Source organism: Dama dama, chromosome 18 (assembly GCF_033118175.1).
Source record: "Dama dama isolate Ldn47 chromosome 18, ASM3311817v1, whole genome shotgun sequence".
Taxonomy (NCBI): domain Eukaryota; kingdom Metazoa; phylum Chordata; class Mammalia; order Artiodactyla; family Cervidae; genus Dama; species Dama dama.
This window is the reverse complement of record NC_083698.1, coordinates 100,742,371-100,885,931: the sequence shown is the minus strand read 5'-3', so window position 1 is coordinate 100,885,931 and position 143,561 is coordinate 100,742,371. Positions and strand designations below refer to the sequence as shown.

The 143,561-nt window shown below is 46.0% G+C and overlaps 1 protein-coding gene and 7 gene segments (V, D, J or C); 1 reads left to right on the top strand and 7 right to left on the bottom strand.

The window, feature by feature from the left end:
* Positions 1 to 13,186: 13,186 nt before the first annotated feature.
* On the top strand, positions 13,187 to 14,101 carry LOC133072925 (T cell receptor beta variable 30-like). The segment is given in 2 exon segments: positions 13,187 to 13,262; positions 13,589 to 14,101. Coding segments are annotated over 2 exon segments (417 nt in total).
* Positions 14,102 to 27,962: 13,861 nt separating this feature from the next.
* LOC133073085 (T cell receptor beta constant 1-like) lies at positions 27,963 to 34,952 on the bottom strand. The segment is given in 7 exon segments: positions 27,963 to 28,193; positions 28,470 to 28,576; positions 28,731 to 28,748; positions 29,422 to 29,808; positions 32,762 to 32,872; positions 33,597 to 33,604; positions 34,867 to 34,952. Coding segments are annotated over 7 exon segments (738 nt in total).
* A 2,001-nt stretch (positions 34,953 to 36,953) lies between these two features.
* On the bottom strand, positions 36,954 to 44,199 carry LOC133073084 (T cell receptor beta constant 1-like). The segment is given in 6 exon segments: positions 36,954 to 37,211; positions 37,537 to 37,643; positions 37,806 to 37,823; positions 38,242 to 38,628; positions 43,430 to 43,672; positions 44,118 to 44,199. Coding segments are annotated over 6 exon segments (858 nt in total).
* Positions 44,200 to 47,558: 3,359 nt separating this feature from the next.
* On the bottom strand, positions 47,559 to 111,261 carry LOC133072568 (T cell receptor beta constant 1-like). The segment is given in 6 exon segments: positions 47,559 to 47,816; positions 48,143 to 48,249; positions 48,406 to 48,423; positions 49,097 to 49,483; positions 110,834 to 111,001; positions 111,132 to 111,261. Coding segments are annotated over 6 exon segments (750 nt in total).
* Positions 60,782 to 66,065, bottom strand: LOC133072570 (anionic trypsin). Its single transcript, XM_061165962.1, has 6 exons — positions 66,052 to 66,065; positions 64,844 to 64,931; positions 63,298 to 63,457; positions 61,688 to 61,941; positions 61,172 to 61,308; positions 60,782 to 60,935 (listed from the first exon to the last, which is right to left on the bottom strand). The coding sequence occupies exons 2-6, from the start codon at positions 64,899 to 64,901 to the stop codon at positions 60,783 to 60,785; spliced, it is 762 nt and encodes a 253-aa protein (XP_061021945.1). The 5' UTR covers positions 64,902 to 64,931; positions 66,052 to 66,065; the 3' UTR covers position 60,782.
* A 13,344-nt stretch (positions 111,262 to 124,605) lies between the features above and the next one.
* LOC133072571 (probable non-functional T cell receptor beta variable 23-1) lies at positions 124,606 to 126,403 on the bottom strand. The segment is given in 2 exon segments: positions 124,606 to 126,143; positions 126,256 to 126,403. Coding segments are annotated over 2 exon segments (375 nt in total).
* A 7,322-nt stretch (positions 126,404 to 133,725) lies between these two features.
* LOC133072575 (probable non-functional T cell receptor beta variable 23-1) lies at positions 133,726 to 134,948 on the bottom strand. The segment is given in 2 exon segments: positions 133,726 to 134,584; positions 134,689 to 134,948. Coding segments are annotated over 2 exon segments (375 nt in total).
* Positions 134,949 to 140,542: 5,594 nt separating this feature from the next.
* Positions 140,543 to 141,107, bottom strand: LOC133073083 (probable non-functional T cell receptor beta variable 23-1). The segment is given in 2 exon segments: positions 140,543 to 140,868; positions 140,973 to 141,107. Coding segments are annotated over 2 exon segments (375 nt in total).
* Positions 141,108 to 143,561: the final 2,454 nt, after the last annotated feature.

The window sequence follows — 143,561 nt, the reverse complement described above, 5'->3', positions numbered from 1 at the left end:
CTTCTGTTTCATGTTTGGGTCAGGAGGTATGTGGGGTCCTAGTTCCCTGACCAGGGATTGAACTGTCACCTCCTGCATGGCAAGCGAAGTCTTAACCACTGGGCCACCACAGAAGTCCCCTTTATGACACTTTCTTAAAATAACTCCTTACTTTCCTGAAACTTTTCCAAACTGAGGGAAGTCTCAACTTCCCTCAGTAAAAGATAACACAATTCTAATCTAGTATATACCCTTCCATAGAGCACAGCAAGATTTTAAAGGGAGATATGAATGAAGCTTTCCCACATCCTCACTGCTCTTAGTAACGGCAAGAATAAACATACCTGACAGGTCAAATAATTGTTGCTATTGATATGACTCATTGCAGGTCTTGCATTTGGAATCTTAGGGTGTGTGTACAAAAGTGTGTGTGTGTGAGTGAAGCCATTGGGCTCTCCCCTCTTGAACTTGACTTTCCTGCGTTGAAGCACCTTGCTTTGGGAGTGACAGCAAGTAGACACCCCAGTTCTCATTCTGATTTTCCCTTGAATGGTCTCCTTCTTGCCGCCTGCTCAAGAGTCTCCACCATCCCAGTTAACCACACCCAGAGCACAGGACACCACCCTTTCTCCTTGGCTGCTTTGACTTGCTTCTTATTAGCCAACCTCCTGGTAGCACCCAGTCTCATCCCCGTGGTGTTCACATTACGCAGTTGGTGTCTGCTCCGTTGCTCATATTGTTTTTTTCCCTCAGCTTATTTCTAGATTCATGTCCTTGTCCTATGGAGTCCTCTGCTATTGATACAGTTCCTCCAAATTTTCCCTCCCATTCAGGCCTCCCCCAGGCCAGCATCATAAGAGGTGGGGGGTGGTGGGACTGACCGTACTTTGGGCCATTTCTAGCACCGTTCCTCTGCTCCTCAATATTGGAAGTTTTTGCCTTTTATGTCTACAGTGCTCCTGAAGTCTATAGCTTAGCATCCTCGGTTGAAGCATTTTCACAACCAGAGATGACTGAGTAAACTGATCTATGTTCTTTTCTCTACTTTCCCCTCTGGCATTCATTAATGAGTTCGATCTGCCTGCTGAATCATCTCTCAAGATCTTAGATCTTACACCACTTGGGCCAAACACTGAATGCCTTCATCTTACCAGAGAGTTCTCTCTCAACATCTTTTCTATCAGCATTTCCAATATTCCATGTATTTCTCCCAGTGAAATGAACTATTTTTGGCTCTACGTTCTACCAGGAAATAAACCTTTTCCAAATGCAAATTTCTGAGCCCGGGTGAAACAAAGCCAGCTATTTGGAAGCCATTAGCTACTTCCTGCCCAGCAAGGGCTGAGGAGCTGGGGGTGGGGCGTGGGGATCAGCCACATTAGTCATCTTTTACAGTAAACAACAAATTGAGTGAGTGAAAGTCGCTCAGTCCATATCCGACTCTTGGCGACTCCACGGACTGCAGCCCACCAGGCTCCTCTGTCCATGGAATTCTCCAGGCAACAATACTGGAGTGAGTTGCCATTCCCTTCTCCAAGGGATCTTCCTGACTCAGGGATTGAACCTGTGTCTCCTGTGGCTTTTGCATTACAGGCAGATTCTTTACCGCTGAGCCATATGAATGAAGGGGAAGCCCAATGAATTAAGAAGTGAATAATAAAGACAATAGGATTGGCCCCAGATAGCTAGATGAAACAAATGATTTCAGCAAGCCCAGATGCTTGCATTTTCCCAAACGTGGGAAGTGCGTGCTAATTTGCTTCAGTTGTGTAAAACTCTATGCGACCCTATGGACTGTAGCCCATCAGGCTCTTCTGCCCATGGGAATTCTCCAGGCAGGAATGCTGGAGTGGGTTGCCATGCCCTCCTCAGAGTATCATCCCAACCCACGGATCAAACCTGGATCTTTTATGTCTCCTGCATTGGCAGGCAGGTTTTTTGTTTTTTTAACACTAGAGTCACCTGGGAAGCCCCCTTCCTGTACATAAGAAGATCGCTAAATATCTTCAAGTGAGAGAGTTGACTTTTCTTAATTAAGAGTAATCTTTTAATATTCAGATTACCTGCCCCTTGCTGCAAACTTGTATATAGCCTTACTCCTCCCCCACCTCCTCAGATCAGCCCTCTCGGGGTCACCTGAGATACAGTCTCCCGGGCTGGAGTCCTAACATTTCCACCCAATAAAACCTCTGACTCTGAGGTTGTGTGTATTTTTTTAGTCAACATCTCCCTCTCCTGGATCATTCACTCATGCTGTTCTTTCTCTGTCTTTCATATGTTTATCCCTCCCTGGGCATCCTGACTTTCTGTCGATCTGAATGACTCAGGCACCTTTTTTTTGATGTTGTACTCAATAGGTTATTACTAAGAACTGAAGTAAAAAAAAAAAAAAAGATGAAGATTGAACCTAATGACTGTAATTCACTTAAATTGAGTTGGGCTCAGCTGTTGGTACTCAATACATATCACACAAATATATCTGCCTCAAAAATACAACACTCCCAATCAAGCAAAAACTCTCTTGACACTTCCCTCTCCTGCTCTACTTCTCACAAATAATCATTATTATCAATCCAGCGTGCATTTTTCCAACCCTTTTCCCCACCATACGTTTGAATCCCTTATCACAATAAACCACATGCCAATGTCTAGAGGCACCCAATTACTACTGGTTGGATGAATCAATATGTAGATGTATGTGTATGTGTGTATATGAGTAAATTTGTTTGCATATGGGATTGTGAATGTGTTTTGATACAAATAATATTGCTTTATACATATTGTTTGGCAGCTTGCTTTTTTTTACCTAACATCATATCTTGGGAATATTTCCATGGTACCACATATTGCTCTATTTTATTCAATAGTACTGATGTATAGCATAGTATGTTATGGGTATTTATTTGTCCACTACTATACTGATGGGTATTTACATATTTCCTACATTTTGCCATTTATAACCAATGCTATCCCATAAATCCTGGCAAAATTTTCTGCCTACATATACATGTATTCTTTCAGAATTGTTTCTTTGAAGGGAATTGTTGAGTAAAATGTTCTGTGTGTTTTTAATAAATGTTGCCAAATGGCCCACCACAAAGATGTTTGAGTTTATATTCCAGCTGTGAGGGAGAGTCTGTATTTGCCCACATGCTCACCAGTGTCGGATATTATTGATTCTTTTAATTTTGCCAGTCTGATGGGTGAAATGGTGGTTTTTTAAAATTCACATTTCACTCACCTTTAGTTAGATTAAGCATCTTTCAGTGTTTTACTGGCCTTTTCCACTGCAAATCTTTCCTTTATACATTTTTTATTCTTTTTCTCCCAGTTCAAAGAAAGAAATCCCCCCTCTCTCGGGACCCAAGAATTAATTTCCTCTGGTTTCCCTTGTTTCTCAATTAACTTCTTTCTTTAGCATCTTCAATTTTTCTGTCTTCACAGATTTAATCCTCTTGGTTTTCAAACCTAATCAGATGCAATTATCTTGGGATAAAAGACAGTACCATTCCCTTTAACTCCTGTCTTGTTCTCTCCACCCCTTTGCTTGACAGATGAACCTCCACACCTGTTCCTCTAATCAATGATACCAGTGAGTTCACTCAGTCCTGATTTAGTTGATGGTTTTATGCCCTTTTAAGTACCAATGCCCGGAGAAGGCGATGGCACCCTACTCCAGTACTCTTGCCTGGAAAATCCCATGGATGGGGGAGCCTGGTGGGCTGCCGTCTATGGGGTCGCACAGAGTCGGACACTATTGAAGTGATTTGGCAGCAGCAGCAGCAGCAGCAAGTACCAATGCCGTCTCTTTTTAGTTAGCATCTTCTCCTAGCTCCCATGACACCTTCCCATTCTGTCTTACCTCTAGGATTACCTTCTTTCTTTCTCAAGCACTTTTTTCTTTTCTTGGCCAAAAAAGCATGGATTTTTAGCCATTTCTGTTTTTGTAACTTTGTGCTTTACCTTCACCTGTTACTTTGGAAATCTCAGCCATTCCCAAAGTTTTACCTGTTGTCTCCATGTAAATGACTCTCAAATCACTATTCCCAGTCCTGAAAGTGTGACTCAGTCATGTCTGACTCTTTGTGACCCCATGGACTATATGGTCCATGGAACTCTCCAGGCCAGAATACTGGAGTGGGTAGCCTATCCCCTCTCCAGGGGATCTTCCCAACCCAGGGATGTGTCATTAAAAATCCACTCTTAAAAAAAAAAAAAAAAATCCACTCTTTCATTGTGCTTTCCCCCTCGAATCAGACCTCTGTAACTTCAAGTTCAGAGCACTAAATTACATTTATTATTTTCCCCTCTCCCTCTCTTCTTGTGATTTTATGAATTACTGTAGGGAACAACAAGAAGAAAATATTATTATCCAAGTAACAGAATTCTCCCTTCATAGAGATTTATTTTGCCTACTAAACACTTTGATGACTCACATTCCCTGAAAGAGGCTAGATGAAAAGGTAACATCAGAAAAGATCAAGCTTATATTAAAAAAAAGTTGGTCATGAAATTAATTTCTAAGTGAGACTGATCCATCACACTTTTGTTTTGCTGGCTATTCTCTTCAAGAGCTCTTTGGGGAAATTCAGGATGAAACAATTCAGGGTGGGATAAGCTATGGAAAGAAAGAGGAAGGAACAGACAGCTGGTATCCAGAATGGAAATTTGGCAAAAGAACAGACATGTTTAAGAAGGATTTTATGAAGTTTTTCACTTGGTACAGAATGATAGATTGACCATATTTTTCCTTCAGCACCCTAAAGATGTAACTCTGCTGTCTTCTCACTTGTACTATTTTAAGATATAGTACAAGACATCTTTTGTCTTCCTTACTTTGTTCCACTGTATAAAACATGTCTTTATTCTCTGGCTGCCTTTAAGATCTTCTCTCTAACAATAGTTTTAAGCAATTTGATTGTGGTATTCTTTGGTGCATATGTGTGTTTCTTGTCCTTGGTTTTGTCAGACTTATTCGATTTATAGTTTCATCCAGTTTGGAAATTTTTTAGTCATGATGTCTTCTAATTTTTTTCCTTCTTCTCATCTCTTTCCTCTTTTTCTAGGACTCCAATATAAAGTATATTAGGCTACTTGAAGTTGTCCTACCACTCTGGATGGTCTATTTACTTTTCCAAAACTCTATGTCATTTTAGCTTGTTTTTAATTCTTTACCTTAAAGTTTTATATTTTCTTCTGCATTGTCTAATCGGCCATTAATCTCATATAGTGCACTTTTTTTCCATCTCAGTCATTGTAGTTTTCCTCTCTAGAAAACTTGATGCTTTAAAAAAATATCTTCTATGTCTCTACTTAGCATGTTCAGTCTTTCCTCTTGCATTTTGAACATATGGGACACAGTTATAATAGCCATTTTTACATCTTTGTCTTCTAATTCTGGTATCTGTGTCACTTCTGGGTTAGTTTTGATTAATTCATTTTTCTCATTATGAATTCTATTTTTCTGCTTTGCACGCCTGGTAATTTTTTTATTGCATGCCACACATTGAATTTTACCTTTGTGTTGGAATTTTTATATTCCTATACATATTTTTGGGCTCTGTTTTAGAACACAGTGAAGTCACTTGGAAACAATCTGATTTTTAAAAAATTGTCTGGCTTTAAATATTTGTTAGGTGGGACCAGAGCAGCATATAGTCTAGGATATTTTCCATTTCTAAGTCAAAACACTTCTGAGTTCTCTACCCCATGCCCCATGAATCTTAATTTTTTTTAGTCTGGCTGATTAGTACAGTCAGACTTCCCTGGTGGCTCAGGCAGTAAAGAATCCACTTGCAATGTGGGAGATACAGGTTCGATCCCTGGGTCGGGAAGATCCCCTGAAGAAAGGAATGGCAACCCACTCCACTATTGTTGCCTGGGAAATCCCATGGACAGAGGAGCCTGGCAGGTTACAGTCCATGGGTTTGCAAAAATTCAAACATGACTGAGCAACTAACACTTTGGTTAGTATATGCAATATTCCTAGCCCTAAGTTAAATTCAGATCCTGGTTTCCTTAATCTTTGGGAGGAGTTATTTTCCCAATTTCAGATAGTTTCCTTACATTTATGCTCTGAGAGTACTTTGCTAAATACTAAATGTGGATCTTCTGAAGAGGGTTTGATTTGATTTTTTTGGATGTCAGATATTTGAATTTTATGTTGCTAGATGCTGGTATATTTGCATTTCTTTTAGAAATTGTGAACTTTGCTTTGTGACACAATTAAATTCTATGGAAACAGTTTGATATTTCCAAGCCTAGCTTTGAAGCTTTGTAAGTTGTGTCTAGAAAAGCCTTGTTTGTCATTCAGTCTTTGATTCGTGTCTGACTCTTTGCAACCCAGCATGCCAGGCTTCCCTGTCCTTCACTATCTCACAGAGTTTGCTCAGACTCGTGTCCATTGAGTCAGTGATGCCATCCAACCATCTCATCCTCTGTTGCCCCTTTCTCCTCCTGCCCTCAATCTTTCTAGTATCTGAGTCTTTTCCAATGAGTCAGTTCTTCGTATCAGGTGGCCAAAGTATTGGAACATCAGCATCAGTACTTCTAGTGAATATTCAGGGTTGATTTCCTTGAGAATTGACTGGCTTGATCTCCTTGCAGCCCAAGGGACTCTCAAGAGTCTCCTCACCACAATTCGAAAGCATCAGTTCTTCAGTGCTCAGCCTTCTTTATGGTCCAACTCTCATATCAGTATATGACTACTGCAAAAACTATAGCTTTGGTTATATAGACCTTTGTCAGCAAAGTGATGTCGCTGCTTTTTAATACACTGTCTAGGTTTGTCATAGCTTTAGAAAAGACTTTAGTTGAAACCTAATTTGCATCCACTACTGAGCCATACTCTTCTGAGAATTCTACTCAATGTTCTCCACTCTTGCTGGTGGAAACATCCTCTATTTCAAGTTCTCTGCGAGCTCTGGGACAGTTCTGCCTGATCATTTCCAGTGGCCTTTCCCTACCTGAAAGTAGTTTCCTTAGATGCATGTACTTATCACAACAGCTGAGGAATAATTAAGAGCCCTCTGCGGATTCTGGAGCTCTTTTTCTTTCAGCTTGCCTCTCTCTGCCCTGGGATTTTAGCCACTTTAGATTCTGGCCACTCTTTAAACTCCAAACTCGAGTCTTCTTAACTCAGAGAGACAGTCAGTTTCCAGTTTTCAGCACTGATACCTGAAATATTTCTCAAGACCGTAAGCTGGGGCTGTCATAGGGTCACCTCATTTATTTCATTTCTCTTAGGGATCCTTGTCTTGTGCCACCTGTTGTCCAATTTCGCAAAACTACTTTACTGTAGCCTATCTTCTTGCATTATTTTCCACTCCCCCTAAACTAATCTTTTCCTCTTCTTCACCTATGTCCTATACTTTTAGCCTGTGTAGCCTTTGGTCCACCCTTTCCTCCTTCCCTGTTTTTTGCTCTCTTGTTTTTCTCAATCTTAAATTCTATGCCAACTGAGTCTGTCTCTTACGTGAAAGTAAGATCATCATAATTGGGAGTAATCTCTTTCTTGCTCAAAGTTTTTGGGCTTAATGACATCAGCAATTACAGAAAGCACACCTGGATAATCCAAGATAATTCCCTTGTTTTAAACTTAATTGATTAGAAGTCTTAATTCTACCTTCAACCTGAATTCCACTTCACAATGTAACTCAACATATTTACAGGTTCTGGGAAGTAGGAGGTTGGCATCTTTGGGAGGCATTATTCTGCTTTGATCTCTGGTGTGGCAAACAGGGACCGAGTCTTATTCTCCCCACCCTGGATATTAGCATAATTATCTGCCCTCTGAACTTCTGAGCTTCCAATTCTGCCCTCTTCACCTTTCCTCCATCTCTTTCCCGGAGCAAGATGTAGCCAGGGCCTCCCCGGGTGGTCCATTGGCTAAGACTCTGCACTCCCGCTGCAGGTGGACTGGGTTCGATCCCTGATCCGGGAATTAGATCCGGCATGCTGCAACTAAAGATGCCACATGCTGCAATTAAAAGATTCCACACAATGCAATGAAGATCAAAGATCCATGTGCCACAACTAAGACCCGGTGCAGACAAATAAATAAAAATCAGTATTAAAAAAGATGTAGCCAGAACATAATTGCACAGTGGTAGGAGAACAGATTCCACATGATTTCAACATCTTTAGACCAGGAAAGTTTTGCACTTTGTTTTATGTCCCTGTACATAAAACCCTGGATATGTTCCAGTATGTCATAGTCTACAGTCTATGGGAACTTGAATAGAATTTGTATCCTACTGTTGTGTGAAAATTGTATAGATCTTAATTACACTGAATTGGTTCACAGTGCTTTTCAGGTCTACTGTATCCTGCTATGGATTCCCCTGGTGGCTCAGCTGGTAAAGAATCCGCCTGTACTGCAGGAGACCCCGGTTCGATTCCTGGGTTGGAAAGATCCCCTGGAGATGGGATAGGCCGCCCACTCCAATGTTCTTGGGCTTCCCCGTTGGCTCAGTCAGTAAAGAATCTGCCTGCAATGTGGGAGACCTGGATTCTATCCCTGGGTTGGGAAGATCACTTGGAGGAGGGCATGGCTACCCATTCCAGTCTACTTGCCATGTTATAGCCACGCTTTCCAGGAAACAGACTCACTCAGAAGGACAATACAGATAGTGGAGTGCAGTTTATTACATCGGCAGGCCCAAGGCAGAGTCTCCTCTTAGCCAAGGACCCCGTCCAGCATTTGTGAAAATCTTTTATACCCCATGTGTACGTGTCCAAACCCACCACCTACCCCGTGTGTACGTGTCCAAACAGTCAATAATCAATAAGCCCGCAGTTACATTCCAAATAGTTAATAACTGATAAGCCTGTGCTTACATTCTGATAGATAGTGTCCGGAGGCAGGGGTGATTAGTGTCTGTTTTCTCTTAGGTGATGAGTAACCTGGATATGATCTTCAAGGTTCCCCTGTCCGGAGGGGGTCTTATCCTTCCATTGTTGTTCCCACAGGCACTAAGCAGAGAGTTCAGAGTCCACTGGAGAGGTGGCCGAGCATGATCAGCACAGACAGGCCTGAGATGGAGTCCAGGCCCTATGAATTCCTTCTTCAGCCTGGAGAATCCCCATGAATAGAGGAGCCTGGCAGGTTCCACGGGGTCACAAAGAGTCGGACATGACTGAGTGACTAAGTACAGCAGAGAACATCTTCCTACTTATCTGTATATTCATTCTATTAATTGTTGAGGGTTTGATATTAAATCTCCAATGAAAAAACTCCATTTATCTACTTAAAAAATTAATTGTAGTGTATAATACAACTATATGTAACCTTGCTCTGTATTGTCCACATCTCCTGTCAATGTGTTATCATACTTTCATCATTAAAAAAAATTATCCACACACAAAAACAAGATACAGCCAGGCAGGGGCAGCACGCAGAGAGGACAGAGGTTGGGAGACTTGTGAACATCTCCTTGGGTGACTCTCCTCTCTTCCCCTCAGCCCATATAAATTTTACCTCTTCTGCAGAGGAACAAACAGACCCTCAAAGTATCTTCCGCTATCTTCCAGCTCTGTTGTTTAGAAACAGATTTCAGTTTTTAAATTAAAAAGGGAAGAGTTCAATTTATTGCCATTCTCTTCATCTATAGCGCTTCATCCTGTCAGTAGCGAATCATTAAGAATTCAGTGTTGGGGAGAGAAACCCAACATGGTAACCAAAGGCTTTGAGGGAGGCTTGCCAGAGAGAAGAGCGCCCATCCAAGAAAGTGTCCGAGGAAGGGCAAGGAGAACTCTGCCAGAGCTCAACGTGACCTTCAGCCCCGCTTCTCAGGCTGACCATCTTCAGGGGCCAGAGATGTGGCTCCCCCCTCTAGGAGATCTCCTGTCAGAGGAGAGGGACCATATCCTCATCCACATTTCAATATATGAATGACTTGGATAAGTTGAATGAATAAGCAGTATTGCAGATGGGAGTGGGGAATGACGAGATATTTTTCTATGGCATCAGCCATATGGAAGGGGCTCCAAGCTACTGAGTTGTGACAACGATTAGGGAGTCAGGAGCCAGCTGGCTACTCTCATCTGACTGATAAGTCTCTTCAATCTGCCGTGCCATTGCGAGGGAGGAAGATCGCAGCGCCTGCTATGCTTGGCGGTGGCGCTGAGCCAAGGCAGCCCATGAGTTACATCAGCTCTCGTGGGCTCTGCAGGACCCACACAGCTTTTGCTGGAGTGAGAGGCTGCCAGCCGAATGAGGGCATGACGTGGTCTCATCCGAAGCAAGAACAAGTCTCCGCTCCCTGTATCTGCTGCCACCCTCTGTCTACCCTCCCTCTGTCCACCACCCCACTCAGGAATAACTCAACAAGAATCCCAGGAGCAAAGATGAAGGGCAGAAGGGGACAGAAAAGGAGAGAAGAGGCTGTGTCTGGGTGTGTGGGCACTTACCCCCTCTTGGGTTTAACCATGCCAACCTGACAAGCCCAGAGGCATACTGAGTCCCATTTAAAGGCTGATAAAAGCTGAGATTGAACAATTGTAGTTGGCTATAGCTATTTTTCATCATATGTTCCAAGTATTCATGGAATCCACACTATGCTTACCACTTGATTGATTGTCACGTACGTCAATAGCATTAAGTGAAAGAAAGTGAAAGTGGAGTCGCTCAGTTGTGACCGAGTCTTTGCGACCCCGTGGACTGTAGCCTACCAGGCTTCTCAGTTCATGGGATTTTCCAGGCAAGAGTACTGGAGTGGGTTGCCATTAAAGGACTCATTAAATCTGGAAAAGATCAAAAGCCAAAACACTTTCCCACAAATATGGTGCATTCAAATGCCAACCAAAAACATGTGCTGTGGCCGTAACTCTGTTAGAAGCAAGAACCCCAACATTGATTTTAAATTGTGTTCCTGCAGCTTCAGTGACAATAGCAAATCCCCTACACCATTGTGCTGGACTGTGATTAGCCATTCAGTCATGTCTGACTCTTTGCGACCCCATGGACTATAGCCTGCCAGGCTCCTCTGTCCATTGGGATTCTCCAGGCAAGAATACTGGAGTGGGTTGCCGTGCCCTCCTCCAGGGCATCTTCCCAACCCAGGGATTGAACCAGGTCTCCCTCTTTGCAAGCGGATTCTTTATCAGCTGAGCCACCAGGGAACCCCGTGTATCACTAGACCCTGATGAAATGGGGAAGTGTCACTCATGCCTGATTGGCTTCAGGTTTATTCTCCCTGTTAGGCCACTTCCACGGCTCCTTTTCCCAGGGACTCACCTTAAACCATTCCACCACATCCAGCCCAAACTAAGTAATCGTTTTGAAAATGAATCCTTTGGAGGACAGGCCTGGCAAAGGCAGAGAGAAGTGGAGGTTCCAAGGGACCCGTTGGCTGTACTCCAGGGATCTTGCGGTCCTGTGTCTCAGGACCTCAATAGAATGAGGTTATACCAGCTGCCGAGCAGATTCTCATCCTTAGCTGCTGCGAACTGGTGGCTTGGCAATGTTTCTCATGTCTCTGTCATTCTCCCAGACCCACCCTCCATCCCATCCCATGGTGCATCTCCCACTCTTTAGCAAAGGCACTGAGGTTCCCCAAACAGCCAACACTTGTAAGAGTGCTCCAAGCAAGACACATCTTCAACCATTTGTAGGTACAGTAAGTCCCTGACATACAAACGAGTTCTGTTCCAAGAGCATGTTTGTTAAGTCCAATCTGTTTGTAAGTCCAACAAAGTTACCCTAGGTACCCAGGTAACACAATCAGCTATATGATACTGCACTGTAATAGGTGTGCAATACTTTTCACACATATAATACATAAAAACAAACACAAAAAATAAACTGTCTTAAAATTTGAGACTTTATTCTTTAAAAAACAAATCATCCATATTCAAAAGTTGAAATCAAAAAGGTCGTTGCAGAAGAATAAGAATGAAAACAATAGTAAGAAAAAAGCAAGCCACAAGAAAGGTGATGTAGTTAAAGCAAACATTTTTAATCTTACAGTATAGCACCTTGAAAGGTGCAGTAGGGCAGTAAGACTGCTGGCATACCTGGGCTGGCACTGAGTGAACAGGCAGGAAGGAGGAAATGAACTGGTTGGAGGAGGAAGGGGAGGTGGGAGATGGTAGAGCTGAAGGGTCATCGGCAATAGGAGACAGAGGGCAAGCTGCAGTTTCACTCATGCCTAATGCTGATGGAACACACGTTCGCATGTTTGAAAGTTCACAACTTGAAGGTTTGGACGTAGGGGACTTTCTGTATTACAATCCTTCTTTTCATTTTACAGATGATAGCACTGAGGAGGAGTGTTTCCTGAGGGCCCCTAAGAACCCAGATCTATTTGATTCCAAGGCCTCTATTTTCCTCTACCCCATGTTGCACTTGCTGTTGTTCAGTCGCTAAGTCGTGTCCGCCTCTTTGCAACCCCATGGACTGCATCACCAGCTCAAAGGATGTGAGTTTGCACAGCACACCAAGCTTCCCTATCCTTCACTGTCTCTCTGAGTTTGCTCAACCTCATGTCCATCGAGTTGGTGAGGCCATTCAACCATCTTATCTTCTGTCGTTCCCTTCTCCTCCTGCCTTCAATCTTTCCCAGCATCAGAGTCTGTTCCAATGAGTCGGTTCTTAGAGGATAGTTCAATCTAGTGAGGCTGTAAGAGGCACGTGAAGCACAGAAGCCAACTTTAATCTGTTCAGTAGTTGGTTCTGCCCATCCAGGTCTCCAGTCTTGTCTGCTAGGGATGAAGAGGATGCAGATCCCTTGATTGGCTGTCAGAGCAGCTTCCTCCCCTCAGAGCTGAGCTTTGAATACCCTGAAGACCTAAATCTCTAGAGCCTCCATCTGCTTTTATCTACTTTTCAGCTATCCAGGTGAGATGTACTCTAGCTGGCTTCTGGCTTCAGACAGACTCTAAAATCCCCTTTAATCATCCTGTTGGCATCGTTTCTCTGATGGTTACAGAGACCACTGGTCTCCTGGGGGACCCAGGGAGTCATCTCTTGTTTATAGGTAAATAATGAGTCATGAAATATATTTACATACCAGGACTTCAGCAAGATTTCAATAAAGATAACTAGTGCAGGGTAAAGCTGCTTCCCAGGGAGGATGGATGATTCATCACACGTTTAAGAAAAGACAAGCCTAATTTCCTCCCCAGCTTGAGGGGATACATGCTCTGTACTCTGTGATCTCCAAGTGGGAGGGACTTGGCCACCCCTGGGCCCAGAGGAGGAGTGTCAACCACACTTGTGAACTGAAGGTTGCCTGTAGTTATGCCCTGCTGTCTGCTGGCCCTTCTTCTGGGCACTTTCTTGGGTGGGTTCTCCTCTCAAGAGCTCACTCTCTGAATCCAGAGCCTTAGCTTTTGGTTTGACTCCATTTGGTACATGCCTTCAATGGTCTGGAATGAATGTGGAACTTTAGTCTTAGTGGCTGGTGTGCTGCGTCTTGGTTTTCTCCATCTCCAGGAAGGAGTTTGCTTTCTTGGTCTCTTCTTGCCCATGGAACCTCCCAGTCTACTCCCCATGATTACTTCTGTATGCCCGAGCCATGGAAGGGCTTTGAACCATCCCTCTCTCAGGATGGGAAGGTGAGCTGGGATGGGTTTCTTCCATCTAAGTGGCCTTTTATGCTTCCTGCAGGTGTCAGAGCTCAGACCATCCATCAATGGCCACCCACCAGGGTGCAGCTGGCAGGCAGCCCGCTCTCTCTGGAGTGCACCGTGAAGGGGACGTCAAACCCCTCCCTGTACTGGTACCGGCAGGAGGCAGGGGGGAGCCTCCAGCTGCTCTTCTCCTCTTTTGGTGCTGACCAGATAGATCCTAAGGAGTTCCAGAACTTCAAAGCTTCCAGGCCCCAGGACGGCCAGTTTATCCTGAGTTCTAAGAAGCTGCAGCTCAATAACTCTGGCTTCTACCTCTGCGCCTGGAGTCTCACACTGAGCTGGGTGGGGCAGACATCTGTGCAAAAACCCCACCCTCAGCACCCCCTCCAGAAGCCCTCACTCAGGGACTAGGCAGAGGGTGTTTGTCACTGGGTTTCTGACTGTCAGCCAACGCGAGGGCGACAGACTCAAGCCAGAGTCTCCAAAAGAACTTCACTGTGTTCTTGTTTCCTGTTTAATCACCCAGTCGTGTCTGACTCTTTTGCGACCCCGTGGACTGCAGCCCGCCAGGCTCCTCTGTCCATGGGATTTCCCAGGCAAGAATACTGGAGTGGGTTGCCATTCCCTTCTCCAGGGGATCTTCCCAAGCCAGGGATTGAACCTGCGTCTCCTGCTTTGGCAGGTGGATTCTTCACCACTGAGCCACCGGAGAAGCCCCACCACGTTCGCAGGGAGAAGGGGAAAGATTTATGTGTGGAGAACCTGTGGCATGCAGGCGCACAGTTAAGTTCCTGATGTGCAGATGTTTAGTCCAGGCTATCATGCGTCAGCCCTGAAAGTGTGCTATTCCTTGCCCATCACCCTCTTCTCCCACATTCCTATGGGTCTACACTGGCGGCTGAGGTTGTGCTTACGCTGACGAAAGACGAGAGGAATAGCATGCACCGCACTGGGATGTGATGTGATGGGAGACCAGTGAGCAACTCTGAGGATGCCAATTCGGGTTACCTAATTAGTAACTTTTCATCACCTGGAAAAGTCCTTGCTGTTTCTGCGGAGAATAGACACCTTGTGGAGGCTGGGATGCGGCTTTGGGCCAGGGAAGGAGCAAGATGTTATTGTAGCAGCTGCAAGAGTGATTTTGTTAGTATCAGAAACGTGTACTATCAGGAACGTTAGTATCAGAAACGTGTTAGTATCAGGAACGTTGATTATTGTTTGGGGTTTTAGATTTTTTTTTAAATTCCTGTTCTATTGTGTCTCCTTCCTCTCCTTATAGCAATGGAGGGGGCAGAGAAGCAGATGGTGATCAAAGAGATGCAAGAGACCAGATAAAAAGAGCATGTGTGTGTAAAGGCAGAGCCCTGAAAGAGAGAAATTACTTGGATGGAAATAAAGGAGAAGAAAGACTTATGGGGATGGCTGGAAAGAGATACCATAGTTACCTTGGCAACTGAGCCTCCTTCCTCATCCCTCAGCCCCTCATCCCTCCCTCCTCCTCCTCATTCCTAAAAAGATTTTCTTTTCTAATGTCCCTTCTGTTCCACGAGGGGGCACAAAAAGTCTTAAAATACTCTGTTCCTGGCATCATTTCATTTAGGACAATTCAGACATTTGTTTGTTTTCGGTACCATTTAATCTGCAGAATAAAATCAGACAGAGACACAAAGCAATCAAGCCAGTATTGAATAATGCCCAAGGGTCCTGTTGCTCCTTAAGGTCTACCATGTTTTAAGCAGATATACGTGCTGGACACTCAGAGCCAACACAGGGATTAAAAAGAGGAATGAAATACACTCAAGATGGTGCTGGATATGGTCACAGCATGGTGTAGTTAAGACCCTCGGAATTTGAGATTAGCAGATACATACTACCACATATAAAATAGACAAATGCCAAGGTCCTACTGTACAGTACAGAGAACTATATTCAATATTCTATAATAAACCATAATGGAAAAGAATATGAAAAAGGATAAATATATATACATGTATAACTGAGTCTCCTTGCTGTAACCAGAAGTTAACACAACATTGTAAATCAACCATACTTCAAGAAAAAGAATAAAAAATAGAAGTTGCAGGAAAAAAAATCAAGGCACTTGGTTTGTTTTTTTTTCCCCCACGTATGAAAATTTAAATTTACTAAGTCAATCAGCAATGCTTACAGTCATAAAAATAAAGATGTATTTACAACTCAAGTTTGGTTCACATTTAGCAATAAACAGCATCTTAAGCCAATGTTAGTTGGATGTTAGTTGATCGTTGAATATAAGCAGAAACAGATCTCTCCCTGAAACAGGTTTAGTTAATAGATTTTAATATTTAGGGCAGTTTTAGATTAATATAAATTGAGCAGATAATAAAGTTCTCATATATGTCCATTTCCTCCCCAGCCTTCCCTGTTGTTAATATCTTATTTATATGAGTGTGGTATGCTTATTGTTGATATATGGATATATTATTACTGACTAAAGTCCATGGCTTACATTAGAACTTACTCTTTGTGTTGTACATTTCTGTGGTATTTGACAAGTGTGTTGTATCTTTTATTAACCGTTAGCACTGTCATCAGCCGTCATGCAGAATAGTTTCACTGCCTGACAAATGCCCTGGGCTTGTCTACTAATTTGTCTCTTCTTTCCCTGCAAACCCTGGTAACCACCGATCTTTCACTGTCACTATGTTTTTAAGGCCTTTGGGCTTTGAGTTTAAATTTACTAGCTCTTATGACCTTGTGTTCATTTTCTAATCTCTCTGAAATTCATCTTCCTCTCCTGTGAAAATTTCCTTATTGGATCATTAAGTGTGTTGAATTAGATGGCATTTATGTTATGAAGCTCTATTATAGGGTCTACATTTCAACAGACATTATATTTGTCTCTGAGTTTACAAGATATTTGGATTATAGCTTACGCAAAAGAGGGCTTCCCTGATAGCTCAGTTGGTAAAGAATCCACCAGCAATGCAGGAGACCTTGGTTTGATTCCTGGGTTGGGAAGATCCCCTGGAGAAGGGATAGGCTACCTACTTCAGTATTCTTGGGCTGCCCTTGTGGCTCAGCTGGTAAAGAATTTGCCTGCAATGTTGGAGGCCTCGGTTTGATCCCTGGGTTGGGAAGATCCCCTGGAGAAGGGAAAGGCTACCCACTCCAGTATTCTGGTGTGGAGAATTCCATGGACTGTACAGACCATGGTGTTGCAAAGAGTCAGACATGACTGAGCGACTTTCACTTTACCCAAAAGAAAGACTTGCTTATTTTTTTTTTTAATTCTCTGAGTTTTAAGGTCTTTGACTGAGTTTGTTATAATGTTGCTTCTATTTTATGTTTTGGTTTTTGGTCATGAGGCATGTTGGATCTTAGCTCCACAACCAGGGATGAAACCCACACCCCCTGTGTGAGAAGGCAGTCTTAACCACTGGACCACCAGGGAAATCCGGAAAGGCTTGTTTATTTAAAAAAGCTCTTTTAAATTTAAACTCTGTAGTAATTACTAGTATTTTTAAGTGCTAAATATACTTTGATAGTAAAAATATGAAACTTGTACCCTACGCTGTGCTTGTTCAGATATTTATCTTTTCTATTGGGCCTTTACGTAGACCCAGAATGCTTCTTAACAGTGAGGTGTTCCAGGGACTCACTGCTATTCAAGGGGAGTTGTACTATTCAAGGAGAGTTGGTAGAAGGTTTAAAACAGATTATTTCTGTAAGAAATTCAGAAAAGTTCTAGAAAGCTTCAAAAGGAGAGAACTTTATCTCCAGGTTGAGTTTGGGGAGAGGCTAGTATTTAGATAAGCAAAATGACATTCCCAGCAGGAGAGTCAGTTTGAATAGAAATGCGGAGATCTCCATCAATATTGAAAGTGGGGAAGCAGTCCCGGTCACTGCACAGGGCAATAGAGAGATAGGACTGCATTCATTGGTAAAGGGAGGCTAGTTAAGGAGAGGCCTGCAAGCCATCCAAATTCATCAGAACAAGTTACTATCCGCCATGATATCTGCCCCATTCATAAAGAAGAGTCCTATTCCCATAACTTCTTCCACAGTCTCTGGGCATCAGAAATCTACAACCATTGTAATGTCAGGAGACAAATGAAACCAGTGCAGGACAGAGGCTACTACTCAGAAATGCACTCTCCTGCCTAGAATTCATCAATCTCACTCACCTCTTTGGAGAGATGGGACTGTCTCTTTTGAGCAGACCTTCCACACCCCTGACTCTGACTTTGTAGGTGTGCCCGGACAACTCTTCCCATACATGTCATTCCCCGGCCTCTGGCACGTGGAAGACCCAGGGCCACAGGCTGGTGGCCAGAACTCCCTTCACATCTGGATCTTAGCCACTCTTTGGATTCATAGGGAGAGACCCTGGGGGCTCTAAGTGGCTTGGGGAATCTGGGGAAGCCCTGGTTTGGGAAGCTAGTGAGATAAAATTGGGTGACTTCCTGGTTGCGCCCAGGATTACACGCCTTGAGCTGAGGATGCTGTGGCCCTTTGAGTTGCTGCAAAGCACATCTGCCCTGTTACTTTTCCGGTTGTTTCCCGTTCTCTCCTTGGAGGTGCTGTTTCTGGTTGTGTGTTTTTCTGTTCTCTCTGGGCTGTGTTCTCCCTCCTCCTCTTGCCCAGATGGGATGGACCTTGCCCATCACACAGACGCACAAGGCCTCGGCGGTAGGGACGATGCTGAGGGAAACCCAGTCGCTAGGGCACGCAGACACCAGCGCAGAGAGTCAGGGACTGTCCCTTTCTTAGTCTGTTGATGACCTAGGGCTCCCTTTCCTCTGAGTCATTAGCACCCACTCCTGAGATGAGTGGAAGGAAGTGGGAGGCTCTGTGTGGGGGGTGGGGGGAGGGAGTTGCCGGAGGGATGTGGGGCCAGAAGCCACCCCAGTGGGGTCCCAGCAGTTATGGCAGCTGCTCTGCCTCCTTCAGTGTCTTCAAGACGCTCCCTGCAGCCTCTGATGTAGGGCGTAACCTCCAGCAGGTGTGGGAGTTGTGCGGGGGGAGGGGGTGTGGGGGTCTGCACGTGCAGCTGCGGTGCCTGGATCTCCCTCCAGAGGCCCTCCCCTCTCCCCCTGTAGTTCTATTTCCACTGCCTGGGTGCTCACCAGAGGCCCAGGCAGAAAGGGCCACATGGAAGGAGGGTGAGGCAGGATGTGGTGAGCGTGGTGTTGGAGAAGCTCAGAAGGTGGCGGTGGGGGGCTGGGGGAGGGACTTTCACAGGCGCCCCAGATGCAGGACCTGGTAAATGTCAGACCACATCCTGTTGTGAGTCCCCGAGACGGTGCAGGGGCAGGTGTGTGGCTGTTGCTGCTTATACTGATGTTACTCAGAGATAAACAGCTTGACAGCCGGCGCTGGGCTCAGACACCCCATCTCTTCCCTCGCTGTCTTCTAAAAGACCCCAGCCTGCTGCTTTTACTTCCTGGCCTTTGATTCAAGCCCATTCTCCTTTAAACACTGGTTTTTTTCCCTCCTCATTCAAGGAGCTGGACCTCTTTTCAGGTGCCAGGGCTCCAGGTGCTTTTAGTTAACATTGGGATTCTCGGGTCAGCACCAACTCCCTGACACCATAGACAGCCTCTGAGACTGTCTTGCATGTGAATGGTTTGTGTCTGGGAAGAGCTTAGATTGCCCGAATTACCTTTATCATGGTGATCTGGGGCCTATAGACTTTGAACCACTGGATCTGAAGAGCTGAGCTCCAGATTCCTTAGAGATCACTTTATCCAGTCTCCTCACTTCACAGAGGGGGCGACTGCAGCCCAGAGAAGAAAACTGAGTTGTCCATGCTATGCAGCTATGGAGGGCCAGAAGCAAAAGCCAAGCCCCGTGTTTTAGCAGCTCCTGGACCTCAGGCAAAGCTTAGGGGGATGTGAACTGAATGTTAAACAGTGATCTTGTTATGAATTTTATGAACCACTTGTGTAAGAATAAACAAGTTACAATGATCAGATCTGAGGTGGCCTGAGGATGGGGAGGTAACGATGAGGACCTGCAGAGTTAGAATCCTGCAGAAACTAGAGAGTTGCAGAGATGAGCTGAAGAAACATGATAAAGTTAAGCACTCCCTGATACCTTGCCTGCACACCCCCCCCCCACCCCCGACCCCTACAAAAAAGAGAGGAATCCGAATACCTAAACACAGGAAAGGGACTATGTGTTCACAAGCAGTGCATGTGGTGAAGAATCAGGGTTTGAGTCAAAAGTGAGCTCTTTGAGACAATGGGGTGAGTGGGTCTAGGCATTGACAAGTCGCCCTATTGGCACCAAAGTAGAAGGTATGGCGAACAGAAGGTGCAGCTCCCTGTTCCCCTCTGGAGCTCAGAACAGCACACTTAGGAAAGTAGGAAGATAGAAACAAATGGAAACATTTCAGAAGAGAGTGGTTGGGCTGTGGAGAGAGTAGGAGTACTCAAAACTGTGCCATATGAGGCAAAAAATTGAGAGGGCTGGAAATGTTTAGCTTGAAAAACAAAGTTTTAGGCTAATAATTATCATGACAGCAGCTAATATTCATTGACACTGTGGATAACAGCTATTCCTGTTGTGTGAATTAAATAAGATGAAACCACCTTACGAAGTTGGGGTTGTGATTGCGCCCATTTTATAGGCAGGAAAGCTGAGTCTCAGAGGTGGTCATTTGCCCAAGATCACATGGTTTATAAAGGCAGATCTAAGGCTTGGAACTATGTCTCTTTGGCTTTAATGTCCCTGTTCTTTGTTGTCACAATGTTCTCATCTATCTCAGTTCAGTCACTCAGTCATGTCCAACTCTTTGCGACCCCATGAATCTCAGCACGCCAGGCCTCCCTGTCCATCACCAACTCCTGGAGATTACTCAGACTCATGTCCATCGAGTCAGTGATGCCATCCAGCCTCTGTCGTCCCCTTCTCCTCCTGCCCCTAATCCCTCCCAGCATCAGGGTCTTTTCCAATGAGTCAACTCTTCACATGAGGTGGCCAAAGTATTGGAGTTTCAGCTTCAGCATCTACTGCATGCTTTTTCCATCCTGCAAAGTCAAACTTTTAAAGGTTCTGCTTGTTCTGTCTGTCACAGATTTGCTGACTCTACTAGAGATGAGCATGCTAGTTGTCTTAAGAACTTTCTTGAGAGTATAATTATGACCAATACTTGGCATGACAATGAGATTTATGGAAACCTAAAGGGGACAAAATTCTTCATAGTGCTGTCCAGTGATCAAGTGACCTACCCAGACAGGTCGAGAGTTCTCTGTCCCGGGACAGATCAAGCATAACTAGGGGGAATTCAAGACTCTGCAATTTATGCTTCTTTACCACCAGAGTATCTATGATTCCAAGATCCAGTCAAGGTCAAGACCCATGATGGGAGTGAGGGTGCAGCAGGCTGAGCAGCAGCTACTGGAGTGGCCTACAGCTTGGGCAGGAGTGTCACAGCCAGGATCACTATCAAGTCACCATTTAAAAATCCACTTCCTATTGTCAGCAAGTCTGGTCATGTTGTGGTGGGGGGTGGGTCGATGGGAAGTCCTGTAGTGCAGTCTTCCTGTCAAGATCACCCCTCACACTAATGGGGGTCAGCTGAGGAAACTTTTGTGGAAATAGTCACAGTTGTTGACTCTTCTTCAGTTCTATTTACTGATATATAGACCCATCCTGGGTGTTCATTGGAAGGACTGATGTTGAAGCTGAAACTCCAATACTTTGGCCACCTGATGTGAAGAGCTGACCCATTTGAAAAGACCCCAATGCTGGGAAAGATTGAGGGCAGGAGGAGAAGGGGATGACAGGGGATGAGATGGTTGGATGGCACCACCAACTCAATGGATATGGGTTTGGGCAGACTCCGGGAGTTGATGATGGACAGGGAGGCCTGGCATGCTGCGGTTCATGGGGTCGCAAAGAGTCAGACACGACGGATGGACTGAACTGAACTGAGACCCATCCATATCTCTGGGACCCCATATCCCCAAGAAGCCCTCCTAGGAGTCCAGGTACAACAATGGGTGGAGAGGGAGGAGAAAGACACACAGCTGGGACCCTGAGGGAGGAGTATGGTGAGCAAAGAACATGTCATCTGTTGCAGGGTGGCAGTTCAGGACTCAACCAAGCACTGTCATGATCGGTCCCCAGGAGAGGCAGAGAGCGCGGTGGCTAAGCACCCAGGGACTTCAGATCCACAAAGAGAAGAAAGTCCTCAGGAAGGGAGGGGGGGAGGATATCCAATGCTAGACTGAGGCAGGAAATGCTTTATCTGGGGGGCCAGGATGGGAAGGGTGATATGTCACGTTATGGAGTCTCAAGGCTGAGAGATCACCTTTCTGGAAACTACGGGAATCTGCCACGAGTAACAAGAATGAATTGCAGTTACTGTTGTTACCAGGCTCGGTGGCCTTCTGCACTGTGAGTCTTCCTATATGGCTACAGGGCAATTTCCATGGACAAGAAAAAAGGGAACTTGGTGATGAAAGTCTGAGAAGCAGTCAGTGGGATTTATAGTACCAGATCTCATCGTCTTATTTGATAAGGATTTATAAAGAGAAAACAGACTTTTTTTTCAAATTTTTTCACCAAATATTTATTGAGCACTTACTATGTACTATGCATTGTTCAAAGATTCTTATCCTTATGGAGCTTATATAAAGATGTCTTTCCAGGAAGCAAGAAAGTTTCAAGGAAGTAAGAGAGAAGAACTACAGAATGACAAAAGACAAACTGAAGATGGTAATCATCAGAGTAAATTTTATCCAGGATCTAGGTAATCTAATATCACTGGCTTATATATGGGTGGCTTATGCCTGAGATAGCAAGATACCAAGCGAACTTGGGGATTATAGCAAACAAAAACTTGTACTAATTACAGTCTGTATATGGATATAGGTAGCCTTTGAATATCTGTAATTATCTTTTTCCCTGTATCCTTATAGTAGTAATATGAAGTGGTTTGGGCTCACCTTTATTGTAAATTCATTAAGATAGGAATAAAGATACATTTACTACCTTTGCTAGCGACAAAGTGAAAGTCACTCAGTTGTGTCCACCTCTCTGCAACCTCATGGAGACTATAGAGTCCATGGAATTCTCCAGGCCAGAATACCAGAGTGGGTATCCTTTCCCTTCTCCAGGGGATCTGCCCAACCCAGGGATCGAACCCAGGTCTCCTGCATTGCAGGCAGATTCTTTGTCAGCTGAGCACTAAAGTATGCCTTTGGGTAAAGATGTTCTGAATTAAGTATGAATCTACTACTTGTTAGCTTGAGTGACCTTAGACAGCTTATTTAACCTCTTTGTATGTCTCATGTTCCTCATCTCTAAAATAAAGATAATAAGAGTTCCTACCTGGTGGTTGCTCAGTCATGTCTGACTCTTTGTGACCCCATGGACTATACAGTCCATGAAATTCTCCAGGTCAGAATACTGGAGTGGGTAGCCTTTCCCTTCAGGGGATCTTCCCAACCCAGAGACCAAACCCAGGTCTCCCTCATTGCAGGCAGATTCCTTACTGGCTGTGGCACAAGGGAAGCCCAAGAATATTAGAGTGGGTAACCTATCCCTTCTCCAGAGGATCTTCCCAACCCAGGTATTGAACAGGGGTCTCCTGCATTGCAGGTGGATTCTTTACTAACTGAGCTATCAAAGGCAGAGGAACCAGAGATCAAATTGCCAACATCTGTTGGATCAACGAAAAAGTAAGAGAGTTCCAGGAAAACATCTACTTCTGCTTTACTGACTACACCAAAGCCTTTGACTGTATGGGTCACAACAAACTGGAAAATTCTGAAAGAGATGGGAATACCAGACCACCTGACCTGCCTCCTGAGAAATCAATATGAGGGTCAAGAAACAATAGTTAGAACTGGACATGGAACAAGAGACTGGTTCCAAATTGGGAAAAGCGTACATCAAGGCTGTGTACTGTCATTCTGCTTATTTAACTTATATGCAGAGTACATCATGTGAAATGCCAGGCTGGATGAAGCACAAGCTGGAATCAAGATTGCCAGGAAAAATAGCAATAACCTCAGATATGCAGATGACACCACCCTTATGGCAGAAAGCAAAGAACTAAAGAGCCTCTTGATGAAAGTGAAAGAGGAGAGTGAAGTTGGCTTAAAGCTCAAGTTTCAGAAAACTAAGATCATGGCATCTGGTCCCATCAATTCCTGGCAAATAGATGGGGAAACAATGGAAACATCACCCACCAAGACAGATTTTATTTTTGGGGGCTCCAAAATCACTGCAGATGGACTGCAGTCATGAAATTAAGAGATGCTTGCTCCTTGGAAGAAAAACTATGACCACCCTAGACAGCATATTAAAAAGCAGAGACATTACTTTGCCAACAAAGGTCCATCTAGTCAAGGCTATGGTTTTTCCAGTAGTCATGTATGGATGTGAGAGTTGGACTATAAAGAAACCTGAACACCGAAGAATTGATTCTTTTGAGGTGTGATGTTGGAGAAGACTGTTGAAAGTCCCTTGGACTGCAAAGAGATCCAACCAGTCCATCCTAAAGGAAATCAGTCCTGAATAAAAGGAAATCAGTCCTGAATATTCATTGGAAGGACTGATGCTGAAGCTGAAACTCCAATACTTTGGCCACCTGATGGGAAAACTAACTCCTTGGAAAAGACCCTGATGCTGGGAAAGATTGAAGGCAGGAGGAGAAGGGGACAACAGAGGATGAGATGGTTGGATGGCATCACTGACTCAATGGACATGAGTTTGAGTAAACTCCGGGAGGTGGCGATGGACAGGGAGGCCTGGCGTGCTGTGGTCCATGGGGTCGCAAAGAGTTGGACACAACTGAGCGACTGAGCTGACTGAACTGAACTGTGCTAGTAGGAACATTCTTCTTCTGGGCAAGTGACAGTGACTCAAGCAGCCCTTCCCACAGGAGTCGTGTCCCCCACCAGGACGTCACCCACTAGGACCAGCTGGATACTTTCCTTCCTCTCCTAACTTCTGAGTAAATCTCTAAAGGTCACAGGGTTGAGGTTCCTTTCCTTGAGAGCTACCCATGGGAAGTCCAGCTGTGTCCTTCGAATGGCAAAAACCTGGGGAATCACAGGCATTCTTCTAGAGATGGTTGGCTTGTAAGTCTCTTCAATTAGTAAGCATGCTTTGCCCCGGGCTGTGTGTGACTTATGGAGTTTGCCCCGGTCTACACTCTCCCCACAAATTTCCTTAATGGAATGAGGCTTGGATTAGCTTTGAGATTGGAAAAGTTGACAGGCAGGTCAATGAGGAATTGCTTTAGTGCTTTCCATTCCAGAAATGACTCTGGTCTCAGAAACTTCCCCTGAGCCCCTTTGATTGGAGTGGCTGTGGGTCCTGGTTTGCCAGGACCATCCTTCCTTACCCCTCCTGTCTCAGTATCTCATCTTTCACCCTCAGTAGCACCCCCATTTGCACAATAACAGTGTGATTGCCCTGTATCTAAGCCATCTTTGCTCAGTTTCACCTGAGAAAGAAAAGGAGGGGTTGACTAGAATTGGTCCAGAAGGATCTATTTAGATTCTAGGGAAAGAGGCAGAGGTGGAAGAGATTAACTTCCTAGTGCCTGTGCATTGAATGCTGGGGCAGGGTTGTCTGAGAGAGATGAGGAAAGGACTGTAAAGGTTTGGGAAGAGGGGCCTCTCTGGATCAAGGGAGGGTGGGGATCAAGTGGAGTTTCTCCATCTTTGTGATGTTTCCAGGAGTGAGAAGGTGACAAGCCCCAAGTCATGCATCCTCCAGAAGACATTCATTCCTCACCTTGACACCCCCCAGGTGCCCACCATCAACCCCCCCCCAACATCCTCCCACCTGCTAATACCACTGCTTTTAGCACCCCAAAGATGACAGCCACCGAACCCGCAGAGCCTCCTCTGCCCCGCCTCCACCCCGATCTCGTCCCTACAGCAGGTCAGGTTTCTCCTCACAGGCCTCTTGCACAAACCTTTGCCTCCCACACTGCCTGCTCAGTCCGCTGCTCCTGATCCACAAAACTCCCTGTTCTCTCCGAGGCGTTTGTTACTCCTTTAGCTGCTCATCTCCCCATTCGACCCTTGTGAGGAACCACCACACGTGTCTAGAGTGGAAGGTACTTTTGTAGGTGCTGGTCTAGAGACTAAACTCAGTCTCCTTTAAGTCACCACCGAAACAAGCAAACAACAACAGCAATGGCAAATTAAAAAAAAAAAAATGCGGTTTGAGAAATACTCAACTCAGGAGTCAGATACTCCTGACTGATGGTAAGTTACAAGCATGTGATGAGCCTCCCAGGCCATCCCTCACTCGGGCCATGTCCTTTCCTGGCCTGTGTGAGTCAGGTCCAGAGAACCCCTCATCTCCCGTTCCTAACACGCGGCGTAGGGGGGTGGGTAATGTCACCCCAAATTCACGCCCACCGAACTTCAGACTGTGACTAACTGGGAAATAAGATCTTTACAGATGTAATTTGTTAAGAATCTCAGGATGAAATCCTTCTGAACGGAGGGTGTGTCCCAAATCCAAAGACTTGCGTCCTGGTAAGTGAAAGGAGGGAACTTAAACACAGACACGGGGAAGGACATATGCAGACCGAGATAGAAGGCAGGGGCGACGCTGCCTTGAGTCCAGGAGGCTAGGAGCTGTCAGAACTGGGGAGAAGCAGGGAAGGATTCTCTCTTAGAGTTCTGGAGGGGAGTGCAGCTCTGCCAACACCTTGATTTTTCCTTTGGCCTTTGGAACTGTGAGAGAACGCATTTCGACTGCTTTAAAGCATCAAGTGCGTGGTTCTTTAAAGCATCAAGTGTGTGGTTCTTAGCAGCGCTAAGAAATAAATATACTGAGGATTCAAAGTGTCTCTAGTCCGTTGCTGTGGGTTCTGCCCTCGCCTTCAGGGTCACCCAGAGATTTCATAAGTGACCACATGCTCTTGGTCACCACTTGGGCAAAGCTTCCTGAACTACCCTCTTCAGAAAAATGTGCTACAGTTTCATAGCTTACCAGTCATTTGATTCATAGTTTCTTCACCTATGAAATCAGGAGAAAAAAATTACCTGCTTGTGGGATGGTTGTGGGGATTGGTTGGGACAATGCGTGTGCCAGGGCCCAGCCTGGAACAAAGCAGGCGATGAGGACTCCATCTTTCCCACCATCTTCCACATTTCGGAACTTCTTTTCTCATTCCCGACATTCTGCCTCAACTCACTTACCCAGGGTCTCTCTCCCTGGTCTGCCTCTGTCCTCTGATGGCATTCCTCTCCTCCCTCCCCCTCCCTGCCCCAGTGATTGTAACCTGCAATTAGCACTTGCCCCAGTAAGAGAACTGTCTTCCCAAAGAGTTGTCTGCACTCAACATGCTCCATTTAGGGTGGCCTGGCCTCCATCCCAATGAAAGAAGGAGCTTCTGTTAGAAGGGCTTCAGGGGTATAGCACCCCAACCCACACTGGACCCTCTCCCCATCTTTGTTCCTCCCCACCATGGGAGCATGTCTGCCCCTATGTGTCCTGCCTCTGTGAAATCTCCAGGTTTCATGCTTCAGCTTTTTCAGCTCTATGCTGTCTTTAGGATTCTAACCTAGACAGGCAGAGTAGAACTAAATCTCAAGCCCAAATTCTGAAACCAGATAAGATGGAAGTGTTAAGAAACAAAGATAAACCCTAAATGCACAAGAAGTGAAACTTGAATTTGGAATTGAGAAATGACCAGACATTCCAACCCATAGGTGGCCCCGTCCTCTGTCCAGCACTGAGGTGGGGATTATGGTTCCCTTCCATTCATTCTTTTTTTCCTTTCATTCATTCTTGAAAAAAGTGAAAGTGTTAGTTGCTCATTCCTGTCCGACTCTTGGTGACCCCATGGACTGTAGCCTCCGAGGCTCCTCTGTCCAAGGAATTTTCCAGGCAAGAATACTGGAGTGGGTAGCCATTCCCTTCTCCAGGGAATCTTCTTGACCCAGCAGACCCAAACTGAGGTCTGCTGCATTGCAGGCAGATTCTTTACCATCTGAGCCACCATCTGCCCTCAAAATGCAGGTTTTCCAGAGCCCAACTTCTTGTCCTTCAGATTAACCCTACAAATGGGGGCCCAGAGTGCCTGGATGTGGACCACAGCATCCCATGAGGATGAACAAGAGGAAGTGGAATTGGTCAGAGAAGAGGACCTATCACTCCATATGCCTCTCTGTGTGTGTATGTGTGTGTGTGTTAATCACTCAGTCGTGTCCAACTCTTTGTGACCCTATGGACTGTAGCCCACCAGGCTTCTCTGTCCTTGGGATTCTCCAGGCAAGAATACTGGAGTGGCTTGCCATTCCCTTCTCCAGGGAATCTTCCTGACCCAGGGATCGAACCTGGGTCTCCTGCACTGCAGGCAAATTCTTTACCGAGCCTGAGGGGTGGTGATTTCCCCAAATCAGAGGTAGATGAATGAAGGGCAGGATACCACAGACACTCCTGGACACAGTCAAGCCCATCATGACACTTTTATTGATTCAGTCAATTTTAGGTTTGGGATGCGGCATTCTACCTGCAGGGAAGCTGAGGGAAGGGGCAGACATCCGTAGAGGAAGATGAGAGAGAAACTCTTGAGGAACATAGACTGGAAAGATGTTAAGGAGAATCCAAGGCCATGATAAAGAATGACTCGGGGTGCACTTTTGGAGCTGGTCTCAGGAATCCTTTTTCTTAACCTGAGGAAGAGAGGATGTCGTCAGGATGCCAGGGGCCATGGACCAGTAGGACTGGGTCAGAGGATGCTGATTCTGGGGTCTGATTCTTGGGGAGGGCTCTCCGCATCCTTCAAAGCCATGTTCTGTCTGCGATGATATCTGTACTTTCTCCCCAGTCTGGCAGCCTCACTGTGACTCCACGGAGACGTCAGGACACAACTCTGAGATCCCTCAGCTCCCCTGCATGATGCTCCACACTTTCCCTTCATCACCCTCTCATCCTGCCCCCCTCCTCACCATGGCCATCAGCACCAGGGCGCTGACCAGCACAGCGTACAGGGTGGCCTTCCCCAGCAGGATCTCATAGAGGAGGGTGGCAGACAGGACACCTTGCTGATAAGACGCTGTTGGCAGGAAGGGAGAGCAGGTAGGTACCTGTGAGCAGGTATCTCTGGCCTCCTCCCCCTCTACCCCTCAACCAGTGTCCATGGCTTCTCTGTCTCTGGTTCCAGAGCAATGACCACGGAGATGAAGACAAAGAAGCAGAGGGCTACTCACCGGAAGTGACACCACAGTCTGCAAGAAAAAAGGGGGAGGGAAATGGATGAGAGACTGCATCTTCTAAAGCAGATTCAAAGCTAAGCCAGCCTTCCTCAGTCCAATAGCTGGCAAGATGCTACATCTTGGAAACAACCACGTGACCTTGGGAGTGGATCCTGCCCCAGCTGAGCCTTCCGAGAAGACTCCAGCTTTGGCTGACATCTGATTGTAGCATCTTGAAATAAACGAGCCAGCTAAGCTATGCCCAGATTCCTGATACATTAAAACCAAGCAATAATAAATATGTGGTATTTTGAGATGCTTAAAACAAAACAAATAGATGAAGAAGACCTACTAAGTTAGCTTTCAGTCAGCACTGGCCCCCAGGCTCAGAGCAGCCTCTGATCAGAGTCCCAGCACTGCCTGTACCAATGTGGCCACAGCATCCTCAGAGTCATGGGAGGAGGCAGCACTGAAGGGGATGGGGACCCACCCCTGAGACCCTGAGCTGTGCAGGCGGGCAGGGAGGGCACCCACCAGCACCGCTGAGTTGGGAGGAGGATCTGGACCTGGGGGAGGACTCAGCCCGAGGAGATGCCCTGTCCACCCTCTTGGTGGGCTCCCCCGACCCCTCCCTCTGTGTCCAGCCTTCCCGCTCCTCTCCCTGGATCTCTCCTCCGTCGGCTCTGACTCCCCCCGGCCGGCTCACCTGCTCTGCCCCAGGCCTCGGCGCTGATGTTCTGGGTAACGGGCTTGGCCCTGTCCTGCTCCCACTTGTCCTCGTCCGTGAGCCCGTGGAACTGGACTTGGCAGCGGAAGTGGTTGCGGGGGTTGTGCCAGAAGGCGGCGGTCACTCTCAGCCGGCTGCTCAGACAGTATCTGGAGTCCTCCCGCGTGGGGTCCTCCTTGTAGGGCTCAGGGTCCGTGCTGACCCCAGTGGTGACCTGCTTCCTGTTCACCCACCAGGTCAGCTCCACGTGGTCGGGGTAGAAGCCCGTGGCCAGGCACACGAGCGTGGCCTTCTGGGTCCGGTCGATCTCTGCTTCCGAGGGTTCGAACACAGCCACCTTGGGCGGGTGCACCCGGCTCAGATCGTCTGGAAGGACAGGGGTGGGGGCCAGGACCGGCCTGAGAGCTGGCTGGGCGTAGGGGCTGTGTGTGTTTGTTTGTGTTTGTGAGCATATGAGTAGGAGAAGGCAGGCAAGGGAGGCTCAGGGTTACCCTACAATAAAACCATGTAGCAGTATGTCCTGTTTGTTTGGGAGTCACCACCCACTCCTCTGCTCCTGTTCTCCCTCTGTCTGCCTGTCCCTTATACTCACCTTAGGACAAGCCCGTCTTGTCTGTCTCTAGCCCCGTAAGGTGGCCTTACAAATGGCACTGCCTGACATCTGAGCAAGTTTTCTTCTTTCATGTTATTTGATTTCTTATTCAACGAGAAAAACTTACCTGTCTTTTTTCTCATCATAATTTATAGTAGTTATTTAAATAGATAGCTAGATTGGAACCAGAATAACAGAATTCAAAGCTTGACAGTGACTTTGCCCACCAACATGACTTTAGACAACCCCTGAATGTCTCTGCATGACTTTTCCTGCTTGTGAAGGGAGAATCCCAGCACTGACTGTCCAGAGTAGGGGTGGAGATGGCCTGACATAAGGATGCAAGAAGCCTCTTCCATCAACTGGGTTAGTTGTATGTGAGCCTGGGGGCTGAGGAGTAGAGGGGATTTGAGTATAAGGGGCTTATTATGGGGTTGGGGATTTTTCTTCAAATACATACAGATGGCATATTTTTGTGCACTCACGTGAAGACAGCATTTTGTCTCAGGATGTGCTCATGAGAATAGGAGGCTTTTTTCTTTCTGGTGTCTCATAGGTCCTCCTAGCCATTCCTCTGCCTCCAGGTACCCCTGAGTTGCCTCAGCTCAGACAAATCACCATCTCCTCATATTTTAAATTCAAGCATCTTCAACCTCCTTTGTCCCTTTGATTCCACATCTTCTGTTTTTCCCTACCAGCAAGCTTCCTAAATATGCATCTGAGATCATCAAGCAACTTCTGCTCCCAGTTGTCTTGATCCATCTAAGCCTCTGGTGTGTGGCATCCTGGAGGGCCCCAGTGAAGGCATTCCAGTTAAAGCCCCTGCAGCCTTCTCATCTGACTGGCTTATTGCTTCTGGACCCTCTTGACATACATTTCATCTTGCTCTTTGCATTATGCGGATTTTTTTGTTTGTTTCTGAGCAACTCTGTTAAAGGGAAGATGTCTCAATCTAAACTTCTTTAGATGTCTGAATCAATTTCTTCCAGCCTAATTTAGGCTGGAAGAAAGGAAACAAACAAACAGACAAAAGTTCCTGTGACACCACATTTCCATGGATGGGTTTCCCCAAAGAATCTGCCTGCAATGCAGGAGCTATAGGAGATACTGGTTCAATCCCTGGGTCAGGAAAATTCCCCAGGGAAGGAAATGGCAACCCATTCCAATATTCTTGCCTGGGAAATCTCATGGACAGAGGAGCCTGGATGAGGGGTGGAGGTGGTCGAAAAAGGGTCTGATACAACTTAGCGACTGAACAATGATGACATAACAACTTGACTTCAGGGCTGGCTTCCTGGGTGTGTGACCTATGCACACATATTCACTCCCACAAGGTCACTGGCTCGTTAAAGGACCAGGGCTTGGGACCCAGGTGTACCTGTTCTGAGGTCTCCTGCTCTTCTCCACCCTGGCTGATCACGGGAATCCAGCAGTCACTGGGAACAAACACTTCAAACTGAGCCCCACTGGTTCCACCCTAACCAGTCTAACTACAGACACGCTTGCTGTTATCATATCATCCAGTAAATGCAACAGTATCAAGGGGTCGTTCCCCTCTGGAAGCTCAGTGCTTCCATCACCAGGTGACACTGAAGATCCCTTTCTAGCTCTAAGATCCCCTTGGGAATGTTCCCGGCCTCAGAAGGAAAAATATGTCTATTTGAATGTATGTCCTGCACCATTTGGCTGCTTAACCTCGAAGACCTGGTGTGAGGAGGGAGATTTCAGGCTGGGGGGGGGGGGGGTGAGGGGGCTCCATATGATGAGTAAATGCACCCAGTGGCCCAGGTTCCTACCCAGCCCGTGTGTACCTGGCTGGCAGGGGTCTGGACTTAGGTAGAAAGGAAGAGGTTGGAAACCTAAATTTAAATCCAAACTTCCAAACAGTAAATCGACAACCCCCCTCACTATCTCCGGTGGGTCTGTCTCTTTCATGTCTCTTCTCCACTCCTGCTGGTCATCTTGGTTCTCCATTCAGCAGAAGCCTGCATCTCCACCTCCCAGGAGCTGGGCTCTGCAGTGAGCCCACCATCCTGAGCTCATCCTGCCTTCCCCCTCCCCATCTCATTTTCCCCTTTGCAGCAGCTACACCGGCTCCTACCCTTCCCCCAGCCCGGATCGCCCTCAGTCTTTTTCTCCAATCAAGCCAGTCTCAGAGTCCTAATTAATCCTCTCTCCATTGCTCACCCAGTCCCCAAATACCCCAGAAAAGAAGACACTGAAGCTCCCCCATCGCCCTCTGTCCGCGTTCCCCTATCCAATACTCCCCGCCTCCTTGCAGAGCGGACCCCCCAGAGGCACAACTGGCCAGGCGCCCCAGCCCCAGCGCACCCCACCCATCTCCGGGAAGCAAGGGGCTGCGCCGAAAGGAGGGGAGAAGTCCAGATCTTACCTACGACCGCCAGCTTGGTGCCTGGGCCGAAATACTGCTCATATGAGCACGGAGGAAGAGCCCCGCACTGAAACCCCCCCACCCCCGCAGCTCCCAGCGGCTCCCGCTCGCTTCCCCGGTCCCAGCGCTCAGCTCCAGGCCAGGCAGGGGACCAAGTGCCCGGAGCAGACCCGCCCTGACCCCGCCGCCTCACGTCCCGCCCGCCGCCCGCGGCCAGTGCGCGGACACTCACCCACCACTGTCAGCCGGCTGCCGGCCCCGAAGGTCAGGGCGGCGCCTGTAAAGCACAGCCCCGGGGCGCCCCACAAAAATCGAGGCGCGCCGCCAGCACTCACCTAGCACCAGCAGCCGCGTGCCCGGCCCGAAGTACTGGGTCTGAGTCACGGCCCCCCAGCCCCGCGCAAAAACCAGCCGCGCATACCCCGGGGTCCCCAGCGGCTTCCCGGCTCACCTAGCACCAACAGCCGGGTGCCCGCGCCGAAGTACTGCGTGTCTGTGCTCACAGCCTCAGGGCTCAGCACAAAAATATCGGTCCAGCGACCCTACTGGCATCTGATCGCCCCACTTCCCTCCTAGAGCCCCAGAGCACCCCACTTACCTAGTACCACCAGTCGAGTGCCCCCTCCAAAATACAGAGGGTTATTGCTCACAGCCCGGAGGCTCAGGACAAAAACTAGCGCTACCCTCTCCGGATAGCTCGGGCTTAGCCCAGGTCCCCACCGACCCTGAGCGCAGCCCAGAAGGGAGATAGGCAGCCGACTGCCTCTCCGCATCCCTCCCTAGGGAACACTCAGGGACCCCAGATGCCCTCCTTACCCAGCACAGTCAGCTTGGAACCAGCTCCAAAGTACAGCTGCGCGGTGTTCACACAGCCATGGGGACCCAGGAGCAAACTTTGTCTTCCCTGAGGGCAGCCCGGGAGGCTCCAGCACCCACTCCCTCAAAGCCATGGTTTGGGGGGATCATCTAACCTGGGCATTCCACCCTCCTTCCCCCTGGAGAAGCATTCTTACCTAGCACAGTGAGCCTGGTCCCTGGCCCAAAGTGCTGCTCCTCATAGGAGCACAGTGGGAAGGGGCTGCCAAGAATTCCTCCCTCTTCCCCTCCTCCCCTGGAACAGTCTGGGGCCACCCTCCTCCTCCTCCCTGGATTCTCTCCCCCTCGACCTACCTCCAGAACTAGTGGACAAATGGTCCGGACATGAGGTCACCCCCAATTTTGCAGAGAATGAGCTTGACTTGGGGGCTGACATGGTGGTGAAATTGGAAGGGGCACTAGGGGTGGAGGTTTAGCTGGACTGGGAAGTGTTTCAGGCTAGACCCTGCCTCTTATTACTTCTGTGACCTGAAACCTCCCTGGCCTCAGTTTCTCCATCTGAAAAATGGGATAATATCTTTCCCACAGGATTGTTGTGCTTAATGAATTTTACACCTGCAATGCTTTCAAACGGTGCTACTGAAGAAGACTCTTGAGAGTCCCTTGGACAGCAAGGAGATCAAACCAGTCCATCCTAAAGGAAATCAATCCTGAATAGTCATTGCAAGGACTGATACTGGAGCTGAGGCTCCAATACCTTGGACACCTGATGCAAAGAGCTGACTCATGGGAAAAGACCCTGATTCTGGGAAAGATTGAGGGCAGGAGGAGAAGGGGGTAACAGAGAATGAGATGCTTGGAAGGCATCACTGAGTCAGTGGACATAAGTTTGAGCAAACTCAGGAAGCTTAGCATGCTGCAGTCCATGGGGTCTCAAAGAGTCGGACACGACTTAGCAACTGAACGACAAGTACTTTGTCAAAAGCCAAGTTTTATGGAAAGCACTGGTTCTTGATCCCACTCTGATGGCTTGATTCTTCGTGTTCCTGGGAAGCTGAGTGTGGAGCAGGGAGAAGCAGAGGTGATCAGAGTCCAGGTCCCTGTGAGACCACATAGGGACCCGCTCCAGGGACTTCTCCCAGCCACTCTCCCCATCTTGAGCTGGGAGCTAGGTTCCAGGTGGGCTGCGTGGACCTATTTTCTGAGGCAGGGTTTTTTGTAAAAGCACTTCCTATATCTGAATCATTGTGCCTCCCCCCCCCAAAGTCCCACAATGTTACACTGTGATACAAAAAAATCCTCTCCTCTGGTGCCCCTCCTCCAGCTACTGGGCAGAGGCCGGAAGTGCAGGTGGCAGAGCCTGGTCTGACTGATGGGGTGAGAGCAGACAGACTCAGGGTACACGGCGGGGGGGTGCTTGGGGAAAGGGGGGGTGTTAGTGGTGGGGGAGGGGGACAGGCAGGCCCCTCCTGGAACAGATGCCACCCTGAGGAGCTCTGCTGTGTCATCAGGGCTCCCCTCTGGGACTCTCTGTGCCCACCTGTGCAGATGGGCATTTATAGAGAGGTGGGTGGGAGGACCATCCACAGAGCAGGTGATGTCAGCTCAGGGCGGGAGGACTCACAGCTCTGCACTTGCTTCCTGGATGGACTCCTCTCCCTTCACTAGGGCGCAGATGTTTACTGCACGTCTACTGCATGCCTGCCTCATGCTGCAAGGATAGAGTCCATCCTCAAAGCAGGAAGTCCCAACCTGCCTTTACAGACTTGTGACTGCCATCTCTGAACCTCACAGCCAGCTGAGTGCAAGGACCAGAAGTCTATGACCTTGTAGTTTCCCATCCCATTCATATGTCTGACTCTCATGACCTCTCTCCCACTTGGATAACTGAGACCAACTCTTCCTGTGAAGAGTCTGCCACCTTCCCAGACTCTCCCTGATGGTCCCAGTCAGAAGCTGAGTGCCAGCTTCTGCCCTCTTTTCAGTTCATGTTGCTGCTATTGAGGTGTTAAGTGCTGTATGGTAAGCATTTCTACCCAGGAATTATCCCCCTAAAGAACAGGGAAACTTCTTGGGGACTGTGGCTTGGATATCTTTGTTTTCTTGAGGTTACTGAAAAACATTGCAATGACATGTACTTAATACGTAGTCTACTCTGCTGATACACATGTGCTGACATGTGTGTATGCATGTTTGTTGGTATAAACACAAATACTCGTGCTAGAATGCATGCATGCATTAGATTGAGGAGGCTGTGTGCTGCAGGCCTGGGGGGGCGGGGCGGTGCGGGCGGTGTCACTGTCTGTGCAGGAAGGCCTGAAGGTGATAACTGCTTTGAATTGGGTCACTTTGGGTGAGCTCTCTGATTTATTCATTTCTTTAAAGATAATTTATTAGGTGAGTACACTGAACCAAGATATATGCTACATCCCAAAGATACTGTAATAAAACACTACTTGGTCCTCAAGGAGGTGACCTTCAAGTGGGGGTGTCAGACAATGAAAGGGGTAGTTTCCATCAAGTGAGGTTAATAGCAGGAAGGAAGTGGGCACAGGGCACAGTGATAGCAAAACACAGAGGGCATTTCATGCAGTCTCATGGAGTAAGGGGCAAAGATGCTCCAGAGAAGGCTACTAGCTGGGGAAAATGTCATCGCTGAGTCTGCAAGGATGAGTGGGAGTTTGTGTAGGTGTCATTCCAGGCAGAGGAGTGCAGGATGGCCTGAGAGCCAGTGGCTTAGAAGGCTCAGGGGTACAGTAGTGGGGGTGAGTGTGGACACAGAGGTGGAGAGCAATGGTGGGTCTTTTATGCCATCCTGAGGACTTTGGGTTACATCACCATAGTGACAGTGTGACGATAAAGAGCTTTGGAAGGATTTCTAGAAACAACAATAGAGCTGATCCTTTGTTTTAGGAACTTTATTTTCTATCCTTCCAGGTGGCTTCCTCCCAGGTGTCTTGCAGGGCTCCCAGGTGGCACAGTGGTAAAGAATCTGCCTCCCAGTGCAGGAGACATGAGAGACGTGGGTTTGATCCCTGGGTTGGGAATATCCTCTGGAGTAGGAATTAGCATCCTACTCCAGTATTCTTGCCTGGGAATAACGATGGACAAAGGAGCCTGGCGGGCTACAGTCCATGGGGTCACAAGGAGTCAGACACAACTGACTGAGCACAGAGTGATCAGGGGACTTCTTCACATCTACTTAATTCACCTGAGTGAAGTTTATAACTAGCTTTGTAACTTAACCCGGAGACACATCTGCTACTGAGCAGAGATTTCCAAGTCAGTGATGTTTCTTCTTTCCAGCTGGAAACGCTCTTTGGTGGTGAATGAAGCCTAGTAATGCTCCTGGTGAGAGAGTTGAAATGAGCACCCTGGGGTCATGACCACTCCCCAGCAGGCACACCTGTGTGATTTAGCTCTTCCTCGGAGCACCTTTGTCCAGGTAGGAAAGCAAGTTCCTAGAGGCAACACTGCTATTTTTCTAGACTGCTCTAGAGTAAGCCTCTCCCTTCACCAGTCACCCCCTTCCACATGTTCCTTCCTTCACACCCCCTTCCTGACAAGAAGGAGCAGTGCCAATCACAGGCTGGGCCCCTCACACCTCCTACCTGAAAGGACTGTACTTTCCTTGAATATCTCTTGTTTATACCCAGATTGGAGTCACATGGGACTTCAGAGATGGACGGAGGAGACACTCATAAGGCAGAGTGAAAACACAACAGGCCATTTTTATTGGTTCAGCAAGTTCAGTCCCCCTAGGGTCTCCCCTGGGTTAGGGAGATCCTGGTCCTGAGAGTCTGGGGCACCCCCACATGGGAGTGGACGCTGGGCTGAGTCCAGAGATGAGAGCAGCTCTTCAGAAGCGCTGGGTAGGAATGGGAAAAGCAGAACTCACATCAGGGCAGCAACAGGCTGGAAGCTCCTGGCTCCACTTCTAAGCTGGCTTCAGGAATCTTTTCTCTTGACCTGAGGAAGAGAAGGTGTGAGGGTTACAAGGAGCCAGGAGTGCTGGGGACCGAGAGGAGGTAGGGTGTCCCACTGACAAGACAAACAGCAGGTCTCCTCCCAACACCCATCCACTGGGTTTTCTGGTGACCCCAGTCTCTCCTCCCTGGCACGGCTCTCCCATTGTGATCACACAGGTGCGAGGTGTCTTCTGAGGCCTGTGGGGGAACCCCTTCCTCCTCTCTGCCCACCTCTGGTCCTGGGGGCCTCTATGTTCCTAGGTCTGTGTTGCTGCATTTCAAGTGTCACCTCCCACCTGCCTGCCCCATCCTGGCCCCCTCCTCACCATGGCCATCAGCACCAGGGCGCTGACCAGCACAGCGTACAGGGTGGCCTTCCCCAGCAGGATCTCATAGAGGAGGGTGGCAGACAGGACGCCTTGCTGATAAGACGCTGTTGGCAGGAAGGGAGAGCAGGTAGGTACCTGTGAGCAAGTATCTCTGGCCTCCACCCCCTTTACCAACGCCCACCCCAACCAGTGTCCATGGCTTCTCTGTCTCTGGTTCCAGAGCAATGACCATGGAGATGGACACAAAGAAGCAGAGGGCTACTCACCGGAGGTGACACCACAGTCTGCAAGAAAAAAGGGGGAGGAAAACGGATGAGAGACTGCATCTTCTAAACCCGATTCAAAACTAAGTCAGTCTTTTAGTCAGCACCGGCCCCCAGGCTCAGAGCAGCCTCTGATCAGAGTCCCAGCACTGCCTGTACCAATGTGGCCACAGCATCCTCAGAGTCATGGGAGGAGGAAGCACTGAAGGGGGTGGGGACCCACCCCTGAGACCCTGAGCTGTGCAGGCGGGCAGGGAGGGGACCCACCAGCACCGCTGAGTTGGGAGGAGGATCTGGACCTGGGGGAGGACTCAGCCCGAGGAGGTGCCCTGTCCACCCTCTTGGTGGGCTCCCCCGACCCCTCCCTCTGTGTCCAGCCTTCCCGCTCCTCTCCCTGGATCTCTCCTCTGTCGGCTCTGACTCCCCCCGGCCGGCTCACCTGCTCTGCCCCAGGCCTCGGCGCTGATGTTCTGGGTGACGGGCTTGGCCCTGTCCGGCTTCCACTCGTCCTCGTCCGTGAGCCCGTGGAACTGGACTTGGCAGCGGAAGTGGTTGCGGGGGTTGTGCCAGAAGGCGGCGGTCACTCTCAGCCGGCTGCTCAGACAGTATCTGGAGTCCTCCCGCGTGGGGTCCTCCTTGTAGGGCTCAGGGTCCGTGCTGACCCCAGTGGTGACCTGCTTCCTGTTCACCCACCAGGTCAGCTCCACGTGGTCGGGGTAGAAGCCCGTGGCCAGGCACACGAGCGTGGCCTTCTGGGTCCGGTCGATCTCTGCTTCCGAGGGTTCGAACACAGCCACCTTGGGCGGGTGCACCCGGCTCAGATCGTCTGGAAGGACAGGGGTGGGGGCCAGGACCGGCCTGAGGGCTGGCTGGGCATAGGGGCTCTGTGTGTGTGTGTGTGTGTGTGTGTGTGTGTGTGTGTTTGTGAGTGTTTCTGTGTTTTTGTGTATGAGTATATGAGTGTGATTGCAGCCATGAAATTAAAAGACGCTTACACCTTGGAAGGAAAGTTATGACCAACCTAGATACCACATTAAAAAGCAGAGACATTACTTTGCCAACAAAGGTCCATCTAGTCAAGGCTATGGTTTTTCCAGTGGGCATGTATGGATGTGAGAGTTGGACTGTGAAGAGAGCTGAGCACCAAAAAATTGATGCTTTTGAACTGTGGTGTTGGAGAAGACTCTTGAGAGTCCCTTGGGCTGCAAGGAGATCCAACCAGTCCATCCTAAAGGAGATCAGTCCTGGGTGTTCATTGGAAGGACTGATGTTGAGCTGAAACTCCAATACTTTGGCCACCTCATGCGAAGATTTGACTCATTTGAAAAGACCCTGATGCTGGGAGGGATTGGGGGCAGGTGGAGAAGGGGAAGACAGAGGATGAGATGGCGGGATGGCATCACTGACTCAATGGACATGAGTTTGAGTAAAATCCAGGAGTTGGTGATGGACAGGGAGGCCTGGTGTGCTGCAATTCATGGGGTCACAAAGAGTCGGACACGACTGAGCAACTGAACTGAACTGAACTGATGTGAGTGTGAGAAGGAAGGGAAGGGGGCCACAGGGTCATCCTAAAATAAAATATTGTAGCAGTATGGATACCCCGGTGGCTCAGAGGGAATCTGCCTGCCAATGCAGAAGACGTGGGTTCGATCCCTGAGTTGGGAAGATCCCCTGGAGAAGGAAATGGCAACCCACTCCAGTGTTCTTGCCTGGGAAATCCCATGGATAGAGGAACCTGGTGGGCTACAGTCCATGGGGTCGCCAAAGAGTCGGACACGACTGAGGGACTGAGCGTGCATGCAAGCAGTATGGCCTGCGTATTTGGGGGGTCACCACCCCACGCCTCTGCGCTCAGTCTCTGCCTGCCTGTGCCCGTACTCACCCAGCCACAGGCCTGTCTCCTGTGTCTCCAGCCCCAATGGTGGCCTTACAAGTGGCACCACCCAAACTCTGAGCAAATTCTCTTCTCTTACATTATGGTTTTGTTATTCAACATGAGAAGCTTACTTCTCTACTTCTCACCGTAATATATAGTAGTTATTTAAATAGAGCACCGGATGGAACATGAATAACAGAATTCAAAGCTTAGAAGTGGCTTTAGATAGTCTCTGGATGTCTCTGCATCATTTTTCCTGCTTGTGAAGGGAGAAGCCAACAGTGACTGTCCGCAGTGGGGGTGGGCATCACCTCATCTATGGATGCCAAAAGCCCTGTCCTCTGCTGGGAGTGAGTCTGAGGGGTTGGCCAGTAAGATGATTTGGGGATAAGGAAGTTATTTGACGGCTGTTTTTTATTTTTTCAGATGACAATGTACTAATGATATATTTTTGCATACTCATGTGAAGACAGCATTTGTCTTAGGGCGTACTCATCAGAATGCTGCTGCTGCTGCTAAGTCGCTTCAGTCGTGTCCGACTCTGTGCGACCCCATGGATGGCAGCCCATCAGGCTCCTCTGTCCATAGGATTCTCTAGGCAAGAACACTGGAGTGGATTGCCATTTCCTTCTCCAACCAGTCGGAATGGGAGGTTTTCTTTCTTTCCAGTGCTTCAGGTCAACCTAGCCATTCCTCTGCCTGCCGGTACCCCTGAGCTGCCTCGGCTCAGAGAAATCGCTGTCTCCCCTTGTTTTAAATTCAGGCATCTTCAACTTTCTTTGCCCCTTTGATTCCAGCTGTTCTACTTTTCCCTACCGGCTAGCTTCGTAAATATGCATCTGAGGTCATCAGAGCAACTTTCACTTCCAGTTGTCTTGATCCAGCTAAGCCTCTGGTGTGTGGCATCCCGGAGGGCCCCAGGTGAAGGCATTCAAGTTAAAGCCCCTGCGGCCTTCTCATCTGACTGGCCTATTGCTTCTGGACCCTCTTGACATACATTTCATCTTGCTCTTTGCATTATACGGATTTTTTTGTTTGTTTCTGAACAATTCTGTTAAAAGGAAGACATCTCATTCTAAACAGATGTAGTTTAGCCTAGAAGATTAAAAAAAAAAAGTTCTGACACTTGCTATTTCCATGGATGTGACTTAACTTCAGGGCTGGCTTCATGAGGGTGTGAACCATGTAGTCCCCACTTAGAAGGCCTCCCTGCTTGATATAATGTGCTGGTGTCACCACTGTGAAATTCTAAATAATTTTTTAAACTAAAGCCTTAGGTGTTCATTTTGAGGTAGCCCTGGGCTTCTCTGGTGGCTCATTCGGTAAAGAATCTGCCTGCAATGCAGGAGATCTGGGTTCAATCCCTTGATCAGGGAGACCCCCTGGAGAAGGAAACAGCAACCCACTCCCGTCTTCTTGCCTGGAGAATTCTATGGACAGAGGAGCCTGGTGGGCTACAGTCCATGGGGTTGCCGAGTCAGACACGACTAAGTGACTAACACTTCACTTCACTTTCTGCCTTCCATCAGGCCGGGGGCCCTGTGCTGCACTTCAAACCTTGTGACTGTCCCTCTGTCCCAAGGGCTTTACTGGCAGACCGGAAATGAAATGGAAATCTCCTGACTTCTCTCTGTTGCACTGGTTCCATCAGGCTTTCTGCTCTTGGCCTGGTTCTTCACTCTCTGGCAAAGTCCCTGCCTCTGGGGTTCTACCAGCCCTCCAGGGGCATTACAGAATCGACTCCTCTGACCCCCTCACCCAGCAAACACTCAGCACTTACTGGAAAAATTACAGACGCATTTTTGAGCCATGTGATGTTGATGTGTTGGGCAGAAGGAAGCAGGACCTTCCTTACACGCTGAAGTACTGGCTACATGGCTCCACGATGAGGGTGAGTAAGTATCCCCTCCCTGTTTGTGAGTCCCCGTGGGTGGGCTCGCCCATGTGGGGACACCTGTGTGTGTCCTGGTGAGCTTTGCTGGTGCGTGCTTGGATGTGGGCTGGAGAGCCTCAGACAGAACTCTGAAGTTTACCTGTGCTGTTCCCAGCTCACTTCTTACAGCCAGCCAGCCCTCCTCCTCATGCTTATCCTGCCCCTCCATTGGCACTGGGTTCCCCCGATGTCCCAGTGACTGCCTAGAGGAGGGGCAGGGGGGAGACCACTGAATTACAACAGGTCTGCTAGATACTCTAGGATACTCCCCACGCAGCTACTCCTGCACTTCTCAGAGCAGTGTCAGCAGCAGGTCTTGTTGATGATTTTCAATCCGAGGGAAGGTTCCCACAGATTCACTTGCCCAGGGTCATCAGAGCATTAAAGGACCAGGGCTTGGGACCCAGGTGTACCTGTTTTGAGGTCTCCTGCTCTCCTCCACCCTGGCTGATCATAGGAACTCAGCTGTCATTGGGAACAAACACTTCAAACTGAGCCCCACTGGTTCCACCCTAACCAGTCTAACTACAGACACGCTTGCTGTTATCATATCATCCAGTAAACGCTACAGTATCGAGGGGTCGTTCCCCTCTGGAAGCTCAGTGCTTCCATCACCAGGTGACACTGAAGATCCCTTTCCAGCGCTAAGATCCCCTTGGGAATGTTCCCGGCCTCAGAAGAAAAATATGTCTATTTGAATATATGCCCTGCACCATCTGGCTGTTTAACCTCAAAGACTGGTGTGAGGAGGGAGATTTCAGGCTCGGGGGCGGGGGATGGTGGTGGTGAGGGGGTTCCACATGATGAGTAAATGCACCCAGTGGCCCAGGTTCCCACCCAGCCTGTGTGTGCTATACACACAGCCTGGCCGGCAGGGGTCTGGACTTAGGCAGAAAGGAAGAGGTTGGAAACCTAAATTTAAATCCAAACTTCCAAACAGTAAATTGACAAACCCCACCTGTTTGGATTCTTTCCCTCACTGCCTGGTGTTTATCTGTCTCTTTCAAGTCTCTCTTCTACTTTCCCTCCATCATCCTTTTCCTCCTGGGTCAGGAGTGGAAGCCTGCATCTCCTCCTGCCTGGAGCCAGCTCTGCAGGGGGCCCACCCTCCTGGACTCATTCCTGCCGGTTCCTGCGCGCCCTTAGCCCCCCCCCCCCCCCCCCGCCCCAGCTCATTTTTCCCTTTGTGGCTGCTACACCCACTTCTACACTTCCCTCAGCCCAGATCGCCCTCCTCAGTCTTTTTCTCCAATCAAGCAGCTCTCAGAGTCCTAATAAATTCTGTTTTTCGCCATGGCTCACCAGGTCCCTAGTATCTCAGGGAAAAAATAAAAAAGACCAAAGCCCCCCCACCCCCCTTGCCCTACCTCTCTGTTCCAGGACTATGAGAACCCCAGTCCTGGCCCCTCATCCCTTGCAGAGCTGACTCTACAGGTGGACAACGTGGCCACACACTCCAGCCCACCCCACCCATCTCCGGGGACAAGAGAGGCCGCGAAGAGAAGGCAGGGAGGCGTTCAGATCTCACCTGTGACCGTGAGCCTGGTGCCGGCGCCAAAATACCGCTCTCTGGCTCACAGAGTCGCAGTCCCGCAAGCAAACCCCTCAGAGCATAGCAGCTCGCCCTCCGGGACCCAGAGCCCGGCTCCAGCGCAGGGAGGGGACCAAGTGCCCGGAGCCGACCCACCCTGACTCTGCCGCCCGCGGCCAGCGCGCCGACACTCACCCACCGCGGTGGGCGCTCCGCCGGCCCCGGAGGTCACGGCGGCGCCGGGGCGCCCCACAAAGAAACCGAGGCGCGCCGCCCGCACTCACCTAGCACCAGGAGCCGCGTGCCCGGCCCGAAGTACTGCGTCTCTGAGTCACGGCCCCCCAGCCCCGCGCAAAAACCCGCCGCCCATCCCTCGGGTCTCCGGGGTCGTCCCAGCTCACCTAACACCAACAGCCGGGTGCCCGCGCCGAAGTACTGAGTGCTTTGGCTCACAGCCCCGGGACTCAGGACAAAAACCAGCCCTGCCCTTCTCTGATGCCCCGACTCAGCCCAGGTCCCCGCCGACCCTGAGCGCAGCCCAGAAGGGAGATGGGCAGCCGACTGCCTCTCCGCATCCCTCCCTAGGGAACACTCAGGGACCCCAGCTGCCCTCCTTACCCAGCACAGTCAGCTTGGAACCAGCTCCAAAGTACAGCTGCGCGGTGTTCACACAGCCCTGGGGACCCAGGAGCAAACTTTGTCTTCCCTGAGGGCAGCCCGGGAGGCTCCAGCACCCACTCCCTCAAAGCCATGGCTTGGGGGGATCATCTAACCTGGGCATTCCACCCTCCTTCCCCCTGGAGAAGCATTCTTACCTAGCACAGTGAGCCTGGTCCCTGGCCCGAAGTGCTGCTCCCCATAGGAGCACAGTGGGAAGGGGCTGCCAAGAATTCCTCCCTCTCCCCCTCCTCCCCTGGAACAGTCTGGGGCCACCCTCCTTCTCCTCCCTGGATTCTCTCCCCCTCGACCTACCTCCAGAACTAGTGGACAAGTGGTCTGGACATGAGGTCACCCCCAATTTTGCAGAGAATGAGCTTGACTTGGGGGCTGACATGGTGGTGAAATTGGAAGGGGCACTAGGGGTGGAGGTTTTGCTGGACTGGAAAGTGTTTCAGGCTAGACCCTGCCTCTTATTACTTCTGTGGCCTGAAACCTCCCTGGCCTTAGTTTCTCCATCTGAAAAATGGGGTAATATCTTCCCCAGGGGGTTGTTGTGAGTGCTTAACAAATAACACAGCTTCAAGTACTTTGTCCAAGGTCAAGTTTTGTGAAGATCCCACTCTGACTGCTAGATTTTTCACATTCCTGGGAAGCTGAGTGTGGAGCAGGGAGAGGCAGAGGTGATCAGAGTCCAGGTCCCTGTGAGACCACATAGGGACCCGCTCCAGGGACTTCTCCCAGCCACCCTCCCCATCTTGAGCTGGGGGCTAGCTTCCGGGTGAGCTGCGAGGGTCTATTTTCTGAGGCAGGGCTTTTTGTAAAAGCACTTCCTCTATCTGAATCATCGTGCCCACCCCCCCAGTCCCACGATGTTACACTGTGATACAAAAAAGTCCTCTCCTCTGGTGCCCCTCCTCCAGCTACTGGGCAGAGGCCGGAAGTGCAGGTGGCAGAGCCTGGTCTGACTGATGGGGTGAGAGCAGACAGACTCAGGGTACACGGCGGGGGCTGGAGGCGGGAGGGGCTTGGGGAAAGGGGGGGTGTTAGTGGTGGGGGAGGGGGACAGGCAGGCCCCTCCTGGAACAGATGCCACCCTGAGGAGCTCTGCTGTGTCATCAGGGCTCCCCTCTGGGACTCTCTGTGCCCACCTGTGCAGACGGGCATTTATAGAGAGGTGGGTGGGAGGACCATCCACAGAGCAGGTGATGTCAGCTCAGGGCGGGAGGACTCACAGCTCTGCACTTGCTTCCTGGATGGACTCCTCTCCCTTCACTAGGGCGCAGATGTTTACTGCACATCTACTGCATGCCTGCCTCATGCTGCAAGGATAGAGTCCACCCTCAGATCGGGAAGCCCCAACCTGCCTTTACAGACTTGTGACTGCCATCTCTGAACCTCACAGCCAGCTGAGTGCAAGGACCTGAGTGCTGAGTGCAAGGTCCCTGACCCTGTAGTTTCCTATCCCATTCATACATCTGACTCTCATGACCTCTCTCCCACTTGAATAACTGAGACCAACTCTTCCTGTGGAGAGTCTGCCACCTTCCCAGACTCTCCCTGATGGTCCCAGTCAGAAGCTGAGTGCTAGCCTCCGCCTCCATTATAGTAACTCACATTGCTTGTATATTGACTGTTTCTATCCATGAATTATCCCCTAATGAACAGGGAAGATTCTTTTTTTAAAATATAAATTTATTTATTTTAATTGGAGGCTAATTACTTTACAATATTGTAGTGGCTTTGCCATACATTGACATGAATCAGCCATGGGTGTACATGTGTTCCCCAGCCTGAACCCCCCTCCCACCTCCCTCCCCATCCCATCCCTCCGGATCATCCCAGTGCACCAGCCCTGAGCACCCTGTCTCATGCATCCAACCTGGACTGGCGATTAGTTTCACATGTGATAATTTACATGTTTCAATGCCATTCTCCCATATCATCCCACCCTCGCCCTCTCCCACAGAGTCCAAAAGACTGTTCTATACATCTGTGTCTCTTTTGCTGTCTCACATACAGGGTTATCGTTACCATCTTTCTAAATTCCATATATATGCGTTAGTATAGTATATTGGTGTTTTTCTTTCTGGCTTACTTCACTCTGTATAATAGGCTTGGGAAGATTCTTGAGGACTGTGACTTGGATGTCTTTATTTTCTTGGAGGTTAATAGCAAACATTGCAATGACATATGCTTAGCAAGTGGTTGGCTATTCGCATTCATATGTATTCAGAGATGTGTGTATATGCATGTGGTTGTATATGAGGCACCCATGTTAGAATGCACACGTGTATTGCAATAGAGAAGGCTGTGTGCTGCGGGGCTGGGAGGGAGAGGGTTGCTGTCTGTTTCAGGCAGGCCTTAGGGTGATATCTGCTCCTGAATTGGGTCACTGTGGGTGAACTCACTGATTCATTCATTGATTCCAAGATAATTTAATGGAAGCGTACACTGAACACGGGGTTCCCTCATGGCTCAGATGGTCAAGAATCTGCCTGCAATGCAGGAGACCTGGGTTCCATCCCTGGGTCCGGAAGGTCCCCTGGGAATGGGAATGGCTACCCCCTCCAGTATTCTTGCCTGGAATATCCCATGGACAGAGGAGCCTGGCAGTCTGCAGTCCATGGAGTAGCAAAGACTGAGCAACTAACACACACACGCTGAACCAAGGTACTATGCCACATCCCAAGGCTACTGAAATAAAACACAACTTTGCCATCATGGAGTGACCTTCAAGTGGGGGTGTCAGACAAGAAAAGGGGTAGTTTCCATCAAGTGTCAGTGGTAGGAAGGAGGTGGGCACAGGGCATTGTGGTAGCAAAATGCATGATGCATTTCATCCAACATTATGGGGGTGGTGTAAGAGGCATAGAAGCTCCTTATAGGAGAAGATATCACTGGTAAATCTTCAGGGATCAGTAGGAACTTACGTATTTGTCATTCCAGGTAGAGGAGTGCAAGATGATCTGCAAGCCAGTGGCTCATAGGGTTCAGGGTGACAGGAGTGAGGGTGAGTGTAGACAAGGAGACGAAGGACAACGGTGGTTCTTTTATGCCGTTTTGAGGGCTTTGGGTTAAGTCACCATGGTGACCGTGTGACAATAAAGAGCTTTGGAAGGATTTCTAGAAATAGCAAGAGGGCTGATCCTTGGTTTTAGGGAACTTTATTTTCCATCCTCCGAGGACTCATCAGGGGACATTTTCACATCTACTTAATTCACTTGAGTGAAATTGATAACTGGCTTTATAACTTAAACTAGAAGACACATTTGCTACTGAAAACAGAGTCCCAAGTCAGTGGCTTTTCTTCTCTCCTGGAAACACTCCTTGGTGGTGAAGGCAGCTGAGTTGTGAGTGCCCTCAGGGAAACTGATACGTGACACAAGTGACTTTGGGCTTTGTTGGTCATGAGGTCATGACCCCTTGGCAGGTAGACACACCTGTGCAGGTCAGCTCTACCTCAGAGCACCTTTGATTAAGTAGGACAGAAAATTCCCAGAGTTAACACCAGCATTTTTCTAGACTGTTCCAGAGTAAGCCTCTCCCTTCACCAGTCACCCCCTTTCACATGTTCCTTCTTTCACACCCCCTTCCTGACAAGAAGGAGCAGTGCCAATCACAGGCTGGGCCCCTCACACCTCCTACCTGAAAGAACTGTACTTTCCTTGAATATCTCTGGTTTATACCCTGACTGGAGTCACATGGGACTTCAGAGATGGACAGAAGAGGTGAGGAGACACTCATAAGGCAGAGTGAAAACACAACAGGCCATTTTTATTGGTTCAGCAAGTTCAGTCCCCCTAGGGTCTCCCCTGGGTTAGGGAGATCCTGGTCCTGAGAGTTTGGGGCACCCCCACATGGGAGTGGACGCTGGGCTGAGTCCAGAGATGAGGGCAGCTCTTCAGAAGCGCTGGGTAGGAATGGGAAAAGCAGAACTCACATCAGGGCAGCAACAGGCCAGAAGCTCCTGGCTCCACTTCTAAGCTGGCTTCAGGAATCTTTTCTCTTGACCTGAGGAAGAGAAGGTGTGAGGGTTACAAGGAGCCAGGAGTGCTGGGGACCGAGAGGAGGTAGGGTGTCCCACTGACAAGACAAACAGCAGGTCTCCTCCCAACACCCATCCACTGGGTTTTCTGGTGACCCCAGTCTCTCCTCCCTGGCACGGCTCTCCCATTGTGATCACACAGGTGCGAGGTGTCTTCTGAGGCCTGTGGGGGAACCCCTTCCTCCTCTCTGCCCACCTCTGGTCCTGGGGGGCCTCTATGTTCCTAGGTCTGTGTTGCTGCATTTCAAGTGTCACCTCCCACCTGCCTGCCCCATCCTGGCCCCCTCCTCACCATGGCCATCAGCACCAGGGCGCTGACCAGCACAGCATACAGGGTGGCCTTCCCCAGCAGGATCTCATAGAGGAGGGTGGCAGACAGGACGCCTTGCTGATAAGACGCTGTTGGCAGGAAGGGAGAGCAGGTAGATACCTGTGAGCAGGTCATCTCTGGCCTCCTTCCCTCATAGCCCCCACCAGGGTCCATGGGTTCAGCATTCTCTGATTCCAGAGCAAAGATAATAGGAGATGGAGACATAGGAGGAGAAGGCCACTTACCAGAGGTGACACCACAGTCTGCAAGAAAAAAGGGGGAGGGAAATGGATGAGAGACTGCATCTTCTAAAGCAGATTCAAAGCTAAGCCAGCCTTCCTCAGTCCAATAGCTGGCAAGATGCTACGTCTTGGAAACAACCACGTGACCTTGGGAGTGGATCCTGCCCCAGCTGAGCCTTCCGAGAAGACTCCAGCTTTGGCTGACATCTGATTGTAGCATCTTGAAATAAACGAGCCAGCTAAGCTATGCCCAGATTCCTGATACATTAAAACCAAGCAATAATAAATATGTGGTATTTTGAGATGCTTAAAACAAAACAAATAGATGAAGAAGACCTACTAAGTTAGCTTTCAGTCAGCACCGGCCCCCAGGCTCAGAGCAGCCTCTGATCAGAGCCCCAGCACTGCCTGTACCAATGTGGCCACAACATCCTCAGAGTCATGGGAGGAGGCAGCACTGAAGGGGATGGGGACCCACCCCTGAGACCCTGAGCTGTGCAGGCGGGCAGGGAGGGGACCCACCAGCACCGCTGAGTTGGGAGGAGGATCTGGACCTGGGGGAGGACTCAGCCCGAGGAGGTGCCCTGTCCACCCTCTTGGTGGGCTCCCCCGACCCCTCCCTCTGTGTCCAGCCTTCCCGCTCCTCTCCCTGGATCTCTCCTCTGTCGGCTCTGACTCCCCCCGGCCGGCTCACCTGCTCTGCCCCAGGCCTCGGCGCTGATGTTCTGGGTGACGGGCTTGGCCCTGTCCGGCTTCCACTCGTCCTCGTCCGTGAGCCCGTGGAACTGGACTTGGCAGCGGAAGTGGTTGCGGGGGTTGTGCCAGAAGGCGGCGGTCACTCTCAGCCGGCTGCTCAGACAGTATCTGGAGTCCTCCCGCGTGGGGTCCTCCTTGTAGGGCTCAGGGTCCGTGCTGACCCCAGTGGTGACCTGCTTCCTGTTCACCCACCAGGTCAGCTCCACGTGGTCGGGGTAGAAGCCCGTGGCCAGGCACACGAGCGTGGCCTTCTGGGTCCGGTCGATCTCTGCTTCCGAGGGTTCGAACACAGCCACCTTGGGCGGGTGCACCCGGCTCAGATCGTCTGGAAGGACAGGGGTGGGGGCCAGGACCGGCCTGAGAGCTGGCTGGGCGTATGGGATGTGTGTGTGTGAATTGAAGGGAGCAAGGAAAGTGGCCACAGCATCATCATAAAATTATGTAGCAGGAGGTCCTGTTTGTTTAGGGGTCACCATCCCAATCTTCTGCTATTAGTCACCCTCAGCTTTGCCCCTTCTTTCTTGGTTACCCCACGGATACACACTACTGATTGCCTCCTTCCTCTCCCTACGGTGGCATCATATCCTGAGTTTCTTAGCTTTGTTTGAAATGTGTTATTCTTGCAGTCATGTAGGATGATCCATGAAGTGAGTATATCTGTTTTCTTCCCAGTTTGAATTCCTCTTTGGTGCCTGACTATCTAATTTTCAGACCTGGAAGTAATTATAGGAGAGCTGAATAAGCCTGGATTTTGAGGCAGAAGATTCCTCCAAACAATATGACCTGGAGACCAGACTGACTGGGTCTAATAATTATTTTTCTGTTTTTGCAGGGTGTATGTGTTTACATGTTTGAGCGATAACACATATTAATTAGAATTAGCCATTCTTCCCTGGGATTTCCTAGGTGGCTCAGTGGTAAAGAACCTGCCTGCCAACGCAGGAGACATAAGAGACGTGATTCAATCCCTGAGTGAGGAAGATCCCCTGCAGGAGGAAATGGCGACCCACTCCAGTATTCTTACCTGGAGAGTCTCATGGGCAGAGGAACCTGGCGGGCTACAGTCCACGGGGTTACATAGAGTCAGACACGACTGAAGTGACTTAGCATGCATACATTTTCTTCCCTAGAAAAGACACTTTTCTCATTGCAGCTGACATGCTTTTCTCTATATTATACTGACCCCACCTTTTGTTTTGATTTTACATGTAAGCTGCGTTGTGAAGCCTATGTGCCTTTGGCTATTATCCTATCTGATGTTTCAAACTGACTCCTACACAGGTGCTGGAGTGTGTGGGAGCTTGCCCAGGATGGCTCGAACCCCATAAAAAAACTGTTCTGAGGTTGAACCCTATCTTATTCCTTATTTCCAAACCTCCCCACCGACTTTGGAATCCTAGTTCCAGTCATGCATTATATTCAAAGCAGCAAAAGCATTGAAATGAACAAACCCCAAAGCCCAAAGGCCAGTTCATCAGAGGGTTCCAGGCCCTTTCACATGCCTGACAGATGGGAGAGAATTTCTGAAATTGTTGGAAGGCAGGCCCTCGTGTGAGGACGTGGAGGGGTAAAGTAAAACCAAAAAACACATCTACCTTTCAAGCACCCTCCGTGTTGCCAAAATGCACTGAGACCTCTGTTTAGCTCTGTTCTGAGAGCGAGTTTGTGGGGCAGAAATGTGGCAAACCCAGATGTCTCCACTTTATCCAAGTTCAGGGAATGTTTCTATTGAGAAAATTGAGCCCCGGTTTGGAAAAAGACAGTCTGTGACACAGTGAGGATAAACAGGAATGAAAGGGATGGCTGCATCCTCTGAGTCCTCTACAAAGGATTTGCACATGATTTGTTGTTCAGTCATGTCCGACTCTTTGTGATCCCACAGACTGCAGCATGCCAGGCTTCCCTGTCCTTCGCTCTCTCCCAGAGTTTGCTCAGACTGATGTCCATCGAGTCAGTCAGTGATGCCATCCAACCATCTCATCCTCCGTCATCCCCTTCTCCTCCTGCCATAAGGATTTAGTCCCTTACAATTTCAGAACTCCAAGAGACCACCGTTGTCATCTCTGTTTTATATTTACATCTCAGAGGGCCCGAGGCAGTTTAGGTCACTTTGTACATTGCACGAGAGCCCCTTCTCCCCCCAGAACTCACGCATTTTGAATCCCGATGATCTGTACTCTCCAAATTCCATCACGCTCCCTGGCACGTGCTCCCATCTGCAGGGCAAAGCCTGCCCCAGCTGACCGGTCTGGTGGGAGCTCAGTGGCCCATTCCTCCGGCCGTGTCTACAACTCCAGCCCAGACCCACCTTACCTTTGCCCTGCTCCTGCCTCCTGCCTACTTCTTCCTGAGGCTGGTGATGGTGTGTTAGTGTTTACTCATGAGCCACTGACTCCATTATCTCAGCGCAGATCCTGAGGTTTGACACAATGGGGCCTCCAACCTATTTCTCCTCCTTCTACCTTGCCTCTTGCGAAAAGGGTGTAAGTTTCCAGTTGTAACAGCTTGTTCAGACTTACCTTCTCTGACCCCCCACCAAGCGCAGTGCTCCCCAGGGACACTCCTGCAAGCTCAAGCGATGCTGTGACCTGGACCTCTGCCCTCGGGTTCAGGAGCCCCCCTCAGACCAACTCAGTCTCCCCAAGCTGTCCCCCCACCGCCTCCTGGTCTCTTAAACCAGCTCAGGCCGACACACGTGGCTCTTGGAGACTGGTGGGGACAGAGAAAGGATGAAGGACAGACAAGGATAGACCAAGGACGGGGAAAGCAAGGACAGGGTTCTGAGCTGGAGGCAGGTGCTGGGGGTAGGTTTTAACATAGAAGACAGAGCTCTTTGCCAAAAGGGGGTCAACAGTGCAGGATCAGAGTTAGAATGGGGGTGGGAATGGAGATGATCAGATAAGAAAGGGAAAGCAAAACAGCACACCTGCCAAAACAGGAGCGACGAGAGGAGTCCCGGAGGACGAGAAGAAAAGTGAGACAAGGCTGGAGACAGGCACAGCTCCTTGGAGCCCTGGGCCGGGGAGCCGCATCAGACGCAGTGCCGCAAGCTGGAGGTGCTCCCTCGGGAGGGAAAGGTGGGTCTGACCCCCCACGCCCCTGCACCCCACTCCCCGCCCGATACCTGTCACGGTGATCCTGGTGCCGATCCCAAAGTGGAGGGGCGAATTATAGGCCCACAGCTGAAGGTGACTGTGGCAAAACCCCCGGAAACCTCAGGCAGGGCAAAAGTCTTAGCTCCTCGAGAGCGGGAATGGCCATTTTTTTTCCTGCCTGGGTTCATGGCGCTGGACCAAAGGGATGCCACTAGAAGAAAGGCCTAGGCACACTCAACGGGGGAAAGAGAAAGAAACTTAGGAGCAGCCGATCCACGCAAGTAAGAAGGAGGGGGGAGCTTAGAAGAGTGAGGAGGCAGCTTGTGGTTGGAAGACTCAGAGGAGAAACAGAGGCATCAACCAAGCTGCCTCTAAAGCAAGGACAGGGGGCTTCCCTGGTGATCCAGGGGCTAAGAGTCCGCCTGACATAAGTTTGATCCCTGGTCGGGGAAGATCCCCTATGCTGCGGGGCAACTAAACCCGTGCACCACAGCTGCTGAGCCCAAATGCCTAGAGCTGGGGCTCCACGAGGAGAGACGCCACCGCAATGAGAAGCCCGCACACCACAGCGAGAGGGTAGCCCCTGCTGTCCGCAACTAGGGAAAAGCCCACATAGCAACAAAGACCCAGCACAGCCACGAGTAAATAAAATTAATATTAAAAAATAAATAAAGAGATGGCAGCCCCAGCTCCTCGGAAGCCCCACGGGGATCAGAGTTTAGTCGACCCCTTCCATCAGGGCAGAGAGGAGAGACAGACACTCCGGTCCCAGAGACAGCGACCCTACATCCCGGGTCCTGCATCTTACCCAGGACGGTGAGCCGGGTCCCGTGTCCAAAGTTCTGCGCCCGGTTGCTCCACAGCACAACGTGGGTGTGGCAAACCCCAGAGTGGCTGGTAACATAGGGCCCTTCCTTCCAGAGACGACCTTCCCCCCAGCACTTCTGAGGGTTCCAGCACCTTCTCCGCTCACCCCTACCCTCAGCCTGTTCTCCGCCGTGTTCTCAGTCCCGGCCTTCTCTAAGGGGAACTTCTAGAACTCCAGCCTCACAGCACACCATCCCCAGGGAAGACCTGTACTCACCCAAGACAGAAAGCTTCGTCCCGTTGCCGAAATAGAGTTTTTCATTAGTCACACAACCCTAAAGCCTGGTAGGGAAACTCGCCTGCACCTCCCAACCCTTCCTCCCCCGGTCCACCTGCAGCTTTCCTGTTCCTTTCCTCAGCAGAACTGTAACTCCCGGAGGTGGAGGGGGTTGACATCTGTACAGTGTGTGACTCCCCACCTGCCTCTCCTGTGTCCATCTCCTTTCTGCGTGAAGGAGAAAAATGGCAGGACTGACAACTCCAAGGCCAGAGGTTCTCCCATCTACCATGGCTTCGATGGGCATCCCCCAAGGAGACAGGAAAAGGACAAGGTGACCCCTTTCTAATTGAGATTACTTGCCTCCCGATAGGGAAACCAGCCTTAGCCGAGCCCGCCCATGACATTACTGGAGATGGAGGCTGCCCGCCTCATCAAGACAAGAACTCACCAAGACAGGAATTCAGATCATTCTGATAAACACATGCTTTAACCTAGGCACCCAAGACAGAGGCTCCATCTGGACTCTGCCCCTCCCTGCAGGTTCCCAGCCCTCCAGTCCTGGCTGGTTTACTTACAACAGCGAGCCTTCTTCCCTCCACCCCCGAAAAGTAGAAGTCTCCAAAGTCAAGCCTCCAGGATTCACTTTAAAACCTCCCCTCCTCTGCTGAGCTCAGCCGGGATTCGGGAAGAGGCTGGGGCGTTCAAAGATCTCTTCTCTCCCAAAGACACCAGCCCCCTTCAAACACCCCGCATAGCCTTCCAGAGCTTTCCAGGGCCCCAGGACCCCGGGAGCTGGGTCATCCCTTTCTTCCCACGTTTCCTGGGAGGAGGTGCTCCCTCACGGTACCCACCTGGAGACCCCGGCCTTACCTACAACCGTCAGCTTGGACCCTGGGCCGAAGTGATAGTCATAGCACATTAGAACGCAGCCACCCTACAACGCACACCTGGGACCCGCCCTCCCGGCCGAGGGGCCAGCAAAGACCTGGACTGTGTCTTACCTACAACCGCGAGCCTGGTGCCTTTTCCAAAGAAAACCTCAGTGTTCACACAGTGAAGCGGAGCAAGGAGGAAAGCAATTTGAGGCGGGCAGAGCGGACAGGGTCTGGTTGGTGTCTGGTGGACCTTGGGACTAGGAGGTCTCGCCTGTGCTTTATGGATATTGCACGAGAGAATATTTTTGAGTCTTGACTCTTGGGGCCACGGAACATGGGCAGAGTCCATCCACAAGGCCCTGAGCCCCTGTTTTGATTCTTCCTGAGGGTCCGTCACAGGGATGTGGCCTGGGGAGGCGGGTAGGGTCCCAGACACCCATGAGCATCCATGGGTGGGTGCTGGCATAGTGCTGACTTCTTATTTCATAGAGCGGGTCACCTCCCATGAACCTTCCCATTGACCTTGCCCTGAGAGCAAGGGCAGGTAGTGAGGGGTGGGATAAAGGGTCTCCCTGAGTCCTTCATCCATGAGGCCACAGATCTTACATCTGGTCTTTCTGCCTGGAAGCTTCAGCTCTGATCCAGACCTGTCCTGCTCCGTGGTTTTGGCTTGACAGGTAAATGGTGGGGGGAGGTGGAGGCCTTCTGACCCAAGCCACCCTTGGGCCAGTGACCCAGGAGAAGAGCGAAAGATGATGGGCACTGGGACAGGCAGAAAGGTTTTTGTAAAGGATTCCCATAGGGTTGAATCACCGTGGCCCCCCTGTCCCCACAACGTTACAGCTTTATACAAAAACGGCCCCTCCCATGGGCCCGCCCCTCGGAGAGGGAGTCTGGGAGGAACCACCAGAGCGCTGGCCCTCTGAGGGCATTGGAGGGCGAGGAGGTGACATCAGCAGTCCCGGTGCGTGGTGCGGGGTAGGGGGCGGGTACGAACGAGGCCAGGGGGCTCCCTCCTCACCTCGTGCCCTTTCTTCAGAACCTTCTCGGATCCTCCAAGCTATATATGCCTTTGTGTCAGGGCTGGTTTCCCCGGTATCCGCCCCTTTGCAGGCTGTCGTCATAGGAGCAGCCCCTTTCATCCCCGGCCTGCCCCTGATGCCAGGCACCCAGAGATCACACCTTTTATCTGAGAACGGGGTCCCGCAGGACCCAGACTCTGCCCCTTCGGCCTAACTCTGAACCTCCAGGGTGGTCCAGAGAACAGGCCACCACCGGGTACACAGAGGTAGAGCTTTTCCAGGGATAAAGTCATAGCTGAGAGCTGTATTTCTTTTCTTTTTTTGCATTCTCTTTACAAACATTTTTTTTTAACTGGAGGATAATTGCTTGACACTGTCATGTTAGTTTCTGCTGAATAGCAACATGAATCAGCAGTAGCTCAGCTCGATGCTCTGCGATGACCTTGAGGAGGCGACGGGGCTGGTGGGAGAGCTGTATTTCTAACCAGGGTGAGGTGAGGGCGGAGCCACGTGTGTCGTCAGCTGCCTCCTTCTCATTGCGGATTTCAGACATCAGGGTTCAGTAAAGGGCTTTCAGGGAAACAGAGGTGGAGAACTGGGTGAATACAGCCTCAGAAACGTTTAAATACAATCGCCTGGCCACACGATCATAGTCAAGGTCTTCTTCCTCTTTTCCCTAAAGGGCAGAAACATTTTAAACTTTTGCCAGATATTTGATTTTCCCTGCACAAGATGACCTTGAAATTGAAACTCCAGTTGAGTAGTCATGATCTCATTTCACTAGATGGCGCTTCCTTTTGTGGCCTTTCAGACTATGACTCAATGTCTAGAAGAAAAAAAGACAAACTTGACCACGTAATGATAACACACTCGCAGGGGGAACATACACAGAATCAAAGATAAAAGACAATATGGGGAAAGCATTAGCAATTCTTATCATGAGGGCTGATCTCATGATGATGAACTTTTAGAAATCAATAAGAAAAGAATCCAGCAGTGCATTAAAAATGAGAAGGTTCAGAAGAAAAGATCCAAATGGTGCTTAACCGTAGGGGGAAAAAAAAGTCTTGAAATGATAAATACAAACTAAAATGGCATTGAAATGTCAGTTTTCACCAATTTGATGATGTGAATAGTGGAAAACCATTCTATCAACAGGCTTCCCAGGTGGCGCTAGTGGTAAAAGAACCCTCCTGCCAATGAAGGGATCCTTGGATCCCTGGGTCAGATCCCCTGGAGGAGGGCATGCCAACCCACTCCAGTATTATCGCCTGGAGAATCCCAAGGGCACAGGAGCCTGGTGGGCCTGTAGTCTATAGCGTCACAAGTAGTTGGACAGGACTGAAGCAACTTAGCACTCTCTGGCATGCTAAATAATACAACTCTTAATGGGAGCAATTTGTAACTATCTATAAATATTATGACACGACTTAGTGACTAATACCTCCACCACCATAAAATACAAATGCTCTTACTTTTTCACCCAGAAATTCCACCTTTGGGAATTAATCCTGTAATTACTTTCACATACAAATGAAAACAAGTGTGTAAAATATTTGCATTATTTGGAATAGCAAATGGTTGGGAAAAACTCCAGTACACATCAGTAAAGGACTGGGTAAATAAATTTTGACACATTCACAAATCAGAATACTATTAAATACTAAAAATGAATGAAAATGCTTTATACTGCTATGGAAAGCTTTCTAATATATACTGTTAACTGGATTAAAAATAAGTGGTAGAATAAGGTTTCTATAGGCAACCTTTGTCTAACAAAGGAGGAAAATAAGAATTATACTTCTGTGTATTTGATGCTACATGAAGAAATACTGGAAGTTTACAAAAGAGATGGGCAAAAGCGATTACCTGTTAAGAATAAATGGAGGAGACAGAAACAGAGTGTAAGTAAAATTGACATTTCTCAATGTCAACTTTATAGTGTTGATTTTTGAGCCATAGATAGTGATTTTATTTTAAATGGATAATATAGATATTATCTATTTTATGTTAAAGTAAAATGATAAAATTTTAAAAGAAAAACAACAAAATACTACTTTAAGTGATATTTTGAAATCTACTGCTGTAAAAAAATACTTTTTTCATTTACAAAGTCATTTTTTTCAAAGAAGAACAGTTTATATAAGAAGCTGTTTCATGGTACTCAATTTGCTGAATGAGTCTCCAGTCACCTAGGAGCCTGGTGAAAAACACATATTTCTGAGTAATCCTCAGGATGTTCAGAGTTCCAAGCTCTAGGTTTATTAATTTGTTTTTAAATAAACAATTAGGCACAAAATTGCCCTGGGTATTTACACTTCAGTAATTTACTCCCTAAATTAGAGTTTCCTTTTGACCTGGGGACTCTCACGCCAACTTGAGCTTACAGAGAATACCACCCTGTCTTGGTTCCACAACCACCTTTTGTTCTCATGGGGACTGTCTTAACTTTGTCACACTGTTAGTAGCTCAAGTGCCCACGAAGCTTTTTGTTTGGTGAAAGCAGTTTAGACAGGTAAGGCAGGTGCCACGTGAAGCCTTTCTTCATCTTCGACAGCAGGGGGCAGCCTTGCCTCATTTTTTTGTTCGACTTAACCAGCTGCACTCAGCGTAGCCACTTGAGGGGGCAAGAAGAATGTCATAGTGCTCAGGGAACCCAGGGGAAAGCTTGCTGGTTACCTGTGTGCCCTTCTCAAGGTGGGTGTTGGGAGGTAGGGAGGAGGCCCGCAGGCAATATCTATGTGTAGCTTTTTAAACCTTTTAAGCATGTGAATTGATTCTTTTTAACCCAAACTTCCTCTCCTAATTTCCCAGATGTAACTGACGTCTGAAGAGGCTAAAGGGTCCCCAAAAGTGGCAGGAGACAAGGAGAAAGGGCTGGAACCAGCACTCCGGCTTCCTCATTTACGATCCGGGACTCTCACAGGTGCTGCTCCAGAGCTCTGACGCCCTACTCCTGGGGCAGTCTCACCTCCAGGAGCCAGACTGAGGGCTCCCTCCCACACCCTCTGTTTAGAACCTTGGGCAAGTTACTGGATTGTTAAAAAACTCCAGTCTCCTTAACTGCCTGCAATGAAGGAGACTCGGGTTCCCTGGGTTGGGAAGATCCCTTTGAGAAGGGAATGGCTACCCACTCCAGTATTCCTGCCTGGAGAATTCCAGGGACAGAGGAGCCTGGCGGGCTACCGTTCATGAGGTCACAAAGAGTCAGACACGATTGAGCAACACTCCTTAACTTAAAATGGGAATGATGATGATAAAATAAGACCTACCTTATGGAGCTCTTGTGAGACATAAATAATACACCTAAAGGTTTATTGGATTTCCCAGGTGATGACAATGGTAAAGAACCTGCCTGCCAATGCAGGAAACGTTAAGAGACATGGGTTTGGTCCCTGGGTTGGGAAGATCCCCTGGAGGAGGGCATGGCAACCCACTCCAGTAGTCTTGCCTGGAGAATCCCATGGACAGAGGAGCCTGGCAGGCTATAATCCATGGGATCGCAAAGAGTTGGACACGACGAAGTGAGTTAGCATGCACACATGCAAATAGGTTTGTCATATGCCTGCATATAGTTAGTAAAGGTGTTGGTGACTACTGTTTTCACAGACAGTACTGGTCTAGGGCTCTCTCTGGTTCTCAAGCTCTGACATCCATCAGGATGTCTTGGAAGTCTTATTAAAAGCAAGCTGCTGGGCTCCATCTAAGAATTTCTACTCAGTAGGTCTGGGGTGGAGCCTAAGAATTTGTGTTTCTCCTAAATTCCCAGGCGATTCTGGTCCTGCTGGTCCAGGGACCACTCTTTGAGAACTGTTCTTCTGGAAGACCTTTTCTTCTAGCTCATACTTCATTCATTCAACCCCTGGCTGCCCATGATATCTCAGCTGTTGTTTAATCCATAGACATACCAGGATGAGTAAAACAAGCCATCTTCTATAAGAAGCTCATGGTTGAAGGCCACAGTAGGCACATCTATATATACTAAGCAGCATGAGCAGAACTGTGATAGAAGTAAGCATGGAAGAGAATGAGGACTCCTTACTCAGACCAGAGGGTCATGGAGCCAGTGCAGGGGTGTGGGGAAGAGAATGGGGAGCAGGAGGAGTCAAGGACTTTTTTGAAGAGGGTGAACAGGTGAGTGGACAGGGCATCATGCCAAATGGACCAGTAGTGTCCAGAGCTGGAGTTCAGAGGTGCATGGCTTGTTGGAAGAACCCCCAGCACTTCTGAGCCCTGGGGCACTGCAGGGGAAGGGAGGGGTGAGGAAACCCAGGCTGGAAACACAGGCAGAGCCAGAGCAGGAAGAACCATGCATCTCTGGGATGAGGAGCTTGGCTTGTACTTCAAAAGCTGTCGGGCATCAGGAAAGGTATTAACCAGAAAGCAAACAACACATAGGGCCTCTCTGAGCACAGGCTTAGAAGACTGCAAGGAGATAAGTGCCCCTCAGGAAGTGCTGCAAGGCAGGGGATGAGCTGGAGAGATGTTGAGGAGCAGGACTGATGGACCGCAGCTGAGGGCCCATAAGGTGGGAGAGAGGAAGCAGGGGTGGCGCTTGGGGGCCGGGCAAATAGAGCCCAACTCCAGATCTGTCATTTGCTGGACGAGGGACGTGGGTGAACTGACAACCTTGTCTGAACCTCTGTTTCCTTGTCTGTATCTCCGGAATAATAAACACTGCAGAGGTAGAGGGAACTAAATGTGAAAGTGCCTATCAAGGACTCAGGAGGGTGTTCGTATCATCACGTGGGAAGAACAGAAGGCAGATTTCTCAGGAGTGGGAGGGAGAGAGACCCAGGGAGCTCTCATTTCCCTCAGGCACATGAGCTGGTCCTGGGAAAACAGGGGCCAGCAGGGCCTCCTGCTTCCAGGAGGGAACATATGCTGGGGACACTGAGGGGACTCAGAAAAAGCCAAGGTGATTGGCAGGTGCTTCCCTAGGCATGGGGACCAGTGAGAGGAGGTGTGGGATCTTCCAGACCATGTCCCACACATGTGCACATGTGAGCATGCATGTGCACACATCAGCCCCGCACTCATGACCAGAGAGACAAACCAAGGCTAATGCAGCCTTCTGGAACGAAGTTTCTCCAGGAACCCCTCTCCCTGATGATATTTTCTGCCTTCCTTCTCTTTACATGTGAGTTTCCCTGGTGTCTCAGCTGGTAAAGAATCTGCCTGCAATGCGGGAGACCTGGCTCCAATCCCTGGGTTGGGGACATCCCCTGAAGAAGGAAATGGCTACCCACTCCAGTAATCTCGGCTGGAAAATCCCATGGACAGAGAAACCTGGTGGGTTACAGTCCACGGGATCCCGAAAGAGTTGGACACAACGGAGCGACTTTCACTTTGCTGTTACACCAGTGTGCCCTGGAACACATTGGGGAAGTGGGGTGCTCCACTCATCCGTAAGGGGCATCGCCCTGTCTGAGCCCAGGTGGGAGCACGTTTCCCAGAGTAGGGGTGGGGGTTGAGGATAGGTGCACAGCTGGGCAGGTGGAGCACAGTTACTTTATTAGCATAATGATGGCTGAGGGGCGGGGCTTTAGCTGTTGGCGGCAATGGTCTCCTGAATCCAGTCCACGTAGTTGCAGACCTTGGTGTAGACCCCAGGCTTGCCCTTCTGGGCACAGCCGTAGCCCCAGGACACAATGCCCTGGAGCTGTCCGTTGCAGGCCACAGGGCCGCCAGAGTCACCCTGGGGAGGAAGTGATAAGATAAGCTTTATAAACAGAGGAGACAATGGAATGGGAGCCACACAGTCTGAACCTCACAAGACCCTGTTCCCATTGGCTCTGGGCCCCATACCCTTCTCACTGTGAAGAGAGGCCACAGCTGAGCCTCCCTTGTTTCTCCAGGGGACCATCAGCCCACAGCCCTGGGCGTTCACATCCTGCCCCCAGGGAGGCTGCCACGTCTGGGCAGGCATCTTACTTGGCAGGAATCCTTGCCTCCCTCCAGGAAGCCAGCGCAGACCATGTTGTCGGTGATCTGTCCAGGGTACGAGGCTTCACAGTCGGCGTGACTCAGCAGCGGGGCCTCCAGGCATTGCAGCAGTTCCGGGTAGTTGACTTTGAGGAACAGGAAGAGATCAAGAAAAGGAAAATGTGGGTTAGGATGGGAAGGGGGATGGTAACCCAGGGCTGAGCCCTGAGGGCAACCAGGAGAGGCCCCTTACAAAAATTGAGTTTCAATTCCCAGCAGGATCACTGCGGACCCCTCTCTAAAGGTGCTAAGAGCTGGGGCCGCGTCTGTCCTGTCTTTTGATTCTCGGGCTCAGGTCTGGGACACTTGCCCCTCTCCGGTACCCAGCACAGAGTCCTGTATGTGTAGTAGGTACTTGATGGGAATTTGTAGGCTGGAAGCAAAGACTGGAGCCGAGCTCAGGCGATGCTCGGTTCTGGGCAGTGTGGGTAAGTCAGAGGGTGAAGACGTGAGGGCCCCACTCACCGCCGCTGCTCAGGGTGTTGCCCCAGCCGGAGATGAGGCACTCGGTGCCCGCGGGTGCACAGGCGCTGGGCAGAGCCAAGGTGGACACCCGGGCATTGATGACCGCAGGCGTGGAGAGTTTGATCAGCAGGATGTCATTGTCCAGAGTCCAGCTGCTGTACCTGGGGTGGCGGATGATCTTGGACGCGTCGATGAACTGCTCACCACCCTCCACGACGTCGATGTTGAATTCTCCCAGCCTCACCTGGATGCGGCTGTCGAGGGCAAGCACAGTAAAGACCATTTTGTCCACAAGCCCACATCCCCCAGGGGTTTTCCCTGCTCACAGGTGGGGGTGTAGGAATGTCAAGGGCTGTAGAGGGGTGGCAGGCCAGTGCAGGTATGAGACCAACAACCTCCGTGCTTCAGGGTGGTGGAGAAGTGATGCGGTGAAGGGGTCCAGCTAGGGACCATCTGCTTTTCCAGCCGCCTTTTCCACGCCCCTCATGCATTCAGTGCCCAGTGCCCTGGGCGCAAATGCACCATTTCAAGTTCCCCAGACATCCTTCAACCTCTGCAACCTTGCAAACTACATGCAGTCACTTTTACTGCCTCCTTTCTTGATCTGGTCAGGGCCACCATCCTGTGTGATCAGATTTGTCTGTCCATCCTAAGTCTTTCATTTGTGTCCGACTCTGTGACTTCATGGACTGTAACCCGCCAGGCTCCTCTGTCCATGGGATCCTCCAGGCAAGAATACTTGAGTGGGTTGCCATGCCTTCCTCCAGGAGATCTTCCCCACCCAGGGATCAAACCTGTGCCTCTTACGCCTCCTGCCCTGGCAGGTGGGTTCTTTACCACTAGCACCATCGGTGATCTAATACAGCACTTCTCAAAAAACAGCTACGGGACCTGCACCATCAGTCACCTGGGAACGCGTTAGCGACTCAGATTCTCTCTTCTGCCCAGACCTACTGCATCTGAAACCCTTGGGGTGGGACCCAGCAACATGTGTTGTAACAGGCCCTCCAGGTGATTATTACGTGCATTCAGGTTGGAGAACCATTGCTTTTGGCAGTGATTCTCAGCTCTGCCCAGGAGTGTAGAATTGCCAGAGGCAGAGAGCATTGAAAACTCACCAATATTCAGACTCGTCCTAAAAATTCTGAGCTAAATGGGAACTAGGGATCATATTTTTTTTTAAACGTATCTTACAAGGTTTTAACATGTAGCCAATTGACAAGGGTTATTTTTGTGAGGTCTATGCCAGCTTTTCCCACTGGCTATTCCCACCTTCAAAATAGTTTGTGCCTACTTTTTATGGGACTTTCCAGGTGGCACCAGTGGTAAAGAACCGGTGCAAGCCAAAGCATAAGACCTGGGTTCGATCCCTGGGTCGGGAAGATCCCCTGGAGGGGGGCATGGCAACCCACTCCAGTATTCTTGCTTGGAGAATCCCATGGACAGAGGAGCCTGGTAAGTGCCCCTCTTCACTCACAGCTCCTGCCGAGTCAGCTGCTGTTGCCCACTCCTTCTTCTCTTCCCCATCATCGTTCTGAGCTCTGGACGGACCCCAGCTCTTCCAGAGGGCCCTGGGCAGTGGGCTTAGTCGCCAGGGGCCCAGCACTTACTACTGGTAGCAGTGAGCCGCGGACACCACCCACTGGTCACTGATGAGGGAGCCGCCGCAGAAGTGGTAGCCAGCGTTCAGGGACACCTGGTAAGGAACGGAATTCTCCGCGCAGGTGTAGCCCCCGACGATCTTGTCATCGTCGTCCGAGGGGAAAGCCACTTGAGTGGAAACAGGGGAGGAGAGGCTGATGCAGCAGGAGGGTGGAGCCCCGAGCCCCGTGGCTGGACTCTGCTAATTAGGAGTCCTGACCAAGCACAGGGAGGGGGGAAGGCCACCCTGGCTGGCCTCCCAGCGGGTAGTTCTCCCGAGTCGCTGTGTGTCTGCAGGGCACAGAGCTAGGGAGCCTGCAGGGGCTCCAGCCCAGACCTCCACCGGGAGCACCAGGGCAAGGACAGTAAACCCACTCAGCATCGGAGGGTCTGAATGTGGTCCTCTCACCCACTGGCTGCTTCTCTCGCTTTCATTCATCACCAGTCTACTCCCCGCTGCAGTTTCAGCCCCAGTTTGCCACGATGGGTTGGCCTCACCAGGGAGATGTGGCTGCAAAGCCCTGGCTTTGCTGTACCAGCCCCTCCCATAGCTCACACCTGAGCAGGGAGCCCAGGCACCCTTTGCGCAGGATAAAGGTGTTTACAGTTATTGGCCAATAGAACAGTGATTCGCAGCTGTGGCTATACATCCGGGAATCTTAAAACTACTCAGGAAGCTTAAAAAGTCAGTGCATGGGTCACACCCCAGGCCAATAAACAGGACTCCACTGTGAGTCACCTTCCATCTCCTCAGGAGCATCCGAGGCCAGGAACAGCTAGAGTGGAGTTACCTATGGTTGTCACGGCCAAGCCTTAAGGCCTGGCTCATTTCACAGACCATCTCCACCTGGTTTGTTTCTCGCCTCTCCCAACAAAGCCCCAAAATGGATGGACGAGAGGGATAGGAGTGGAACCCGGCAGAAGGTGAGAGAAGTGAAGGTTAAAGAGCCCCAGAGTGGGAAGGAGGGGTGCTGGCCAGGGAGGGGAGAAGACACACAGGTGGAACAGGAGAGGCCGGAGGAGAGGTGAAGCGTGTATCTCTGCCAGGAGAGGGGCTAGTGGACCTTAAGCGATGCATGGGACTCACCAGCAGCTCCCACAAAGGCGAGGATCAGCAGGGGATGCATGGTGGAGAAGTGTGCTGGAGTGGCTGGTGGCGAGCCTTTATACCTCCCGAGGAGAGGGAGGGGGTGGAGGGGGACCACCCCTCCCAGTACAAACACACCTGCAGCTTCCCTTGTCCTGGATTCTTGCATCAGTTCTGCTATGTTTGGCCACTCCGTGGATTCATGGCTTCCGGGTGATAAGGAAACTTATTTTCCAAGGATGCAGAGGAAGACTAGCTGACTCTTAGGAGGATATTCTGGGGTGAGGAACACAGGGAAAGCCAAGACCCCTCTTCCCACAGCTGAGCCTTCTTAAACCGAGCAGATGATGGAGATGAGGAGGAAAGGAAGGCAGAATGACCTGGGACCCTGGGGATCCTCTGACCTCATGGAGATTTACTCAACTTACTTGAAGGAAGGGCTGATATTAGTAGCAAACTTGGCTGCTTGGTATCCTGAAGTCCCATGAGAGGAAAGAAGTCTTGACTATGTCATACCTGTAAACAAAAAGACCCTGGTCAAGTCTAAACTACTGTGTCAGAAGGTCAAAGCCCAAGCCTTAGGGAACCAGGACCCCAATACCAAGAAGGGATGAGATGGGAGAGGCGGAGTTTCTTGTGAGTCTGGGCCTTCAAGCTGGCTCTCCTTCCTACCAGGGCTTGAGGGACGGGGTGGGAGGAGGCATTTGGAGGGAGGAGAGGTCAAGGATTAAGTAGGTGTTTACCTGATGCACTGGGGTAACAAGAAACCAGTATCATATTCCTCCTCTTCCTCACTATCAAGATGCCTGTCTTTCTCATCGCTCAAGCAGTCTTGGGTTCTCTTTAAGCAGCCTCCTGGTCACCCTGGGAGCCTGCACTAGCAGTGATGAAAATTGCCCCCACCTGCTAGGAGCTGACAGCCTGAGCCGGAATTATATGTTCTGGATCAGATTTTAGAAAAAAGATTTGAACAATGGTAAATCTTAGTCCTTACCAGAGAATCAGCAGTAGGTAGAGAAATTGGGGCACGATAAAGGTTGAGAATGTGTGCGCATGCACTCAGTCGATCCGACTCTGCAGCCTCATAGACTGTAACCCATCAGGCTCCTCTGTCCATGAAATTGAGTGATTAAAAACAACATTGAAGGTGGGGGGTTTCTGAAATTTTCTTTCTTTCTTTCTTTCTTTTTTTTATGCAGTGAGACTCTTTTCCTGGGCTCAGTGAAGAGTGAATCTTCCTGGAAATGATCTCAATTTGCAACCTGCCATGCCCATCAAGACACAATCTTGTAATTTACTGAGGCACCACTTGGCCAGGGGGTATAGAGATGTAACTAGTGTCTGTGCTGGAACCTAACCTTATGAGCCAGGTCGACAAGCCTTTGCATGAAGAGGCTTCTCCTGCTCACCTCCTCTGAGCTCAGTTTTCCTGATGGGCAGGAGTGGGCAGAGTCTACATAGGTACTCTCGGAAAGGTAGAAATGAGCGAATGTTCTGAAGGTGGTGAACAAAGTCAAAAAGTTCAGAAGTCTGGTGGCAAGACAGGAAGTAGGCTGGAAGGACAGAGTAAATGGAAATAGAGTGAACTGGGAGAAATGGGGTGGGCGGGCAGGCTCTCGGGTGGAGAGGGACCCACAGGGTGACTTCTGGTCTGGTGCCTGGCATAGCTGGAAGCCAGCTTCTCCACGACAGGACACCCACTCCGCAGAGCTGCACACCCTTGTGTATAGCACCCACCAGCTTTTAAAGAGCTTTCACACACACAAGCAGCGGTGGCATGCTGATTTTCCTTTGTGTTGAATTTCAAGCTCCCGTTTTCATCGTGAGGCGTGCAGGACAACATTATTTCCTGTTACAGAGGTTGAGACCAGGCGTCAGAAAGGTTCCATCCTGCCTGAGAGCATAGACCTAAAACTGGCAGAGCTGACCTCAAGGCAGCCGGAGGACAGGGAAAGTGCTGTGAAGTGTGGGAATCACTGCAGATGGCAGCTCAGGGGTCATGCCAGGGAACAAACTACATCCGGATCCCTCCTGATGCTGGCTTCCTTGGCAGAGAAAGAAGCTTGAATTAATCTGGCACCTGCCCCCCCACCCCAGCCCCACCTTGCTATGGCCTTGGACCTCTCCGGGCCACGTCAAAGGCAGGTTGTGCTCATCCAGGTTGTGGAGCCTCCATCATAGAGGCTTTTTTTTTTTTGCAGAAATATCATAAAATATGCTATTTCGTTTTGCCCCCTTGTTGTGGGGCCTTCATAGGAAGCCTGGCTTTAGAGGATGAGAAACGTCACATCTGTTTCCTTTCCCAGACTGCAGGGTGAAGGTGGGGGGCAGAGGGGGCCGGCTCATGTTTTGGGCCACCATTCTGCTCAGATAGAAAGGTAAGAGCCACCCCCCCCCCCGCCCCACCTCCCTGTTAGAATGACTTGGCTCATTTCTAATAGCCTTACGTTGCCTGAACTCAAACGCTTTCTGTAGAGTTCTTCTCCAGGGCAGTCCACACGGCTTGGGAGATTTTTCTTTCTTCTGAATCCTATTTATTGACTCAATGGATTAGTTTGCTAGGGCTGCCATAACAAAATAATGGCAGAAATCCATCTTCTCACAGTTTTGGGACCTGAGATGTCCATGGTCAAGGAAGGTGTTGATAGAAGAAACTTTCATATATTGATTCATGGAGAAGTCATTCTGGCTTATACATGAGTTAACTTGACTTTTATACCAACTAAAACAGCCTATTTGTGGCCTATCAAACATACATCGTAGATCTGCTTTACTTAGTAAAGAAAAGGGCACACTGACCGGAAGTAAAAGCTGTCTGTGTTAAAAGATAAAGTGCGTCCCTTCCTGGGACACGAGTGCTGGTGCTCCTTCGAGGACAAGACTCCCTTCCCAGGGGCCAGTGCCACGCTGACTCACTGAGTTCCGGCTGATCTGCTTTTTCAAACCTGGAGGGAATGTATTCCTGACTTGCTTAATGTTCTCTGTTCTGCTAAGATGTAAAACTGGGCTGAAAACCCTGCTGCTCTGGAGCAGCTCCTCAGAGTTGTCTTAGAGGCTGCATTTTGGGTTCTAGTCTTCAGTTTGGCTTAAATAAAACTTGTTTCTATTCCTATTTCAGATCGTTTATTATTTTTGTTAACAGTGTCAACAGGGTTGGTTTCTCCAGGGGTGTCTCTCCTTGGGTTGCCGACGGTCATCTTTTCACGAACTTCACATGGCCTTTCCTCTGTGGGTATCTCCCCAGTGGCTCTCCTTATATATCCTAATCTCTTCTGATAAGGACAAGGTCAGATTGGCTTAAGGGCCACCCTAATGGCCTCAATTAAATTATTTATTTAAAGATCTTATTACATTCTGAGGGACTGGGGGTTAGGACTAAAACATATGAATTTTGGAGGAACACAGTTCAGTCCATACTGCTGTTACTGCTAAGTCACTTCAGTCATGTCCGACTCTGTGAGACCCCATCCCTGGGATTCTCCAGGCAAGAACACTGGAGTGGGTTGCCATTTCCTTCTCCAATGCATAAAAGTGAAAAGTGAAAGTGAAGTCGCTCAGTCATGTCTGACTCTTCGTGACCCCGTGGACTGCAGCCTACCAGGCTCCTCCATCCATGGGATTTTCCAGGCTAGAGTATTGGAGTGGGGTGCGATTGCCTTCTGTGAGTTCAGTCCATAGCACTCAGGAAATATTTACTGCATTCCTGTGATGTTCCTCTAATTTTTCAAACCTGTATGGAAACAGTAAGGAAGATGATACTAAAAGGTCTTTCTTTCATGGCATCTGGGTGTATTTACAGACTTCCCTGGTGGCTCAGCAGTAAAAGAATTCACCTGCCAATGCAGGAGATGCAGGTTCAATCTCTGGGTCAGGAAGATCCTCCGGAGAAGGGAAATGGCAACCCATTCCCATATTCTTGACTGAGAAGTTCCATGAACAGAGGAGCCTGACTGACTACAGTCCATGGAGTTGCAAAAGAGTTGGACACAACTTAGCAACTAAACAACAATGTGTATTTATGTGTGTCTATGTCCACACATATGGAAGGAGATATAACTGTGAGAGGCAGACAGTACATTAAAAAAATATGTATTTTTATATATATATGTAATGTGTATATAATATATACAGTTGATCCTTGAACAACATGGAATTTGAACTGCACTGGTCTGCTTATACATGGAATTTTTTTTTCAGTAACTACTCTAGTATTACATGATTTGAGGTTGGTTAAATACAGGATGTGGAACTTTAGATATGAAGGAGTGCCTACAAAGTTACATGTGGATTTTCAACTGTGCAGTGGGTTAGTGTCCCTAATCTGTACCTAGTTCAAGGATCAACTATTTATATAAAACTATGATGATTAATTGATTATATTCTAATGATTTAGTTCAGTTCAGTTTAGTCGCTCAGTTGTGTCTGACTCTTTGCGACCCCATGAACCGCAGCACGCCAGGCCTCCCTGTCCATCACCAGCTCCTGGAGTTTACTCAAACTCATGCCCATTGAGTCAGTGATGCCATCCATCCATCTCATCCTCTGTTGACCCCTTCTCCTCCTGTCCCCAATCCCTCCCAGCATTAGGGTCTTTTCCAACGAGTCAACTCTTCATATGAGGTGGTCAAAGTATTGGAGTTTCAGCTTCAGCATCAGTCCTTCCAATGAACAACCAGGACTTATCTCCTTCAGGATGGACTGGTTGGGTCTCCTTGCAGTTCAAGGGACTCTCAAGAGTCTTCTCCAACACCATAGTTCAAAAGCATCAATTCTTCAGCACTCAGCTTTCTTTATAGTCCAACTCTCATATCCATACATGACCACTGGAAAAACCATAGCCTTGACTAGATGGACCTTTTTTTGGCAAAGCAATGTCTCTGCTTTTTAATATGCTATCTAGGTTGGTCATAACTTTCCTTCCAAGGAGTAAGCATCTTTTAATTTCTTGGCTGAAGTCACCATCTGCAGTGATTTTGGAGCCCAAAAAAATAAAGCCTGACACTGTTTCCACTGTCTCCCCATCTATTTCCCATGAGGTGATAGGACCAGATGCCATGATCTAAGTTTTCTGAATGTTAAGCTTTAAGCCAACTTTTTCACTCTCCTCTTTCACTTTCATCAAGAGGCTTTTTAGTTCCTCTTCACTTTCTGCCATAAGGGTGGTGCCATCTGCATATCTGAGGTTATTGATATTTCTCCTGGCAATCTTGATTCCAGCTTGTGCTTCTTCTAGCCCAGCGTTTCTCATGATGTACTCTGCATATAAGTTAAATAAGCAGGGTGACAATATACAGCCTTGACGTACTCCTTTTCCTATTTGGAACCAGTCTGTTGTTCCATGTCCAGTTCTAACTGTTGCTTCCTGACCTGCATACAGGTTTCTCAAGAGGCAGGTCAGGTGGTCTGGTATTCCCATCTCCTTCAGAATTTTCCACAGTTTATTGTGATCCACACAGTCAAAGGCTCTGGCATAGTCAATAAAGCAGAAATAGATGTTTTTCTGGAACTCTCTAGTTTTTTTGATGATCCAGAGGATATTGGCAATTTGATCCCTGGTTCCTCTGCCTTTTCTAAAACCAGCTTGAACACCTGGAAGTTCTTGGTTCCCGTATTGCTGAAGCCTGGCTTGGAGAATTTTGAGCATTACCTTACTAGTGTGTGAGATGAGTGCAATTGTGCAGTAGTTTGACCATTCTTTAGGATTGCCTTTCTTTGGGATTGGAATGAAAACTGACCTTTTCCAGTCCTGTGGCCACTGCTGAGTTTTCCAAATTTGCTGGCATATTGAGTGCAGCACTTTCACAGCATCATCTTTCAGGATTTGAAATAGCTCAACTGGAATTCCATCACATCCACTAGCTTTGTTCATTGTGATGCTTTCTAAGGCCCACTTGACTTCACACTCCAGGATGTCTGGCTCTAGGTCAGTGATCACACTATTGTGATTATCTGGATCATGAAGATCTTTTTTGTACAGTTCTTTTATGTATTCTTGCCACCTCTTCTTAATATCTTCTGCTTCTGTTAGGTCCATACCATTTCTGTCCTTTATTGAGCCCATTTTTGCATGAAATGTTCCCTTGGTATCTCTAATTTTCTTGAAGAGATCTCTAGTCTTTCCCATTCTGTTGTTTTCCTCTATTTCTTTGCACTCATCACTGAGGAAGGCTTTTTTTATCTCTCCTGGCTATTCTCTGGAACTCTGCATTCAAGTGGGAACATCTTTCCTTTTCTCCTTTGCCTTTCACTTCTCTTCTTTTCACAGCTATTTGTAAGGCCTCCTCAGACAACCATTTTGCCTTTTTGCATGCCTTTTCCATGGGGATGGTCTTGATCCCTGTCTCCTGTACAATGTCATGAACCTCCGTCCATAGTTCATCAGGCTCTCTGTCTATCAGATCTAGTCCCTTAAATCTATTTCTCACTTCCACTGTATAGTCATAAGGGATTTGATTTAGGTCATACCTGAATGGTCTAGTGGTTATCCCTACTTTCTTTAGTATAAGTCTGAATTTGGCAATAAGGAGTTCATGATCTGAGCCACAGTCAACTCCCGGTCTTGTTTTTGCTGACTGTATAGAGCTTCTCCCTCTTTGGCTGCAAAGAATATAATCAATCTGATTTCGGTGTTGACCATCTGGTGATGTCCATGTGTAGAGTCTTCTCTTGCATTGTTGGAAGACAGTGTTTGCTATGACCAATGCATTCTCTTGGCAAAACTCTATTAGCCTTTGCCCTGCTTCATTCCATACTCCAAGGCCAAATTTGCCTGTTACTCCAGGTGTTTCTTGACTTCCTACTTTTGCATTCCAGTCCCCTATAATGAAAAGGACATCTTTTTTGGGCGTTAGTTCTTAAAGGTCTTGTAAGTCTTCATAGAACCATTCAACTTCATCTTCTTCAGTGTTACTGGTTGGGGCATAGGCTTGGATTACCGTGACATTGAATGGTTTGCCTTGGAAACAAACAGATCATTCTGTCGTTTTTGAGAGTGCATCCAAGTACTACATCTCTGACTCTTTTGTTGACCATGATGGCTACTCCATTTCTTCTAAGGGATTCCTGCCCACAGAAGTAGATATAATGGTCATCTGAGTTAAATTCACCCATTCCTGTCCATTTTAGTTCGCTGATTCCTAGAATGTCGGCATTCACTCTTGCCATCTCCTGTTTGACCACTTCCAATTTGCCTTGATTCATGGACCTAACATTCCAGGTTCCTATGCAATATTGCTCTTTATAGCATTGGACCTTGCTTCTATCACCAGTCCCATCCACAACTGGGTATTGTTTTTGCTTTGGCTCCATGCCTTCACTCGTTCTGGAGTTATTTCTCCACTGATCTCCAGTAGCATATTGGGCACCTACTGACCTGGGGAGTTCCTTTTTCAGTATCCTATCATTTTGCCTTTTCATACTGTTCATGGGGTTCTCAAGGCAAGAACTCTGAAGTGGTTTGCCATTCCCTTCTCCAATGGACCACATTCTGTCAGACCTCTCCACCATGACCCTACCGTCTTGGGTGGCCCCACATGGCATGGCTTAGTTTCACTGAGTTAGACACGACTGTGGTCCTGTGATCAGATTGGCTAGTTTTCTGTGATTATGGTTTTAGTATGTCTGCCCTCTGATGCCCTCTCGCAACACCTACCCTCTTACTTGGGTTTCTCTTACCTCGGACGTGGGGTATCTCGTCACAGCTGCTCCAGCAAAGCGCAGTCGCTGCTCCTTACCTTGGACGAGGGGTATCTTCTCATGGCCGCCCCTCCTGACCTTGAACGTGGAGTAGCTCCTCTCGGCCCTCCTGCGCCTGCGCAGCAGCCGCTCCTTGGCTCCTTGGCGGTGGGGTAGCTCCTCTCGGGCGGGGCCCCTGACCTCGGGCGTGGGGAAGCTCCTCTTGGCCGCTGCTCCTGTGCTGTCGTAGCCTGACGCTCTAGGTCGCTACCCCTGACCTTGGGCGAGGGGTAGCTCCTCATGGCCACGCTTCTGCGCGGTCAGTCACAGCCGGCGCGATTAGATCATTGGAAAAGACCCTGATGCTGAGAAAGATTGAAGGCAGGAGGCGAAAGGGACAACAGAGGATGAGATGGTTGGATGGCATCACTGGCTTGATGGACATAAGTTTGAGCAAGATCTGGGATTTGGTGATGGACAGGGAAGCCTGGCAGGCTGCAGTGCATGGGGTCACAAAGAGTTGGACACCACTGAGCAACTGAACTGAACCAATAATTAGATGTTACTGAAATAGGATAAAGTGATAATAAATGTGAGTAACTAACTGGTGGCTTGGTCCACAGGTACTATGTGAGCGTAGAAGGTTACAAAAGCTCTCTTTGGGGAGACGGTATTTGAGGTGAGACGTGGATAACGAGACGTCAGCCCTGTGAAGGTGGGGAAAGGAGTGCTTTCATCGTTCCCTGCCAAGTCTACAACAGAAATAAATTGACACAGGGACTTCTCTGGTGATTAAGACTCCATATTTCCAAAGCACGGTTGAGGGTTTGATTCCTGGTCGGGGAACTGAGATCCCACAGGCTGCATGGTACAGCAAAAAAAAAAAAAAAAAAAAAAGGGAGAGAGAGAAATAAATAAATTGACACATACATTGACTGCTTTTTAAATTAAATTACCCTATCATCTAGCATTTGGATACTTCACCTTGGTATTAATTTTAATGTAAAAAGTTGTATTTAAAAGGAGGGTCATCGATACACTGAAATATTCTTGTAAGTTAATGTAAGCTCTATCTTTTGACATAAAATAGCATTTATGAAATATTGTTGGGTTAAGAGAATAAATTATAAAATACATATCATATTATCTAATCTCATTTAAATAGTGATTTTAATTTTCCTCAGTTTAATAATCTGTGTATTTTAGAATATGCATTAATTTTGTTAAAAAATAGTTAAAGAGAAACAGTTATAATAATAAATAAAAATTTTCCAGAGAGGGCAATACTTAATCTTGAGGATGGAATTGTTATTGGTAAAATATCATGTATCACAGTGAGAAATAAATTTAGATATTAATTAAACTGTGTGTTTTGTCTCTACCAGGCACAGTGCTATGTGGTTTACATGGATGACTTCATCTAACTCTTATTAAAATCCAATTCCTTGTATTTTTGCATCACTATTATCCTCATTTTATATATGAGGATATCATATGTATGAATATGAGATTGTATAACTTGTTCAAGGTTACACCTGGTGATGAAGCAGTGGAGCCAAGTTTTAAATTCAGGTCTGCCTGAGGACAGAGATCAAGTTAATAACCACAGTGTTTTTACTGCTGCTTAGGAGAAAATTTTGCCATCCTACAGGAGGGTGCTCATAGTCCAAAGCTTATCTGTGGGTGAATTTGCCCACTTCCTAGGGAAATGGGAGCAGAAAACAGGAAGGTAAGCCAGCATTTTTGATCCATTCAATCAAACAGGTGCACATGTGGATCCTGGTGACCAAGAGAATCAGCATGTGTAGAAACTGGGTGAGATCCACTGGACCTTGAACAGCACTAGGAGCATGATGGGAATTGCTCCTTCATCAAGCCAGGATGCGGGAAGAGTGCACACTTAGTGAACGGGCAAACCACAAAGCTAACCTCTCAGGCAATTGACAGGGTTATTGTTTTTCTTGGCCTTGGCTTTGGCTGGAGGATTATAAATAATTTCCTCTGAATATTCATGGCCACTGAGTAGTCAACCCCTGGGGTTTCACACAGACAATGTATGGCCATGAAGATGGACACTGACAATTACAAAAGAAGACATCAAGTCTATTGCATCCCAGCTGATTGACAGAGCCAGAAATATATATTTCCTGGAAAGCCTACCTTTACTCCAAGATTTAGGGGATTCCAAATGATAAATTTATAATATCAAATTATATAATGCATAAGAAATAAGCCACTCTGAGTGAGAGGCATCAGAAGCCACCAGAAAATTGAGGTTGGCATGAATAGATAAAAATTCCAAGTAGAAATTTAATTTTCTTCAGTGCTCAGTCGTGTCCAACTCTTTGCGACCCCGTGGACTGTAGCCAGCCAGACTCCTCTGTCCATGAGAGTTCCCAGGCAAGAATACTGAAGTAGGTTGCCATTTCCTACTCCAGAGGATCTTCCTGACCCAGGCATTGAACCTGCCTCTCTTGTGTCTCCTGCACTGGCAGGCGGATTCTTTACCACTGTGCCAACTATCCTTAGAGAAATAAAATACATGTGGAGCAAGGTTCTTTAAAAATGACTGCTCATCAGATTTCCCTTGTGGTCCATTGAATCTGGCTGTCAATACAGAGGCCATGGGTTCAGTCTTTGGTCTGGGAAGATCCCACGTGCAGTGGGGCAGATAAGCCCATGCTCCACAATGTGCTCTAGGGCTCATGGGCCGAAACTGCTGAGCCCGCATGCTGCCACTACTGAAGCCTGTGTGCCTTAGAGCCCTGGCTTCATAACAAGAGAAGCCGCCGCAAGGAGAGGCTCTTGCGCAGCAACTAGAGAAAGCCCACATGCAGCAATGAAGACCCAGTGCAGCCAAAAATAAGTAATTTTAAAAAATGACGGCTCACATATGTGAAGGACCCAAGTAGATTTCTTTCCTAGAAATGAAAATAGAGTTTTCAAAAGTCGATTGGAAGGTGAAATGGGTTGTTGGAGTTAAGGTGTGAATCAGTAAATGGAACAGAGAGTCTAAAGGAATGGCCCCCTAACACAGCAGAGAGAAGCAAAATGGAGGGAGATGTGAAATGAGTGGCTCGAGTCTAGATGACACTGAAAGAAATCTGAACACAGGCTAGGTCTGTCCTTCAGGACTGAAGATTTGGACCTTGCGAAGATTTTCCTTCCCCACCACCTTTCAGAGCCACACTGGTGTTAAAATGTAGTGATGATTCCAGAATAAAGTGCAAGCCTACCCAGAAAACAGGCTCATAGCTTTTCAACTAGGGAACAGGGAAATTCCCGCAAAGCTGTAGACTGAGGGTAAGGTGTGTGGGTGCAATAGGAGTCCAAATTGTGAAACTGGGACTTGCTCTTGAAATTGAGTTGCGCCTCTTTCCAGCTGTGCTAGAATTTGGTCTTGATTATACATTTTCCATTTCATAACAGAATACTCCGCACGTCTTCAACTTCACAGTTTTGCAGGTCTGCCGACGTCCAGTTCTGAATGCCATGATAGGCATTTAGTAAAGAGCCAAAAGCAGCTTTTCAAAAGGAGAAAAGTCGTTGGCAGGTGGAAAGGAGTATAGCATGCCACAGAGCTCTTTGTATCTGCCTCGTGATGCTCACGGGAATGTCAGGAGCTCTGCGGAGCATTGCTATCTGCCACAGGCACTTCAGGGACAACTGAGCCTGCTTGGTTTATGACCCTGGTGGCTGAGAAGCTTCCATCATAGCCTCGTTCTGCTACCGAGCTCTGCCTTGCACTGGCCCAGCCTTACGGATTGTATAGTAAATGGACCAGAATAGCATACCCAAGGGTAGTATATGTTAACTCCAAAATCCAGACAGTCCCACAAAGCATTGTGCCACCTTCTCCATGTCTGGAAAGAGCTTGCCTCTCACTTTGAAGGACATTCCAGCATATCTCACACCTCTGGACTACTCAGAAGCTCACCATGGGGGCAGATCCCTGAATTTTTGCAGATTTACATTGGTCTGCCATCCATATGTCATACCAAGGCATCTAGAGGGCTTTATAATTCCCATTCGCCAAGAACAATCAGCATAATGTCATCAGTGTAATGGACCAGTATGATATAAATATGACTAAGTGCATTCTGAACTATATTAATAGAGAACAGGCTAAATATAGCTCAGAGATAAAAATACTTAAAGGGTATTTCTGACTCTGCCACTTGAAGGCAAACTGTATCTGATTGTCTTTACTATTTCTAAACACTCCTCTGGGAGAAATTTTATCCTCGGTCTCCAGTAGTCACCCTTCCTGTCTGTGGATGAAGTCCTCCAGCTGATGCCCCAGTTCCCTCCTCATCCACAGCCGACTCATTCACACCCACCCCTGCCCACTGCACACAGGCAGCTGCCTCTGTGGTTTCCCCCCTCCAGCCTGCCTCCCAGGGTTCTCAGGCTCACCTGGACCGGAGCTGGGTGGGAGGGAGAGGGGTTCTTGCTGAGACCCTTGATCTGTGCCCAGCACTGTGTCTCCAGCGCTGCAGAAATACGAGCTGCTATCTTCGGAGCTCGCGTTGTTCACAGTCAGAGTTGAGAACTCCAGGGTTGGGCGACTAATGGGAAACTTGTCCTCAGCAAATCCACTCTCATAAGTAGCCTTGGAGCCCTGATTGGCAGTGGCCATTAGCACCAAGCTCTGTCCTGGAAGCTGACGGTACCAGAACATGTAGGTGAGCTGGCTATCGACCTGACACTCGATCTTCACGGAGGTCCCGCGTTGACGGATGGCCCTGCTTGGCTTTTGAGAAAGGAGAGCACTGAACGCAGAACCTAGATCCAGAGAGACAGAAACACCCGTGAGAGCTGACAAGCTTGTCCCCGGGCAGGAGGGTCTCTTACTGTTCGCTTCAGTATCACCTTGGCTCCCAAACAGCCCTGGAGCACTGCCTCCACTCTGGTTTTGTTCTTCCAGCTGTTACTGCTTTAGGATTCCCTAGTTGAACATCTCTCCCATCCACTGATTGGGGGCCTCAGACCCTCTGCTCCTCAGCATGCATATTCACCCCAAATTTCCCCCGGGATAAGGCTGTACCCAGTCCCAGGAGGAGTAGCAGAAAAGTCAACATCTTTAGGTGACAGCCTTGCCTCTCCGCAGAAAAAAGGCACTAACAGGTCAAGTTCAAGTTCTTCCTTCACCACCAGGTAGCTCTTCTCTACTGATTCTGTTCCCCGCCTGCCGCAGGAAGCCTTGTTTCTGCAGAAAATGGAGACAATTCGTCTGCCCCCTAATGGAGCTGTGTGGCTCTTCACTTGGGCTGGATCTTTATTTACTAGGCTCCCAGCCTGCAACTGTGGTCTCATCACCACCCTCCGCCATTCCCCATCCATCATTGTTGAGCACCACTCATGTTCTACTTCTTGGTATAAAGCAAGAATGGGATGCAGTATTGACCTCAGATAACTAAAGGTAAGATTTTAGAATACTAGGGTAACATAACTCAGAATTGCACCCGTTGGCTGAGTATTTTGGTTATTCCAAACTGAACTTCTTTTTCTTTTCCTGATACCTACTCTGGTAAACTGACTCCTATTCCTGAATTCATTCCTCTTAATAAATGGTACCCCCCACTTGTCTTGTTGTCTAGGCTCAGAAGTTCATCTTCATTATCTCTTTTCTTCTCACCCCCCTCATTTATTAATTCACAACTTAAATGCACTGTCCCTCTATCATCTCTCACATCTCCTCCTCATTTTGGTCATCTCAGTCATAACTGTTTGGTTCCTCTCTACTTAATGGCTATTTGTGGGAGACCTGGGTTCAATCCCTGGGTTGGGAAGATCCCCTAGAGAAGGGAAAGGCTACCCACTCCAGTATTCTGGCCTGGAGAATTCCATGGATACAGTCCATGGGGTCACAAAGAGTCGGACATGACTGACTTTTTTTTTTTTTTTTTCATTTATTATTATTAGTTGGAGGCTAATTACTTTACAATATTGTAGTGGTTTTTGTAATACATTGACATGAATCAGCCATGGATTTACATGTATTCCCCATCCCGATCCCCCCTCCCACCTCCCTCTCTACCTGATCCCTCTGGGTCTTCCCAGTGCACCAGGCCCACGACTGAGTGACTTTAACTTTCACTTTCTTTCACTAAACTTTCACTATTATAATGCAGCTTGTTATGGACTATAAGACAGATCTGTCTGTAAAATTTGGCCACAGTGCTATGGTCCATTTTCATCATCTAATTGTTTCCTCCATCATGCAACTTCCTGAAACAGCTTAACACTTGTGTAAAAGCTAAGTCAGTCTTTTTGAACACGTACTCTGTTTTACACGTGTCATTTCAGACTATCTATAAATTAGGCTACTTAGGCAACTATGATCCCATATTTTACAGATTAGGAAAGTTTATAGATTTAGTTCAGTTCAGTTCAGTCACTTAGTTGTGACCAAAGACTCCTTGCAACTCCATGGACTGGAGCATTCCAGGCTTCCCTGTCCTTCACTATCTCCCAGAGCTTGCTCAAACTCATGTCCATTGAGTCAGTGATGCCATCCAAGCATCTCATCCCAAAGATTTTTATGTAACCTAATCAAGTTCACATAATTTGTGAGCAAGCAGCAGAAGCAGGACACAGATGTACGTGACACTAAAGCTCAAAAGCTAACATTGATACCATGAAAGGTTGCCTCATGTTCATAGATACTCATGCCTTAGTAGAGTAGAATCTGGTGGATGGCTGACAACTATAGGCCTAATACCCTAAAGGGAATGAGGGATCTCTAGAAAAAAATTCCTACAAAACTAGCTTATTTCTTTGATTCTGAGATGCCATCTATTGTAAGATGTACTTTAAAATAACTTTTGTTGTTTTGGGGTGGTGGTTAATTCTACTATATTAGTAATAAGCATTGATTATGGGATTTGCCAATAGTTTAGAAAAGTAAAACTGTGAAAAACAATTTACACTAAAAAGGAGGAAATGTGGTATGTTAGGGATAACAATATTCTGGTAACCCTTTCCTATGTGGTGTGTGTGTTGCCTCTACATCTATGGCAGATGTTAGAAACAGTAGTTCCAAATAAACCCTATTAAGTAGCATCCTGGTAAAAGGTACGTGAAGTGAAAGTTGCTCGGTCGTGTTTGACTCTTTGTGACCCCATGGACTATAGATTCCATGGGATTCTCCAGGCCAGAATACAGGAGTGGGTAGCCTTTCCTTCTCCAGGGGATCTTCCCGACCCAGGCATCGAATCCAGGTCTCTCACATTGCAGGCAGATTCTTTACTGTCTGAGCCACCAGGGAAACCCAAGAATACTGGAGTGGGTAGCCGATCCCTTCTCTGGGAATTGAACTGGAGTCTCCTGCATTGCAGGTGGATTCTTTACCAGCTGAGCTACAAGTAAAAGGTATAGAATAATCCAATTTTTTCTTGACATGGAACATTAAATACATTAAAATCTCTTGGTCAAATAAATCAAACTTTCTTCCAAAATAACCCAGTCTTTTTCTGTTTTAGCAACCCCAAATTCTTCAGACAATTGCCTAATGATTTACTGTGAAGGCAGAAGCAAGAGTCTAAAATGGAAGAAAGCCCTGACTCCCTGTTCCATTTTGCAGATGTAATGAGGCACTGCTCAAGGGTCAGGTGGATCAGCACAGGAGTGGGGGTCTTCCCACCATTGACAGAGCTCCAGACAAAACATTCTTTGGACCCTGAGGTGGGGAGGAGGTTGTGAGAGGGAGCTAGGATCTAGAAGCACCTGGCGCTGAATTAGAGGAGAGAATGTCCCTGGATTTCCCCTCCTTCTCCTAGGAGGAGGCCTCAGCAGAGGGACTGAGAAAACCATCCACCCAAAGCCCAAGGCCTCAGCTAAAGAAACCTAGGAATGCAGTTCCAGGGCCAGGGATGCAAATACTATAACAAATATATATTTTTTAAAAATGTATTTATTATTTATTTGGCTGCTCCAAGTCTTAGTTGAAATCCATGGGATCTTCAGTCTTGGTTGCAGTGTCCGAATTCTCATATGCAGCATGATCTATTTCCCTGACCAGGGATCGAACTCCAGCTCCCTGCCTTGGGAGTGTGGAGTCTTAGCCATTGAAACACCAGGGAAGTCCTGAAAAACAATTAAAAATTTTAATTGTTCTTTGTTGGAGTATAGTTGCTTGACAATGTAGTGTTAGATTCTACAGCAAAATGAATCGGCTCTGAGTGTCCATGTCCCTCCCTTTGGGCTTCCTTCCCACTCAGGTGACCACAGTGCATTAAGTATCCTTCCCTGTGCTGTACACAACAGGTCCTCATTGGTTATCTCTTTTGTACAGAGCATCAATAGTGCACATGTGTCGTTCCCAATGGCCAGCCCAGGGGCCTGAGTCCTTGACTGCAGCTGCCTCAGAGACCGCAAGGCCATGGCCCCTCCGAAGCCACTGTCTCCAGAACTCACTCATCCCTTACGCAGAACTAAAGAGAGGTCTGGAAATCTTGCGTTGGATGCTAAAACTTTCTGGCCTGGCAGTCACATGTCACTTGTACTTATTGCTCATTCTCGGCATCTAGCCTCATGCCCTGCCCCACCCCCAACCTCCAGAAGCCAGGAAGTACACTCCCATCATGTGTCAGGAAGGGGGGACGCCAGAAACATGTGGGGCACAGCTCTCATGATTGTTGTGTGTGAGTGTGTGTGTTAGTTGCTCAGTTGTATCCGACTCTTTGCGATCCCATGGACTGTAGCCCGCCAGGCTCCTCTGATCATGGGGTTTTCCAGACAAGAACACTGCAGTGGGTAGCCATCCCCTTCTCCAGGGGATCTTTCTGATCCAGGGATTGAACCTGGGTCTCCTGCACTGCAGGCAGATTCTTTACTGTCTGAGCCCCCAGAGAAGCCCTTGTGATTGTTAGTCAGCCACACAATACAAATCTCCTCCATCTCCTTACTACGAGAATGCTAAGTTTGATTAGTTTATCTCTCCCATGCTGCCATTAAGTTAGGCAATTCTGACCTTGTTTCCTGTTCCATGAATAGACCTGGATGCATTTCAGTAAATCAAAACCATCATAACCTGATTGTAATTGGTTCAGGAAGGAACATGAGACATAATTCAAGTTGATGAGATGCTATGAGAGGTTTCAGGGCCTTTGGGAAAAGCTTTTCTCATTCTTCTAGGTCAGCTTCTGGAGTGACTCTCTTCTACCTGGATGTGAGGGAGAAAGTGAGGGAGCCCTATTGCGACTTCAGATACAACCAAATTCTTCCTACCTCCTGCATCCTAGCTTATTCTTTCTCTCAGAACTTTTCAGTCATTACTGACCATTCAGAGAATGTGGAGAAAGATTCTTTTTTCTCAGTTTTCCTTTATAGGCTGAATGAACAGAATTTGGATTCCCCAAACATTCTCTGGAATCAGCACATGGTTGATCAAGTTTATCTCAAGGAAGGGTTGACAATGTGTGACTGTCCTCAGTGGAAAGTAAAGATACTCAGGACTTCCCTGGTGGTCCACTGATTAAGAGTTCTCCTGCCAATGCAGGGGACACAGTTTGGATCCCTGGTCTGGGAAGATCCCTCATGTCTCAGGGCAACCAAGTCCGTGTGCCGCAACTACTGAGCCGTGTTCTAGGCCCCGTGTGTGACGCTACTGAAGCCCATGTGCTTAGAGCCCGAGGTCTGAAACAAGAGAAGCCACCACTAGGAGAAGCCTGTACATGGCAAAAGAGGGTAGCCTTGGCTTGCTGCAACTAGAAAAGCCTGCACAGCAGGGAAGACCCAGGACAGCCAAAAATAAATGGGGGGGAAAAAAAAACCAGAATAAATAAACAAATAAAAATTTAAAAATATTTTTAAAAAGTGCAAAGATACTGAGCAGGGTAGCAAATGTATAGTAAAAGGAAGAGGATAGGAAAGGAATGGGAAGAAAGGATTTAACCAATGCTAGGGCATAAACAGCTATACTCCAATAACATTTTTTTAAAATGTTTAACTATAATTTTTAAGCATTTTATTTATTTTGTTTTTTATTTATTTTTGGTTGTGCTGGGTCTTCATTTCTGTGTGCAGCATTCTTGCCTGGTAAATTCCACGGATGGAGAAGCCTGGCAGGCTACAGTCCCGGGGGTCTCAAAGAGTCAGATATGAATGAGCTCAAGCACAACAACAACGAATCTCTAATTTGCCTTTGTAAAAATTCTAAATAGATGTTTAAAAATTTATATCACCACTTTTTATAACCTGAGACTCTTACAGTTTAAATAGAATTTTGAAGACTAATACATTAATAAAAAAAAAGAAAATGGTAGGGGAGAAGTTTCCTAGTGTGGATCTGAAAGAGGAGTCCTCCCAGTGTGGGTCGAGTTTCATGATTTTAGGCTGGGAACAACATAGAAAATTGGGCAGGTCTGCTCCGGAATGACCCCTGACTTGGAAAAGGGAGGTGAGGGGGGCTTAAAAATTAGCCTGTGCTGCCCTGGCCAGGAAGTGTGGCTGTAGGCTTGGTCCCTCCCTGCTGTCTGCCTTTCTTCTAATGGGCACACACGTGCCATAGGAGCAGCATAACTCGAGCCCTAACTCAGGGTCCCCCCGACCCCGCTTCCTGCATCTGCCCTTTTTGTGCGGATAGGATGTGGCCGCGCTGTGCTGTGGATTCACTGCTGGCGCAGAGGTACACAGACGTCTGGTTGGTGGTGGCAGACTCCAGGGTCAGAGGGAAGCTCTCCTTCTTCTTTCTGGAGACACTGTACCCATGGGGCACATCGCCTTCCTCAACCATGCCAACATTGATTGAAAAATGGAGCAGCCGCAGCCCCAGAGCTGGGTCCTGTCGGTACCAGAACATTCTCTCATGGTCCATGTTCTGCATACATTCTATCACAACCTTCTCTCCCCTCCTTTTGACCAGATATCTTGGAGTTTGGGTTACTTGTGCATCCATGAGGCCTGTGAAGGAGGATGGAGAAGGTGAAAAAAGAGGCCAGCAGGAAGCTTCCCTGGTGGCTCAGTGGTAAAGAGTCTGCCTGCAGTGCAGGAGACCAGGGTTCGATCCCTGGATCAGGGAAGATCCCCTGGAGAAGGAAATGGCAACCCACTCCAGTATTCTTGCCTGGAAAATTCCACGGACAGAGGAATCTGGCAGGCTACAGTCCTTGGGGTCACAAAGAGTCAGACATGACTAAGCACGCAGGCACACACAGGAAGCTTGATGAGAGAAAAATTTTGTATCCAGGGTCTAGAAGCAATGGGACAGGGGTTTGCCACCAACTTTCTGGACTCACCTACTCCCAGGAAGCAAAAGGCACAGAAGAGCCTGATTTCCATGGCAGGTTCAAGGCAAGAGGGTCCTCTCCCAGACCCAGGCTACAGGTGGATGGGCTATGAAGTCACAGTCCCGCCCAAGCTCATGGTCCCTCAGCCACTCAAGATTCTAGAGAGTCAGGAGGTGCTAAAGTGAAAGCCAACCCTTTCCCTTGTGAGTGTATATGTGTGTGTGTAGAAAAAAGTTAACGTTGTCTGATCTGTGGAAGGAGCTGCTTACAAGGTTGGTATTCGGCTTGATCCCAGTTGGCCTGGGAACTTGAATTTCTGGAGTGTTCTCACCATTTGATAACTGGTGACTGTGATTCATTTTACCTAGAGTGCTTGCACAAACAACGCAGCTTATGCTGAGCACGGTGGGATTTCTCTGAGTCTGGAATTCAGTATGTGCTAGATAGCAAGGGCCTGTGTGCTGAGTTCTCTCAGTTTGCTAGGGCTCCCTTAATAAAGTTCCGTAGAAGGGGCGACTTAACAGAAATTTATTTTCTCACTGTACTGGAAGCAGGAAATTCAAGATCAAAGTGTTGGTGGGTTGGTTTCTTCTGAGGCCTCTCTCCTTGGAGAGTTGGTGGCCGTCTTCTCCCCTGTCCTCACATTGTCTTGCTTCTTTGTTTGTTTCCATGTCCTCATTTATTCCTCTTGTAAGGACACTAGCCATACTGGCGAATGGCCCATCCCAGTGACCTCATTTAACATGGATTATTGCTTTAAAGACCTCCTCTCCAAATAGAGTCACGTTCTGAGGTACTGAGGGTCAGGACTTCATCAAATTAATTTTTTTAATTAATTAATTTATTTATTTTTGGCTGCGCTGGGTCTTCATTGCGGCTTATGTACTTTCTCTAGCTGTAGTGAGCAAGGGCTACTCTCTAGTTGCGATGCGTGGGTTTCTCATTGTGGTGGCTTCTCTTGTTGTGGAGCATGGGCTCCAGGGCATGTGGACTTCAGTAGTTGTGGTGTGTGAGTTCAGAAGTTGCCGATCACTGGCTCTAGAGCCCAGGCTCAATTGTTGTGGTGCATGGGCTTAGTTTCTCCGTGGCATGTGGTATCTTCCCAGACCAGGGATTGAACCCGTGTTTCCTGCATTGACAGGCGGATTCCTAACAACTGGACTACCAGGGAGGCCCCAGCATTTGAATTTCGAGAGGACACAATTCAGTCCACCATTCCAGCTGCCTGAAAGATCTGAGATGCTGAGTCTCTACCAGGCATCTCTGGGCAGAAACATGCACAGCAGCTGTTGGATCTTCCTCGCTGGGGAGAAAGTGAGCACCATCCTGAGATGGGGAGGGCATATGGATGTCTCACACAGATTCCTCCTAATCTGACATGTCCAGATGAAAGGTATCAGACTAAGATTAAAATTCTGCCATGGCATATAAAGTAAATAAATGTTTTCCTTTATTAAAAAGAAAAAAGAAAAGAACTCCTTCCAAAAAAATCTTTCATTGGTCTAAGTTGTAAACAATTTCCATGTTTATATACATTTTTTATAAACACACACACATATATGTGTTTGTGCATGTGCATATATGCACATGTGTGTATGTCTGGACACATATAATTTACCTCTTAGTAAGCACTGTTTCTCCACAGAAGTTGGTTTGGAGAATTGCCAGTCACACAACTTCCCCAGGCACACTCAGGCTTACTTGCAAGTAGAGTTTCGAGAGTTAAGTTCCTTGGAGTTTGGGATCATTCATGCTCCCTTCAGGCAGTTTCTGCCCCAGCCCCTCCAGCTCTAACTTAAGCATCAGATTTAAAAAAGCCTCATGTTTGTCAAGATGAAGAAACAGAATTTGAGTCACTTCAGTCATACTCTGTGAGCAATATCAGATTATTTGTGTTTATAATTTTAAACAGTGAAACAGTATTTACTGTGAACTATAAGATTTCTGTTTGACAAATACAATTTTTGGTTCATACTTGAGATATTTTATTGAATCTGAGTAAGATTTTAAATGCTTTAAAATTATATGCATTAATATTAATGAAAACATGGATAGGCATTCATTATACATGTACAGTCATTAATATATATTCATATGTATTAATATTAATGAAAGGCATTAATATAGTCTTATTTTGCAATTGCTGATTTATTAATAAATCTAAAGACCAAATCAAGAATATGTTGATTATTAGTGATTTTTACTTGACAGTTAAAGAGAAAACATTGCTATCTAGGGGAGCAGGGAGGAGCCTGCTAACATATTATTTCTCTGGCAGACAAATAGACTAGCCATACTATGGCAGAAGGCAAAGGGTTCTGGGCCTTTTTATTATTTGTTGTGAAGGAGAGAAATTCCAAACCGAGAGCTACTCAGGAAAAAATTCCTTCCACAGAGTCCCTCTGTCCCAATCTCCTTCCTGTCCCCGCAGCAGCAGTTTCAGGGCAGGGGGTGCACATGCCTGCTCTGAGCCCAGTGACCCCAGCGGCTCATGAGAGTCCTCTCCCCAGGTGAACTCTCCTCCTACCCCCATCACCACGGCGCTTCTCTGGGGCTGGAGACGATTGTGGGGTCCATGACCAGAAAATGCTGTGCCTGAACCTGCGATGGTGAGGGTTTTACAGAAATAGGTGAGTCTAGAGCAGAAACCCGGAGAAGGCACTGGCGAGCCACTCCAGTACTCTTGCCTGGAAAATCCCATGGACGGAGGAGCCTGGTAGGCTGCAGTCCATGGGGTCCCGAAGAGTTGGACATGACTGAGCGACTTTACTTTCACTTTTCACTTTCATGCATTGGAGAAGGAAATGGCAACCCACTCCAGTTTCATGCCTTGGAGAATCCCAGGGATGGGGGAGCCTGGTGGGCTGCCGTCTATGGGGTCGCACAGAGTCGGACACGACTGACGCGACTTAGCAGCAGCAGAGCAGAACCCGGCAGTGTCTCTGCTCAATAATAACATCATCAAGTGAAAAACATCCCTTGGAAATCTTTCTCATCAGTTTTGTTGCCTAAGCTGCTTATAAAAGGAGCTCTTCGCTGGAAAGGGCCCTGGTGAAGGAAATGGAAACCCGCTCCAGTAGTCTTGCCTAGGAGACCCCATGGACAGAGGAGCCTGGCGGGCTACAGCCCATGGAGTGGCAGGAGTTGGACGTGACTGACTGACTAAACAACAAAGCTGGAAAGAAACATATATTCTGACTAGAATTCTGGAAGGCGTCTTAGCATCCTTGCACTGACATATATTGAACCCTTGCTGTGTGCCAGATGCTGGGAACACAGCCATGGACCGCAGGCGTGCCCCGTGCCTCACAGAGCTTCCTTTCAATTCATCGTCTGTACATCACATAAAACAGGGAGATTTATATCAAACAAAAACTTACCATACCAGGACTATTGCAAAACTAAGATGTGTAAAAGGCGTGTTGTGTTCAGTAAAAGGTCAGAAACTGGAGTAACCGAGGAGGCCATCATGAGATCAGAGCAGAGCAGGAGTTTGCAGGTGGACCTGGCAGAGGAAAGGTCAGGGGCAATTTGAGGTTCTCTTGGTAGACAGGTGGTGAAAAGCAAATATAAAATAACTGAATAAAGTGATGAGCCCTGAGGAAGTGAAATCCAGGGGCCAGGACCTGCAGTTGGAAAGGCAGTTTGTTTGTGATGGAGTAGAAGGGACTCCTACTAACTGGGCCCCTGGAACACCAAATACCTCCCGGGTAGGGTGTTGAGAGAGGCTTCTGTGGTTGGTAGCTTCCCCCATAAGGGCAGGACCCAGGAAGGCGGAGTCACCTCTCTCCTGCGACCTCCTTTCTGTGCAGAGTGGAAGTGGTTGTGCAGGGTGGTGGGGTCACCACTGGTAGAGGCGTCTGAGAGGGGCTGGGCATCTGCAGTTTGAGATGCCTTCTGCAGTTTGAGAAATGCTCAGCCTTATTTTATTTTATTTTTCTTTTTTTAAAAATATATTTATTGGCTGTGTCAAGTCTCAGTTGTGGCACAGATCATGTGTGGTCTTTCGTTGTGGCTTGCAGGCTCAGTATTTGCTCTATAGCACATGGGCTCAGTAGTCGAGGTTAGGGACTGAACCTGCGTCTATGGCATTGCAAGGCGGATTCTTTTTTTTTTTTTCCATTCATTTTTATTAGTTGGAGACTAATTACTTTACAATATTGTAGTGGTTTTTGCCATACATTGACATGAATCAGCCTTGGATTAACCTGTGTTCCCCATCCCAATCCCCTCTCCCACCTCCCTCCCCATCCAATCCCTCTGGGTCTTCCCAGTGTACCAGGCCCGAGCACTTGTCTCATGCATCCAACCTGGGCTGGTGATCTGTTTCACCCTTGATAGTATACTTGTTTCAATGCTGTTCTCTCTGAAAATCCCACCCTCACCTTCTCCCACAGAGTCCCAAAGTCTGTTTTATACATCTGTATCTCTTTTTCTGTTTTGCATATGGGGTTATCGTTACCATCTTTTAAAATTCCATATATATGCGTTAGTATACTGTATTGATCTTTATCTTTCTGGCTTACTTCACTCTGTATAATGGGCTCCGGTTTCATCCATCTCATTAGAACTGATTCAAATGAATTCTTTTTAATGGCTGAGTAATATTCCATGGTGTATATGTTCCACAGCTTCCTTATCCATTCATCCGCTGATGGGCATCTAGGTTGCTTCCATGTCCTGGCTATTATAAACAGTGCTGCAATGAACATTGGGATGCATGTGTCTCTTTCAGATTTGGTTTCCTCAGTGTGTATCCCCAGAAGTGGGATTGCTGGGTCATATGGCAGTTCTATTTCCAGTTTTTTAAGGAATCTCCACACTGTTTTCCATAGCGGCTGTACTAGTTTGCATTCCCACCAACAGTACAAGAGGATTCCCTTTTCTCCACACCCTCTCCAGCATTTATTGCTTGTAGACTTTTGGATAGCAGCCATCCTGACTGGCGTGTAATGGTACCTCATTGTGGTTTTGATTTGTATTTCTCTAATAATGAGTGATGTTGAGCATCTTTTCATGTGTTTGTTAGCCATCTATATGTCTTCTTTGGAGAAATGTCTGTTTAGTTCTTTGGCCCATTTTTTGATTGGGTCATTTATTTTTCTGGAATTGAGCTGCAGGAGTTGCTTGTATATTTTTGAGGTTAATCATTTGTTTCTTCATTTGCAGCCATATTTTAAAAGGCATAAAATGCTTAGAGACTCCCATTGTTGGTACTCTTGGCACCAGCTGAGCAATATATTAGTTGTAGCCCTATTCCCAGGTGGTGTGAATGGTAAAGAACCCACCTGCCGATACAGCAGACCTAAGAGACAAGAGACATGGGTTCGATCCCTGGGTCAGGAAGATCCCCTGGAAAAGGAAATGACAACCCACTCCAGTATTCTTGCCTGGAGAACCCCATGAACAGAAGAGCCTGGTGGGCTACAGTCCATGGTGTTGCAAAGAGCTGGACATGACTGAGTGACTTACACACACACACAGCCCTATTCCTGGCTCTTGTCTGGATCATTACATATGGGTCACAGTGCATATTTTGGTTGCACCACAGAGTCGTGTTCTTTGCTGACCCTGAAACCTGATAAACTTGGACTTTAATGGCATTAGCACCCATGGACATGGTAGATAAAGAAAGATGGTACCGGGAGAGAAAGCTCAGTAGAGAGTCGATGTACCATCACCAGAGACAGGCTTAATGTAGGAGTCTGGAAAATCAAGCTCAAGAGCATTCTACCTGTGCCCACGAACCACCTAATCCAAGGAGACAAATGGCTACACAGCAGGGAAGCCCCAGTGTTCACAGAAGGTGAGTTCATTGGCGAGATGTCTGTGTTAGCTCTGGCTACCAGGGAGGCAGTCTATGATATGTTGTCTGCCAGTTGCCCATGCTCAGTTGCCCTCTAAAGACCAAAAGGCATGCTCATTTTCTGCATAGCTTCAAATGTGATTTTTATCTGCTGTTGCTGCTAAGTCACTTCAGTTGTGGCCGACTCTGTGTGACCCCATAGACGGCAGCCCACCAGGCTCCCCTGTCCCTGGGATTCTCCAGGCAAGAACACTGGAGTGGGTTGCCATTGCCTTCTCCAACGCATGAAAGTGAAAAGTGAAAGTGAAGTCGCTCAGTCGTGTCCGACTCTTCACGACCCCATGGGCTGTAGCCTACCAGACTCCTCCATCCATGGGATTTTCCATGGATTTCCAAGCATTCTGAGTGGGTTGCCGTTGCCTTCTCCTGATTTTTATCTACAACTGGTCAACTCAAAATGAAAAGCAGCGAGTGGCCTCTGTCTCCGCAGGTTTATAGTGGTGTATTCTTTTTGTTTTGTTTTCTTTTTTTTTTTTTTATTATTATTATTTTTTTCCAGTGGGTTTTGTCATACACTGATATGAATCAGCCATGGATTTACATGTATTCCCAATCCCGATCCCCCCTCCCACCTCCCTCTCCACCCGATTCCTCTGGGTCTTCCCAGTGCACCAGGCCGGAGCACTTGTCTCGTGCATCCCACCTGGGCTGGTGATCTGTTTCACCATAGATAGTATACATGCTGTTCTTTTGAAATATCCCACCCTCACATTCTCCCACAAAGTTCAAAAGTCTGTTCTGTATTTCTGTGTCTCTTTTTCTGTTCTGCATATAGGGTTATCGTTATCACCTTTCTAAATTCCATATACATGTGTCAGTATGCTGTAATGTTCTTTATCTTTCTGGCTTACTTCACTCTGTATAAGGGGCTCTAGCTTCATCCATCTCATTAGGACTGGTTCAAATGAATTCTTTTTAATGGCTGAGTAATATTCCATGGTGTATATGTACCACAGCTTCCTTATCCATTCATCTGCTGATGGGCATCTAGGTTGCTTCCATGTCCTGGCTATTATAAACAGTGCTGCGATGAACATTGGGGTGCACGTGTCTCTTTCAGAGCTGGTTTCCTCAGTGTGTATGCCCAGAAGTGGGATTGCTGGGTCATATGGCAGTTCTATTTCCAGTTTTTTAAGAAATCTCCACACTGTTTTCCATAGCGGCTGTACTAGTTTGCATTCCCACCAACAGTGTAAGAGGGTTCCCTTTTCTCCACACCGTCTCCAGCATTTATTGCTTGTAGACTTTTGGATAGCAGCCATCCTGACTGGCGTGTAATGGTACCTCATTGTGGTTTTGATTTGCATTTCTCTAATAATGAGTGATGTTGAGCATCTTTTCATGTGTTTGTTAGCCATCTGTATGTCTTCTTTGGAGAAATGTCTGTTTAGTTCTTTGGCCCATTTTTGGATTGGGTCATTTATTTTTCTGGAATTGAGCTGCAGGAGTTGCTTGTATATTTTTGAGATTAATCCTTTGTCTGTTTCTTCATTTGCTATTATTTTCTCCCAATCTGAGGGCTGTCTTTTCACCTTACTTATAGTTTCCTTTGTAGTGCAAAAGCTTTTAAGTTTCATTAGGTCCCATTTGTTCCAGATAGGAAAAGAAGAAGTAAAACTCTCACTGTTTGCAGATGACATGATCCTCTACATAGAAAACCCTAAAGACCCTACCAGAAAATTACTAGAGCTAATCAATGAATATAGTAAAGTTGCAGGATATAAAATTAACACACAGAAATCCCTTGCATTCCTATATACTAACAATGAAAAAACAGACAGAGAAATTAAGGAAACAATACCATTCACCATTGCAACAAAAAGAATAAAATACTTAGGAGTATATCTACCTAAAGAAACAAAGGACCTATACATAGAAAACTATAAAACACTGATGAAAGAAATCAAAGAGGACACAAACAGATGGAGAAGCATACCGTGTTCATGGATTGGAAGAATTAATATTGTCAAAATGGCTATTCTACCCAAAGCAATCTATAGATTCAATGCAATCCCTATCAAGCTACCAATGGTATTTTTCACAGAACTAGACCAAAGAATTTCACAATTTGTATGGAAGTACAAAAAACCTCGAATAGCCAAAGTAATCTTGAGAAAGAAGAATGGAGCTGGAGGAGTCAACCTGCCTGACTTCAGACTCTACTACAAAGCCACAGTCATCAAGACAGTATGGTACTGGCACAAAGACAGAAATATAGATCAATGGAACAGAATAGAAAGCCCAGAGATAAATCCACGAACCTATGGACACCTTATCTTTGACAAAGGAGGCAAGGATATACAATGGAAAAAAGACAACCTCTTTAACAAGTGGTGCTGGGAAAACTGGTCAACCACTTGTGAAAGAATGAAACTAGAACACTTTCTAAGACCATACACAAAAATAAACTCAAAATGGATTAAAGATCTAAATGTAAGACCAGAAACTATAAAACTCCTAGAGGAGAACATAGGCAAAACACTCTCCGACATAAATCAAAGCAAGATCCTCTATGACCCACCTCCCAGAATATTGGAAATAAAAGCAAAACTATAGTGGTGTATTCTTATCTTTTGTCTCTTCTTAAACTTCTTAAATCTCTACACACATTATTATTTCAGCATCACAATTTTTCACTAGTATATAATTGAATTTTCTCACTATTACCATCGTCTGGATCCTTAGAAGGATTTTTCATCATTCTTAGTGTCTCTCTAAACTTCTCCTCAAAATTATTTTTATCAGTTTATCTAAATCTGTAAGTTTATATTCATCCCACTGAAGCGCCACTTACAAGTTTCCCATCTTCAATGATTCCCCTTAGTGAGGGGCGTGCCCAAGTTCTCCTCGCCCTGAGCCTGATCAGGTCAATTGTTATTGAGGAGTATGATGCAGAAGAAAGGAAATGACTGTAAAATCCACATCTCTTTTCTCTTTAATTCTTTCTTCAGATCTACATCACCGTTCTGCCATCTATTTTGCTGCATAATCATTGTGTGGTCTTTGTAAGTGTCCTTTATTTAGTCTAAACATTGAGATGCCTTTGTTCTCCTAGCTTCAGCATTGTCATTGAGTCACTAAGTTATATCCAGCTCTTTGTGACTGCATGGGCTGTTGTCTGCCCAGGCTCCCCTGTCCATGGGATTTTCCAGGCAAGAATACTGAAGTGGGTTGCCATATCCTTCTCTAGGTGATCTTCCTGGCCCAGGGATCAAACCTGCATCTTCTGCATTAGCAGGCTGATTCTTTACCACCAAGCCACCAAGGAAGCCCTCCTCTAGCTTAACTCAGGTCTGCCATATGCTTCTGCTTCATACTTTTATCTTTTATTCTTATACATTTCTTTGCACTTTTTGTACATATGTCTCTAAGAACATATCTCATGTCTACCTCTTATACTTGAGGAACATGTCATCAGTCCCAAAGAAAGAAACTGGGAAGTTGTGGCTTCTCCGTCTGAAAGTAGAGACTTGGATTCTGGATGGCTAGGGAAAATCTAACATTTCATGTATGTGTGTGTGTCTGTGAGTGTGTGTCCATGTATTAATAACTGTGTGTCATTCTATGTATGTGTATACTCCTCTTTTCTATTTTTGCTTGCAATTAGAGTATATTTACTTTTAATTACATTTTGTTTTCTTCCCGAATATGAAGCACATCAAAACTCAATTATATGCAAGAACCAGTTTTTAAGGATTGCTACAAAATTGTACACTCTGACTGCCCTTCAAAACTCCTTGATTACTCAAGACTGAATGAATTAGTTTTCATCAAGACTGGCAGAAAGATTAAGTTTGTAGAACATGGTGAATTGAGTCTGAAGTACCAATGGAGATTTCAAGTGACATTACCATGTGGAAAGTTGCATAAGTTGGGCTGACGCTCAAATTAGGTAACTGGCTAGAATACTGAATTTGACAGTTGTTAGAATAGAGAGTTTTATTAAAGTGATGAACTTGAATGATGTTCTGAGAAAATTCATAAAGTAATGACAAGAGAGAAGAAGAATGGAATATTGGAACAAATCAGTTTAATGGAAGAATACAGAAATAGTAGTCTACCAAGGACATTGACGGCGAGTGAACCAAAAATTAAGAAAACAAATCATGAGTAGTATTCTGCCTTAGTCTGGCTGCTTTAACAAAACTTCAGACTGGGTAGCTTATAAACAACAGAAATTATTACCCACAGTTCTGGAGGTTGGAAGTCTGAGATCAGGGTGCTTGCATTATTGGTGGGTGGTCTTTTCTGGTTGTAGACTTCTTGTAACCTCACTTGGTTAGGGGGTGGGCTAGGGAGCTCACTGGGGTTTCTTTTATAAGGGCGTTAATTCCATCCATGAGGGCTTCATTCTTTTGACCTAATCATCTCCCTGCGCTTCCCTGATGGCTCAGTCATTAAAGAATCCACCTGCAATGCAGGAGACCTGGGCTCGATCCCTGGGTTTGGAAGATCCTTTGGAGGAGGGCATGGCAACCCACTCCAGTATTCTTGCCTGGAGAATCTCCATGTACAGAGGAGCCTGGCGGGCTGCAGTCCATGGGGTCGCAAAGAGTCGGACACGACTCTAAGCACACAGTAGTCATCTCCCAAAGGCCCCACCCCCAACACCATCACATTTGCAACTAGAATTCAACATAAATTCAGGGTAGAGGGGAAACATAAACTTCTAGACCATAGCATGTTTTAGCTCTAAAAATCCACCCAATTTTGTAGATATTTCTTTAGCACGTGAGCAATTATTCGAGGTAGAAGTTAGGCAACAGAAAAAGATTCCATAAGAAAGACCAAGATTGAATTCCTTTAAGGAACAGTTTAAATCAGAACTCTCCTGGTCTTAGGAACAAAGAGAAAACTGGTGCCTTAGGGCAGGTCTACATCAAGAATAATGGTATGCCAGCTCCAGGCTCTGATACAATGGAGGGCACTGGGTTTGTGGATTCTATATAAGTGCAAAGGGGTCTATCGACCTCATTGTCTCAGAGTCTCTCATGAGATGGGGTTAACTTGTGATGACTTCCAGGAACTAAGAATAAGTTATTGGATATAGACTCTATTTCAGAGGAAGCAGTCTTTGGGTGTCAGTCTCCACTGACATCTTTGATTTAATTGGTATAATCCTATTTATATTGAGAATATAATAAAAGTGGGGCTTCCCAAGTGACACCTGTGGTAAAGAATTAGCCTGTGGTAAAGAACACCCCTCCAATGCAGGAGATGTGGGGGTTCAATCCCTGGGTGAGGAAGATCCCCTGGAGAAGGACATGGCAAGCCACTCCAGTATTGGTGTACTACAGACATGACGGAACACAGCACAGCCATAATAAAAGGTGTAATTCAGCTTGGACCTAAAGAGCAACAAATTTTGTAGTTCAGAAATACCTGGGTAAGTCTTGCAAAAAGGAGAGAATGGTCCCCTGGAAGTCTCTGTGTATGACAGCGTGTCATATTCCCAGGAGAGAACTCATCTTGAAGCAAGGGTAGGCATAGAGCCTGGCAGGATAAACTTACCCAGTGTTACAGCCATAGTTCTTGAAAAGATGAGCAGATTCTAAGCTCAGCTGGGTTTTATTGCCTGAATTTGTGTCTTGGATGAGGTCCTCTGCCTTCCCTTTCTTCAAGTTAAAATTATTATTTTAATGGCTGGAATATATGTAATTGAATGAAACTTAGTGCTAAAATCTCAGTTAGACGTTGGAGATCAAGACACAGATCTGTAGTCTTGCCCCTTCAGCACCGATAAAGAAAAGGTTGAGCCAAAGTCTTTCTCTTGTATTTCATTGATAGCGGTGCCTCTTGGCAGGAAACTCTACCTGGGCATGATGATGTATCCCACTGGGAGCAATAATAGGGTCTGCTGTATTGAGCTGCAAAGCTGAAGCATCTGCTTGGCTGACAGGTATTTTAGGGCTCAACAGAAAAGAATCCAATGGATACAGTGGTATCCAAGAGAGGCAACATCCTTGTCAGGTGACATATAGCACAGAGCAAATGGGGGCTACAATGGAGGAAGAATAAAACTACTAGAGGACATGATTTATCTTGTTTACATACCCAGGTGGAGACCCTTGGCATTTCCCCAAGGTAGGTATGGGAGAGGACTTTGCAGGGGACTTAGATCCTGGACAAGTCAGAGAGGTATTGGGAAGATGATAGAAAAGAAGACCAATTCCTTTATGTGTATAACAGGACTCTCTTCAGACACTCTGGTAAGTACAGGGAAAAGAGTAACCAGTGTAGGCACAGTTCCTGCTCTCATTGACTTTGCCTTTATTCATGTAAATTTTAAATAGCAAACGATGAAGTGTGTTAATTGCCCTGAGAACAACAGTTTAGGCTGTCCTTAGAGCACTAGCCTGGTGGCTCAGACAGTAAAGTGTCTGCCTGCAATGCAGGAGACCTGGGTTCAATTCCTGGGCTGGGAAGATCCTCTGGAGAAGGAAATGGCAACCCACTCCAGTACCCTTGCCTGGAAAATTCCATGCACAGAGGAACCTAGTAGGCTACAGTCCATGGGGTCACAAAGAGTCAGACACGACTGAACGACTTCACTTCACTAGATCACATAGCAGAGGAAATAATCCCATCGGGGATTTGAGGAAATCTTCCTGGAGGAAAAGACTTCTGGATTGGTATGCGGTGAAATTGCCAGCTAGGTGTTGAGGTAGAGAGGGAGAGGAAGAGTGCTCTGGGAGAGTGAACATTACTGGTAAAGATCCAAGAGTGAATTAGCGTAGGACATATTTGGGAACTGAGGGAGGTGGACTTTGTCTCCTTGAATGGAAAGCAGGTGTGGTAACTGAAAGAGGACATTCCTCTTAGGAAGGTGGTGGTTTAGTCCCTCAGTCATGTCTAACTCTTGTGACCCCATGAACGGTAGCCTGCCAGGCTCCTCTGTCCATGGGTTTCCCAGGCAAGAATACTGGAGTGGGTTGCCATTTCCTTCTCCAGTTAGGAAAGTGCATGCATGCATGCTAAGTCACTTCAGTTATGCCCAACTCTTTGAGACCCTATGGACTGTAGCCCACCAGGCTCTTCTGTCCATGGGATTCCCCGGGCAAAAATACTGGAGTGGGTTGCCATGCCTTCCTCCAGGGAATCTTCCTAACCCCAGGATCAAACCTGCATCTCTTATGTCTCCTGCATTGGCAGGTGGGTTCTTTACCACGAGTGCCACCTGGGAAGCCCAATTAGGAAGGAAGACAGGTGCAAAGGCTGCATCTTGGAGGGTGTTGAGAAGCTTGTGAACTACCATAAACTTGCAACTTTAAGTAAATGAAAGACACTGATGGGTTTTAGGCTCCAGAGTGGTTTGTGGGTGGGGGCAAGGAGTGGAAGGTGGTGGGAGACCACATATCAGATCACAGTGTTATCAATGAGATTAGAAACATTAGTAAAATTTGCAAGGAATTTAATACTGAGAAGCATGCAGGTGATGGTGGTGGATTAAGTATGGAGGGAGAGTATGTCTGAGATGGTGAGGATGACTCCTACATCTCTGGCTTGTGCGTTTGGCTGGATGGCGGACCACTTGCAGAGATGAGGGAAATGGGAGAGATATTAGATTTAGTTAACAACTTAGATGTGCTGTTCTCCCCAAGCATCAAAACCTCCAGGAATAGGTCCTAGAAGGTGGGATTGAAATTTGGTTGAGTGATTGGGCTGAAAATGAAATCTTCAGTTTGGGCTACAGTGAAGCTCAGTGAGGAGGAAGGATTGCAGTATGCATAAAATTCCTTTTCTAGGAGAGAAATTCTTTACCCTTGGTGCTAGACTTCACACAGGGAGCGTGTGCTGCCTGTACTTTGAAAAGCTCGTGGGTACCAGAAGTAAGAGGGGAACACATTGCCAAGGGGCTGCCTTGCTCAGATTCCCCAAAGCTCGGGAGGCAGGGGAGGACTCCTGGGGTCTCTGATGGCGGGGACGTTTGTCTTCCTGGCTGAGTGGGGCCTCCCAAGGGAGGAGCCTCCTCTCTCTTGCGGCTGCCCTTTTTGTGCAGAGAGCAGCTGGCTGTGTCATGCTGTGGATTTACTGCTGGCACAGAAGTACAAGGAGGCCTGGCTGGTGCTGGCCAACTCCAAGGTCAGGGGGAAGTTTGGTTTCTCTTCTCGAGAGACAGTGTATCCATCAGGGATATCTCCCTTTTGAACATTCCCAATGTTCCTTGAAAAGTAGATCAGCCTTGGACCCAGCCCTGGGTCTTGTCGATACCAGTACATCGCTTCGTGGTTCATATTCTGAGAACAAGTCAATGTCACCCTCTTTTTGGTCTCTGTGATGCGGTATCTTGGGCTCTGGGTCACATCGGCTTCCAGGGAGCCTGTGGAGGAAGGAGATAGAGCAAGAGAAAGCTGAGGAGGCACCTGGTGCTGCCATCTTTGGAGAAGGACGAGCTAAAACTGGCACGCTATGGCCAAGGCTTGCCCATGGGTTCTGGGACTCACCTGCTCCCAGGAGACAAAACAGGACACAGCCCAGGAGCCGGGGGCCCATGGCAGCATCACTCAGGCTCTGCCTGCTCTGGGGCCCTAGTTGGTTTCTGTGATGTCTCTCTGTAGCTACTTGACCCTCATTTTCAGGAGAGTAGCCACTCCCATTTCCTTAGAGGGCTGAAGGGTAACACAGGTGATCGGTCCTGGCCAATGTGGACTGGCAAGGCTTGCAGTCATTGGCATTTTCCTTGCCCTCCTCTGAGACGGCTGGTTTCTATCCATCTGACATCTTTTTATTAGCATACTCTTGTCAAAGTTGAAAACTATTTCTGTATTTTTATATCTTTATCATGAAAATTGGTATAACATATTTGATCATCACTTAGAAATGTGAGAACATGAAACTTCCACTATCATCAATGCAACAGTTTTTCTACCTCAGAAGTTCTCATTTCTACTCTGTAGAAAAAAATCCAAGATTATTCCTATCTTTGACTATCCACTGGTATATTTTTTATCCACAATCTTTTGAAAGTGTCTCCTGTGTAAAAACTTAGCCAAATCCACTTCATGGGTTATTTTATCAATCTGTATTCAGTTCAGGATCCTAGACTTAGGGCTCTTTTCTCGTTAGCAGATTAAATTTAGTAGTAGCCAGTGTAAGTTGGCATCATTGACTCAACGGACATGAGTTTGGGCAAATTGCGGGAGGTCGTGAAGGACAGGGAAGCCTGGCGTGCTGCAGTTCATGTGGTGACAGAGTTGGACATGATTGAATGACTGAACAATAGCAACAGTGTAAGTAACTTCTTTTCTCAAGGCTGGTTTTAGATGGATCTTTCTTCCTTCTCCTCTTTTCTCTCCTCTTACAGGAGCTGTGGAAGGCAGAGAAGAGATAACCTCTTCGATAACCTTTTTCGATAACCTTCGAGCCTTCTTCGATAACCTCTTCCTTTTACCAGCCAGTTCAGTTTCTTTGCTGCTTGAGGGGTCTGGTTTTCCTGGCTGGTGGTCTCCAGATGGGGCTCCACATGGGAGGGTTTTGTCGCTGGATATTGCCTTGTAGCCAGGCTGTGTTTTCTGCTCCAGATCGCAGTCATGGGGAGCTCTGCTTATAACTGGGGTGTCATAGCATCTTCTTTGCTCCTCCAGCCACTCACATATCATGTCCTTTTCCAGGACACAATGTCCTTCCTGCATTGAGGTGACTTTCCTGGGATTGCTGAGAATATTTCCCTGCATTGAACACCTTTGAGGTTTTTTTGAGCTTTGCTGGAACCAAGGCATTCTTGGGCAGGAGGAGGAGAAGGAAAGACACTGCCCCATCCTCCTAATTGCTTCAGCCACAGCTAGAGCTTTGCTGAATCACTGTCATCTCCAGGCAAGAAACGGGTCCTCATCTCAAACTTCAGAGATGGCTTTCTTGCTCCCAGTCCCCTTCATGGTGGAGGAAGTTCAGGGCCAACAGTCCCTATTCCATACAAATAAGGGAGATGCAGCTGGTGTCATGATATTAACTCTGCTCTATGGAGGAGTCTTTCTTTTTCTATTTCTGTGCCATTCCTTAAAAAAAAAAAAAAGATTATTTTTGGCTGCACTGGGCCTTTGTTGCAGTGCTCAGGCTTCTCATTTTGGTGGCTTCTCTTGTTGTGGAGCACGGGCTCTAGGGGCACACAGGCTTCAGTAGTTGTGGTCCACGGGCTTAATCGCCCTGTGCCACGTGGGATCTTCCCAGACAAGGGACCAAACCGGTGTCCCCTGCATAGCAAGGTAAATTCTTAACCCCTGGACCACCAGCCCTGTGCCATTTCTTTTTGGAAAAGATGGTGGGGAGCAAAACTGGCTCTACTTCAGTCCTAGGAAGCCCTCCATATCTTAGCTATGGGTACAAGTGTTCTCGAAGGGGGGAGAAAAAGTAGTTTTAATTCTCATGAACCTGCCTCAAGTAAATAATTTTGTATTACTCAGTAAACCTTATCATTCCAAATTGCATCTTTCCAAATCTTTCAGGTTGTCTACATTCACAAAAATAAACTCACAATGTATATATACTTTTATCCATTGGATTTTCCAAATTCCATGGTACTTTCAACACCATGAGTGAGTGAAGTTGCTCAGTCATGTCCGACTCTTTGCGACCCCATGGACTGTAGCCTACCAGGCTCCTCAATCCATGGGATTTTCCAGGCAAGAGTACTGGAGTGGGTTGCCATTTCCTTCTCCATTCAACACCATAAAGGGGGATAATTACAACTCAAAGATTTACAGTTTATCCCAAGCACTTCCTGTGTTAGATTAACCCAATATTTAGGAGGCAGCTGCTTCTATATTCCTACCGAGTCATGAGCTAATTCACTCTCAGATGCATGCTTCTTCCCCCATCCCTATCCTATTGGCTGTGAAGCTCCTCTGGTCTCTTCTTTCTCATCATCAAGCAGGACACTGAAGTGATGCTGTTGACCTGAGTCCCCATATCCTTGTACTAGGAACCAGTTCCTATACCTCCTCACCCTTCCTTCTCAGATCTTCCTTCTGTTTGCTCCTTCCCAAGGCCAACACATTCAAGACTTTTGGGGTTCCCCAGTATGGGCCAGGCTCCTGTGTCCCTAACAAAGGGAGTGAGAAGAAAACAGAATCCTCGAGATGTCCAGGAGCTCTGAAATGGCCCCTCCATCTTTTGCACTTTAATGTAACACCTTTTACTCAGCACTGTCCATCTCTTTCTGTCTTTCCCTGAGCCTCTTCAGTAATTGCTCTCAGCCTCCTCTCTGAGGCTCTGCTTAGTAAACTCTGCTGCATCTCTCATCCTCCTCCTGGCTGACAATCTCTTGACAATAATAATCATGCTTGCCTCTACCCAACTGAGGAAATATCTATTTAAAATCCCTGCAAGTAGAACACATTTGTCCCTTTAAATACACAGCATTTTTTTTTTTTAACCTCCGGATGATCTTGCACATAGAAACAGACTACAGAATTTTCACCACCTTTTAAATCCTATTTGACTTCTGCTTAAGCTATTTTCGATTCTGAGGAAGTCACTCTATCTTGCATATTTTCCTATACTATATGATTAACCTTCAAAAACCTAGTGAGAAATATTTCTATGGAGTTTTCTTTTTTAAATAAATTTTTATTGGAGTATAGTTGCTTTAAAATGTTATGTTACTTTCTGCTGTGCAGCAAAGTGAATCAGCCATATATATACATACACTCTAATCCTGAACCTGCGGAGATGAGGCATTAGCAGAAATGGAATTTGTTAACAGCTGAAATTGGCAGCATCCTCCTTTAAAAAGTGCATCATCTGATTCAAGCTCCCATCCTTAGCCCTTTGCCTCTTAGACTGCTCACAGAGCAGCTTTCTTCATCAACCCTCTTCTTGTAGCTGCTGAGCAGTAGGGCTCTGTATTAGCTTTTTATTCCTGCTATAACAAATGTTTACCAAATCCAAGCTCACTCTGCTCACCACAGGATCTGCCAATAAATCGGGAGACGAGGTGTTGAGGTAAGGAATAGAGACATTATTTGGAAAGCCAGCAGACCAAGAAGATGGCAGACTATGGTCCCCCCAAAATCATATTATCAGGGTTTGGATGCCAGTTTCTTTTACAGAACAGAGAAGGGGAGAAGGTGAGGAAGTAAAGTAAAAAGGCCATTAGTTTTGCCTGGCTTGGCCAGTATGGGTGGGGGAGATGTCTTAATTTCTGCTTTCCTGTAGCCACACTCACAGGTGCTGCATGCTAAGTCACTTCAGTAGTGTTGACTCTTTGCCACCCTGTGGTCTGTAGCCCTCCCTGCTCCTCTGTCCATGAGCTTCTCTAGGCAAGAACACTGAAGTGGGTAGCCATTTCCTATTCCAGGGGATCCTCCCAACCAGGGATTGAACCCGCGTTTCTTTATGTCTCCTGCATTGGCAGGCGAGTTCTTTACCACTAGCGCCACTGGGAAGCCCTGTGGGCAGAATCAGATTGTCTCTTTGTTCAGTGAGCTGAACGAAGCCACTTGTTTAACATTCAGGCAGAAGGGCAGGGTTCCCAGAGTCAGGCCATTATGTATGATTATAATAAGAGCAACAAAAAGCAAAGGTTTAAGTCAAAGAAGGAGACCCAACGTGGAGTCAGGTTTTGCTCTTCGCTGTTAAAAAATTATCCGAACTCAGTGGCTTAAAAGAACACAAATTAACTATCATACCACAGGTTAGAAGTTTGACATGGGTCTCATTAGGTTGAAATCAAAGTATGCAGGGCTTTGTGTCTTTCCCGGAGCTCTAGAGGAGAATTTGTTTGTCTTTTTCAATTCCTAGAGACCACTCACGTCCCTTGGACCCCTTCCTCCATCTTCAAAGCCAGTAAGAGTAGATGGAACCCTCCTCAAAGTACACGGACGCCAGGGGCTTTAAAGGGCCTATATGTCTAATTGGGTCTACAGGATGATTCAGGCGACTCGCTATCTTGAGGTCAACTGATTGGCAAATTTAGCCGCATCTACAAATCTAATTCTCTTTTCTCATGTAAGGTAACATATTCACATGTTTCAAGGACTAGGACATGGACAGTTGCTTATCACAAAACACGCTTCTTTGGGGAACTACACAGTAAATTTAAAGTTCTGCTCCTTAATAATCCCTGAAGACAAATATATTTCATGTTCTTTTTCACTTCGTACTCCTTTCCTTCACACACAAAGTAAGTTTTTCCTCTCTCTGGGTGGTCCTAAATCTATACATTGTCTGAAAACTTTTCACTACCCTCTGGATCCTCTTACTTATACTCAGGCCATTCCATGTCTTGGTAAGCACGCGTGCTCAGTCGCATCAGCCATGTCTGACTTTTTGCGACCCCATGGGGTGTAGCCCACCAGGCTCCTCTGTCCATGGGATTTCCCAGGCAAGAATACTGGAGAGGGTTGCTATGCCCTCCTCCAGGGCATCTTCCTGACCCAGGGATTGAATTCAATCTGCCTTTGTCTCCTGCATTGCAGCCAGTTTCTTTACCCATTGAGCCACCTGGGAAGCCCTTCCATGTATGAGGTCATCTCAATCCCCTACCTATTTTCCTATATAACATGATAACTCGTTGAGAGATTCACTGAAGTATCTTTAAAGATCTTTGCAGATCTGAGGGCTCTTTTTCATTAATTGAACAGAATTCAATTTCATCAAAATTTTCTTACATCTGAATCTGAAAATTGAATTCTATTTTAGGAAAAATTAACATTGGGTTAAGAGCCTGTAGTCAAGTGGAATATCAAGCAGAAGCAAAGGTTTTGATTACAATAGGGACGGAGTTAGAGGGACAAGAATGGGAAGAGGGAAGTAAAGAATTTAGTAAGGTAAAGGCAGGGCTTAGGTGCAGGCTACCCACTCCGGTACTCTTGCTTGGAAAATCCCATGGACAGAGAGCCTGGTGGGCTACAGTCCATGGGGTTGCAAAGACAAGACTGAACGATTTCACTTTGAAAAACTTCTAGTTGGGGTCAGGAATCTTGAGGACCTCGGTCTGCCTCTCTTTTTGTGCAAAGAGGAAGCAGCCGTGCCACACTGTGGATTCACTGCTGGCACAGAAGTATACAGATGTTTGGTTGGGGCTGGCGGACTTCAGAGTCAGGGGGAAATGTTCCAACTCATCTCGAGAGACGTCATACCCCTCAGGGACATCTCCTTTCTTAAGGGTGTCACGGCCAGTTGAGTAATAGATTAGCCGAAGTCCAAATCCCGGATCTTGGCGATACCAGTACATTGCATAGTGATCCATTTTCTGAGAACACTGTAGAGTGACTTCCTTTTTGGTCTCCAAGATCTTGCGCCTTGGGAACTGTGTGACAGCAGCATCCTTAAGGCCTGTGGGGGATAAAGCAGGGATGACGAAAGGACAGGCTGGGGAGGGGAGCCCAGTGCTATGGTCCTGAGAAGACATTTTGTAGCTGGAGCCTGGGAAGCCAGTGACCATGGTTCCTCACCTGTGATCAGGACTCACCTACTCTGAGAAGCAAAAGGACAACACCGCAGAGGAACCTGTTGCGCATGGTAGCGTCAGATGAAGAATGCTGTTTACCCCTGGGATGAATTCAGTCTCTGAAACCAACACTTTCATCTGCTTCCTGGCCAGAGGCCACACCCTCCTCCCCTACTGCTTCAAAAAGGAGCGAAAAACCTCTTAGACTTGATAGAATGTGATGATTTCATTTATCTGTCACGGACAACTGCATTTTTGTCCACTGCCTGAGTAACAACAGATCTATTCAAGGTCCCAGGTCTGGTCCCATGAGGATAAAAATCAACATCCCTTGGATTTGTTGCATCCAAGTAAGAAGAAGCATTGACCTGTGAAATGGCTTCCCAGTGGTCAGGGTGGTTGCCGAAGAAATCCAGGGCTGAATAAATTGAAGAGGTTGGAGGGTTTTCTTTGTAGGCACCATTTCTGTTCCTTATGCCTCATGTCGATTTTGTTAAAATTCCATTAAATTAGAGATAGAGGCAGGCTTCCCAGGTGGCTCAGTGGTAAAGAATCCTCCTGTCAGTGCAAGAGATGCCAGAGACGTGGGTTCGATCCCTGGGTTGGGAAGATCCACTGGAGGAGGAAATGGCAACCCACTCCAGTATCCTTGCCTGGAAAATCCCATGGACAGAGGAGCTTGGCAGGCTACAGTCCACGGGGCCGCAAAGCGCTGGATATGACTGAGCGCCTGTGCACTCAGAGTAGTGAAAATAATCAGTTCAGATCCTTCTATTGTTTCAAGCTCAAAATCATAGAAGGAGACCTGAAGTTGTGAGAAAGGGGGCTGAGGTGGGGGAGGGATAGGACTTTGAGTCGCTGTGTGTGAAGAAACACGTCTAATGTGAGGAAGGAACCGTTAGCCAGAGAGAGACTGTCTGGGGAAGAAGCCAAAGGAAAACACTTCCTGTTTCCAGAGAGAGACTGTCTGTGGAAGAAGCCAAAGGAAAACACTTCCTGTTTCTTAGCTAGCAAAGGCTCCCCTGCAGATGTCTATTAGGCAACTATCAAGTTAATATCCCGCTTATCTTGAGGGACACAATTTATTCAAGTCTCACTGGGCAGTGTAGTCAGAGGCAGGGGGGGAGTCAGTCCTGACTGACTGGGTCCTTCCCCAGCTTGGGAGACACGGACTCAGGGATCGCTTTCTGGCCAGACTGTGGCTCAGGCCACACAGGCCCCTCAGGGCTGAGGCGTCTGGGAGATCTGCAGTAGCTTCTGTAGTTTGAGGTGAGGTTTAAGCCGGTGGGACTTCTTTGCTCCTGTGACTACGTTTTTGTGCAGTCTGTGGGGGCCTGAGTCATGCTGTGTAGTCACTGCTGGCGCAGAAGTAGCTAGATGTCTGTGAGGAGCTGGTGGTCTCTAGCGTCAGGGGAAAATGCTCTTTGCTTATTCTGGAGACCGTCGACCTAGAAGGGCGCTCTCCTTTCTCCGTGGTATTAACCCCGTATGAATAATGGATCAGCTGCAGTTCCATTCCTGGGTCTTGCTGATACCAGTACATATTGTCATGGCCCATTGTTTGAGAACATTCTAGAGTAATCTTCTTTCCCGTCCCTATGACACAGTGTCTTGGGGTCTGATGAACATCAGCATCCAGGAAGCCTGAGAGAAAAAGACAAAAACATTGGTCACAGAGTCCAAGATGGGCCTTAACGCTGAAGCCGGAAGCAAACCTAGCACAGAGAAAAATGTTCCTTTTTTGATTTTAGAGAATTCTGTGTCTATGACTTACCTGCACCCAACAGGTAGAGGGCCACACAGCAGAGGAGCCTGACAGCCATGCCACAGTCAGGGCCAGGAGAGTGTCTCCCAGGTCTGGGGAGGTGGCATGGGCAACTGGTGAAGTCATCAAGACTGTGATGACAATGTTGGCTGCATTTCTGGGCCCCACATCCTGTTGATAGCGTGGTGTCATGTATATTCCCTACCCATCAGAAGACTGATATTTTTGTTCACTTCTCTCGTCCACAACAGGCTAGCTGCTTGGCTTATCTTAAGTCTCTAACTCTTTTATGAAACATTAAATCACACCTGTTTTACCAACTATGAAGATGACACCAAAGCTCTGAAAGCTTATAATAGGAGGATTTTGTCTAATTAGGGAGGTTAGAAAAGGAAGTGATGTTTGAGATGAGTTTGGAAGGATGAATTGGTCAGAAGTCTACAAAACAGAGAGAAGAACATTCAGGGAACAGAGTGGCTCAGTCAAACATGATGCAGGAGAGCATGTTGTGAGGATTAATTGAGGCAATACGCATGAAGCATTTAAAACAGTAACTGGCCATCACTGAGTTCTCAGAAAATATGTTGTTATTATTGTGTGATAACCACATGTTGTTCTCTGTCTCATTTCTTACTACTTGGTGCTCAGATTTCATCCACTTTCTCAACTTAGGTTTCATGATATTAGGTTCATCTTTCTTTTAACTGCATCGTCAATTGCACCAGAACAGAAAATTGAGACCCACAGTGTTTTTCCAGTACAGACTTTGGTAAAGTTGGCTAAAAATTTCTGGGTGCTGCTGCAGTAAACAGCTTCTAAACCACTCCCCTCTTTCCTCTCTTTTCTTCGTTTCATCTCAGGAAAAAATTTTAGCTTTCATTGTGAGTGACAGAGGTTACTCCCAGGATCTTTCCCCTCTTTTCCTGTTTCCTTTGCCCCAGTTCACTAGAATACACAGCTGACATTCAATAAAATTCTTGCATAGAGGCTGCTGGTCTGGGGTTTTGGATTTTGACTATTATGGATTCATTATTTGAGGATCAGGGCTCCCCAGGTGGCTTAGTGGTAAAGAATCCTCCCACCAATGCAAGAGACATGGGTTCGATCCCTGGGCTGAGATGATCCCCTGGAGAAGGGAATGGCAACCCACTCTAGCATTCTTGCCTGGGAAATCCCATGGATAGAGGCGCCTGGCAGACTATAGTGGGTCGCAAGAGAGTCAGACACGACTTAGAGACTAAACAACAACAACAATTTGAGGATCATCTCTTCAGTCTTCACTTATTGTATGGAACATCTATAGGCTCCTGCTCACTCTGGCTCTCTCATATATCCTGAAGAAATATAATAATTAAGACTGACCAAACCCTGAAATACTCTTATTCCATTAGGGGCTCCTCTAAGACAAGGGTTATCATTCAAATCATTAGTGACATTTAGCCTTTGCTTTTACTTTGAAGTTGATCTTACTTAAATAGAGAGTAGCCAGCAAGAGAAAAATAAATGAAATTTTACTGCCACCTGCCGAAAATAAGGTGGAACTGGTGAACAGATACTTAGTGATTTGGGAGGATTCTTTCTGATGAATTTTAAAGAAACAGGAAGGACAGAGACTTTTGGTTGTTCCAAGTGTGAGAAGGTTTTTGGATAAGTGATGAGTTGGTAAAAGTTCTCAGCAGTGACTGGATGTAAAATATGTATCTCACAGTAGAAGTGATTAAAGAAAGAGGGAAGAAAGACAGGGGTAGAAGTTGGGTTGGGAGTAGATAAGCTCAGGTCCTCAAATGAAGGGATGTTTGAAGGCAGAGATAAAACATCTACCCCTTGTTTCCCAGTTCAAGAATAGCTCATGAATGACTTGCCTTTCTGGTATAGCTAAGGAAGTTTCTGGGGCTTCCCAGGTGGCTCAGCGGTAAAGAATCTGCCCGCCAATGCAAGAGATGCAAGAGATGTGGGTTTAATTCCTGGGTCGGGAACATCCCCTAGGGTAGGAAACGGAAACCCACTCCAGTATTCCTGCCTGAAAAATTCCAGGGACAGAGAACCTGGCAGGCTACAACCCATGAGGTCGCAGAGTTGGACACCACTGAACAATGAGCACACACCCAGGGAGGTCTCTGGAGCAACTGCCGAGAATTTCTAAATGTCAACACTTGAGGATACAGGAATCATCAGCCATAATCGCTACATACATCTCTATACATTTTTGGTCCAGCCTCTCTCAGCTTCTTCCACTCTTCTTTGTCTTCTTATATAATTCTGCTCAAAAGGACTGGTAGGTCAGGGAATGCGGAGGACTTAAATACACATGCTCCAGAACTTAGAAGACATGTTACCTGGAAGAAAGTCATGAAGAACTTCTTGAGGCATATTTGAATCTATTTTCCTTCCCTGCCTCCCTCTCTCCTTTTCTTCTATTTTCCTTCATTAAGTCAAACATTGTACAGTCTAGGGATACATAACTGGAGGGACATTACTCTGAAATGAAAGAATATAGTGTCTTGGGAAGAGTGAGTATAGAAAGAATGACAAAAGAATACACTGACTATGGTGGTTTTGAAATAGATAGGAGCTGAGACTTCGCTGTAGGAGTCAGGAGAGCCTCTATGGCTAAGCTAATCTCTGAGCTCAGAATGAAAGGATGTTCAGGAGTGAGCCCAGCGGTCAAGAAGTAATCACCCATTTCAGACACAGGAGAGGGTATTGGCAAAGTTGTGTGTGTGTGTGTGTGTGTGTGTGTGTGTGTGTGTAGTCGCTCAGTCATGTCCGACTCTTTGCAATCCTGTGGACTGTAGCCTACCAGGCTCCTTGGGATTTTCCAGGCAAGAGTACTAGAGTTGGTTGTCATTAGCTGTGCAATTCAGCTTGGCCTGTTCAGGGAAACATAGAACCTTCAGTAGAACTAGACTATAAGTGCTGGTGTGGATTTGGAAGACTTGGCTATATTTTTAGAGACTATATTTATATAGGGCTTTGTGCGCCAAATAAAGAATGATGGACTCAATCAGGCTGATGGGAATGTCCAAGATGGAAGAAAAGCAGATACAGGAAGAGGCTGGGGGTGGCGGGGGGAGGGGGGCGGTGGGGTGAAAAGGGCAATGCCTTTCTCCTCGGTCATAGGTGATGAGGGCCTGCATGAAATAGAAGCAACCGGGGAGGAAAGGAGCAGCTGAATCTGATAAATGTGTGTATCAGAGACTGTGATGGTCTCCCCCTTCAGGCACGAAGAACTTTCTCCCCCATCTGTAGGAGCACTGCTGGCTGAATGCCCTCCTTGTGGATTGTCTTGGCTACAGAGGCATCTCTTCTCCCAAGGGCATGCCTTTTCTCAGGGCCACCATTCCAGTGACATGGCTGCAGTGGAAATGAGCATAAGACCTGGGCCCCTCACCTCAATTTTAGATGGTTCTAGGGCCACCCAACTTCTCAGCCCCCTGGGGATGTAGCTTAGGCTTTTGTTGAAGCTGCAAGGCAGTCCCATTTCCTCTTCTTCCTTCCATCCATGTGGCTCATAAGTCACTTGCTAATAACTTTCCTGAACATTAATGCCCCCTGCAATGTCCATTTTCCAGGAAACCAAATCTATGACAATGTGCCATATAGAAGTAATAGATTTATCAAGCAAAGGAATGTGAGGACTAATGGAAAAGAGGAACTCAGAGGCACTGTTCCAATCACTGACACAAAATACCATACATGGGCCAGAATGGATACAGGTAGGGGTGGAAAGGCAACCAATTCAGCAATAAATTACTTGATTTTGAATTGTGGAGCATCCGGTTGGAAGTGACCAGTAGAAGGTTGGATTTACCAGTCAGGAACTTAGGAAGGAAATTGTCATGATCATGGATGGGAAGGTTCAGTGCTAGTCACCCAGTCGTGTCCAACCCTTTGAGACCCCAAGGACTGTAGTCTGCCAGGCTCTTCTCTCTGTTCATGGAATTCTAAAGGCAAGAATACTGGAGTGGGTAGCCATTCCTTTCTCCAAGGCATCTTCCTGTCCCAGGGATTGAACCTGGGTCTTCTGCATTGCAGGCAGATTCTTTACCCCTGCACCACAGGAAGGTTAAGGATGAATATTTATACTGAGGAAAAAAGAAGGCAGAAGAAAAGTCTAGGAAAATCTACTATTAAAATGTTCAGTAGACAAATTGAACAGTTTATGAAATAAAGATAAATTATTATTACAGATGAGACTACTGAAGAAGTATGCATAGAAAAGCTGAGAACAAAAGTCCACAGAAAACTGATTCATTTTTTAAAGGGATAGCAGATGAGATAGAACTCATAAAGGAGAATGAGACAAAGAACTATGACTTTTCCCCAATTAGAACAGGTAGAAAATAAAAGAAACTGGGCTCTTTGTGTCTGAACTGTTATCAGGTCCTGTGGATTCTTCCGTGGAAATAATTGAGGTATGTGAGTTAAGAAGACAAAGCCCTCGAGGAAGGCTTTGACCTGATTCTCAGGCAGACTTTTGCATCATACTTAGCAGCCTTTGATTAAGCACTTTTGTGTCTAGAGTTCACTGGCTCCAAGTAGGATCCTCCCCGCAGGGCAGTCAGAGTTTTTCCCAGTGTCCTGAGAGAAAGGGCAGTCTCCAAGCTCCTAGCTTTGGCTCCATGCTGGACAGCAGGCAAGTATTTTGGAATTCAGTAAATTCAGAAAATGAAGTGAGTCTATTTGCTCCTGCAGGTTGAGATTGATCTCAGCAGAGATCCATGTGTCAGGCAGTAGGTGAAAGATAACTTTTATAGATCACATTCTCCAGTTACTTTAACTTCATCTTCTGAGTCAGACTTAATGGTGATTAAATTTATTTAGAATTAAGTTTTAGAAAACAAGTTAGTCAGTTTGTTCTTGGTATAAAGGCAACCAACTGCAGACCTAAAGAGTAGGCTTGGAAAGAAAGAGATGAGAAAGGGCTGGCGGGATAAAGGGGCTGTCAGCTTTAACAGAGTGGATGAGGATATTGCAAGGTGGGTGGAGACAGACACCAAAGGACCATTAAAAGTCACAATGTGGGTAAGCTAATAAGAAACACTTTCATTAAAAATCATGATGGTGTTCCCAAATGCTCAGGCTCATTCTCCCAGGAGGACAGTATTGGGCTAGCCGTTATCACTAGAAAAAAAAAAAGAGGTTCAGTAGGCAGGGGAGGTAGGATCAGTCTAGTCCGTGGTTTAGGAGTCACCCCATGGCCTGGGGACCCTGACCCAAGGCGGACCTAAGTTCAGACTGAGGCTCACACAGCATCGAAACAACCTCTAAGGAACCCACAGCCCACATTAAGGAAGTCTGTGCGCTCTTCCATGCAAACACAGTGGTCTTTCTGTGTAGACAGCAGGTGGCCAGGAAGCACTGTGCAAATACTGCTAGCACAGAAGTAGATGGCCGTCTGGCTGGGGGTAGCAGGCTCTAGGTAGAGGGAGAATTTTGCCTTCTCCTTACGAGAGACATTGTACCCATCAGAGACATCTCCTTTGTTAATACCATTGATATCGTAGGAGGAGTAGATCAGCCGGAGCCCCTGTCCTGGGTCTTGTCGATACCAGTACATAGACTCATGGCCCTTAGTCTGAGAACATTCCAGTACAATGCTCTTTCCTGTGTTTGCAATCCTATTTCTTGGGGTCTGGGTAACACCGGTATCCATGGAGCCTGTGGGGACATAAGAGAGAAACTAGAGACAGAGCCTAGGAAGGGGCCCCTTGCCACAATCTCAAGGGAGAAGCTTCAGCCATGACCCGGGAAATTTAAGGCAAGGGTTTCCCATGTTTCCCAAACTCACCTGTTCCCAGGAGACAAAAGACCACACAGCAGAGGAGCGTGGAGGCCATGGTGGGGAGAGGCAGGAGGAAGATGGTCTCAGCTTTGAGTGTTGGGGGAACAGGGCATGGAAATAGGAAATTGTCAGGATTCTGTCAGCGATGTCATTGTCCCTCCCAACTTAGCAAGTTTCAGAGAAAGATGCAGCCACACCCTTTCACGTCACATCCCCCAAGGGCCTAACCTTCTTCACTCCCTTACTCCTTAGGTGGTGCTTTGGCTTATTGTATATCATATCAGCAGGTGCTGAAATTTTTACTCCTTCCTCTTCTCTGCCATCTCTCAGAGAGCAATGTCTCTCCTTCTCAGACCTTATCTGTTTCAGTCATTCAAGGAAGTGTCATCCTCCCAGTTGGCTAGGCAGCGGAGAACATTCAGAATCCTCTCAAACAAAAGGAGTCTAGTCTCATTGGAAGTTTGTGTAACTTTTCTATTTTTCTGCATTTCCTTTTTTCTAACTCAGGTCTAGATGAGTTTTGCAACTTGAATATATGCACTGTGAAGTTTGAGAATTGTTTTAAAAGAAGGGCAACATGATAACTTTGTTTCAAATCGCCAGTTCTTTAAATGGCTGATGCTTTTCTGGTCAATGTTTTCAAGGTGCATGTCTTTACTGAAAGTATTGGTGCACGGCAGGAATATATTCACTTAATATGGGCATAGATTTCAAAGAAATGTTAACATCTTCACTCATATTTTGAATAACTTTTTTTTTTTTTATTAGTTGGAGGCTAATTACTTCACAACATTTCAGTGGGTTTTGTCATACATTAATATGAATCAACCATAGAGTTACACGTGTTCCCCATCCCGATCCCCCCTCCCACCTCCCTCTCCACCCGATTCCTCTGGGTCTTCCCAGTGCACCAGGCCCGAGCACTTGTCTCATGCATCCCCCTGGGCTGGTGATCTGTTTCACCATAGATAATATACATGCTGTTCTTTCGAAACATCCCACCCTCACCTTCTCCCACAGAGTTCAAAAGTTTGTTCTGTACTTCTGTGTCTCTTTTTCTGTTTTGCATATAGGGTTATCATTACCATCTTTCTAAATTCCATATATATGTGTTAGTATGCTGTAATGTTCTTTATCTTTCTGGCTTACTTCACTCTGTATAATGGGCTCCAGTTTCATCCATCTCATTAGGACTGGTTCAAATGCATTCTTGTTAACGGCTGAGTAATATTCCATGGTGTATATGTACCACAACTTCCTTATCCATTCATCTGCTGATGGGCATCTAGGTTGCTTCCATGTCCTGGCTATTATAAACAGTGCTGCAATGAACATTGGGGTGCACGTGTCTCTTTCAGATCTGGTTTCCTCAGTGTGTATGCCCAGAAGTGGTATTGCTGGATCATATGGCAGTTCTATTTCCAGTTTTTTAAGAAATCTCCACACTGTTTTCCATAGTGGCTGTACTAGTTTGCATTCCCACCAACAGTGTAAGAGGGTTCCCTTTTCTCCACACCGTCTCCAGCATTTATTGCTTGTAGACTTTTGGATAGCAGCCATCCTGACTGGCGTGTAATGGTACCTCATTGTGGTTTTGATTTGCATTTCTCTAATAATGAGTGATGTTGAGCATCTTTTCATGTGTTTGTTAGCCATCTGTGTGTCTTCTTTGGAGAAGTGTCTGTTTAGTTCTTTGGCCCATTTTTTTATTGGGTCTTTTATTTTTCTGGAATTGAGCTGCAGGAGTTGCTTGTATATTTTTGAGATTAATCCTTTGTCTGTTTCTTCATTTGCTATTATTTTCTCCCAATCTGAGGGCTGTCTTTTCACCTTACTAATAGTTTCCTTTGTAGTGCAAAAGCTTTTAAGTTTCATTAGGTCCCATTTGTTTAGTTTTGCTTTTATTTCCAATATTCTGGGAGGTGGGTCATAGAGGATCTTGCTGTGATTTATGTCGGAGAGTGTTTTGCCTATGTTCTCCTCTAGGAGTTTTATAGTTTCTGGTCTTACATTTAGATCTTTAATCCATTTTGAGTTTATTTTTGTGTATGGTGTTAGAAAGTGTTCTAGTTTCATTCTTTTACAAGTGGTTGACCAGGTTTCCCAGCACCACTTGTTAAAGAGGTTGTCTTTTTTCCATTGTATATCCTTGCCTCCTTTGTCAAAGAGAATAACTGTAAATGGTTTCTTCAAGAGAGAATTTCAGTATAACATAAATTGTTCCTGATTTTAAGAGGCAAGTGTTCAGTATTTCAAGGCAACATACTGCAAATAATACCATAGTTAAGCTACAATGATCTGAAGCCCCTTGTGACATAATAAGCAAATGGTGTTTGCTGTTTGAGCTTGTCCTGGCTCCACCCAATCCGTGGATATATCATGGCATCCCGTAAGTCAATCCTGCTTCATCTCGCATTGGGAAAGCCTTCTTTTTAATGTTTTTTCTTTTGATTATGAAAATTTCTAACCTTTGCCAAGTAGATGTAATCATATAATGAACTTCCATGTCCCCACATTTGTTGTTTTTCAGTTGTTTAGTCATGCCTGATTCTTTACGACCCCATGGGCTGCAGCACACCAGGCTTCCTTGCCCTACACTATCTCCTGGAGTTTGCTCAAACTCATGTCCTTTGAGTCAGTGATGCCATCCAATCATCTCATCCTCTGCCGTCCCCTTCTCCTCCTGCCTTCAATCTTTCCCAGCATCAGGGTCTTTTCCAATGAGTCAGCTCTTCATATCAGGTGGCCAAAGTATTGGAGCTTCAGCTTCAGCATCAGTCCTTCTAATGCATATTCAGGTCTGAATTCCTTTAAGATTGATCGGTTTGATCTCCTTGAAGTCCAAGGGACTCTCAAGAGTCTTCTCTAACACCACAGTTCAAAAGCATCAACTCTTCAGTGCTCAATTTTCTTTATAGTCCAACTCTCACATCCATACATGACTACTGGAAAAGCCATAGCTTTGACTATACAGACCTTTGTTGGCAAAGTAAAGTCTCTGATTTTTAATACACTGTCTAGGTTTATCATAACTTTTCTTCCAAGGAGCAAGCATCTTTTAATTTCATCCCCACATTGCCTGGCTTCAATAATTACCAATTCATAGGGACTTTGCTGTGGTTCAGTGGTTGAACCTGCCTTGCAAATGCATAGATCAAGGATTCAATCTCTGGTCTGGGAACTAAGATCCCATATGCTGTGGAGCAACTAAACCCATACACCACAGCTAGAGAGTCCTTGTGCCAATAAAGATCCTAAGACTTGATGCAGCTAAATACAAAGACTGGGGAAGAATTTTTTAATTAGCATAAAAACAATAATAATTACCAGCTTGTGGCCTCTCTCATTTATTCCCCATTTGCTTATCTCTCTCCTTGGTTATTTTGCATAGTTTCTGATTTATTTACGAGCACCCAACTACATTTCCCAGCTGGTGCACCATTCCATGTGGCACATCCCAGTGTTATATTCCTTCTCTCTCTTTCTGGTAGACAGTTCTCCATTAATCATGCCAACAGAAAAGTGGATTTATTGCAGTAAATTGCTTATCCTGGTGTTCAATTAACACAAACAGGGTAATTATAATACAGATGATCACTTCTGGTTTGTCCTTAATGGGAAAAATATAATTGGCCTAATTTGCAATTCTTAAGCATATTGTTTTGCTGCCCCCTGCTGTATGCAGTGATTTGACCAGAATAGAGATTTAGGAGGTGAATATAACCTGCTATCTTTTCCAGTAGTCATGTATGGATGTGAGAGTTGGACTATAAAGAAAGCTGAGTGCAGAAGAATTGATGCTTTTGAACTGTGGTGTTGGAGAAGACTCTTGAGAGTCCCTTGGACTGCAAGGAGATCCAATCAGTCCATCCTAAAGGAAATCAGTCCTGGGTGTTCATTGGAAGGACTGATGTCAAAGCGGAAACTACAATACTTTGGCCACCTGATGCGAAGAACTGACTCATTTGAAAAGACCCTGATGTTGGGAAAGATTGAAGGCAGGAGGAGAAGGGGACAACAGGGGATGAGATGGTCAGATGGCATCACCGACTCAAAGGACATGGGTTTGGGTAGACTCTGGGAGTTGGTGATGGACAGGGAGACCTGGTGTGCTGCAATTCATGGGGTCACAAAGAGTCAGACATGACTGAGCGACTGAACTGACTGATAACCTGCTATCAGACTTCCTAGGTGGCACTAGTGGTAAAGAACCTGACAATTCAAGAGACTCAAGAGATGTGGGTTCGATCCCTGGGTGAGGAAGATCCCCTGGAGGAGAGCATGACAACCAGTATTTTTGCCTTGAGAATCCCATAGACAGAGGAGCCTGGCAGGCTACAGTCCCTAGGGTTGCAAAGAGTCGGACATGACTGAAGCAACTTAGCAACAAAAGCAAAAATAACCTATTATTGGGAGTCACATCAGTTGAGAGAACAGAGGACTCAGGTCCAATAGAGTCCTACAGGAGAAGTTTGGAGACACGTGACAAAGAGACGTGAAGCAGAATCTATGCCTGAGGAGGACTGAGTGACTATGATCAGAAGAATGAATGGAAGAGACATACATTGGATGGGAAAGGAGCTGAAAAAGACACTCTTATTTCTGGGCAACCAAGAGGATCCTTGGTGGCATGGACCAATATTTCCCCTATTCTGGGTGGTTTGTATGACTCTCAAATCTTATTTATAGCCGACTTTTCCTCTGACTTATCTGCAGGGCTCTCAGGGCACGGACCTCTCAGTCTCACCATGTACCATGCTCTTTGCCAACTATGCTGTGTGTCTGTAATGTGATCTTACGGATGCTGAAAACACTCTTCATTTGTTAATTACCCATCTGTATAACTAACATCCTCTGGCAGAAAGGATGCCAAAGGAGAAAGGGTTTTTTGCTACTGGTTACTGCTTTCTGTCATAAGAAAATTTTGCTTGCCTTCAGCTCACAAAGGTAAAGTTTTCCTAAGTTTTCTTCCAGAAGATTTGTAGTTTTAGCCTTCACACTTAGGCCTATGATCCATCTGAAATTTATTTTTGTTTATGGTATGAGATGTCAATAAATTTCATTTCTTTCCATATGCTCATCCATTTCGGTTTAGTTCAGTTCAGTCACTCAGTCGTGTCTGACTCTCTGCAACCCCGTGGACTGCAGCACGCCAGGCTTCCCTGTAAATCACCAACTCCCGGAACCTGCTCACACTCATGCCCATCAAGTCAGTGGTGCCATCCAACCATCTTATCCTCTATAGTCCCCTTCTCCTCCTGCTTTCAATCTTTCCCAGCATCAGGGTCTTTTCCAGTGAGTCAGTTCTTTGCATTAGATGGCCAAAGTACTGGAGTTTCAGCTTCAGCATTAGTCCTTGCAATGAATATTTGGGACTGATTTCCTTTAGGATTGACTGGTTTGATCTCCTTGCAGTCCAAGGGACTCTCAGGAGTCTTCTCCAACACCACAGCTCAAAAGCATCAAATCTTTTGTGGTCAGCTTTCTTTATAGTCCAACTCTCACATCGACACATGACTACTGGAAAAACCATAGCTTTGACTAGATGGACCTTTGTCAGCAAAGTAATGCCTCTGCTTTTTAATATGCTGCCTAGGTTGGTCATTGCTTTATTCCAAGAAGTAAGCATCTTTTAATTTCATGGCTGCAGTTCACCATCTGCTCTGATTTTGGAGCCCAAGAAAATAAAGTTTGTCACTATATCCATTGTTTCCTCATCTATTTGCCATGAAGCGATGGGACCAGATGCCATGATCTTCATTTTTTGAATGTTGAGTTTTAAGCCAGTTTTTTCACTCTCCTTTCACTTTCATGAAGAGGCTCTTCAGTTCCTCTTCACTTTCTGCCATAAGGGTGGTGTCATCTGCATATCTGAGGTTATTGATATTTCTCCCAGCAATCTTGATTCCAACTTGTGCTTCACCCAACCTGGCATTTCGACTCATCCATTTACCTCAACATAATTGGTTGAGAAAATTGCTACCTTAATGCACTGAAATTTTTAATCTGTAAACAAGGGTTATCTTTCTATTTTTAAATTTTCTTTAGTTTCCCTTTGTGATGGAACATCATTTGCTAAATTTATTTCTGTTATAGATAGTATCATATATGAAATTGTTTCCTGAAGTTTATTTTTCAGTTGTTTGCAACTAGTGTAAAGACACTTGATTTTTTTATATTGATTTTGTATCTTGTGATCTTCCTAAATTCACTAATTCTTTCTAGCTGTGGTTCACTGATTCTTATATAAACAATCAATGAAAGTGAAAGTATGAGTGTTGGTTGCTCAGTCGTCCACCTCTTTGCAACCCTGCAGACTGACTGTAGCCCGCCAGGCTCCTTTGTCCATGAAATTCTCCAGGCAAGAATACTGGTCTGGGTTGCCATTCCCTTCTCCAGGGGATCTTCCCAACCCTGGAACTGAACCCGGGTCTCCTGCATTGCAGGCAGATTCTTTACCATCTGAGCCACAAATAACCCTCTATAAACAATCATATAATCTGAAAAGAGTGACAATTTCACATCTTCCTTTACAGTATTTAGGATTTCTTTTTCATTTTTGTTTGGCCTTATGACACTGTTTAAGATCTCCAGTATAATGTTGAAGAAAAGTAAGCAAGTTTATCAGGTCTTATAGTGCTTTATGGAGGTAGGGCAATTAAGTAACAATTATCCATTTTGACCTGAAATCAAATTCCCAAGTTATCTTTATTATAATTGTAGAATCTTTATACTTCTTATTGCATTTTTTTTTTAAGTTCTTGACTCTTGCTGTCAAACTGACATTATTATGTGAAAGTGAAAGTGTTAGTCGCTCTGTGGTAGTCTGGCTCTTTTTGACCCCGTGGACTGTAGCCCTCTAGGCTTCTCTGTCCATGAATTCTCCAGGCAAGAATACTGGAGTGGATAGACATGCCCTTCTCCAGGGGATCTTCCTGACCCAGGACTGAACCTGGGTTTCCTGCACTATAGGCAGATTCTTCACTGTGTGAGCCACTAGTTACCCTCTGGCTAGGCTCTTGATCACACTGGATAACATAATTCAGTTATTAAGTGTTCCAAAACATTTTTTCACAAATCTTTTTTCCAGATTTATATGAAATTTTTTCTATGTATAGTTTCTCATTTCCTATTAAATTGTTGGTTTTTTTCTTTTCTTAAATCGTTACCTTCACCTTCATGGTAAACATTGATGATTTCTGAATATCACTTAAAATTTGTTTCCCTAAATTTATTTCTCAGATATTTGCTTTAAGTTATCCAAAGAAAAAGTGCACTTCAAACAGCATATAACACTCTCATGTTTTTCATTTAAAAATCCATAATGTGCCATAAGTATGCCTATTCTTTGAAATATATTTTTCACGGCTCCTTTCAGTCCTCCCTTTTTTCAGAGACTGACACTCCATGGAATTCAACCAAGTTTCTCAGTCGTGTTAAGCCTCAGTGAATGATGGTTGTTGTGTAAGCACTGGCAGAATTAAAATGGGTCAGCTGGCGTATCAAGAGTCTGATGAAATCAAAGATTTCACTGGATGGGATTTGGCTCTAAAATAGATAATATGAGGACAGATAATATAAGAAAGATGTGTGTATTTCTGCTGCCCCTTGGAGAAGCATTCAGTTAGAATTAGAAAAATGGAGGGAGAGAAATTAGTCTGAATCAAGTTTACTCCAGGGAGCAAAAAGCATAGATGAATGGACTGAAGCATTTTTTTTTCCTGAATTTCCAAATGAATGGGTAATTATTGATGAGCAATGGGCAGTTTTGGATGCAGCAATGGCTGGGCGCTTTTCTATGCTACACAAAGACAAGATGGAGGAAACCACTGTCTGGATGTGCAGGGGACCTGGGAATGGGAGAAAACAGGTGGGAGTCAGGTAACAGAGAGAACCTGCTCAAGAAGAGAGACCACCTCTTCCCCACACTCAGTGGTTCTTTGAAGTCTGGGGTGGGGATGAAGCTGTACAGGGAGGTGATATTTCAATGTTTAAAGGAGAAAAAGGACTAGAATATAGTATATCTCAGCACTGTCTGTCCATCACTCCTTCGTTTCTGCTAAGCACCCGTAAGCCTTGTATTCAATTGCATTGTGCTTAAGCTAGCTCCAGTTAACTTCTGCTACTTCCTTCCAATGCAATAAATCACCAGTTTTCTGACTTGGGTCCATGGTGAATTTGTGCATTAAGAGGAAGTAACACTTCAGTGCCGTGGATTGACTGCTGGCACAAAAATACACCGTGGAGTCTCCTGGCTCAGAGGACTGGATTTCCAGGCTTCAAGGTAAGTTTGGGGGACATGTAGCTGAAAATTGCTTCTTGAACCAACTTGATTTGATCAAGGACTTGTTCATTCTGAAAAGAAATGACAAACTCCAGCTCTTTTTTATAGATCCATTGATACTGATTTTAAAAAAGTGTGTCCTTTTTAGGGAATACACTCCATCCTTGCTTTCTGTCCTTTGCTTTGACCAAGTGTCCTGGAGTCTGGATGACTTTGACATCAATAGGACCTGTAGAGAAACTATAGACAAAATCCAAGAGGGACCCTGACAAGGTTGAGGGAGTTGGCAAGCCCAGAGCAGGATTTTTTGTCTGTTCTCAGGACTCACCTGATCCCAGGAAACAAAGAGCTACACAGCAGAGAAGCTGTGGCCCATGGTCGCACCGAAGAAGCACAAGGGTGAGGTTTTAAAATATCCATCAGCAACCTTCTAGTGATGTGATCACTTTGTAGACTCATAATCGTCATGCTACTGGGCAGAACATTTCATGGTATCAGAAGAAAAGCTTTTATCCTAGTTCAGAAAATATAACTAGTTTATATTTCATTCAATTAAAGTTTTCATTTGTTAAAATGTTTATTTTTAAGCTATTTTATATTTATTTTTACTAACAGAAATAATACTAGTTGTGGTGCATGGAATTTGGTGCTCTGTGGCATGTGGTATTTTCCTGGACCAGGGATCAAACCTGTGTGCCCTGCATTGGCAGGCAGATTATTAACCACTGGACCACCAGGGAAGCCCCTCACATTCTTTCTTAATTCCCTCTTTTTTTCTTTTCTCAAACATTTCATGCCTTGATCAATCCCCATACAGTTCATTCCTGTCTTCTTTTATCTCCTAAGGGAACTAGAATACCACAATATATATATTTCCAAGTATTTTATCCCTACCTAAATATGTATTTTGGGTGGACTTTTCTGGTGCCATAGTTTAATCCTTTATAGGCTGAATTCTGCAAAACCTGTATCGCTAATCCAGCTCTATTGACATCTGTATATACAACTGCCTACTTCCAATTTTTATCTCATTATACAATAAACAATTCAAACTCTACTATCTCAAATGGGGATTGCTACTGATAACATGGTCCCATTTTATCTGATGTTGCAGCTTTGTAAGGAACCTAAGTCATACAAAGACCACTGAAAAATTGTATTGACCGCCTGTCTGCTAATGACAACTGAATATTTTCCTTATTTCAGTTCCCTCTTTTGAGCAACAACCTATCATACACTTCTATATTCACATCCATGAAACCAGACACCCATCTTGTTAAGAAACTCCATCCCATTAACTCTCTCAAAATTGTTCTACTGGATAAAATTTTTATCGGTTGATTAAGTTCTTTCTCTTCTATAATTGTTTCAAAGTATGGCTCATTATCATGAATGTCCTACTCACAATCAAATCCATCTCATGAAGCTCAAATGCTCTTAGCTTTCTCTAATCCAACCAGACAGAACTGGCGTGTCTTCCCCAGAGCTCCCACGGGACTTCTGATTATATATTGCTATTGTAATATTATGTGCTATATGATTTTACAGATTACTATATTCAAATCCACCATAATTATTTCCTTACTAGGCTGTCAGCTCCTTAGAGCAAAGATCTGTCTTCTACTCAGTTTTGTACCCTTTGTATTTGGAAAAATAGCGGGACATAGGAAAATGTCAAGAAAAACTATTGATAAGTGTACAAGGAGTGATGAAAAGACAAAGGAACAAAGTGTGTCCTCTAGGTCTGTTCTGATGAGTTCCTGATTACGAAGTCAGAGAGTGAAGGGAAAGGATGCTTTACAAGCTTTTAGATGGAGGCTGCATCGGGGGCTCTGGGCTGGAGTGGGTCTGTGCTCAGGTGGGAGGTGGCCGTGCTCCACTGTGGTGCTCCCGGAGCAGAGGCACACGGCTGTTTGGTTGGTGTGAGCCGACTCCACAGTGAGAGGAAACAGCTCCTTCTTCTCTCGAGAGACGCTGTAGCCTTCAGATAAGTCTCCTCTCTGAATGTCCTTTTCAACCGTAGAGTAATAAATCAACTTCAGACCCTGCCCTGGGTCTTGCCGGTACCAGTACATGGTGTTGTAGCCCAGTTTCTGTTTACACTCCAGGGTCACATCCTGGCCAGCCTCAGCGAGCAGGAATCTTATCTGGTAGAATTCAGCATCCGTGGGTCCTGTGGGGTAAAGATACAGAGGCTGGTGATGACACCTGGAAGGGAGCCAGACACCACTGTGAGATGAGGGTGCCTGAGTGCATGGGGGTCTACACGTCCAGGACCGGACTTTACTGACTGGGTGTGGGGCTCACCTGCTCCCAGGAGACAAAGGGCCAGGTAGAGGGCCCAGCTACCCATGGCAAGGACTGGGTCTTTGTAAAACCCCAGATAAAGTATGAGGGAGGCCAAGGGCAAAGGCTGGAACCTAGAGCTCCCCCTGGCTCAAAATATGCAGAATTTGTCACTGCTGTCAAGGGACTGTCGCAGCTGAGTTTGCACATGGAGACACTGAGAAAGATCAAGACATTTGCATTTTCCCTTCCGCCTAACGGAACTGTTTCTATCCCTTCTAAACGGACAAGTGCCAAGTGGTGAGGAGACTGAATCTCCCATTTCCTGGTCAGAGTCACAAGCAGACTGTGCCTGTGCATTCACCGTGATGAAAACTAGGACAGGGAAATGCCTACCATATTCAGAGCCTATTATTGCCTCTCTATCAACGGCTCGATTTCCCACTAACACTGTTAGTGGGGAACTCCAAACACAAGAAGAGGTTCAGAGGTTTTGCTATAAAATAAAGCCAGTTCTCTCTGTCCTCTGTATTTATTACAAGTAATTGGTACAGTTACTTCAGCCAAAGCTGAAGCTCTGATACTCTGGCCAACTGATACAAAGGGCTGACTCATTAGAATAGACTTTGATGCTGGGAAAGACTGAAGGCAGGAGGAGAAGGGGACAACAGAGGATGAGATGGTTGGATGGTGTCACCGACTCGATGGATTTTGAGCAAGCTCCAGGAGTTGGCGATGGACAGGGAAGCCTGGTGTGCTGCAGTCCATGGGGTCACAAAGAGACAAACACGACTGAGTGACTCAACAACAACGACAAACTGATAGAGTAGAGATGAAGTATAGAGGTGAGTTGGGTAACTTTAGCAAAAAGCAAAGGGCCCTAAATCCACCCCACCCCCATGTTGGTGGATTAGAGCAAGGGTTTGGGAGACAACCTGGGCTTGAATTCTGGCCCTGCCAACTAGCAGCTATGTCACTGGGCAAGTCTCTTAACCTCCCCTAGATTTTCTCACCTGTAAAATGGATATAATAAACATCTGCTTGAAAAGTTGTTCTAAATAGTATTTAAAGAACAGTTCTTAACATAGAATAAACACCATATTTGTGTTTGCTATTATTATTTTCTGGACTTTTTATTTCATTAAGAGGACTTAGGAAGCTAATACTACATCCAGAAAATTCAGATATTTACTGACATGGGATTGTGCAAGCTCACAAACATATCATTTCCCAGCACTGGGCTGAAATTTATGCAATCAGTTTACATTCATTGCATAAAATCATTTATTCCAGAATCTTAGATAAATGATAATGTGGTCATAGATTATTTCTTATCAAATGTTGTTATTTTGGTAGATAAATGTTTGTTTTATTTTTATATCTGGGGGTCATCTGTGATAAAAGACAATTTTATGATGAAACTTGGTTGGAATCTGGTGGTTCAGACACTGTCGCTGCTACTTTCTGGAAGAAAGATACATGTGTGTGTGTGTGTGTGTGTGAGAGAGAGAGAGAGAGAGAGAGAGAGAGAGAGATACAAAGGGAAAGGAAATGATGTATGATTCAGAATGAGAATGACGAGACAGTGCAGCCCTGGGGTAGAACTCTGAAAAAGAATGCTGGCTGAGAGCTCACTTCCAAACATTGGGTCTAGGTTTGAGGTTGAAATGACATCTGTAAAGTTGAGGGTCTCATTCTTCACACATGAACACTTTTGGTGATTTGTTAAATCCTAGGCACTGCTTCTGAGAATAATGTTTTAAACTCATAAAGTAGGATATACAGTATTACAAAAGATAACAATTATTCTGAAATGCAGAATAAATGCAAATATTATCAAGATATTTTCAAGGAAATTTATGATATATATACATCTTTAAAATTCATTTAATAAAACGTATCCTGGGGGACTTTCCTGGTGGTCCAGTGGTTAAGAATCTGGCTTCCAGGCAGGGAACATGGGTTTGATCCCTAGTCTGGGAACTAAGATCCCACCTGCCATAGGGCAACCAAGCCTGTGTGCCACAACAAACAATCCCCCTCGCTGAAAGCAGACACAATGCAGCCAAATCAATAAGTAAATATTGAAAAAATATATATATTCTGAAATATATCTGAAAACTGGCAAGATTTCCAAGCAGGGAGTGATGAGAGTAATGATATTTACTCTATGTAATGGGATATGAAAATTTCATATCAACTGTAATACACATCAAGTGTTATAATACACAAAAAATGTATGCAAATACCCCGTGATTTCCATTATTGCCTTTGTCACAGGTTCTACTAACATTGCTCTGATTTATTCACTACATCTATTGTGAACTAAAAGCTGTACTTTAGTTAGAGATTAGTAAAAATAAACATTCATTTTCCCACTCAGATTCATGGATTCCTGAATTCTATCCTTTTACCCCTTGGAGATCCACAGGTCCCAGGTTAAATATTTCTGCTTTAGAAGAGAATATTCTTTGTGATAAAATATATGGACAAGAAGTATTAGGAAGTTCATATATCCTGAGAAATATTTTATCTACAGTGTAAGTTCAGATTTGTTAAAGGGGTTTGATTAAAAAAATAAAACACTTTCAGACTGATTGACAGACCTAAGTTATGACAAGAACAGGACTTACTAAGATTGTGTTCTAGTCCTGGAAATATGATTCTTACAGACATGAGATGATACCTCATCTCAGATGTGGCTGCTGGTGAACACGAACATTCACTTCTGGAGGTGTTTTTATATCATATGCTAAGGCTGAGACATCAGTTGAGAATTGTAAAGACTGAAATGAAGGGGGCTAACATGACATCTTGGCAGGAAATATTTTAATCAATAAACTCCTTCTGAGTATTCAAAGGTACATTTATAATACATTTTAAAGAATAAATTTAGGAAAAACAGGAAAAAATCAACAAACTATATGTAAGATGTGTTGGATGAAAAAATACAGAGCAATGCAGCAATACAGAGAGAATGTAAAGACCTCAATAAAGCAGCATGTGGGGACATTTAGGAAGGGGGAAATATTCTGTACCTTGAGTATCATGCTTGTTATTGCTGTTTAATCTCCAAGTCATGTCCAACTAAGAGTATCCAACTCTTTGGCGACCCCATGGACTGTAGCATGCCAGGCTCCTCTGTCCATGGGATTTCCCAGGTAAGAATACTAGAGTGGGTTGCTGCTTCCTCCTCTAGAGGGTTTTCCCCACCCAGGGATCAAACCCTTGTCTTCTGCTTTGGCAGGCGTATTCTTCACCATTGAGTCACCAGTGAAGCACACCAGGTAGGTCTCCTCTGTGTGTGTGTGCGTCTGTGTGTGTGTGAATAGCTCAGTCGTGTCCAACTATTTGCAACCCTGTGGACTGTAGTCTGCTAGACTCCTCTGTCCATGGGATTCTCCAGGCAAGAATACTGGAGTGGGTTGCCATTTCCTTCTTTGGGGGATGTTCCCGACCCAGGAATTGAACCCAGGTCTCCCTCATTGCAGGCAGATTCTTTACTGTTAAGCTACCAGGGAAGCCCTATCAAGTAGGTTACATGGGTCTAAAAATTTATCAAACATATTACAATATATACTTGAAATGGGTATATTTTATCGTGACTATGTTATACCTCAAATTGCTTTTAAAACTTGTGTGATTGTAGTTTTCAGGACGTAGGGAGTTGCTGAGTTTCTGGTTCAGTTTCTCTGGCAAGGACAGCTGAGAGAAGCAGTGATGAACCCTGAGGAGTCTCTGGATCAATGAATGTGCAGAGCCAGGAGATCAGGGTACCCCTGCTGATTTTCCTTATTCCTACAGGCACTGTTTTGCAAGATGAAAAGCACAGAACTACATGTTTTAATAAAGATTGTTAGGAACCCATTGAGTCACATCCTGTGTCTCCTTTGCCAGATACCCTGCAACCAGGGGAATCCGAGACCCCTTACAGCTTCCTGCCCCATCCTTGGGTTTGTGTTCCCACTAGCTGTTTTCCACCTCCCCTTCTTCTCATGCAGTGTTGCTCATTTACAGATTTTTTCCATCTGGTTCATGCTCTTTCAAGGTGGGTTTCTGTTAGTTCCTACCCTCCTGCGACACCACTGATTTCCTGAGCTGGGTTCACGGTGAGTTTGTGTTCTAGGAAGAGCTGACGTGCTGCACTGTGGACTGGCTGCTGGCACAGAAATACAAAGCTGAGTCCGCTGCCTCGGTGGACTTGATTTCCAGGCTGCAGGGTGAGTTTTTGGGGCACTCAGCTGAAAATCGCTGTTTGAACACAGCTGTTTCTTCCATAGGGTCTTCATTCTGAAAGTAAACCAAAAACTCAAATGCTTCTTCCAGCTTCTTGCGATACCAGTAAACGTAAGCATGTCCTTCTTTGGGAACACAATCCATCTTTGCTTTCTCGTCTTTTCCTTTGATCAGCTGACTTGGACTCTGGGTGACCTCGGTGTCCATGGAGCCTGTGAGGAAAGAGACAGATGGTGTAGGGAAAGCCCAGGAGAAAGGCTGATTTTGCAGCCACAGGAGAAAGTCCTGAGATTGAAATCCAACCACTTGACAACAGGAACTAACCTGCTCCCCAGAGTAAAAGAGCCACACAGCACAGGCTGCCGAGGCACATGGCTGGCTCGGGGAGGAAGCAGGGCCGTGGCTTCTCCTCTCCGGCGCCTCATCCCCCTTCAGCTCCTCCTTGTGACGTGGACGGTTTCTGTGGTCTTCATAGTCCCTGGGTACCTAAGACTCTATTTCTTGGGCTTAGGGGAGGGAAAGCTGGTGAAACAACTAGCTCGAATTTTAAACTGCTTTATTATTTTTTTTTCCTGAATCTTCTCTTTCATTATCTTCTAAATAAAATCACACATCATTAATTTATTTCTTTTCGAATTTGTCAGTTTGCCTCCTCCCATCCTCACTTCCCTCTCAGGCAATGAAACATACAACTTGCTGTATGTCAATCATAGCTTCTACCACACTTACAAAATCATGCAGCAGCTGTTTAAATTAAATGTTGAACTCATAAAAATTATATTTCTGTTGAATATGCAGTGCATCTGAAAGTGAAAGTGAATGTCGCTCAGTCCTGTCTGACTCTTTGCGACCCCATGGACTATAGAGTCCAAGGAATTCTCTAGGCCAGAATACTGGAGTGGGTAGCATTTCCCTTTTATGGGATTATCGCTGAGACTCTTTCAATCCCTGTGCTTTTTCTGTAAGATTTTTATGATTCTTTCTTCACCCCATCCAGGTAATAACCCTGAAGTTTATATTTTTATTCACTTGCTCTTCATTATAATTTTTAGCACTTATGTTAGGACTTCCCTTGGGGTAAAGAATCTGCCTGTAATGCAGGAGACCCAGGTTCAATCTCTGGGTGTGAAGATATCCGGAAAGGGAATAGCAACCCACTCCAGTATCCTTGCCTGGAGAATCCCATGGACAGAGGAGACTGGCAGGTCACAAAGAGTTGGACATTATGAGTGACTAACACACTAAGAGACTGTGAATTATATATTATTCAATGTTGTATGTCTGAAATTTATCTAAGGGGGATCAGTCTCTTCATAATTTTTTTCTGTGGCATGCTTTTTATTCAACATTATGTCCATAATAGTAATTCATGTTATTACATACAATTTTAGATAATTCATTGGTATGTAGGACTCCATTCTATTTGTCAGAATTTATTATCCATTATTAAATTAATGCACATTCTTAAATTAATGTTTTATTTTCTCTAGATTTTTATGCTACTGCAAATAGGACCTCATTCTTAGGTATTCCTTTACATACTTAGGTGCAAGATTTTCTCTACACTAGGTAATATAGTAATCAAGCATTAGGGTCACCATGTCAGCTTAACATATTAATAATAAGAGAAAATGCTTTCTAATATATTTAAGTCAAATAAATAGTCAAGTGTTTTCAAATGTTCCACATCTAGGACTCAATTGGCATGTAATGTTCCTTGAATTTTGCCAGTCTAATGTGTGGGTGACAGAGGATGAGATGGTTGGATGGTGTCATTGACTCAATGGACATGAGTTTGAGCAAGCTCTGGATGATAGTGAAGGACAGGGAAACTGGTGTACTGGAATCCATGGGGTTGCAGAGAGTCAGACACAGCTTAGCAACTAAATAACAAATGGGTTGAAATGATATCTCACTGTAGTTTTAGTTCACATTTTTATGATTGCTAAGGAGGGTCAACGTAGTTTTTGCTTTCATAGGCCACTGGTGTTTTCTGTACATTGCCTTTTGCTTATATTACTTTTTGGTTGATTAGCTATTATTTATTTGTAACAATTCCTTATATATCCCAGGTATAAACTTTTTCATTGATTTGTGCTGCTAATATTGGGTTGGTCAAAAATTGCATTCAGGTTTTTCCATACTCTGTTACAGAAAAACCTAAATGAACTTTTTGGCCAACCCAATGCTTTTCAATTTGTGACTTGTGTTTCAGTCTTTAGGATGCTTTTTTTGGGTTGATGGTCCTTTTTTAGGAGAATCTATATTTTTATTCAGGGGGGCATGCATGCTGTAATTCTTTATAAGCAATGCTCCTACAGTCGAAGTTCATAAAGATATACTCCCATGTTATTTATAAAACAGTTAGCATTTTGGATATTGCATTTAAACATTTCATCCTTTCAACATTCATGTTTGCTTATGCTGTGAAAATTGGTTTAAATTAATCTTTCTTTCTTTGGAAAGCAACCTGTCCTACAAGACCTTATCGTATGTTGCATTATTCTTCTACATACCTGTAATGATGGTTCTATCAGATATAAACTAGGTTATATATTCAAGGGCCTATTTTTAATTTATTACTTTCCAATTGTCTATTTTTACCTTTTTCGTAATCCTAAATTACAAAACTAATGTGATGATTTGAAGGGAAAGTCCCCTTTGTACTTGCTCAATATTATCTTCCCTATTCTCTCTGCTTTTCACTTAAATTTCAGATGACTTTTGTCAAGTCTCATGAAAATAACTTTTGTGGCTTTGCTTAGTGCTACATTGAACACATATATGGGAATACTCTTCCAATTGGTTAACTTTCATGATCATGGTACGTAGCTTCACTTATTTCAGAGCATTTTAAAATGATTTCCTCTAAAATTTAAAAGTTATCTGAGTTAGTTTTATTTACCAGATAGATTTGTTTTTTATGTATTTTATGTTATGTTAGTAATAGTAAGTGGTCTCTCTCTTTAAAAAATATATTCTAGCCATTTGTTGCTATTACATGGAAATAACTAACTTTTTATATTTATGTTAAACTTGTTAAATGTTGTTAATAATGCAATGCTTTTTTAGATTTCTTTGATTCCTCTAAATTTGCCATCTGTAATCACTTTTCCTCCTCCTTTTCTCATTCTCACCCTTTTTCTTGTTCCACTGGCTGGAAATTCAATACAATCTTGACTGGAAATTGTGGTTGCATTCATTTACTTATTGCTAAGTTATGTTTGACCCAGACAACTGCAGATACTGGGTATGTGGTAGATGCTATGGGGGTTACAAAGTTTAAGGTCAGATTCTGCTATTAAAATACTTATTGGCATGCCAGGATATTTGCACATCATTCTCTCAACTGTTACTGGACTAAACTCATGTTGGCTGACCCACAGGAAGTCAAAACACGAGATGCCCAGGTTTGCAGCAGAGAAGGGGTTTGTTTGCAAGACTCCAAGCAAGAAGATGAAATTAAAAGATGAGTACTCCTTGGAAGCAAAGCTATAACAAACCTAGACAGCATATTAAAAAGTAGAGACATTACTTTGCTGACAAAGGTCTGTATAGTCAAAGCTGTGGTTTCTCCAGTAGTCATGTATGGATGTGAGAGTTGGACCATAAAGAAATCTGAGTGCTGAAGAACTGATGCTTTTGAACTGTTGGAGAAGACAAGAGTGTTGGAAAGGACTCTTAATTGTCCCTTGGACTGCAAGGAGATCAAACCAGTCAATCCTAAAGGAAATCAGTCCTGAATATTCATTGGAAATGACTGATGCTGAGGTTGAAGCTCCAATACTTTGGCCACCTGATGCAAAGAACTGACTCATTGGAAAAGACCCTGATTCTGGGAAAGATTGAAGGCAGGAGGAGGGGACGACAGAGGATGAGATGGTGGATGGCATCCCCGACTCGATGGACATGAGTTTGAGCAAGCTCTAGGAGTTGGGGATGGACAGGGAGGCCTTGTATGCTGCAGTCCATGAGGTCACAAAGAGTCGGACACAACTGAGTGACTGAACTGAACTGAAGCAAGATGGGAGAGCAGATCTCATATCCCTCTCTCTGCAGCCAAGGGACTCAGGCACATATGTGATCAAGAATAAAGAAACAGTGCTGTCTCAGGTGTGAGGAGCCTGGGGATCATGGGGAAAAGTGGTTGGGAAAAGGTATGGTAATCCTGATCCTGCACAGGGGTAACTAAGCTTACAAGCCTCCGCAGGTTCATAAATGAAGTCTCCCAGCATGACCTGAGGGTGAAGTTTTTGGTCCTCTAATTTAAAAGTCACCAGGCAGACAATTGCTTATTTCCAGTTGGAGGGTCTCTGGTTCTATCCTTTCCTAACCAGCTCAACTGGAAGTAGACACAGTTGAAATACAGGCAGCTGATTCCAGGTCCTGGAAAATAAGTGGGACAAACATCTCATTGTTGAGACTTACCTGCCCCTTGGAGACTATGCAATCGTAAAAGGACTGAAGGCAGGTGAAGGGGATTTGACTAATCATTACCCACAGTTGTACAGCCACTATTAAGAGTTCTCACTTGAGTTCCATGAAGCACCCAACAACTTCTCAGATGGAAGGTCTGTCTGTGACTGCCCTTCGTGCTCAGAGATGTTTTACAGAAAGACCCACATCACCCCCTAGTGGTCAAAGTTTTTGCAAATCGTCTTCCCACTTGGTCCTAACCCATGGCTATGGTGAGTGAGTGACAACCGCTCCTTCCTGTCCTACTCTTTGTGACCCCATGGACTGTAGCCCACCAGACTCCTCTGTCCATGGGATTTTCCAGGCAAGAGTACTGGAGTGGGTTGCCATTCCCTTCTCCAGGGGATCTTCCTGATCCAGGGATCGAACCCAGGTCTCTTGCATTGCAGGCAGATTCTTTACCATCTGAGCCGCCATCCATCCTATATGGCTGTGGTAACCCTCTCAGTTCTCCCCTTCTGTTGCCTCCTGTGTCTAATCAATTACGAAGTCCTTTGATTTTATTTCCTAATTATGTTTTAAGTCTCTCATTTTCGTGTATTTCTTTCACTACCATCATCATCATTGCATGAACAACTATACTGTCACCTGCCTAGGCCACTGCATTTACAACTGTATTCTCAGCCTATGCTTTTTGTCCTTTGTAGTTTCATACCATAGCCAGGATGATTAAAAAAAAAAAAATACATGTGCATGCACCCACACATCAACAAATACTAGCACGAGTACTACAAAAGTCAAATACCTAAAATCTTAATGGCAGGGCAAGAAGCATCTGAGAACACTCTGTACCTTCTGCTCAACTTTTCTGTTAACTTGAAACTGTTCTGGGAAATTAAGGCTATGAAAGAACTCAGTGACTCATATTAAATTGTACGTTAAGTTCCATAGCGTATACTTTGATTTGCAAGTTCATGGACGGTCTGATGGCTGATGGCTGCCTGCCTCTCTCCTGTCTCACCTCATTCTCACCTCCTTCCTCTCTCTGCTCCTCTCACATCGCTGCATCTTCGTTCGTTAAGCACACCGGTTTCTTTCCTATCTGAACAATTTTGCACCAGACCTTCTATCCATGCTTGTCTGTTCTCTATCCCCAGTCCCACTTTGTAAACTCCAACCCATCTTTAGGATGTCATTGTAAACACAATTTTTTTTTAAGGAAACTTCTCTGTAACTCTATTAAGTCTCCCTGGGTCATAAAAAGTAGCAACTGGGTTCAAATAATACCCTGCCCATGTCCCACTGATAGAAGGGACACCAGATCCCAATAAATATTTTTCCTGTGAATATGAAACTTTATCAGAGCCATAGACACAGAAAGTAATGGTTGCTGAGGCATTTTATGCCTGTCTTTTAGAAAGAAGACTTATGAGCTTATGTTGCTTAGCAACAGGGGAGGAAGATTTCTGTTCTTACTAAACTGCACTGGATTACCTCTTCTCTTATCCCCTCTGAGTTCATCCAACCATCCTTTCCACCAATTCCCTTTAATATGTAAGTTGCTATTCTAAGCAAGAGAAGGAAATGACAACCCACTCTAGTATTCTTGCCTGGAAAATCCCATGTACAGAAGAGCCTGGTGGACTATAGTCCATGGTGTTGCAAAGAGTTGGACACATCTGAGTAAGCATACACGCACTGTTCTAAGCAGCCCTTTTGGCTTGAATTACATTTACTTACCTTTTATTTGTTTTAGCAGCTTCCTCTCTCCAACCCAGGTCTCCCACATTGCAGGCGGGCTCTTCACCAGCTGAGCTACAAGGGTAGCCCAAGAATAATGGAGTGCGTAGTCTATCCCTTCTCCAGCGGATCTTCCTGACCCAGGAATCAAACCGGGGTCTCCTGCATTGAGAGGGATTATTTACCAACTGAGTTACCAGGAAAGCCCTAGATTTACTTACTTTCTAATTATTTTTAACAGCTTCATGAGCTATAATTTATGTACCAAAATCGCACATATTTAATGTACAAAGTTTTATGAGTTAGCATCAGTTCAGTTCAGTTGAATCATTCAGTCATGTCCGACTCTTTGCGAACCCATAGACTGCAGCACGCCAGGCCTCCCTGTCCATCACCAACTCCCGGAGTTTACCCAAACTCATGTCCATTGAGTCGGTGATGCCATCCAACCATCTCGTCCTCATGAAATTTCAATTTAACAACTCCCCACGTCCCCCTTCTCCATAGACATTAGCAACCAGTAAGTGGCAAAATTTTATTTCTTTTAAGGTCTAAGTAGTATTCTATTATATGTATGTATATAAAGTACATACATATATATTATATATATAATGTATCCCTTCATCTGTTGATTGACACTTAGATTGAGACATCAGCTGAGAAAGGTAAATACTACACTGAATAGCACTAATGAGAAATCTTGGCAGAAAATATTTTAATAAATAAATTTCTTATGAGTATCTAAACGTACTTTCATAAAATGATTCTTACATCAGGAAAATCTTTGGGAAACTTTAACAAAGTATATGCAGGGGATTTTAATGTTCAGTCGCTCAGTTGTGTCTACTGTTTGCGACCCCATGGACTGCAGCATGCGAGGCCTCCCTATCCATCACTAACTCCTGAAGTCTACTCAAACTCATGGCCATTGAGTCAGGGATGCCATCCAACCATCTCACTCTCTGTCGTCCCCTTCTCCTGCTGCCTTCAATCTTTCTCAGTATTAGGGTCTTTTCCAATGAGTCAGCTTTTCACATCAAGTGACCAAACTGTTGGAGCTTCAGCTTCAGTATTAGTCCTTCCAATGAATATTCAGAGTCGATTTCATTTAGGATTGATTGGTTTGATCTCCTTGCTGTCCAAAGGACTCTCAAGAGTTTTCTCCAGCACCACATTTCAAAAGCATAAATTCTTTGGCTCCCAGACTTCTTTGCGGTTCAACTCACATCTGTACATAACTACTGAAAAACCATAGTTGGACAATATGGACCTTTGTCAGCAAAGTGATATCTCTGCTTTTTAATACACTGTCTAAGTTTGTCATAGCTTTTCTTCCAAGGAGCAAGCGTCTTTTAATTTCATGCCTACAGTCACCATCTGCAGTGATTTGGGAGCCCAAGAAAATAAAGCCTTTCACTGTTTCCAATTTTTCCTCATCTATTTGCCACGAAGTGATGGGATTGGATGCTATGATCTTATGATTAAAAAATAAGAAGCCAAGCTTAGAGAACTTAAAAAGACCTCAGTAAAATTGCAAGGAGGGACTTTTAGGGGAGGGAGAAGTATTCTGTGTCTTGATTGTCATGCCAGCTATCTATACAGGTGCAAAATCTCATCAAAAAATACTGAAACATATACTCAAATTGGGTGCATTTTATTGCAGAGTTGTTGCTTTTAAAGCGTGTGTAATTGTAGTATTCAGGACCTAGGGAGTTGCTGAGTTTCTTGCTCAGCTCCTCTGGCAGGAACAGGTGAGAGAAGCAGCCATGAACCCTTAAGGAGTCCCTGGTCTGGATCAATTAATGTGCTGAGCAAGGTGATCAAGGTGCCTCTGCTGATTATCCTTATTTCTGAAGGCACAGTTTTGCCAGGTGAAGAGCTCAAAATTACATTTCTTATAAAGATTATTAGGAACCCATCAAGGTCACAACTTGTGTCTCCTTTGCCAGATACCCTGCAACCAGGGGAATCTGAGACCCCTAACAGCTTCCTGCCCGTCCTTGGGTTTGTGTTCCCACCAGCTGTTTCCCACCTCCCCTTCTGCTCATCCTGTGTGGCCATTTACAGATTTTTCTTTCTGGTTCATGCTCTCTCAAAGCGGGTTTCTGTTAGTTCCTACCCTCCTACGACACCACTGATTTCCTGAGCTGGGTCCATGGTGAGTTTGTGTTCTAGGAAGAGCTGACGTGCTGCACTGTGGACTGGCTGCTGGCACAGAAATACAGAGCTGAGTCCGCTGCCTCGGTGGACTTGACTTCCAAGCTGCAGGACGAATTTTGGGAGCACTCAGCTGAAAATCGCTGTTTGAACACAGCTGTATCTTTCACAATGTCTTGCTTCTGTAAGTAAACCAAGAACTCGAATGCTTCTTCCAGCTTCTTGCGATACCAGTAAACATTGATATGTCCTTTTTTGGGGACACAATCCATCTTGGCTTTCTGGTCTTTTCCTTTGACCAGATGACTGGGACTCTGAGTGACCTCAGTGTCCATGGAGCCTGTGAGGAAAGAGACAGAAAGTTCACAAAAAGCCCTTGAAGGAGCCTGATTTTGCAGCCGCAGGAGAAAGTCCTGAATCTAGATGCCAAGAAATCCACCTCACCTGCTCCCCAGAGTAAAAGAGCCACACAGCACAGGCTGCCGAGGCACATGGCTGGCTCGGGGAGGAAGCAGGGCCGTGGCTTCTCCTCTCAGGCGCCTCATCCCCCTTCATCACCTCCCTGTGACGTGGTGGCTTCCTGTGGTCATCACAGTCCCCATGTACTTGAGAGCCTAGCTTTTCATAGACTGGGAGGGCAGGGGAAGCTGGTGGAACAACTAGTGTGCATTTCAGACTGCTTCCATAGTCTTTTCCTGATTCTGCTCTTTAATCGTTTCTTTAAAAAATAAACATCAGTTACACATCAATAACTTACTTGCTTCTTATCTTGTCTGTTTGCCTCCTCCCCTCCCCCCTTCCCTCTCAGGCAATGGAATACACAACTTGCTATACATCAGTCATAGCTTCCATGGACTTGCTAATCATTAGAGCAGCTATTTTATATTCATAAGCCAAATTTTGAACAATACAAAAGAAATATTTGTGATGGATATATAAAGCATCTAGAGAAATAATAAAACGAGTCATCTAGGCTGAAACTGTTAGCTTAGGAGACAGATTTTCTCTGAGAATTTTTAAGTCCCTGTGTTATTTTTCTAGATTTTATCATTCTTTCTCTACAGGTCTTGGAAAACATAATCCCAAAGTTCAAGTTTTTACTCACTTTCTTTCCATTTTCAGTTTTAGACTTATAAAAGAATCTGTAAATTATATACTAATCAGTATTTTATGTATTTGAAATTTATCTAAGGTGTTTATTCTGTTTATACTTTTTCTGTGTCATTTTTTTATTCAGCATTATGTCTGTGATAATTTATTATTATTTCATATAATAATTTAAATGATAATACTTTATTATTATTGTTTTGGCAGATAATTATATAATTTACTTTTGCTAATATGTGCATGACTGTTCATTCCCTCAGTCGTGTCTGACTCTCTGTGACCCTATGGACTGTAGCCCACCAAGTTCCTCTGTCCCTGGGTTTTTCAGGCAAGAATACTGGATTGGGTTACCATTTCCTCCTCCAGGGATCTTCCCGACCCACGGGTCCAACCTGCGTCTCCTGTGTCTCCTGAAAAGCAGGTGGATTCTTTACCCGATGAGCCATCACTAATTTATAAGGTTCCATTTATTATTAATAGTTCATCAGAATTTATTATCCATTCTTGAGTTAATGTACACTAGTTTTCTCCTCTAGATTTTGGTGCTGGTAGAAACAGGACTGCATTCCTGTACAAACAGGACCTTTCTTTACATACCAAGGTATAATATTTCCCTATACCCACGTGTATAAAAATTGAGCCTTAGGGTCACCATGTCAACTTTACATACTAAGACAAAATGCTTTCCAAATTATGCCAAATAAATAATCCCAACAACCGTTGTGTGTTTTCTAGGGTTGCACATCTAAAATTCAATTGGTACTGTTCTTTCTAATTTTTAAAATTTTTGGCTATGCCAGTTGGCATGTGGTTTATTAGTACCCTGAGCAAGGATAGAATCAGCGCCCCCTGCAGGAGAAGCCCAGAGTCTTAACCACTAGACCACCATGGAAGTCCTGGCACTTACGTTCTTAACTTTGCCAGTCTATTAAGATAAAACAGTATCTCACTGTAGTTTTAGTTTGCTTTTTTATGATTTTCCAGTTTAGTTCAGTTCAGTTGATTAGTCGTGTCCAACTCTTTGTGACCCCATGGACTGCAGCACACCAGGCATCCCTGTCCATCACCAACTTCCAGAGCTTGCCGTCAAGTTGGTGATGCCATCCAACCATCTCATACTCCCTTGCCCACTTCTCCTGCCTTCATTCTTTCCCGGCATCAGGGTCTTTTCCAATGAGTCAAGGCTTCATATCAGGTGTCCAAAGTATTGGAGCTTTAGCTTCTGCATCAGTCCTTCCAATGAATATTCAGAACTGATTTCCTCTAGGGTTGACTGGTTTCATCTCCTTGCAGTCCAAGGGACTCTCCAGCACCACAAGAGTCTTCTCCAACACCACAGTTCAGAAGCATCAATTCTTCGGTGCTCAGCTTTATTTATGGTCCAACTCTCACATCCACACATGACTACTGGAAAAACCATAGCTTTGACTAGACAGACCTTTGTCAGCAAAGTAATGTCTCTGCTTTTTAATATGCTGTCTAGGTTAGCAAGAGTCTTTTAATTTCATGCCTGCAGTCACCATCTGTGGTGATCTGGGAGCTCAAGAAAATAAAATCTTTTAGTTTCCAATTTCTCCTCATCTATTTGCCATGAAATGATGGGACCATGTGCTATGATCTTATGATTAAAAAAATAAGACGCCAAGCTTAGAGAACTTAAAAAGACCTCAGTAAAATATCAAGGAGGGACTTTCAAGGGAGGGAGAAGTATTCTGTGTCTTGATTGTCATGCCAGCTATCTATATAGGTACAAAATCTTGTCAAAATGTATTGAAACATATGCTCATAATGGGTGCATTTTATTGCAGAGTTGTTGCTTTTTAGCTTGTGTAAATGTAGTATTCAGGACCTGAGTTTCTTGCTTAGCTTCTCTGACAGGGACAGAAGAGAGAAGCAGCCATGAACCCCTAAGGAGTCCCTGAGTCTGAATCAATTAATGTGCTGAGCCAGATCATGGTGCCCCTGCTGATTATTTCTGAAGGCACAGCATTGCCAGATGAAAAGCTCAGAATTGCATGTTTTAATAAAGATTATTAGGAAACCATCAAGGTCACAACTTGTGTCTCCTTCGCCAGATATGCTGCAAACTGGGGAATCTGAGACCCCTAACAGCTTCCTGCCCGTCCTTGGGTTTGTGTTCCCACCAGCTGTTTTCCACCTCCCCTTCTGCTCATCCTGTGTGGCCATTTACAGATTTTTCTTTCTGGTTCATGCTCTCTCAAAGCGGGTTTCTGTTAGTTCCTACCCTCCTACGACACCACTGATTTCCTGAGCTGGGTCCACGGTGAGTTTGTGTTCTAGGAAGAGCTGACGTGCTGCACTGTGGACTGGCTGCTGGCACAGAAATACAGAGCTGAGTCCGCTGCCTCGGTGGACTTGACTTCCAGGCTGCAGGGTGAGTTTCGTGGGCACTCAGCTGAAAATCGCTGTTTGAACACAGCTGTATCTTCTATAATTTTTTCATTCTGTAAGTAAACCAAAAACTCTAATGCTTCTTCCAGCTTCTTGCGATACCAGTAAACATGAACATGTCCTTTTATGGGGACACAATCCATCTTGGCTTTCTGGTCTTTTCCTTTGACCAGATGACTTGGACTCTGGATGACCCCAGTGTCCATGGAGCCTGTAAGGAAAGAGACAGATGGTGTAGTGAAAGCCCAGGAGAAAGGCTGATTTTGCAGCCACAGGAGAAAGTCCTGAGACTGGAATCCAACAACTTCACAACAGGGACTTACCTGCTGCCCAGAAAAAAAACGTCACACAGCACAGGAGGCTGAAGCACATGTCTGGATCAGGGACCAAGCAGGGCGGTGACTTTTTCTCCAAGGTGCCTCATCCCCCTTCAGCACTTCCTTGTGACGTGGTCGGTTCACGTGGTCATTACGGTCCCTGTGTACGTCAGTCTCTAACATTTCATAGGCTGCGAGGGCAGAGAAAGCTGGTGAAACAACTAGTCTGAATTTGAAACTGCTTTATGTTTCTTTTTCCTTATTCTTCTCTCTCATCAGTCTTTAAAAAATAGAAGTCATTTCACATCAGTAATTTATTTGCTTTTTTAACTTGTCAATCTGCCTTTTCCCCTCCTCCCTTCCCTCTTAGGCAATGAACGATACACTTTGCTATATGTCAATCATAACTTCTATTGCATTTACAAAATCATATAGCAGCTGCTTTATGTTAAAAAAACAAACTTTGAGCTCTACAGATATTCATGGTAAACATGCAATACATCTAGAGAAATAACAAAATGAATGCTCTTGCCTGGAACAATCAGTTTAGGAGACAGACTTTCACAGAGAATTTTCAAGTCTCCGTGTTATTTTTCTAGATTCTTATCTTTCTTTCTCTACCTATCTTGGTAATAGTAACATTATCTTCCCTATTCTCTCTCCTTTCCTAAGTTTAAATGACTTTCATCAAATTTCATGAAAATATCTTTTGTGATTTTGGTTAGTGTTGCACTGAAGACATAGATGATAGTACAAAAATAGGAATGCTCTTTATTGGTTTAACTTATTCATGATCATGGTATATAGCTTCACTTATTTCAGGTTTTTAAAATGCTTTCCCTAAAATGTAATACTTTCCTGAATTAAATAATCATTTACCTAATAGATTTTTAATGTATTTTATATATTGTTATAGTTTGTAAGTGGTCTCTCTCTTTAAAAAATATTTTTTTGACTGTTGCTAGTATATGGAAATAAATTGACTTTTAAATTTATGTTAAATTCAGTTCAGTTCAGTTCAGTTGCTCAGTCGTGTCCGACTCTTTGCGACCCCATGAATTACAGCATGCCAGTAAACTTATTAAATTTGTTGTTATTAATAATGCAATTCTTCTTTAGATTCCTTTGGTTCTTCTTCTCAATTTTCCATCTGTCTTTAATCATTTCTTTGCTACTTTCCTCATTCTCACCCTTTTTTCTAGTTCTATTGGTTAGATATTCAGCATAATCATGACCAGAAATAATGGCAGACTTCATTTACTTACTTATGAATTATGTTTGACCCAGACAGCTACAGGTACTAGATATGTGGTAGATGCTATGGAGGGTTAAAAAGTGTAAGATTAGGCCCTGCTATTACAGGAGTTATTGGCATGCCAGGATATTTGCAAATCATTCTCCCAACTATTACTGGACCAGGTCCTTCTTGACTGACCCACAGGAAAGCCAAAACAAGAGATGCCCAGGTTTGTAGGAGAGAAGAGATTTGTCTGCAAGGCAGTCAGCCAAGCAAGGAGATGAGAGATCTTCTGCCGATTTTTTTGTGTTGGTTTTGTTTTTCATAATGAGTTGACTGAACTGAATATGAAAATTTTGGATATTAATTCTTTACTGGTTATATCATTCACAAATATTTTCTCCCATTCAGCAGGTTGTCTTTGTCAACATTTTGTTTGTTTGTTTGTTTGCTTTTGGCTGTGAGAAAGTTTCATGCTTAATAAGTTTCCCTTTGATTATTCTTGCTTTTGTTTCCTTTTCCTGAGAAGACAGATCTCAACATTTATTGCACAACTTATAGCAGAGAGTGTTCTGTCTGTGTTTTTTTCCTAGGAGTTTTATGATTTTTGGCATTACATGTCTGTCTTTAATCCATTTTGTGTTTGAATTTGTGTATTGTATGAGGAAATGCTCCAATTTCTTTTTTTTATGTAGTTGTCTAGTTTCACCAGCACCACTTATTGAAGAGAATGTCTGTTTCCAAACTGTATATTCCTGCATTCCTTGTCATAGTTTAATTGACCATATTTGTGTGGGTTTATTTCTAGACACTCAGTTCCTTGTTTGGATCAATGAATGTGCTGAGCCAGGTCATCAGGGTGCCCACAGAAGATGATGACCTGCCAGTTATCTGTATTTCTGCAGGCACAGCTTTGCCAGATGAAAAGCTCAGAACTGCATATTTTAATAAAGATTCTTAGAAACCCATCAAGGTCACATCCTGTGTCTTCTTTGCCAGATACCGGGCAAACTGGGGAATCTGAGACCCCTTACAGCTTCCTTCCCCATCCTTGGATTTGTGTTCCCACCAGCTATTTTCCACCTCCCCTTCTGCTCATCCTGTGTGGCCATTTACAGGTTTTTCTTTCTGGTTTATGCTCTTTCAAGGTGGGTTACCGTTAGTAGTTCCTACCCTCCTATGACACCACTGATTTCCTGAGCTGGGTTCACGGTGAGTTTGTGTTCTAGGAAGAGCTGACGTGCTGCACTGTGGACTGGCTGCTGGCACAGAAATACAGAGCTGAGTCCGCTGCCTCGGTGGAGTTGATTTTCAGGCTGCAGGGTGAGTTTTTGGGGCACTGAGCTGAAAATCGCTGTTTGAACACGGCTGTATCTTCTATAATTTCTTCATTCTGTAAGTAAACCAAAAACTCTAATGCTTCTTCCAGCTTCTTGCGATACCAGTAAACATAAGTATGTCCTTTTTTGGGGACACAATCCATCTTGGCTTTCTGGTCTTTTCCTTTGACCAGATGACTGGGACTCTGGGTGACCTCAGTGTCCATGGAGCCTGTGAGGAAAGAGACAGAAAGTTCACAAAAAGCCCTTGAAGGAGCCTGATTTTGCAGCCGCAGGAGAAAGTCCTGAATCTAGATGCCAAGAAATCCACCTCACCTGCTCCCCAGAGTAAAAGAGCCACACAGCACAGGCTGCCGAGGCACATGGCTGGCTCGGGGAGGAAGCAGGGCCGTGGCTTCTCCTCTCAGGCGCCTCATCCCCCTTCATCACCTCCCTGTGACGTGGTGGCTTCCTGTGGTCATCACAGTCCCCATGTACTTGAGAGCCTAGCTTTTCATAGACTGGGAGGGCAGGGGAAGCTCGTGGAACAACTAGTGTGGATTTCAGACTGCTTCCATAGTCTTTTTCCTGATTCTGCTCTTTCACCGTTTCTTTAAAAATAAAAATCAGTTACACATCAATAACTTACTTGCTTTTTATTTTGCCGGTTTGCCTCCTCCCCTCCCCCCTTCCCTCTCAGACAATGAACTACACAACTTGCTATGTGTCAGTCTTAGCTTCCACTGCACTTACAAGTGAATACAGCAGCTACCTTCTACTAACAAGCCAAATTTTGAACTATACAAAAGAAATATTTGTGATGGATATATAAAGCATCTAGAGAAATAATAAAACGAGTCATCTAGCCTGAAACTGTTAGCTTAGGAGACAGATTTTCTCTGAGAATTTTTAAGTCCCTGTGTTATTTTTCTAGATTTTATCATTCTTTCTCTACTACGTCTAGGAAAGCATAATCCTAAAGTTCAAGTTTTAACTCACTTTCCTTCCATTATCACTTTTAGACTTATGTAAGAATCTGTAAATTATATACTAATCAGTGTTTTATGTCTTTGAAATTTATCTAAGGGATTTATTCTGTTTATAGTTTTTCTGTGGCATTTTTTTATTCAGCATTATGTCTGTGATAATAATTTATGTTTTTGCAGAAATTTTATATAATTCACTTTTGCTAATATGTGCATGCCTGCTCATTCCCTCAGTCGTGTCTGACTCTTTGTGACCCCATGGACTGTAGCCCACCAAGTTCCTCTGTCCCTGGGATTTTTCAGGTAAGAATCCTGGAATCGGTTGCCATGTCCTCCTCCAGGGGATCTTCCCAACCCAGGGGTCCAACCTGCATCTCCTGTGTCTCCTGCAAAGCAGGGGATTCTTTACCCACTGAGCCATCATTAGTATATAAGGTTCCATTTATTATTAATAGTTCGTCAGAATTTATTATCCATTCTTGAGTTAATGTACACTAGTTTTCTCCTCTAGATTTTGGTGCTAGTACAAACAGGATGGCATTCTTAAACCTTTCTTTACATATCAAGGTATAATATTTCTCTATACCCAGGAATATAAAAACTGAGCCTTAGGGTCACCATGTGAACTCTACATGCTAAGACAAAATGCTTTCCAAATTAAAATGAAGTTGCTTAGTCATGTCTAACTCTTTGCGACCCCATGGACTATAACCTACCAGGCTCCTCCATCCATGGAATTTTTCAGGCAAGAATACTGGAGTGGGTTGCCATTTCCTTCTCCACCGGATCATCCTGACCCAGGGATTGAACCTGGGTCTCCAGCATTGCGGGCAGATGCTTTACCTTTTGAGCCACTAGGGAAGCCCCAGGAAAGCTCCAAATTAAGCCAGATAAATAATCCCAACAGCTGTTGTGTGTTTTCTTGTGTTGCACATCTAAAATTCAATTGGTACTATTCTTTCTAATTTTTTAAATTTCTGACTGTGCCAGGTGGCGTGTGGTTTACTAGTAACCCGAACAGGGATAGAACCAGCACCTCCTGCAGGGGAAGCCCAGAGTCTTAGCCACTAGTCTGCCATGGGAGTCCTGGCACTTATGTTCTTTTAACTTCGCCAGTCTATTAAGATAAAATAGTATATCACTCTAGTTTTAGTTTGCATTTTTATGATTTTTCAGTTTAGTTCAGTTGCTCAGTCATGGCTGACTCTTTGTGACCCCATGGACTGCAGCATGCCAGGCTTCCCTGTCCATCACCAACTTCCAGAGCTTGCTCAAACTCATGTCCATCGAGTTGGTGATGCCATCCAACCATCTCATCCTCTGTCATCCCCTTCTCCTGCCTTCCATCTTTCCTAGCATCAGTCTCTTTTCCAATGAGTCAGGGCTTCATATTCGGTGGTCAAAGTACTGGAGTTTCAGCTTCAGCATCAGTCCTTCTAATGAATATTCAGGACTGATTTCCTTTAGGATAGACTGGTTTGATCTCCTTGCAGTCCAAGGGACTCTCAAGAGTCTTCTCCAGCACCACAGTTCAAAAGCATCAGTTCTTTGGTGCTTAGCTTTCTTTATGGTCCAACTCTCACATTCATACATGACTATTGGAAAATCCCTAGCTTTGACTGGACAGACCTTTGTTGGCAAAGTAAATGTCTCTGCTTTTTAATATGCTACCTAGGTTGGTCATTGCTTTTCTTCCAAGGAGCAAGAATCTTTTAATTTTATGGCTGTAGTTACCATCTGCTCTAATTCTGGAACCTAAGAAAATAAGGTCTGTCACTGTTTCCATTGTTTCCCCATCTATCTGCCAGGAAGTGATGGAACCGGATACCATGACTGATCTTAGTTTTTGGAATGTTGAGTTTTAAACCAGCTTTTTTGCTCTCCTCTTTTACTTTCATCAAGAGACTCTTTAACTCCTCTTTGCTTTCTGTTATAAGGG

Bases quoted from the DNA above. Each gene is read 5' to 3' on its own strand.
- LOC133072570 (XM_061165962.1), bottom strand. From the start codon at position 64,901: ATGGGACTTCAGGATACCAAGCAGCCAAGTTTGCTACTAATATCAGCC. The intron at 61,942-63,297 runs GTAAGTGCTGGG...TGCCCTCGACAG, and splicing joins GCGGCTCACTGCTACCAGTA to CCGCATCCAGGTGAGGCTGG. The intron at 60,936-61,171 runs GTAAGATGCCTG...CTTCCTCCCCAG, and splicing joins GAGGCAAGGATTCCTGCCAA to GGTGACTCTGGCGGCCCTGT.